The sequence below is a fragment of the Astyanax mexicanus genome, chromosome 9 (assembly GCF_023375975.1).
Source record: "Astyanax mexicanus isolate ESR-SI-001 chromosome 9, AstMex3_surface, whole genome shotgun sequence".
Lineage (NCBI taxonomy): Eukaryota > Metazoa > Chordata > Actinopteri > Characiformes > Acestrorhamphidae > Astyanax > Astyanax mexicanus.
In genome coordinates this window covers 37,870,922-38,012,002 of record NC_064416.1, presented here as the reverse complement: position 1 = coordinate 38,012,002, position 141,081 = coordinate 37,870,922, and the positions used below count along the sequence as shown (strand labels likewise).

The following is a 141,081-nucleotide window of genomic DNA, read 5'->3' as shown; positions in this document are numbered from 1 at the left end:
GTCATAGTCCCAGCACATAAAAACAAAGCAGCAAACTCTGGAAAACAACTTTGCTCAAAATCAGACCCAGCATCTAATAGCTGGATGGTCTTGCAGCTTGATAATATTAAAGGAATAAAAAAATTATTTCCTGGACTGCACTGGACTTTGCTGCAGGCCAGATGTGGCCAATAGGTGTATGTCACATGGTGCTAAATGGAAGCATGTCTTTTTAAATGCTAAACCTCATGCGAGTGGTTTGTGGAAATGTATGTAGTTAAGCTCTTGTGAAAGAACTCAGCAGAAATATATCACATCCTCAATGCGGGAACATGTTGAAACACAGCGTGATATGTGAACAAAGGAACAACATTTACAGCTTCCAAATAAGGGCACAAATATGATCTTGTGCCACAATCTCACAGTTTATTACTTAACATAAAAAAGCAGACAAACATGACTCAACACTGTCCCAACAAAGAGTTTTTTTAGCAAATTAGACAGTTTAGGTGTCTCTGAAAAAGAAAATTGCACTGCAAAAAATGATATCTTAGCCATTAATAACTTATTTCTAATTTCCTTGCACTTGTTTAAGCAATTTTTTATTTAAGTATTGGCAAATAATTTTGCTTAATTCATGTAAGATAATGTGATAATGAGATTATGCCAAGCCCTAGGCTTAAACCATAAACTATTTGTCAAAATGTTAGTGGGCCTCATTAAGGAACCAATAAGGATTATATTTTCAGTAGAAAAAATATATAAAATGGTCAGCACTGTTTAAGGCAAAGCTTTTGAATTTTTCATCAGTACCATGATGTGATAATTAGGGGTGGGTGATATGGCACGATATTTTAGGATATAATATCGTTAACGCCAAAAAAAAATAAAACAAAAAAACTTACACGTACCAAAGGATAACTAAACTTTACTTTTATATTAATACTTTTTTTTTTTTTTTTAATTTAGAGTATTCAGAGTTGAAATGAGTTTATCTTTTTTCTTTTTGGAAGGCCCTGCCTCTGCTTTCCTTTATTTGACAAAAATTGACAGTTACAATATCACAAAAAAATTCACAACATCAAAAACATTTCATATCATATTACAATAATTATTAATATTGCCTCCGCCATGATCTGCTTTCTCTCACTCACTGAACAAATCCCGTCCGGGAGGGGGGGGGGAACATTGCCCGCCCACACTAAAAACTGATTGGCTGTCTCACAGACTCTTTGCAGAGAACAGGCCAATCAGAAACCTCTCTGTTTTCTCTCTCTCCTTCCCACACGCGATTAGAGAAAAAAAGTCTGTCGCCTGTGTGCGCTCTTGGGGCACTCGTTCTGAATTCCGGGAGATTATATGTGACTCGTGGGCATCAGGGAGCCACTGCCGAAATGCGGGAGACTCCCGCAGCTTCAGGGAGACTTGGTTTGTCTGCTAACTCCCCCCTGAGGTTGCCAGGTTTAAAAACACAACAGCGATGCTGCAGCCATGGAAGCTTGCAAACAGGCGGGCTCAAATCTACAAATGCTACACAGCCTAAAAAGCTTTGGCATTATTTAAAAAGCTCAAAGACCAAAGACGGAATAAAACAAGTGTAAATATTGGCTGTAAATTTAACAGATGGTAAAGACTTCAAGCCCACAGGGACAAGAAGACAGATGCTGAGCTACTACTTTTTTTCTCCTGAACAGGAAGCTAAGCTACTTTAGCCATGTCATTTATCACAACCACTAGGTTAGCTTAGTATGGACAAACATTTTAATTAATTTTTAAAAATCAAGCGTTCACATTTATATCAGTGATCTGTGTGCAGCTGAGATAACAAGGCACTCAGTCACAACTGACTTGTCGAGCACACGGGTCATATCTTATTACTGGCAATTATGTAAAAAATATACCTCAGAAACCGAAAGGTAGATTCTAAACTTTAAACATGGCCATTCCTAGCAACTAGCTAGCATTAGCAGTTTAGCTGTGTATTTATCTTTCTATCATGTGAAATACAGTCAATATTCACAGTTAACTCTATTTTTAGGAACTTAGTTAAGCAATAATATAATAGAAGGAGTGCTATAAAGTGTAATATTGGCACAGCTATGCTGCGGTCGTAGGTTGTAGGTAGTATAGCTTATCATTATCTGATTTAGGGTAGAACAGTGTTGTAAAATGCGCTGGGGAGTATTATATTATGGACTAAAAACTTCTAAAAACACAATTTTCCAGCTGCACAACTATGATCATTAATAGTAGTAGCAGGAATTTACTGACAAATCAAATTAAGAGTTTCTTAACTTTATGCAACTCAATTATGATGCAGTTAAATGTCATGGAATCCAAATGGCACATAGTTCTCAGCTTCTGTTATCTAAACTTTTTGTTCCTCTTCCCAACAGTGTGCTGCCAAACATGTTTCTGTTTCATTTTAGATGTACAAATACATTTTTAATAATAATAATACTTAAAAAGCACTGATACTGATAATAGATTCTTTCAAAAGACTCAATATTTATGTTTATTTATTGACCCTATCCCATAGGGTTCTTTTTTATTTAACATATAGAGCAGTTCAATATAAATATGTGTAAATAAAGGGTTTGCAGTAATTTTATAGATTTAAATTTAAATGTTATAATTTTAAAGTAGTTTAGTCAGTTGGTGAAGGGACATAAAAGACATAGGCTATACTTATATTTTATGTCCTTCAGCATCAGTCATCCTCATTAATGTATTTTTAAATTATTTTCATATTTAGATATGAGGCCCAAAAAAATATATGTAATAATAAATTAAATATGTAATTTTAAGTTGGTTAAGTGCGACTGACTCCTAATATTATTATTCAGTGTTATCCTGTAGTTATCAGTCCATAATGTAGGTGGCGCTGTCATGCCATGGGGGTGAATTTGCTATGGAGCGTTCTATTGAGTGTCAACTCTTAGGCTTATACACTTTGGCCATGTCTTAAAAAGTGGTGCCTGACAAACAAAAATGTTGCAAAACCTGCAATTGTTTTATTTTTTTTATCATGGGTTGGGTGGGTGGTTGGGGGGGCTGCAGTGGTTCTTAACTTTCATAAAGGGGGATTCCAGTCAAAACGAAAGAGAACCGGTGGTCCCACACACACTCTATTTCTGCCCATACCACACACCTCCTCCTGCTGTGGTTGGATTTTCTACCCAACACATTTCTCAACACAGTCCCACACATGACCTGACAACATCCTCAATCCTCAGCCAACAACATCACTTGATTTACAGTGTGGTGTCTTACTTTGTCTTGTTGGATGATCATGCTATTTGTTGGTTTCACATCGATTCAAATAAATCCACATGGTTCATGGATAAACATCAGTGTTATGACATATGATATTTGAGCAGTTATTAATTGAGACTGCCAGAGTATAATGTTTCTGTGCTGATGACGATGAAGCATTTTTAGAGGCCTCTCTAGACACACAAGAATACTTAACAATCATACACTTCACACAAAATTTACACTTAGCATTCATCCACATACACAAACGAGAAGTGGCAGCCAACCACGCACAGCATACTCTCAACCAGAAACAACCACCAGGGAGCACTGAGAGTTAAGATGCTTGATCAAGTGCCCAAAACCAGGGTATATAACCTATAACCTTGTTGTCACTTCGTCACCACAACCATACATCCTTGGTAGGGTTTAAATCTGGTGAGTCACCTGGCATCAACTAAACATCACATGTAATGGCAGATTTGAGCATATACAGTATATTTTATAGAAATGTTCAGAGTTAGCCCTTTGAACTTAGAGGGTTTCATCCTGGTAAAAAGTGTAAAAATGGATGAATCGTGAAATCGTGAAAAAAAAGTTCATTGCAAAACGTTTACACATAGGGGAAATACTACAATGATGTGCCTGAGAAACATATGACTAAAGAAATGTGTGATTCTTTGAGTACTGAAACTAATTGTTCAAATAGTGATTTTTTTTCACGATTGGGAATGTTTTCTAAATAATAAAAATCCCCAAACCAACTGCCTCACTTTCTAATTTAAGTCTACCGTGGTTATGGCAATGGAACCCATTTTTGGTCCCATAGAGAACCGTCTATCCCCCAGTAAATGATCATTTGCACAGTCTTTTGCACATTTCAAAAGTCAAAGTTAAAACATCAAAACATCAGGCAGGTCTTGTGGGGTGTTCCCAGTATGCAGTGGTCAGTAACTACAAAAAAGAAAGTTCTCCAAAGAAGGATAACCAGTGAGCTGGCAACAGGGTCAAGACCTTCCGTCGTCTTAAACATGAGCCCACAACTCTTTGGCATACATTTATAATATATTTTTAAATGTTATCCTAATATGGTTCAAACCAACAGCTTTCCAGACATCCTCCACTTCTGTCCAGACCACTCATGACTTGTGTTTCTGCTCCACACAATTCCCAACACAGTCCCACACATCATCAGTGGGATTTAAATGTGGTGAGTCACATGACATCATCTAAACAGCCTTACTCATCAGCCCACAGCCTCACTGCTTGATGAGCAGTGTGGAATTAGGTTTCGTCTTGTTGGCAAGTCATGCATTGTAATCTAAGTTGTTATTTTTGGCCACTTTGACCACTTTTTTGTGTAATATCAAAGTTGTTTTATTGAGGAGACAAGCCACTGGATGAAATATGACTGGGAGATAAATCAACTCGGTGTCTATTCGAGAATAAAGTCCCACCCTTCAACAAACAGAGCTGCGGGAGGAGGGGAGTCAGCATGCTAGTGGGGAACCTCCGCTTTGCTAAGGAGATCTGTGCAAGCGCAGTAGCCACACCAAGCAGAAACATCCATTTTTTTGTGCATTATGGATCCAAACTTTTAATGCGATTTATGTAAGATACTACCAATGATTTAAAACATGTAGTTGAGATGATAATTACACCTTTGGTTTAGAGTACTTTAGTCTATCCTATTCAAACAGATAGGGATAGGGAGGAAACAGGAGTCCCTGGAAGAAAACCCAAGCAGAAATGGGGAAAACATGGAAAACTCACTCAGGTAGGGACTTAACCCTAGAACACTAATGTTAAAATCAGTAACACCATCACTAACATTGGGTATACACTGTATGACAAGTTTTGGACATACAACATTACATAAAATAAAAAAGGTAACATGAATGACCCTATAAAAAGCAGAAAAATTATTGGAAAATCAGGTAATTCTTCACAGGTAATGTCTCACCAAATACAATTAATGCTGCTGGGAACTTGGTCTTTGGATCACCACTAACGTAGGATGAAAATTACCCGAACGCATGTCTCTTGAAAAAAAAACGTAGATGGGAGGAGGGAATCAACCACAACATTAATGACATCAGTGAGTGCCCTGAAGCTACCCAAAGTCCCATGCAACTCAGACAGCATCAACACAATGAAAATCCCATGATAAAATAGTGTGTATAAAAAATCACCCGGCGTTAGCATTCTAGGGTTGAACCCAAGACCCGAGAACTAACCAAAGAGCAACCTATGCCTACATACATAGACAGGACCATTGCAGTGTTCCCAGCTCCAGTATTGGTGTTAAGGTTGAGGTTTCTTCTCCACACATTTCTGAACACAGTACACAAAACAACAGTACAAACTAATTATGAGATTTAAGTCAGATACTATCAGAGATTTAAAATAGGTTGTTGAAATGGTAGTTATATCTTTGGTTTAGAGTATTTTAGTCCATCCCCAATGAAACAGATAGTAGACTGGTCTTGTATGAGTGGATATTACAACCCGGGCTGTGGGAGGAAACCAGAGTCCCCAGAGAAAACCCATGCAGAAGCTGGGAGAACATCCACATTTAACCTCGGTACTGGGGAAAAAAACATGCTAACCAATAAGCCACCTTGCCTACATACAGAGGCCACTTCAGTTTCTGAATCAGTTTCTCTGATTTTGCTATGTATTGGACTAAAATGAACATTGTTGTTTTATTCTATAAACTACAGACAACATTTCTTCCAAATTCCAAAAAATATTGTCAATTAGAGCATTAAATTGCAGAAAATGAGAAATGGCTGAAATAACAAAAAAAGATGCAGAACTTTCAGACCTCAAATAACAAAAAGAAAACAAGTTCATATTAATAAAGTTTTAAGAGTTCAGAAATCAATATTTGGTGGAATAACCCTGGTTTTTAGTCACAATTTTAAAGCATCTTGGCATGTTCCCCTCCACCAGTCTTACACAGTGCTTTTGGATAACTTTATGCCTTTACTCCTGGTAAAAAATTCAAGCAGTTTAGCTTGGTTTGATGGATTGTGATCATTCATCTTCCACTTGGTCTCTTAGTTTTTTTTCCAGAGCTGTATATAGGCAGGACTGGTGTTGCAGAGATAGACGCACAGTGAACTGACTTGACTGGTAATGTCTATAAAGATATGAATGTACAGAGATGATAGAGATTATACAGTAATATTAGTTTTATGTCTATATCTGTCATATTTGTTAAACACATTACACCCAAGATCCTTTACACAGTCTCAGTAAAAAAATATCACCTGAAACTTTTGAATCAGTTTCAGAAAATTCCCAAAATATTAGGTAGGTCTTGTTGGGTGTTTCCAGGTTCCCAAAATGCAGTTGTCACTATATACCAAAAGTCTTCCAACGCTGTTTTAAAAAGGTTAAGGGTGATGCACACATTATTTAGCAGGTGGGTTTAATGTTATTCAGTAGAAATATTCATATCTAGACCTTCAAACCTACTGTTAGGGTGGGAGAAACTGAACAATGGGCTGGTCTCTTTTCACATCCTACACTGATAGGCCAGATCATTATCACCACCTTCCTAATAGTTCTAGCTTGGAACAGACTGTACAATACCTCTATACAAGATCAGATCTGTTGTCACAGCATATTGTACCAATGCTCTAAGATAAACTAAAGATCATCTTGAACTTGATCTTGGTGTTTAACCCTCATGCTATCCTCAAATTTAGCAACACCCTTTATTTTCTAGGTCAATATAATCCCAGCAGTTTCAACCTCAAGAAAAGTATTGTAATTAACGATAACTAAACATGTTAGCAAAGTTTACTCGCCAGTTTCTTTACGTTTATTTGACAAATTATCAGTGGTTCTGGCATTATAATAAATGTTTTATTAGTACCATATACGTATTATAAGTATTGTGTTGTTAAGTCAGGGCCTAAAGTAAAGAGACATTTAGAGAAAGATTATAAAACTGAATGTCACAGTGATCTTAAAATTATTAACACACAAATGTGTGTAAAATATTGAGATTTGTTTTATGATTTATGCCAATAAAACATTTTTTATAAAACAGACATTGAAGTTGAAACATTTAAAACATTATTTTTTTTACTTATTGTCTCTATCCAATTAAACTAATGTCAACCATTTTTTCTGAGACTTTAAACACTGAATGGGGTCAAATTGACCCCAAAGATAATAGGAGGGTTAAACCACTCCAAACCAGTGTCTTGCTGATGGCTATAAGTGCCTGTTATCATTGTGGAATTCCTTTGCCACGAATAGGTGTACCAATCTGCAATAATGTAAAGGATGGTTGCACATGTTGTACTCATTCATGTCCACATGAACAGCCAAATAATACAAAACTGCATGCAGTTAGGTCTGTGGCAGATATGAAATTGAGGGTCTTTCCATAGAAAGGGGCGTAAAAGTGCAAAGAAAAAAAAAAGGCTTTCAGTGGGTATGTTTGGTAAGTGTAACTGTTGGGGAGAAACGCACTGATTGCTAGACACCCCTCTACAGTGCACTCAAACACATTTTGCCCAGTTGACAGATTTAAAAGGGGGTGCAATATTTGACTGATAGAGGCAGGATGGTCATCTTTGAATATGGAGCCCTTGGACGGAACTGAAAGCAGGGAAGGGAGACGATATGTAGACAATTCAATAGCAACTAAAACTATACGCTAGCCTAGCCCAGACCGACACTGTGAGTGAAATGCTAATGCTAATAGAGCACTGTAAATTTCAAAAAGAGTCAGGAAATGCTCAACGTGACACTATGGAGTCTCAAACACGGATGGAGGCTTCAATTGGAGAAATCAAGAAAAGATTTGATGAAATGGAAGAGAAACTGAACTGCGCAGAAGAGTGAGTGAGTAACAATGAAGATCGGTGCATACGTCAAAAAAAAAAACACTCAAAAAAGATGCCATGCTAACTGCTAAACAAGATGATGTGGAGAACAGAACGCGCAGGAACAAATTTCTTAAAACTGCGCTAAACTTACCTGATGGCATTGACATTCGAATTGAGAGAAACCATAGATCCACAACACCAAAGCCAAAGCTAGATCCATAATAGTCCGCTTTTTGGATTTCAGTGTTAAGCAAGTGGTGCGAGCGCATATGACAGTCGATCGCTGCACAGAATTTTACTTGTTAGTCACTATGTTACATCTGGCACTGAAGGCACTTCTATTTTTCCTGCAGTCTACAATCACCTGAATATTGACTTCACCTGTTACACGCACTATAAATACTAGGGGTGTCACTATTTTGATATTTTATCGAAATCGATCGAAATTATGGCATGGTCTCGAGCATCGAAGTCAAAAAGATGATCAACAATCCCTCCCTCTAAGCTACACAAGCACGCACGCTACGCAAATAGCGCAGCACACTACGCAAATAGCGCAGCACACTGTAGCTGACGCGGATGTTGTGACTGCTCAAAGGGCAGCCCTTTCTCCAGAGAATGTGGACATTCTCATCTTCTTAAAGAAAAGCTTGAAAATATAAAAATAACAGTTGTTTTGTCTAGCCTCAAATATGTTAATAATTTTGGTACCTTAAGGAGCATCTTTCTATTAGATAAAGTTAATAATATATCTTTGTTAATGAAAAAAATTGTCATTCTCAGGGACCGAGTCTTATTTTTCATGTTTAACTGTTATAGTAGGATAGAGTTCAGTTTGTTAAGGCTCTAATTGTTCTATTATTTTGTACATGACTGTTCCTGTATTTTTTATTTTATGTTGCACATTGCTGTTTTAATAGTGCACACTGCTGCTACCAAAATACCACTAGATGTCACTACATATATATCTTAATTACAGATTTACGGTGGCCGAGAAAGCCCAGCACAGTGCAAATTGAAAAGCGCTGCAAAAGCACAAAACACATCCATCAAAATTACAACACAGGCGCAGCAAATAGAAAAACGCGCTGCAAAAAGAAAAACACGCTGCAAATAGAAAAACGCGCTGCAAATAGAACCACAACACAACGGAATTTTCCCGGGGGACCTTAAAAGATGCTGTACCAGCTGTATACAAAGAACAATAAGTGGCAAACAAGCTTCTGAAAAGTAAGTTATGTTTATTACCTGTGATTACCACGGTTGTGTGCATATTATTAAAAGTTCTGCTTCACAAAACGCCTTGTTTGCCACTTATTGTCCTTTGTACACATAGTGAAGTCCGAGACGTTACTGAAGACGCAGCTTAGCTGGTACAGTATCTTTTAAGGTCCCCCGGGAAAATTCTGTTGTGTTGTGACTCACTTCCGTTGTGTTGTGGTTCTATTTGCAGCGCGTTTTTCTAGTTGCTGCGCCTGTGTTGTAATTTTGATGGATGTGTTTTGTGCTTTTGCAGCGCTTTTCAATTTGCACTGCGTTGGGCTTTCTAGGCCACCGTACAGATTACTTTGCATCACTTATATCAAGCCCACCTTTTGAAATAAGATATTGTAAATTTGATTAATCAAACCAATGACTGAACATAGAGTAATCTAAAACTGGCATATGCCTCTCTGTTGTAAAAAAAAGAAAAAAGAAAATCGAGAATCGAATCGAACTGTGACCCTAAAATCGGAAATAAAATCGAATCGAGGATTTAGAGAATCATGATCGTGTTCCTCTTCCCTGTGTTGTCTATTCTGTGTATGACCTTTATTCAGTTTTTCAGCTCTATTCAAAAAGGTGTGGTTATTGTAAAAGGGCTGGGTTACACCTAGCCGGGGTGGAAGCAATGACTGTATGGGCGGGACCATAGACTGTGTGTAGCTCTGTGGAGGCAGCCCTCAGGGGCGGGGTTATTTAAATGAGTAGGCTGTCTCTCTACAGTCTTTCTCCCTCCTCTGGTCTCTACTGCGCAGACTCGGGTTTCAGGATCGCCAACATGGAGGAAGATTTTGGCTTCATTTTCATTGAATGAATGGGAACGGCGATACGGTGTCCATCTTTTTTAACAGTCTCTGGTAATAACCAATAGGGTGTTAGAACGGTATATGTTTATACTTCACTACATCCAATCACAATCAGATTCATTCTATCTGTATGGAGAGATTTATCTGGATAGGGTCTTTTCCACACATGTGAGTCTCATGTGAGGATATTGGCTGGATAGTAAAGCAGGTTTTTGTAGTGTGAATGCTTTTAATTAATAAAGTGATGCATGCTTGTACTGCCAATGTTTAGAACATTTTGAAAAGTTTCCCAAATGTTTAAGTGTTCAGTATGTTTGCATCAGCATTTTTTTTTTTTTTTTTTGTTATTTTCTGTGGGATGTTCTGTAGAAATTCCTCCTTCATCATTAAATCAGGAATATGTTAAAATAATGAGCTGAGATGAACTCAGCACACAATGAGTGCCTGTGATATCCTTGGCCCACTCACTGGAACGTTTGATGCTTTGGAGGAAAGAACACGCCATTGTTCTTGCCCCCTCATATGCTCCTATTACTGTGAGATCATAACCAGAGAGCTGAGGAACTTTACACCTGGCTCTGTTCACAAACTCCCACCTTAAACCGCTTTAACCTTAAACCTCAAAGGCAAAAGGTGATATTGCTCATGACTACGTTTTCCTGTGTTGCTTTATTTTTTTACTCACATTAAACAAGTAGAGATGTTAACAGGAAGGAGGGCAAATCCTGCAATCCAACAGAAACAAACTTTTAAAAAAGTAATAATTAAACTAAGTAACAGTAGTAAAATTTAAAAGTAAAAATAAATAAAACAACTATAAGATTCTTCTACCAGGTTCACACTACATGATTTTATATTCAACATGCTAAATATCTGGTCCAGTCGGTGACTAGGAGTCAAGAGCAATATTTAACTACCTTCAGCCAATATGATCACGTAGAAAGAGAGAACCAAGGGTCCAAAACGCATCTCCTGCATGACCAAAAACGTTTATAGAAAGAGTCTGACCATTTTCTATTTCCACCATTAACAATAATATCACTGTTAAACTCATGAGTGAGTCCTCTATGAATTGGGATGAAAGGAGCTAAAAGCTAAGAACTAAAAAAAAGAGTAAAGGACTACTTGTTCTGAGTATTTTTTTCATTTTAGAAATCACAGTACTGTATTTTACAAAAAAAAAAAGCAAAGAAAGCGTACCTGTATGTTTCCATTTTTCTACAGCAAACAGGTTTATTGAGACACTAGGATTACTGTCACTGAGAGGTGAGTATATGGTAATCTGATTCTGGATAGTTTAAAATGCTGATAACTGGAGTTTAAAAACAATAAAAAATTATGTCTGCAGTACAGAAACATTTGATATAGTTCTGTGTTGAGGAAATAAGTATATATTTCAGTATAAAATTGATCAGATATTTATAAATACTGATTTAGAAATACTGACTCACTTCAAGTGCGTATTCTCCCCTATAGAGATTCTCTAGCATAATAGCGCTAGTTCTTGTGTGTGTTTAGTTGTGGCATGTTCAGCTCATAAATGTTTTATTTAAAGCAGGCTGGTGAGTCTGTGATTGCTCCTGGCGAAATACTCTTTAGTTATGTAAATCATGGTGAATTTGTATGCAGGAATTCCTGAAATAAGCACATTTAGTAGAATGTAAATTCTGCCACATTTTAATAACAGGGACCTCATAGACCACACCTACATTTTCCAGACATTTAGAAAAAAGGAGAGATAAGTACAAACTAGCGAGATAAGTGATGTTAGCAGCGAACAAGCTAACATATTACTGTTAACGGGGAGAGCACTGACCTTAGTGATGAGCTAGCTAACCTTAGCAACAAACTAGCTAACACACTAATGTTACCGGGGAGAGAAATAAAGCTACCGACGAGCTAAATAACCTTAGCGACAAGCCAGCTAACCTTAGTTATGAGCTAGCTAACACACTAATGTTACCAGGGAGAGAAATAAAGCTAGCGACGAGCTAACTAACCTTAGCGACAAGCCAGCTAACCTTAGTTATGAGCTAGCTAACACACTAATGTTACCAGGGAGAGAAATAAAGCTAGCAACGAGCTAACTAACCTTAGCGACAAGCCAGCTAACCTTAGTTATGAGGTAGCTAACACACTAATGTTACCAGGGAGAGAAATAAAGCTAGCGACGAGCTAACTAACCTTAGCGACAAGCCAGCTAACCTTAGTTATGAGCTAGCTAACACACTAATGTTACTGGTGAAATAACAAAAGCTAGCGACGAGCTAGCTAACCTAAATGACGAGCTGTTTGAGGGCAAATTGTAATTGTTTTTTGTTTTTTTTACATTTTATTATAAAAATGAATATAATTTAATTCATTTCACTTCATGTGGTGACCTCTAATTAAGTTTTAGAAGAGACACAGATTAAGCATAATTTTGATAAATAAAAAAAAGATACTTTAATGTTTTTATTTTTAAATCTTAATACTGTACTGTAACATTTTAAATATTTAAAAATGTTTATAAATATAAGAGTTTTTTGAGTTTGCTTAGGCCCAGTTTCTGAAACTTTTTCTCCAAACTTAACATACAGCTGCCCCAGCCACATACACTGCTGAAATTCACATACATGCTAAATTTCTTACACTGCTGGACAAAGTGAACACTTCACCCAAAGATATGTAAACTCTACACACACAGAAAATAAACAGCTATTTCTACATGAAAACTACACCCTGATGCAATAAACTAAAAACACAACTAGCTTATGTTTTTTGAGTGTTTAATGAGCCAGTCTGTCATAATATTCATACTTATATTTATATATATATATATATATATATATATATATATATATATATATATATATATATATTATATATATATATATATATTATATATATATATATATATTTTTTTTTTTTTCTCAAATATACAGAGTATTACTCGTTCCATATTCATTTCTTCTGAATTTCCCGAACAGTGGGCTGAAACGCCACAAGCACACTGAACTATTAAACTATTAAGTACAAGATTATGTTTAAGACATGCTTCTAAGGAAATTGTATCTGGCTTACAAATCAGGTGTCCATTTAGTGTGTCCTCAGAAACTCAGAGGGTTTTTTTGAGGCTAAAGAAGAAATTTTCACTGTCACGCAATTCTGTTCAATTTCCTAAATAGCAACTGATGAAAAGGCTAGGTTATCTAGCGATTACCCAAAAGACAATGTTAAGCCAGCGACGAGCTAACTAGCTTTCTAAACAAACATGCCATGACTCTAGCATGCATGTCATTTTTACACAGTCTCTTTCTTATGGTGGAGTCATAAAAGCTGACCTTAACTGAGTCAGATGAGGCCTGTAGTTCTTTGGATGTGGTTGGGGGGTCTTTTGGAAACTCTTCGATGACTTGTCCTTTGTTCGCCCTGTAATGACTCATTTAATCATTTAATCATCTCAAACAGAATAAAATGATTAACTGATAAATGTTGCATAATGTGCCTTTAAGATTGTGTAAAAAAGTCCATTATTTCTCACATCTGAATGATTGTTCTTATAACTGCACAGTCACAAACATGCTCATCAGAACAGCTGATAAGAGATCAGTATTATTTTAAAAGGGGTCAGTATCAATATAACACGCCTATTTTGTCGTTGCATCATAGTTGTTTAAGTGTCATTCGTCATTCGAACACTGTAAAACAATACAGCAGTTTCCTCATGTCATTTTCTCAAATATACAGAGTATTTATTAAAAAGGTTTACATAGCCATTACAAATTAAAACACAATTACAAGAAGAATGTTTGTTTTTGTGGACATAATCAGCACTATAACACATACATACCAGAAAACAACCACAAAACAGGCTTGGAACGAGATATATACATGTATGTGAGTTTGGCCACATTACTCACCAACATCACAGGCAATGCAGAGGCAGTACTGTGTGGAGGTGTCGTAACTACTCCCATGCTCCCTCATCAATGTCACCAATAACTTTCTCCATTTACTGGTAAAGAGGTGTGTGTGTGTGTGTGTGTGGGGGGGGGGGGGTTGGTGACCAAAGATAGACCTTCCACCTCCACAATGAAAAGAACTTCTTAGTAGAATGTAGGACTGGAGAGGATGGCAGCAGGTGAAGTACGACATGTTGTGAATGGTCAGTGAACCAGTTTTTTACTCAAGCAGTTCAGTGGAAATTATATTGCCCAATACGACAAACCTGGATAGCTCTGATCTCGTCACCTAGTGATGGGAATGAGTATGATGTGAAGCATCAGTCTATAAGAACTTGTGTTCTACTGCAGCTACATCTCTAGCTCCATCAGTCACAGCACAGGACAGTGGGTTACAGTACCAGTGAGACAATAGTTTAGTATACTGGTACATGTTCATATTCATAGCACAGTTTTTTATACTGCTTTTTACTGTGTTAGCTGCTTGATACAGTGTTTAAAATGGATCAGATTATATTAGACACTCTGCTAAGCATCTAGGGGCTTGTGTGATTGGCTCAGTGTTTAACGTGAAAAAGTGTTTGCCCCCTGAACCTAATAACTGGTTGGGCCACCCTTAGCAGCAACAACTGCAGTCTAGCATTTGCAGTAACTGGCAATGAGTCTTTTATAGGGCTGTGGACGAATTTTGATCCACTCTTCTTTGTGCAATTGTTGTAATTTTGCCTCATTGGACGGTTTTAAGCATGAACTACCTTTTTAAAGTCGTGCCACAGCATCTCAACTGGATACAGGTAAGAACTTTGACTAGACCACTCCAAATTCTTCAGCCAATCAGAGGTGTTTTTGGATTATTGTCCTGCTGCAGAACCCAAGTTCGTTTCAGCTTGAGGTCACGAGCAGATGGCCGGATATTCTCCTTCAGGAATTTTTTGGTAGACAGCGGAATTCATGGTTTCATTTATTAAGTCTTTTTCCAGGTCCTGGAGCAGCAAAACAGCCCCGGACCATCACACTACCTCCACCATGTTTTACTGTAGGCATGATGTTCTTTTTCTGAAATATGGTGTTACCTTTACAGTTCTTTAGATGTTGTTCTGGGGTCTTTTGTGACCTCTTGGGTGAGCCATTGCTGCCCTCTTGGGGTGAATTTTAGTTGGTTGGTCACTCGTGGAAAGGTTCCAGTTTTTCGCCATTTGTGGATAAAGGCTCTCACAGTGATTTGCTGTAGTCCAAAACTTAAGAAATGGCTTTATAACCTTTTTTCAAAACAATATATATCAATTACTTGTTAAAACTCAATTACTTGTTCCTGAATTTCTTTGGATTTTGGCATGATGTTTAGTTTTTTTTTTTTTTCAGTTCTGGTCTACTTTGCTTTGTCAGGCAGGTCATATTTAGATGATTTCTTGATTGAGAACAGGTGTGGCAGTTATCAGGCCTGGGTTTGGCTAGAGAAATTGAACTAAGGTGTCAGACTTTTTCACACAGGGCCTTAATTTAAATACAGAATTTTCTGTTTACTTGTGTTGTCTTTGACAAATATTTACATTTGTTTGATGATTTAAAACATTAAAACAAAAAAATAAATCATGAAGGGGGCAAACACTTTCTCACATTACTGTATATTTACTGAGATCAGTAATCTGCCTTGTGAGATTTTGATACTTAAAATATGGTGATAAAATATAAATAAAAATATAAATAAAATCTTTAGTTTTTTCTTAAGTGTTTAAACGTCTAATGGAAACAGAGCAAATGTATATGCACAAAAACACTGCTCAGTCTTTAACAACAGTGATTCTAAGCAATGGATCAGTGTAAATTGACATTGCTGTGCTGCTAATCTAAATGATGACTATTGGATTTAAATAGTGTCAAAAGTGACCAATATAACTGGATGTATAAAGGCCACTGTGTCAGTCACCATTCTGGGTAAAGATTCTCCTACATAAACTAGTAAAGCCTAAAATAGTGCAGCTTCACTTCCCTTTCCAGCATTTGATAACCACAGGGCAGTGTTAGCTAACTTGGTTTGCTCAAGACAAAGTTCTCAGTAATTTCTTTCAAAATTCCTAACTGAGTTTAAGATCGGAAAACACAGTTTGTAAACACAGTAAAGCACAAACACTGAAAAAAGAACACTGAAAAATACAGTAACCTGCTGACAGCAATTATCAAGTAAATTCCTTTTTTAATTCCATTTTACAGCAGGGGTGTCCAATTAGAAATAATATAAGAATGTTTTCACTATACAATAGCAGTGCTGTGAAAACTACATATATTTGTTACAGTGCACTGCTGCTACAGTTATATCATGTACATTATCTTAAATTTGCCTGAACAAATATTTATTACTCGTTCCATATTCATTTCTTCTGAATTTCCCGAACAGTGGGCTGAAACGCCACAAGCACACTGAACTATTAAACTATTAAGTACAAGATTATGTTTAAGACATGCTTCTAAGGAAATTGTATCTGGCTTACAAATCAGGTGTCCATTTAGTGTGTCCTCAGAAACTCAGAGGGTTTTTTTGAGGCTAAAGAAGAAATTTTCACTGTCACGCAATTCTGTTCAATTTCCTAAATAGCAACTGATGAAAAGGCTAGGTTATCTAGCGATTACCCAAAAGACAATGTTAAGCCAGCGACGAGCTAACTAGCTTTCTAAACAAACATGCCATGACTCTAGCATGCATGTCATTTTTACACAGTCTCTTTCTTATGGTGGAGTCATAAAAGCTGACCTTAACTGAGTCAGATGAGGCCTGTTGTTCTTTGGATGTGGTTGGGGGGTCTTTTGGAAACTCTTCGATGACTTGTCCTTTGTTCGCCCTGTAATGACTCATTTAATCATTTAATCATCTCAAACAGAATAAAATGATTAACTGATAAATGTTGCATAATGTGCCTTTAAGATTGTGTAAAAAAGTCCATTATTTCTCACATCTGAATGATTGTTCTTATAACTGCACAGTCACAAACATGCTCATCAGAACAGCTTTTAAAAGGGGTCAGTATCAATATAACACGCCTATTTTGCCGTTGCATCATAGTTGTTTAAGTGTCATTCGTCATTCGAACACTGTAAAACAATACAGCAGTTTCCTCATGTCTGCAGTGCTGCTTAGTTCAATTGAATAATTCTTTAAATGGTTAATAACTAAATTTTTACCACTTTAACAGGCTATAAGTGTAGGTGATCAGAGCCCTCAAAGTTTGCACAATGTAAATAACTTATTTTATTGCAGAAAAAAGGCTTTGTAAGACACTTGGAGGGACTGTCTGTTCTCTCTCTACTGCACTTAATAATTTCAGATTAGAAACAAGAATCAACCCTTAAATTCAGCAAGTTTGAAAATAAACATAAAAACTAGACAAACATAACGAAATAAAGATTTGTAGCACATTAAAAATATATATTTTAAAATTATAAATTTTATATTCATTCTATTTGAACAGTTGTAGATTTACTTCAATATTTGTTCATATAATTAATTACAGTTGCAAATAGGGTGTCCAGGTTTTAAATCAAACATTAAACATTTTAATGTAATTCTTAAATAGATTTCCTCAAGATTTAAGCTAAGCTAAGCTAAGTGATATTAGGCAAAAAAAAATGACCAAAAATGGTATGGCTAGCATGTTCTTTTTTTTAAATTTAGGAATTTAAATTTTCATTAATATATTGAGGTATTTAAACATGTTCAAGAATTACTTAAAACAATCGCTCATACATTTAAAGAATATAGAGGTAAATATATATTTTTTACAATATCACCCAGCTCTAGTACTGGCTTTATCTCTAGCATTAGCTCACTCACCAGTCAGCACACAGTAGTAGTAACGCTAGGGTCTCTATGTCCAAAAATCATTGTTTGCTGTAAATTCAAAATATATATATATATTTTCAGTTCTGTTACGCCGGGGTAATATCAGCTAGCGGTTCATCCCACGTAGCTTGTTTTAACACAGAAAACATGCGAGGAACAGTATAATATACTCACCTGTGAATGGCAAAAGGTTAGCACTGCGGTTAGCGGCTAATGCTAATGCTGCTGTTACAGCCTCAGTGCTGGAGAAACTTCACTAAAACTCTAGTACTTTATAACCCTGCACTGCAGCAGAGTGGCTTTACTGCTCCTTACAACCTGACTGATAGAATTTACACATTAGGCGCACTGAATTATATGGCACACTGACAACTTTAAAAAAATTAAAGGATTTTAAGTGTGCCTTGTAGCGTGAAAAATATGGTTAAATAACTTTGTATAATGATTAGATAGATAGATAGATAGATAGATAGATAGATAGATAGATAGATAGATAGATAGATAGATAGATATTTAGTCATTTCTGATAAAACTGGGAAAGTGGGCAGGCTCTGATCTGTGTTCTGCCCTATTGGAGGCCTACAGTAAGAACCAGTAGCACATAAAGCATGGCCAAACAGTAAAAATATATCTAGCTTAGATCAATGGAAAATGTATTTTATCATTAGCAATTATTGGGGTGCAAAAAATGGTACTCCTAACAATTAAGAAGACCTTCAGCTCAGGAATATTGTTGACTGTTTTGTTTAAAGTTCAGGAAAAAGACAGGAGGGGGAGCTAGACCGCTCAGTAGCACTTTAGCACTGTAGCGCTCCTGTCTTTCTGTTTGGTTTGAAGGTCAGTTTAGGTTGTTAAAAAACTAAGGTGTCCAGTAGTATTGCAGATTTTATATATAACTGAAGTTTAAAGCTCTTTGAATGTCAGTATGGTAGATGGTAAAGAATTAGCCTGTTTTAGCTAACATACCTGTTAAGCATGTTTTTTTTTTATGTTTAGTGTTCTTTGTAAATCATTTTGAAAACAAAAATGTAGCTTTTGGAGAAAATTTTAAATATATCCCAGTACTCAATTCAGGGCTATAGCACCAAATGTTGGGCCCCATGCCCAGCAGTTTCCCCAGAGTGCTTCTTACTCCCAATAAACTGAGACTACAAGCAAATAAGCAAAAGACCGCATCATTAACACTGCGTTAATTCATTTCTAGAATAACAGCGCATCAAAATTAGATACCAAAATGAGTTTATTTCTCAGAATTATAAGGGCCTCCCCACCTGGGGCGGCCCCTGTTAGTCAGGTTCAACTCCCATTACTTGAGCAAGGGAGTGTTCTAGATCTGTTCTTTTACACAGCTGCAATAAAAGCAGATGCATACAGTAAGTCACAAGTTGTAAGTGTTGGAACAGGCCGACTCGTTTAGATAAAACAAGTGTGAAGTGCGGCCAACCAGTGAGAGCAGGGCTGAGTGACTAAACGGATGTGAACAAGAGGATGTTAATCACTGTACCTTTTAAAATGAGAGGAATGTGATGACTAAAGGATGACAAAAGAAAGAATAATATATTAAATGAAGGCAATCGGCCATTATAAGTGATCTAGTCTCTAGTGTTTTAAATAAAACTAGTAAGGAATAGAAAAGTCCTCTAATACTATAGATGAAGCATTACTACTGTTTAATAGGGATGCACAATATGGTCAAACATTTGTATCACAATATATACAGCTCTGGAAAAAATTAAGAGACGACTTTAGTTTCTGAATCAGTTTCTCTGATTTTGCTATTTATATGTAAAAGTTTGAGTAAAATGAACATTGTTGTTTAATTCTGTAAACTATGGACAACATTTCTCCCAAACTCATTTAGAGCATTAATTTACAGAAAATGAGAAATGGCTGAAATAACAAAAAAGATGCAGAGCTTTCAGACCTCAAATAATGCAAAGAAAACAAGTTCATATTCATAAAGTTTCAAGAGTTCAGAAATCAATATTTGGTGGGATAACCCTGTTTTTTAATCACAGATTTATGGACCTTGGCATGTTCTCCTCCACCAGTCTTACACACTGCTTTTGGATAACGTTATGCCTTTACTCCTGGTGCAAAAATTCAAGAAGCTCAGCTTGGTTTGATGGCTTGTGATCATCCATCTTCCTCTTGATTATATTTCAGAAGTTTTCAGTTTGGTAAAATCAAAGAAACTCATAATTTTTAAGTGGTCTCTTATTTTTTCCAGAGCTGTATTTCTTAATTTCAGCCAAAACAAATAAACAAAAAAAACAGATATTGATATGAACAATGGAAAGGCCACAGACAAACATCCAACAATGCCTACAACAGTCTGTACCTAAAAACGTAGAAATAGGAAACTGCCAATTCATGTCAATATGGTGATATATTGTATCGATTTCAGTTGGAATACATTTTTAAACAGGTCAGATATACTGCTTTATGACTCCAATTGGTGGAACGACAATGTCTTGTGATATAAATCATTATGGTATTGTGGTGGTGTTGTTACTATGGGCAACAGATGTTGATAATAGTGTATTGTGAGATGCACTGTGATTCTCCCCCATATATAAAATACCAGGCAAATAATATCACTTTTATAGAAATATTTTATAATGCAATATAAATGTACATTAATAATGAATTATTGTCCAGCCCTACATTTTGATATTTCAGTAGTAGAATTAATATCTTAGTAATATCAGCTGATCATGAAGATCATAGGATAAATGGCAAGTTTGAGTAAACCGGAATATGTCACATTGTTTTATTTATTTACTGCAATCTTGGGACAAATAGAGGGCATTAATGATTATTGAAATCTAATTAAAAAAATTGTGTTTTACTATCCATAGCTTTGATCTGTAGCTCATAAACTGCTAGCAACCATTTTTATGTGTCCATATGTGATATTTTATAGTTTTACTATTATTTAATGTATTTAACTACTATTCTAAAATACATGTGACTAGTTCACAGGTAAAACACCACACATCACACACAGCTTATTAAGATATAAAGTAAAACTTTATCATAACAGACATGGAAAGCCCTGAGAACCATAGATTTAATATTACTGATGTGAACTAACCTGAATTTAAACTGGGATTAAAAAAAACTAATTTCGAAAAAAAAAAAAAAAGTTTACATTTTTTTTCTTAAATACAATCAGCACAAACCAGGTTTAACAAGCATTCAATGTGGGTTCTGTCCTGAATTTAGTTTTAATTATAATTAATAGAAGAAGAAAGAAATTAACCTAACATCAGTAATATTGTTATTAATATATCAATAACAACATTATAACAATAACAACAACAACCGTACAAAAATATGTACAAAGCCCAATGTTCAGTTTCCAAATGGAGCAATTGTACAAACTTTAAGCAACAAATAACCAAAAACAAAAAAGTAAAAATAAAGATAAATGAGGTATTCCAATAACCACTTGCATAAGCATATCTATAATAAACAGAATCTGAATAAAAGGTAGAGGAGCGCAGGCGGAACTGTCCTGAAACACTTAGCTAAGCACTTGGGAAGATTGTGTCACTCGCTGTTCCACGTTTATTTTTTTATTATTATTATTAGGACGTTCGACAATGCCCATGCAGAGGAGCTTTTTTTCTCTCTCTCTCTCTCTATTACACACACACACACACACACACACTTACATTATCAGTCACACACACACACACACACTCTCACAGCAAATACAGAAGGTTTAATGAGAACTGTAATTATTTGTGTTTTGGCGCCCTCTATAGGCTGACTAGTGAAAATAACGGAGAACACTTCCGGTGATGACTTTTTGTTTAAGGGCCGCTTTTGTGAACGATAAAATCGTCCACTGTGACAATAAAAGTCCCTTTCATCACCGTGTGCAAATGTGCAATATGGACACGGACACACACTCATACACACACACAAACACACACACAAACACACACACACACACACACACACACACTCACACACACACACACACACACACACACACACACACAAACATAAAATCCAGATAACATGCCCATGTGAGGTTCATATGGGTATAAGCAGAGCAGTTGGATTGGCCCACATATGGATGCAAATGGTGGGCCACATCATTTAACCAGCAGGGGTTAAATATGGGCTCTGTTTGGGTTGTACACAGCACATGATAGTGGCTAGATGTACAGGGGCAGTTCCCAGACAGTGATTAAGCCTAGTCTTGTACTGCACAGCATTTTCATTGGAGATTTTTCACTGAATAAAGAAAAAAAAAACAGTCTAAAATTAGTCTTAAACCTGCTTAATGATGTACAAACCTACTCAAAAGCACAAGCCCAAGCCCATGTACCACCCATATTAGCCCCACATAGGAACGTTGCCTGTGAACCATTTAACCTGTGCATAAAACCCTATCAACTAAAATAAATAGGTGTGAAACTGTTCATGAAGCTGATTGTATTCAGTGTAGCTTGTCAGTACGATTGAGCTCTAAAAAGAACCTTATTCAACATTCAACTGAAACCTGAGCAGCGATTAAGGCAGCGACTACAACGTCCTTTAGTTTCAAGCTTAAATGAGCTTAACTACTCATAGATATTTATCGTTTATTGAGGGCATGAACATCATTCTTCTCATATTCCTACTCCTCCTCATGGGTTACTCTGCTGTAGGATAATGATGATAATAATGATGATGATGATTATACCCATGATACCTAGCTGAGACCGTGTGGAAGCTCTTTTAAAAGGAGAAATTAAGAGGGAAAAAAAATAAAATAAAATCTGAAGCTAATCATGTGCAGCTACATTTAGCATTAGCTGAAGTGAGCTGTTTTTCTTCCCATTTTACCTCATGTTTAGTTTTAGTTTTTGAATTCACTTGATTCAAATGTGAACATTTTCCATCTGAATGACCCACATTTTGTAGAACACAAGTGATTTGAGTGTGATTTAAGTGATTTGAGCATGTTAGCTTTAGGCTAATATATTAGCTTGCGGCTAGGACATACAAATTTAGACTTTATTTTAGCAGAATGTTCCAATACAAGCTAAAAATACTAACTTGTTTGCTTGTTTTGAACACGCAAACAAGTACACTAACTTACAGAAAGTTCATGCTAATTGTCCCTAATGACTATACAGGGAAGCTTTCTACTAGAATTTGAAACATTGCTGTGAGGATTTCATTGCATTCAGGGACAAAAGAGCATAAGTGAGGCCGGGATGTTGGATGATCTGCACCCGACTTCATCAACAACTCCACAATTTGGCCCAAACGAACTGAATGGATGGAGCACCATCATTCCAGAGAACACGCGTGTTCACAGTCTGCATTAGGTATGGTGGCAAAAGGTTATTGCTCAAAGCTTCTATTTCTATAACCAGTAATTCTCTTCTACAGGAACTAGACGAGCTGTGTGTGTGCATTTGCACATCTGTCTCAGCAATAGGAGGTGCCTAAGGTAGCTAAATGCCTAATTCATTAATGTTTGGAGAAATGGTGTACACATCTGAATCAATTAAACTCATGTGCACCCTATATAATCGTTTAATGTGTCTCCAAAAAAAAAACACAACAAGAATAAATGCACGTTTTCACTAATAAATGTCCACTTTCAGGTCCAGTGGATGGAGAGAAGCATGCTAGTATTTAGATTTAGCTTCAGATAAACCTATAAAGGAGTTTAAATGGAGGTAAGGTTTGGCAAAATGCACTTCCTGAGTTTAGAGAGGGAACACTGCATGGTGGTGTGTGTTTGGGCACCTTTAACAGTCTGCTAAACCAGAACATTCCCAGTACTGAGGCATGCCTGACCTGTGGGGATTTAACATCTGCTGACTCCAGTAAATGCCTTCATTTTCTAAAGGATTCCCCCTACAGAACACGATTCAATACAGACTGGAGAAATACAGGCAGAAAAGGCTAAGCTGCTCTTTGGTATCTAGCTGCAAATCACAGTATGATTGTACGAATGCACAACATTACTTTGTCGTTTGGGTGAAGGTTTGTGAAGGAAAGGCAACGCAAGAAGAAAAGACAGAAAAAGAGAGACAGAGAGGAATTTGTAAATGAGTCTAAAAGATACAATTCAGCAGTTCAGAATGATGTGAAAGTTCCGATCCAGAAATCTGCAACGATGCTACAGTTACGTAAATCCGATTCAGCAATCCGGAATGCTGCTGAAGTTACAGACATTTCGATCCAGAAACCCAGAACGATCCAGAATGAGTTTTAAATTCCATATATTCCAATCAAGCACGCATTCCCGAATTATCCTTAAATTCCAGGAATTCCGACTCAGAAAGCCGGATTATTACATCCCGGCTGTGTCCCAGTGGCATGGCAGCATGAGGTACGTAGTGTAGTTCTCCATCACAGAGAATGAGGTATTTGTTGGGTGAAAAAAAAAAACCTTCTGTGCATACTCTTGACTAATATTAATATATATATTTATATTTTTTTATTTTGTTGACCATGTGACTCCAATGAATGACGTCACTTCCTGAGAAAACTGCCTTCCCATCACGAGAGGCAAAAGTTGCTGAGGTATGAAATGGTGTTTTTGTTACAGTTATAGATTGTTAAAACTTTACCCTCCCTGATCTGGTACAATACACTAGCACTACACAAACTCAAAAAAAAGAAAAGAAAAGAAAAAGAATGAAAATAAACTCAAATAAAATATTAAATTGCATCCCTTACACTTTGAGGGGGTTGTAGAGAGACTCGAGGGATTTCTGCCATGTTCAAACAGCAAAACTCCAATATGTGGAATGGCCTGAAGCCAACTCAACTCATCATTCCATTGGAATCAATCCTTTGAAATTGGTAAGATTTCTATGGTCGCTGTTCTATTTGGTTGAGGTTCTAAAGCCACAGTCTTTAGGTTCTGAGCCGTGTGTTGGAGAGGAAAGGGCTTTAACTGCTTGATGACTACTGAACAGCTGTGGTAAAGTGGTAACTGCGTTAAACTGTGTCTAGTCTTCATTGTGCTTTGGGTGGGAACTGCTGTATATCACTGTCCAAAGAAATAAATATTTACCTTCAAAATGGTGACTTTACAAGAGAAAGCTGTTTTTTCTCTAAATTTGAATGGAAGTCAATATAAAATAAACAGCATTTCTAAGTTATTATATAGCCTTTCTATTCAACTACAGTGTACAGCGCAGCCACAAAGGTAAAATGATCGAGATATATGTTTTTTACTGGACAGCAGCGATATTTTATACAGCTTATCATGAGACTTGCACTCAACAAATGATTAGATTTGAGTTGCAGTACTTGGTTTGAGATTTGATATCCCTATGATAGTTTGATAAAACTGAAATTGACCAAATCCAACCTGAACTATAGACCCAATACCCCAAAGAAGTTTACTGAGGTAAAAAAACATCTGAAACTGGAGCAGCTTTCATTAAAATGAATGGAATTGTACAGTCCAAATTTGAATATAAACTTGGTAATAACAGTTAATAAAATTAATCTGTTGGTCAGAAATACTGAATTCACTTCTGAGGTTCTGATGAGACAACACTAAACAAGATCAGAACTGCTACAAACTTCAAAAGCTGCCATTGGTTTGGCTAGGGCCGTGTTCCTAAACCCTTACTGAAAGCACGTTGCCCTGTGTATTTACTGATTCCCCTTCTGCCTACACACCTGATTCAACCAATCATCAACAAGTTCATTAACATGCCCTTTTAAGGTCTTTAGAGTGGCAGGGGGCGTGTTAAAGAAGGGAAACCAATAAAACATGCAGATCACTGGGTACAACACTGGAATATGGAGAGGGGGATGTATATGTATATGTATGAGGTATTTGGAGGTAGGTGATTGTGAAGTCCAGGCCGTTTAGAGCTTCCTCAGCACAAGGTGGCTTCAACCTGAGTGATCTGATTCGGCAATGAGGTCAAACAGCTTATAAAAATTGGAAGTTTGAAAGAAAAAAATAAAAATAAAATAAAAATCCAACAGATTGTCCAAGTTGCAACTTGTCCAAGTTGTCTCAAGCTGGAGATGTAATCAGAACATCCTCTCCTTTTCTCAGATTTCTCCATTACGTTCTTCCGAATGTGTTCACAGCCCATCATCATTGCGGCAACTTGCCCCACAGAGGAAAAAGTGAATGCATAGCAACAAAAGTGAGCGACGTCTCTTCCCGGGCGAGGAACGCAACAATCGCTCTTTTTCCTGAATCAGATAAATTCAAATAGATTATAAAAAATAAAATTCATTCAGCTAAAGTATTTACTAACAAGCTCCTGAGGTAAAGGTATTCTTGTAATATATATTCAATCGCTGTGGATTGTTTGATTTGACGTATGTAAAAAGAGAAAAAAAACTCAAGAGGAAAAGAAATAATAATTCAAATATTCAAAAACAAAAACACCCAAAAAAATCAGAAGACAACAAATAGCAACAAACACTTTTTTTCTCTAAATAAAAATCTTCAAGTTCTGTTATGAACACCTGTCAGTTGATTTTGGCTGAATGTTCTTATGATTGTGTTTAGCGTTTTCCTTAGCACTGTGTGAGAATGTGTGTGCGTGAGTGTATAGATGCGTGTGTGTGCGTTTCTGAGTGTGTGTGTACATATATATGAGTATTCTGTTTAAGTGTGTGTGTGTGTGTGTGTATTGATTATCTGAACATGTTGAGACAGCCGAGGCAGACAGGAGAAAAATGAGGTACTGGTTGTGCAACAGTTTGATTTTCAAAACATCCATGACTGGTTTGTTCTGGCCTGGAGCAGGATGGAGCCCGGGCAGCAGCAGCAGGCTGTGTTATGGTGAGCCGCTGGCGGAGGGCTCTGCTGAGCTCGGGCCCTTAGAGGAGGAGGAAGAGGATGGGCTGTGGCTGGGGAAGCTGAAGACTGCGCTTGGAACCACAACTGGAGCTGAGTGGGGCACACTCACGGGAGCAGACACACTCACTGGAGTGGATACACTCACTGGAACTGATGCTGACTTCTGAGCAAACAGCGTTCCTGAAAGAGAAAGATATGAGATATAAGATCAGACTCAAAGGGGTTAAAATACATCAAAATTAAAGGAGAACTCTGATGTGAAATGTGTGTGACTTGGGGTGTAGCAAAACACGATAACGAGTACAACATATACGAATAACACACCTCTATTCTTCTACCGCATTGCAAAATACCTTACACAATGATCGTGATGGGGGCATAGCATTATTGCCCATGCAAAGAAATGACTGTTTTTACACCATTAACCATTAAGCTCAAAGTAGCTCCACATTTCAATGGTAGAATTCTGACATTTAAAACGAGGCACTAAAAACTTTAAAAGTGCACAGATAGTTTATTAAAACTAAGGGCGCTTTCACACCTGCCTCGTTTGGTCCGGACATTCAGACTTTTCAGTTTGGTTCGAACCAAAGTAGCAGGTGTGAAAGGGGCCGCGAACCGCGATCCGGATCCGGATCTTCTGAACCATGGTCCGGTTCTCCTGCACATTATATTTAAAGTCCGCTAACTGCCCTGTACATTGTTTAATTCCGATCAGAGGAAGAGCTAAGACATGATGCTGAGAAGGTGGGCAGGACTGGGCGGCATGACGCTAACAAAGTGGGCGGAGCTGGATGCATTGGACGTCTAACTCCGCCTTCCTGCAGGCTGCAGTCAGTACCCACTCAAAATAACCGGAAAAGCAGGAAAAATGAGCCGTGGATACAGCTGCTTCAGGACGAGCACGTTCGTTTGGCGAATTTGAACTAACCTAGAGTACTGTGCCTGAAGTTGCTGCTGCTGGTATAAAAACCACAATAGCAGCAGCACTACTATGGAGTAGAAATGAATCTGTTCATTCATTTTATCTTTATCCTAGAAAGGCTTTCCACTGAATGAACCACCCGCTGAATTATCAACACGCCAACGTCAGACGCATGTCCTTCTAAAACCAATCAGCGTCAAGTTAAGGAAAACGCATCGATACGTTAGTGATGATTAGAGGATGTAGGAGTATCACACAAAGGTCTTTGGTGCGCTCCCTAAACTGCAGTGTGAAAACTAAAATAAGAGGACCAAATATATACAATGTAGCAAACACATGTACCTTGGTTCAGACCACGGTCCGGACTTCCAGGTGTGAAAGCACCCTAAGTCTCAATAAGTCAACTTTCGATTCACTAAGTAGTAAAAACCTTTCGCGCTTAGTTTATGCCATTTGTTTTAAATTGCTCTTCATTCCCCTGCTTAGCAACAGCTGGAATTCATGCATTTCCACGGAATTAATGTAGCAATTTGTCCCTCTATCCTACAAATTCATTCATGCTCATCAGTCGACTTATCATGACTTAATTTCCAGATGCCGCCACCCAGAGAACTACCTGAAGGTAATTTTTGTATAAACAATGTTTTTAATAAACTACCTGTGTGCTTTGAAAGTTCTCAGTGCCTTGTTTTAAACATCAGGGACTTCAAAAAAGTGTGGAGCTACTAAAAAAACAGCCATTTCTGTGAATGGGTAACACTATGAACTTATCTCTAGCATTGTAAGCCTGTTAGTTGGGAGTATCAGCTAAAAGCAATGTATTTTGAAACACTGGTGGTGAATGGAGGTGGACTATTCAACAAAATGTGTACTCGTTATCATGTTTCACTGCACCCCAAGTCCATTTCACAACACATTTCTTCTCTAATGTTCACTCATCTATTCATCATCTTATTCATTTCCCTTACTTGTCCTGACCTACCTTGAGGCACTAGTCATAAAACAGGAATACCCCTGCTCTGGGATAAGGTGCCAAAGCAATGCAGGGTGAAAAGGTAATGTATTTTAATACCAAACAAGATTTTATGTTAGATGGTGTCTAGATTTTATGTTAAAACTATTTAAAGACACAGTGCACTCAAACTATGAACTCAAAAGATTACAAATTAAGAATCAATTGGACATTAAGATCTTTTTCAGCTAGAGAGATACTTGCTATCTTGCTGCAACACATCCTGTTGGTGTGTTGGTTGTGCACGTCCTCAGGAATTAACGCTATGCTTACGCAAGGTGCAGTACATACACACACACACACAAAGAACTAAGACGGACTGTCATCCAGATCTGCAATTCCCCACATCTCTTTCTCTGGTCTGCTCTCTAGTGGAAGCCTCAGGAAACATGTGTAGCAAATCATGGAGCAGCTCAGATGCAGCAGGTTGTACACCAATACTCTGACACAGTTTAACAAGTACTTCACACAGTACTATAAACAATAAACTGTTTAATACTCTACAATTACCTGAGTAGTGGACACCGTTCACCTCCACAGATACGCTGATGCTGGCAGCTCCGGTGGAGGAAATGCTCATGGCCAGGTCGTGCTTTTCTTCTGCAGAAGCAGAAATAAAACAGTCACATATACAGCCTTTAAAGGCTTTAAATTGTAACGACAGCACAAAATCACTTTTTTATGTATCATAGTTGAAATATTAAGTATTGGATCAGACAAAGACATTTTTCCTTTATGATTCAACATTCATTTAACAATCCTCAATCTACAGTGTACATCACAGAAGGTATTACCGCCCACAGTGGATAGCACTGTGAGTGGTAATTACTAGGGATGCCCTGATACATTTTTTGGGATTTTAAGCATCTGCCGATATTAAGTAAAAAAATAAATAAATAAATAAATAAATAAAAAGAATACATCCAAGTTGTCTTTTAAGGTGAATTTTGAACTTAAATTAATTTTTGACTAGCAATTTAAACAACAGTATCAAAAGCATTACACATGTGTGCGTTGGACAAGAGAGGGCACATGAAAGTCTTCTCTATTTTAAAGGGATAGTAAACTAGGGGTGGGCGATATGGTCCTAAAATAATATCACAATATTTCATGGTATTTTCGCGATACCGATATTCTTGGCGATGTGACAAAACATACTAATGCGTATTGCATACGATATGATATGGCACAACCCTAAATAAAGGGATATATATATATATATAAAGAATTTTATCAGATTTGTATTAGAAGTCAATGATCGAGAATGTTGTAATACTAATACTACACTTTAAATATCTCCATATATCCAGGATTAAAGTAAAATAAATGATACTGTACAGATATTATCTGTAGTAGTCCCCAGATGTGATAATTAGGGGTGGGTGATATGGCACGATACAGCTGACTGTCATTTCATAATTTTAGATGTAATTTTAGATATAAATTAGATTTTTCCCCTTTATTTTTTGGTCTTTAGGTCCAGTCAATAACCAGAAATGATACAAAACTGTCAGAGCAAACAAATGAACTAAGAAAAATGTTGGCAATATTATTGCGTATGATATGATATGGCACACCCCTATAGTAAACCATTGTCTGTTTTAATGTACTATACTTCTGCAACTGTTATCTATAAAACCTAAATAAAAACTTGATTACAAAAAAATAATAATTACATAATCGGCATGATCGAATCAGGGACATCCCTAGTAAATACCATGACTGGCAGTGTCTGGCATTCAATTCAGAATGTCCCACAAGCCAGTGCAGCATTCTTTAGCTTCTATGGGGCATGGCAAAAGTCATGGGACAATACCTGTCCCATGGCATTTGACATGTCAGTGTGAGTACCATCTGATGGTACCTGCTGCTTCTGTTCTAGATGGTACTGACCCTTTGGTGGCATGCCCAGTCTCAGGTTCATGGGCATCTGTGAGGCCATGGCCAGCAGGTTGTGTTGGAAGGCCTGCTGCATCAGCCGCTGCTGCTCCTCAGCCAGACGGGCCATCTTCCTCTCCGGACCCTCAGCCCCGACGCCCGTCTCCAGCTTCTCCCGCAGCTGCTCCAAAGTAGCTGCCCGGGCCAGACCTGCCACCTGCTGTGGACCCAAAGCTAGTGCCATGGCGGGGGCTCGCGCTGCCAGCAGGGAGGGGGAGGCTTCTTCTGAGAGACATAGAGAAAACAAATCAAAACTCTTTATGACAGCTAAGATTTTAGCTGTTTAACAATGTTCTATATTCTCTTTATATTTAATACATTTAAAATAAGATATTTATGACTTCTTTCAGAAAAGGACTATTATATAAATAATGAGATCATCTCTGTTCCCAGACTGCAGGCGTGGGACCTGGCTGTATCTGTAATTGTATAAATACACTGTATTTAGCAGTCAGACAGAACTGACTCCAGCCTGCTGTCCATAATTATACATATATTACACACACCTGCACCTGGCAGGCTGAGCATTGTGCTAAAGCACTGCTCTGGACATTTTACTATAATTGTACATCATGCTGAGTTCCTAGCATTCAGACTGAATTTATGAATTTAATAAAGTCTGTGCTGCCTTGCAGCTTAGGCTGTAGTTTCCACGGCATGCAGTAGGGGGCAGTGTTCTCTTACAAACTAAACATACAGCATCCCATAATGCACAATACACAACCCCAAATAACTGTGTCAGAAAGTAAAACACTGTTTACTGAAGACCCATGGATCAGCCATAAGTAATTATGCCTTTATGATGTATAATTATACAGATTAAATAGAGAACTATTTTTTATTTCTCTATTTAAACTGGTCTTGCCTTTTTCCATTTTTTCAATTCATACTCCCCAGATAACATTTATATTTGTTTACCTTTGTAATATTTAATAACTCATTCCGAATAGTATAATTTTTTTTTTTTTAATAAAAAAATCTCTTTTAGATATACATTAGATTTTTCCCCTTTATTTTTTGCGAATTTACTCTTCAGGTCCAGTCAATAACCAGAAATGATACAAAACTCTCAGAGCAAACAAATGAACTAAAAAAATGATTTAAAAAAAGTAGTTTTAGTATTGTATAAAATACATTTTCTATTGTAAAAGTAAATTGTAAAAAACCCTGAAAAAAAAAACATTTTTTTATTAGAAAACCTGGAGGAGGGATTTAAGAGGTTTTTGCACATTTTAAGTTATAAGTTTACAAATTACAAATTGTACATAAGATGTATACCTATATGCTTTCAATTAAGAATTGATCACAAAAAAAAAGTTAAAAAACGAGGGGGTGATTTTTAGCAAACAATGAATTGGTTAACAGCTTACAGCTGGTAGGTAGCAATGGAAATAAACTGAGCTTTGGAAATGGATGTAAAAAAAATGTTAATTTACAAAGCCTTCATCTGTAGTAAATCAGTATTAGTGTTACTGTACTCTCTACTGCAGCATTTTCACACTTACACACAACACATTCACACTTTCATCATAATCGAAACTAGAAAAAGACACAAAAACACAGAGAACTCTGTAACTATTAAAAGTAAAAGTCTTTTCTTTAAAGAAATTACAGATTAAGCCAGAGAGTGGTGAGTACTGTTTCCTAAACCTTCAATAGACACTGGAGAACCTCTGGCAACTGAAGGAAACTTGTACAGGGAGAGTCACGTCTGGCTGACCCACATGGCAACAGCGCCTTTAGCTCAGCTTAACATTCACTGGTCTTAGTTTCAGCAGTAAAGAGAAGAATTATAGGTCTAATAGGTGATAAAAGTGCAGTAATAGATATTGTATTTCTAATACATAATAATAAAAGTCATTGCTTATATAAACAATGAAAATGAATAATGAACAAAGAAGTGAATTTTTAATAAAGATGTTCAGTTCCACTCACCCAGCCCCTTTTTGATGGAGGGTCCCGGGGAGCCCTGCAGGCCGTTCAGAGCCCCCACAGCTGCTGCTCCAGAGCTCAAAGCAGCCAGGTGCATTTTGGGAGGTGAGAGGAGGTGTGACGCGGCGGCGCTGGGGGAGGGGCTAAAGCGGAACAGGCCGCTGCTACTGTAGCTGGGTCGGCGGCCCTCGCGGCGGTTGCTGTCGATGGCGGCCTGCAGCTCATTGGGCGAACTCAGGCTCTTCCGAGCGCATTCATACGGGTACAGATACTTCATATACCTGAAATACAGACATCCATATCATTATTACACACACATTGGTCTCGGTAAGTTAATGTTACACAAAAGGATACAGATTTTTTGCTCCTACTGAATGTTTAATACCGTTACACCTGCATTTTTTTATGTAGATTTTTGTAATTTGTAATTTTAGTTATTTAACCCTTCTTTCCAACAAACCAAATTTTTGGTAATTACACTTTTCTATACCATAACTTATTATAAATTTTTTTCTTATTTACTTACATACCTATCTTTAATATAATGTTACATGTAGGCCTGATGCGTTAATTACGTTATACGTTATTTTTTTAACTGCAATAATTTTTGCTGCCGGCGATATTAGCCTTTGGGTTTCCACATGTTTGTTTACATATGATTACTGTGGCACATTGTCTTAAAGCTTATTTGGGGAGCCAACAAGCAGGAAAAAAAAAAACATTTTCTATAGTGGCGCTTCAAAAAATTACAATTTTATCTTTTATCGCAATAATCTCTGGGACAATATATCGTGGGTCATAAATAAAAATATGTATATGTTCAAGAATATGTAAATAGGTATATTTGGCCGTTTATACTCATACATTTCTGTTGTAAAATTACTAAAACAGTTTTCTAGCAGTTAAACCACTTCTGTTTTTTTCTTTCTTAATTATGATGTAGTATCTCTGTTCCTGGAGATCTCCTACTTTGCATGTTTTAGGTGGTTCTTTGCTCTAATACATCTGACGCAAATGATCTGGGGGTTTAAAAAGTCAGTTATTAAAATTTTTTTAAATGTATGTTTGCTATATCCACAAGGATCCAGGCCTTCAAATATATTTTTTCCTCCCCCCCAAAAAATGTATTTATGCCATAGAGGTTTAAAAGTTTTTAGTGTTTTGTCATAGCAGCAAGAATATCGCTCTTTTAAAAATATTCTAAAATACCATGATATTATTTTATATCCATATCGTCAGCCCCTATTATTCACCGCTGCTGTAATTCATCTCAGCAGGGTTTACTTAATTTCAGTGCTTCATCAATTCTCCTGCTTTTACAAGCTCTCAAAAACCACAGTATTGATTAAGATATGACTAATATATGATCAGCTGCACAGCCTTACAAAACACATGACTAAGCTTAAAACAGAGATGGAGGCTAATAAAGAGACCTCCACTCTGCATTTTATGATCAGAGAAATTTCCCCTCCTCATAAATCATACGACATCTCAACCGCATAATGGATGACCTTGTCAATCAATACTGAGCTTTCTGTGCATTATATCAGCTGAATGCACCTTAATGACAAAAAAGAGAGGTAATAAAAACAGACGAGGGAGGGAGAGGGGAGAGAGTGAGCATGTGCGCGCGCGCGCGAGAGAGAGTCCTGCCATAGAGTACAGTGCTGTGAACTTTGACCCAAATTAAATCAATAAATCCATCAGATCAATAAAGTTCTCAGATGGGAGCGGAATGTGATGTAAATGGAATGGAGAGGAGAGTGAGAGATTGAGGAAAAGAGGTGAGGTTTGTGTCAAATGATGGCAGAGGTTTTCTCTTCAACCAGGCCTGAGTTTTCCGATAGTATAAAGAAGATTCTCAAAGGGTTAAACGAGCATCGCTATCAACATACTCTTCACTAGGGCTCAGTAAATCTAGCTCATTTCCGAGAGAAAAGTTCATATCTGTTATCAGCAGCTGAAATAGTTAATAGTTAAGCCAACATCAATTAGAGTTTTTACATATAGATGTAGATATCGTTTATCATTCAGTTACAGTATTTAACACTAGCTTTCATCTAGAGTAGTTACTGTCTCATTATTAGAAGCTAGAGCTATTTAGCATCTAGTTAGTCATCATTAGCTTGGGTAATTAACATCTAGATGCAATATCAAGAGTAATCAATTAGTAATTACCTTAATGCTCCACTTGGTAGGATTGAGATTTTGTGCTCGTGGGCTCCCCCTACACTTGTAGAGTGTAATAAATGTTTCAGGCGGATTAGTTTCTCTTTCTTGTTTTCTGGCTTTCACAGACATATTCTGTCTCTTTCCAGCTTCTGCCAGAGTGTCTGTATGTTAGTTTGTAAAGAATGAACCAGTAGTCCTTGTAGAACTGTTAGAACTAAAAGTCTGAAAGCAGGTCGCAGTTCTCGCGAGCGTTGGTCGCGGCCGCCTCGGAAAACTTACAGAGTCTGGATTGAGCTCAGAGGAGCTCCGGCACAGACACGAGAGCACCGCTATTCCTCCTATTACACCTCAATGCAGTGCTGCAGTGAGTTTCAAGCTGTAATTTTACTTCTTGAAAAAGATCAAAAATCAAGGAAATCCTACCTAGTGCTGCTTTAAATTACAAGTTACAAGTTAAGTACTTAGTAAGAAAGTGGCCAGTGCACGCTATAAGTAGTTAGCATCTAGCTAGCATCAGCTAGAGTATTTAATATCTAGCCATCATCAGCTAAAGTTTAGGCCTGTCACGATAAGAATTTTTTATGGACGATATATTGTCCTAGAAATTATTGCGATATACAATATTTTTGTAATTTTAAAACTATTAAATGCCACTGACATAATGATAACAGAATAGCATAAAAAAGTAATTATACACTTTTTAAAGACAGCAATTTTTATATTAATGATTTATTATATAATTATATAATTAGTTTGGGAATTTATATACTTATTTCTTTACCTGCTTTAGTCCACACTGTGTGTATGGAGTAACAATTATTGAAGCATGACTGGCTAAAATACTGTTCACTGTTATATGTGTGATGAAATATACAAGTAAACACAATAGACACACAGATATCACGATTAACAAAAATGATTGAGGTTGTGTTCATTTATTGTTTGATAAATAGATATTGGAATTATTGTGAAAGGCCTAGCCAAAGTAGGTAGTATCTAATTAACTACTCACAGTACTTAACATCAAGCTATCACCATCTAGAATAGCATCTAGTGATTATTGGCTATAGTAGTTAAAGTCTAGGTGTTATAAGATAGAGTAATTAGCATTTAGCGAGCATCAGTTAGAGTAGTTAGCATTAGGGGTGGTCAATATTATATCGTATACAATATATTGTGACGCAGAAATATCATGATATTAAAAATCCATATCGTGATAATAGGGCTGTTCTGTCCTAAAAATAGTCTATTATTTACTGTGAAGCTTTAGGTGTATTTATTGTATAATTGTTTTAGTTTGCAGTTTATATGCATGCACTGATTATTCTGCAATATTTTTTGCTGCATTATATTATTTTATGCTATATTATTTATTTTGCCACATTATGATTATTCTGTTATACTATTATACTATATTCCTGAAATGAATGATTATTTTTAGTTTTCCTATATCGCCAAGTATATCATTATCGCAAAAATACCCTGAAATATCATGATATTATTTTAGAGCCATATTGCCCACCCCTAGTTAGCATCTAGCAATCAGCTAGAGAAAAATACAGTTGTAATTTGCATTTATGCCAAAGTACTATTTCACCACAGTTCAGTCATAAATATAATAACCTAACGGCCAAAAAAATACTGAAAACAACTCACACCAACACCCAACAACAGCAGGTCTAGCTAAGACAGTGTGGAATAATTTACTATGGAATAGGTTTAGAGTGTATAACAATGATTTATCTGCTTACTGTGTGCGGAGTGTGAAGGCTGCGCTGGTGATGGAGGTGGGCAGGTTCAGGCCTTTCGTGATTTCTCTCCAGATCTTCTTGTTGATGACCTCCACCAGACCCCCTTTCTCAGTCACCAGTTTATACAGCATGTACAGATCCAGCACCTGCTTGGCCATGATGGGGATCCGGTTCACTGGAGTACCTGAAAACACACAATACAGCACATCACACATTAGCATACTCATCACTCCTAAAGCATCCGTGCAACCGGTGGCTTCAGCTATAATATCCAACATTTGAGGATTTATAAACACCATTCTTTGATGTGTGAAGCTTTGTAAAATACTAATGTTTTAAAACTTTAAATGATTCAACACTGAATATGATCAAATCATGTTTATTAATAGGTTAAAGTCACATACCAACATTTAAATCCAATAAATCAATAATATGCAACATATATACTAGCTTTTTTTCAAATACTATGTATTTTATTAAAGATTAAAAAAAGATAGAGATAGAAAACATGCGTCTAGTTCAAAAACTGAAAAAAGCAGCATCTACGGAAATGTCAAGATAAACAATATCTTGATCTATAGATCCTGATCTACGAGTTCTGAGTCATAAGAAAAGGCTATGCGAGACAGGACATATATAAGCACAGCAATGTATAAAGACACAGGTGGGTGAAGAGCAGGGAAACACCTATTAGCCCACTTTAGCAAACAGGCTTAACCTGGAAAACTGGCCTTTCACAAACACAAAGGCAGCACGTAGCTCACTTTTGATAACAGCGCATTAATCTCATCAACAGATTACAGTAGGGTTAGGATGACTGGGCTCAGGGTGGAGGCTGAGCAGGTGTGCGGCCAAATATATTCCGTAGTTCTGTGTGTTACGCTTGAAGTATTTTTTACATATTGAGCCATAAAAAAATAGTTTTAACAAAATGCATCACCATCGTTAAAATAAAAATAAATAAGAGCAATGTTCTCTGAAGAGGGGAATCCAGTTAGTCTTTGATCTACTTACTCCACAAAGTGCTTTGGTTTTACACATTCTACAGAGAGACATGAGACATTCCGTTTTGCTTACACAGTCCTGAGAATCATCTTCATCCTTTATTTTCTTTAAAGGAGAAATAAAGTCTCTTCCTAAATTTTAATGGATGTCAGAATAAAAAGAATTTATTCCAAGTTATTTTTGAGCATTTCTATTGATACAATTCAAAGAAACGTGTGTTATTTTCACATTATATCAAACATTAAACATATCAAACGTGGGGGTGTATATGCTGTCTAATGAAAAACATGTGGCAAAAAAAACACGTTTAAAACCTGTAACTGCTACATACAAATATGTATCTGTACAAATATTTCTGGATAAATGGACCAATCCAAAGGTAACAGTTATTAAGAGTTTTTCCTTCTCCTGTACAAGTTACTATTTTGTAGATGCATGTTTTTACACACGACAATGATGTACTGTAATGCACATAAAAATAACCGAATAGGTTTTATACAGTTAGTTACTACACTGTATCCACAATAAGCCTCCTCCTTCAGACTAGACTAAACTAGGGGAAAAGTGTCACCCCCAACCCCCCACCCTTCGGCCCCACGGACCCCCGGCTTACATGAGGATTGAGCAGGTTGACTAATCCGCAAGCGGGCACAGTGAGGCTGCTATAATGAGCATTATTTGGAGGATTGTAAAACGCTAAACCCACACACACCCCTCTCTGTTTTTTTTAAGGCTTGTGGGGTGTGACTGTGTGAAGCAAGTGGGTGAGCGTTTGTGTGCATGGGCGTGTGTGTGTGTGTGTGTGTGTGTGTGTGTGTGTGTGTGTGTGTGTGTGTGTGTGTGTGTGTGTGTGTATGCTGTAATGCCGAGGCCAATCCTGCAGCCTGCAGGCTGGCTTCTCCTGCCTCAGACACCAGAGCCATTAATGACTCTCAAACAGCAATGTGATCATCCGGGAAGATTAGCCTCCATCTGACGTCTTAACTTAGTCACATCTCTGGGCAGATTGGCTTTAATTAGACGAGGAGATGCGCCACATGCTTGTACGCACTGCCGTATGTTCTGCAGAGTGTACACTTTCAGATATAGAGGTCAGGGTCTTCTATGTTAAAGTGAAAAACTTTTGATATGTGAAAATGTGCAGAATAGGAAATAATTTGTGTCAGTGCATTTATTATGAAAAATAAGTTTACAACATAAAATCTGCTTTAATACATAAATCAACGTTTTAATCCTACTGCAGTTTAGCCCCAAACATTCTCACAGAAGTTATAAGGAATGTTTCAATCCAGACTGCTATTTTAATAAGGTGTTACTAGGGCTGGGAGGTTAATCAAGGTTAAACAAGTGTTTTTATGTACATCTTTCATAATCGCTTATATATTAAAATAATAGATTAATATTAATTAATAGTGCTGTGCGATATGATGATAAATATCGTGGGGACGATATAAAAGTGTCTATCATGCTACTTACCTTCTATCGTCCCAATCATTTCTACAGTAACTTCATCAATTATTCATGCAAATATAGTAAAGTAGGCTATGATGAAATGTATTGGCGTGGTCACTTTGCAGAAACTCGGTTAATATACATGATAATAAAGTAATCTTCGCAAAAAATATTCGCTTCATAATGTGGTTTTGTGACATGACGCTGCTTTCTGTTATTAAACTCATCAGAGCTGAACAATTGAGACGCATTGTTCTTTTGAAAAAAATTGCTACTGGATCTACCATATCTGTTTTCATTTGATACATATATATTGCTGCACTAAAAGGTAGTAATTCTCATTTGTAAAAGTTTGGTTTAATGTCACTTTGAAATAAAGTTAAAAAAAAGTAAGCAATGCTATTATTTTGCCATATTTTATCGCCCACCCTAGGTATAACATAGCACAGCCAATCAAAACATGTCCAGATGTTTGCGTACACCCCTTCTAATGAACGCATTAAGCTATTTTAATGTTGAATGCATTACTGATAAAGATGCACAAATTCAAACATATACAGCTTGTCAAGTTCCTGTTGACACGTATTGCCAATATGATAAAATAAGAATCTCTGGAGCTAATAAACATGAACCTAACATGAAGTCAACAAAGTCTCAAACACTCCAATCACTAAATGTTCAAATAAATTAGTAGAAAGCCTTTCCTAGACAGCAGAGACAAGATAAACAAGATAAAATCTTTAAAATGCTTGATTTTGGAAAGAACAATGAATGAGTGGGTTGGTGTCCTAATACTTATGTCCCTATCGTGTTAAAAAAATGTAATTATTACAGAGTTTGACCTTTAATGGATCTCAGAAAAGCCTAAAAAAAAACCCTTTGTTTTGTTTTTGTATTTCTACATAAATTAAAACATACTGTTGTTTATACATTAGCACTACAGCAGAACGTCTCTAAAATACTGCCATAATTAACCATCATTATATCCAGAACTGCAGGCGAGCGGCAGCTGTACCAGTTTCAGCCAGCCTGTGTTTGTGTAAGACTATAGACGCCTCTCTATAGATACCACTCTTTATAAAGCTCTCTATAGATACTGCTCTTCGCTCTATTGTCTGAGGATCATATAAAGCCACTGAATGTCCCTCCGTCTGTCCCTCCACCCACACGGGTATGAATGACATCACATTATCATCAGAGCAACTTCGTGGTCATCGCCGTACCGTCTGATCGCTTCCAGAACACACACACAGACACACAGTACGACACTTCTTTAATCCAGCTCCGCCCATCAAACCCGCATCAAACAATTAGCACGGCCTCAGGGGTCAGAGGTCAGGCCCGGAGTTATTGACGTGTGAATTAAAGTGCGGGTCAGCAGGAAGCAGTTTTCATACGCACGCACATGTCCTCGCCACACACCCATAGATACACACACACACACACACACACAATGACCAGTGTGGACAAAGGGCTCAAAGGACGGGTGGACGCCACTGACCTTTTATGAGGGTCACCGCCATTCCGATAACACGCCGGATCGGATTCTTTCCTCTTTCATACCTGTATATCTATATTATATGACTGAATCCTAGATTCCTTTTCACTACTGTGGCTAAACTCACAGGCAGTCAAAAACAAACTAGCTCAGTTATCCCTGTCGACATTAATAGCAATGATTTCATGAAGTTCTTTGATGATAAAATTAATAGCATTAGACAAAAAATTCAGTATCACCCCCAAAATTTACTTATAGATATCGATGAATGCTGCTCCAGCTCTGAGACACACCTAGAGTGTTTCAGCCCGGTTACAGAAAAAGATTTACTTAGTGTAATTAACTCATCAAAATCAACATCATGTATATTAGATCCAGTACCCACACAATTATTGAAACAGGCACTGCCAAAGGTGGGAAAATCATTACTAGAAATAGTAAATTCATCCCTTAGCATGGGCTACGTACCCAATTCTCTTAAATTGGCGGTCATTAAGCCCATTATCAAAAAGCCAAATCTGGACCCCCGCGAGCTTGCTAATTATAGACCAATTTCTAATCTTTCCTTTATAGCCAAAATCCTAGAAAAAATTGTGTTTAACCAGCTGCGCTTGTATCTACAAAGTAATAGTATGCATGAGGTTTTTCAATCTGGATTTAGACAAAACCATAGTACTGAAACAGCTCTACTTAGAGTAACTAATGATTTACTTTCAGCTCTTGATAGGGGCAGTAATGCCATCCTTGTACTGCTAGATCTAAGTGCTGCCTTTGACACCATAGATCACGCTATTCTACTTGATAGGTTAGAAAATCTTATAGGAATTAAAGGATCAGCCCTCACCTGGTTCAGATCTTATCTGAGAGATCGATTCCAGTGTGTTTACTTAAATAACGAATGCTCTTATCAGTCTAGAGTAAAATATGGTGTCCCTCAAGGATCAATACTGGGTCCATTACTCTTTACACTTTATATGCTACCACTGGGTAAAATTATCCGTAGGCATGGTATTAACTTTCACTGCTATGCTGATGACACGCAACTTTACATATCTGCTAAACCCAACGAGGAGCTCTGTATAAATCAAATAACAGACTGTATTAAAGACATTAAAAATTGGATGACACACAACTTTCTCTTACTTAATTCTGATAAAACTGAGGTCCTTCTATTAGGTCCTAATATTGATAAAAACATAAATGTTAATACTGTAGACATAGACGGTCACTTAATTATACCTGGTAAAACTGTGAGAAACCTTGGGGTCATCTTTGACCCAATTCTTTCGTTTGATGCTCACATATGTAGCATAGTCAAAACTGCATTCTTCCATTTAAGAAATATAGCTAAAATCCGCAGTATACTCTCTCTTGAAGATGCTGAGAAGCTGGTACATGCATTCATAACCTCCAGGCTGGACTACTGCAACGCGTTGTTGGCTGGAAGTCCACATAAATTACTCCATAAACTCCAGCTAGTTCAGAATGCAGCCGCAAGAGTGCTTACCAGAGCTAGAAAGTTCGATCACATTACACCTATTCTTTCATCCCTACATTGGCTACCTGTTAGATTTCGTATAGATTATAAAATACTTCTCCTGACGTATAAATCCCTTAATGGTCTGGCCCCGCATTATCTACAGGAACTCCTTACTCCTTACAATCCGCCGCGTTCACTCCGCTCCCTAGACGCTGGCCTGTTATTAGTCCCGCGTATTAGAAAAAACTATGCAGGAGGAAGAGCGTTCTTTTATAAAGCTCCCCAACTTTGGAATAACCTCCCTATTAATATACGGGACTCAGACACACTCTCAATCTTTAAATCTAGACTCAAAACATTTCTATTTGCTCAAGCTTTTGAGTAATGTCTCATTACAATTTTCTTCCTCTTACAGCTTATCCAGCAAATATAAACCCTGTCCTAATCATCTGCTTTCTCTTTCTCTCCCCATGTCCTGAGCTGCTGCTACCAGTGCCCATCCCACTCCAGCAGAGTTTTATAAAACCATTCTAACCCCTTTTTCTTCCCTCCCCTCTCTGTTCTCTCTCTCTGTCTTTCTCACATGTGCTGAGACGCCTGGCCGGCCGGTCTTCCTGGATGCGTCCGTCTGTGGTTCCAGCTTTCAGGAATCAGCCCTGTCCTTCTACTCAGAATTATTACACAGCCCTTCTAACTTCTGCTTTTTTTTTTTCTCTTCCTTTCCTTTCTGTTTTCTCTATCTATCTCTTTTACATGTATGGAGATGCCCTGTTCCTGATGTTCCCAGCCTGGCTCTCCACTGCCCGCTGTGTCGTTCTCCGGCTCTGCAACCCTGCACTGATTACCATTAACACACTCAGTATCTGTTTCTGTATTAGCCATAGCTCTATAGTTTGTGCCCATCACACTCTTATATTCATAAATTAGTACCTGTTATATTAGCCATAGTTCACATTAATTCTCTGTACTGTTTTTGTTCTGTTATTTGTTTGTTGTTTGTTTGTACTGAGCGGGTCAACCCGAGTAGGATGGGTTCCTCGGACTGAGTCTTGGTTCCTTCCAAGGTTTCTTCCTCTTAAAGGGAGTTTTTCCTTGCCACTGTGTCACCATAAAATTGGCATCTCTGTGGTGCTGCTCATAAGAGGCGTGGACCTGTTTTTCCTGTAAAGCTGCTTTGTGACAACCTTTGTTGTAAAAAGCGCTATATAAATAAAATTGAATTGAATTGAATTGAATGTTTTTTGTACATTAAGCTTCTAAAGCGACTTATTTAGGATTTTTCACATAAAAACAACAAAAAAAAATGCTTACATATCTAGCTGTCTATTTGACTCATAGTAGTTTTCCAATAAAATCATAAGGTCTTGTGTTTCTAAGTCTTGAAAGCTTTTTTGAATGGGGACAATTATAAGGACAGCCAATCAAAACACGGGTAATTTACATTTCGCGGGTGTATTAACACAGCTACTCAAACAGCCTGTTTAATCACTTGATAACTAAAGGTTTATTATTCAGTTTTTACTGTAATTCTAATGCAAAAAGTACTCTTCAGCATGTCGGTGGCGTTCCACCTGGCTCTATTTTAGGACCTCTTTAAGTAGTAGTTTTTTAGTTATTTGTGTGAAGAATAGAAGATTGTTGTTGGGGCTGGAGGGGAGAGGGGTGTATGCTCACTGCAGTGGTCCAGTGGTCTTCAGTGACCATTCCCAGAGTCTACTCTGATCTCTTCTCACCTACACATATTCACCTAAAGCTAAAGATTCACGTGAGACACCAGCGATGTGATATGAATCTGCCTGTGCACTGCACACTGTGGGACTGGAGCTAAGTGCTAACAGCCCACCATTGGCTAATGGTCCTCCAGTGCCGTTCTGGGCCCGATTTTGATTGGCCACAGGCTCCAGTGTCCCATCATGCCATGGCTGGCTTATTTTCCCCCCCCCCGGGACAGGCCGATCAGGAACGGAGAGATTAATGGCAGCAGGGGGCAAAGGTCGCACTGGTGGGAAGCCCTGCGGCTGGGGCCCTGCTGGCCCCCCCGGAGAGGACTACTCGCCATGGGGAGAGAGAGAGAGAGAGAGAGAAAGAAAGAGAGAGAAAGAAAAAGAGAGATAGAGGAGGGAAAAAGACAAATTGAGAGACAACAGAAGAAAGAGAAAGAGAGAAAACAAGTGAAAGCAGAGAGAAAGAAGAAAAACTTAGGAAGAAAAATCGGTTTGAGAGGGAGAGAAAGAGAAGAGAGAGATAGAGAGAGGAAAGAGGAGGAAATAGGAAAACATTATTAAGACAGCAAGGGGTAAAGAGAAAAAGGTGCAAGACAGTGAGAAATAACGACAGAAAAAGTACTGTCAAAGAAAAGATAGGGAAAGAAGGAGACAACAGACTAGAGGAAAGTGAACAAAAAAAAAGTAAAAAAAAAAAAGTAAAAGCAGAGAAAGAAGGGAGAGAAAAAGAAAATGCAAGCGAGAGAGAGAGAGTGAAAATGATTTCGTTAGCATAGGGAAAAGAGAAAAAGCTGCAAGTGAGAGTGAGGAATAAGTCAGAAAAAGAAGAATGTGAAACAGAAAAGAGAAGGAGAGAGAGAAAAGACAAAGAGAGCACAACTCCTCTCTGAGAAAGAAAGTGGAAAAAAACAAAAAAGAAAATATGAAGCAACAGATGAGAGAAAAAGAACTGAAAGAGAAAACAAGTGACAGCAGAGAGGGAGTGATAGAGGGGAAATAGGAAGACAGTTTGTGAAAGACAAAGAGAGAGTGAAAGAGAAAAGACTGTTACAAGAAGAGAAAAAGCAGAAGAGTGAGAGGCATGTGAGAGAGGGAGAAAAATAAAATGTGTGTGTGTGTGTGTGCGAGTGTGTGTGTGTGAGTATATATATATAGACTTTGTTCAGTGCAGTTCTACATGCCGAACCCTCACACAGGCGGAGCGTTTATAGCCACACATCTCTTACACTGTTACAGTTATAGGTTTTATAGCGCTGTGTTCAGAGCAGTGCTGACGCTGGCGCTTGGCTGGAGGCGAGATCTGGATCTGCTGGATAATAATATCGCCCATTCCTCACCAGCGAAACAATGGCTGAGCTGGAAAAGAGCAGTAAAAGAGAAATAAGAGCAACGCTTGCCGCCTCCTCACCCAATTTAGCACTCAGCTGCTCACATGTGAAGCTTCTAGAATAAATCAGCTCCCCGTCTCCATCTCCGGCGCCGGCTCCGTAAATTAAATATCGCTGATTTCACATTACTGACATTCCTTAAATAATTAACGGGTCGCGAATGGCTGCTCGGCGGCCGGCGGTATGACCTGGGGAATGAATTTTTCAGTGCATGCGCATGACTGCCACCCCGGTGTGAGATTTCACCAGGCAATATACTGCCCTTCCTCACCTAAAAGAGAAGGAATGAGGGCGTGTCCCAATTGCATAGTAATTAGTAATACTAGCTAGTATTGGAGTATGTAATGTGTAATATAGAAAAGTCTCAGGTTGCAGCCCAGTTGCACACTGCACACTAAACACTATAAGGCTTAAGAGTGCTTAAGAGTTTGACAGGTTAGCACACTCAATAGTGACATACTGACCCATTTTGTACTAAACAGGAAGTGTTGAAGCATTTTTATGCCACCATGCATCACTGTTGCACTTGCATTATTGTAAGCCACTTTTTATATACTTTTTTTACGATATTGTTCCACAAGAGATTATATATATTTTTAACAGGTAATCATACCCTCATCAGCTGTCTACACTGCTAATCCGTGCAGCTTTTGTTTCTACATTATCCTTGTAGCTCTGATGCAAACCTATACAGACCAAACTTCAGACTGAACCAAAGATCAGCTCATGCTCTGTAGATCTACACCTGTGCTGCTGAGAGGTGTCACTCACTACACTGTTCAAATCGTGGGAAAGTCAGCTGATAAGAAATCTCTCAGCCTGAGACATCCTACAGCAGCAGCTCTGATAAGCCCAACAACAACATCTACCATCTCCTCACACCGTCTGTCCATTTAAAACACTATACTGAAATGATTGTTGTAGTTTGCTGACGTTGCTTTAAGTGGATGTTCCAACATCGCCTACAAGGTCAATATATTATATTACATTATATTACATGAAACCTTGTGGACTATTTTATTCAAAGCAACTTACAAATAATGAGGAACATTAGCAATGAAGGGAAAAAGAACTCCAAGGAAAAAGTAAAGCATTAAGCAGGGTCTTAAAGAGGCCTGAAAGGCAATATTGGGATTAGGGTGGGCGATACAGACCTAAAATATCACAATATTTCATGGTATTTTTGCGATAACAATACTCTTGGTGATATGACAAAACGCTAAATAAAAAAAAAATATTTACAGAATACACTACTGCAACAAAATGAAAATGTTATTTTATTATTGCATATAATATGATATAGCACATCCCTAACATCCCTGGGATATTAAAAAAATACAATAATTTGATCAGATTTGTAACAGAAGTCTATGATCCAGAATATCATGATACTAATAATGCACTGCAAAAATCTCCATATATCCAGAATTAAAGTAAAATTAATTATACAGATATAATCTGTCTCTAGTAGATCTATAATGGAAAATGAGAACAGTGTGAATTTTTCTTTTGCTAAAAACAGTAAAAAAAAAAAAAAAAAAAAAGTAGTACCCTGATGTGATAATTAGGTGTGGGTGATGCAGCATAATATTTCAGGATAAAATATCGTTCACAATATTAAAAAATGTTGGTGATATTATTGCTGCGATTACGATACGATATGGCACACTTCTAACTGAAGAAGAAAGGAGAAAGAAAGGAGAAAGAAAGGAGAAAAAAGGAGAACGAAAATAAAAGGGAAAAAAGGAGGAAGAAAGCGTTAGAAAGGAGGTAGAAAAAAGGAAGAAAAAAGGAAGAAAACAGGGAAAAAAGGACCAAAAACAGTCGAGAAAAATCTGATTTTTGGTACATCTTGTGTAAACAAAAGTCAAAAAACAGTTTATCCTGCTTTTTGTAAGCTTTCCTGGACAACTATCTCTATTGTCCAGGAAAGGCTTTTTACCAAATTTTGAAGAACTACTGTGAGGATTTGACTGGATTTAGTAATAAAAGCGTTAGTGAGGTCAGGATGCGGGATGATTACATCACATCCCATTCCCATCTCCTCAACTTATCCCAAAGGTTTGGATGGAGCTCTATCCTTGCAGAGAAAACAGTTTCACTGCTCCACTTCTTGTTTTCTCAAATCTTCTCTAGAGGGTCTAGACACCTTAAACAGCAGAATGCATTTAATAGATAGGGTGTCCACAAACATATGGAGATATATTGTATCTGTAAGATTATTACAGAGGTGAGTGACCAAAGTGCTTAAGTCGTACACATTTCTGGACACCCCTTATAATAGAGTTAGGAAGCAAATGAATAAACAGGTGTTTTAATGCTGTTTCAATTTAATTCCTAAACCAATAATACAACCATTTCTCTTTGTTCACACATTTCACTCTGACTTACTGCTGGCAAAGGGGTTTTCTTGTATGTCAGGGGGATTTCTCTGTAATAAGGCCAGTGGGCTAAAGGCTCCCTGAGGGTCTGCATGTTCACTTGACCTTAAAGGAACAGTTCAGCAAGATATCAAAAAAGAGGACTGATCATTAACAACAGATGTGTTGGATTATTCTAACCATTTAAACATTTATTATCTGATGCCTTCTTCTACAAAAATCTACCCAAAGGTTCCAAAGCTAATGAAGCTAATAAGTTATGAATGCTTGTACCCCAACAATTAGCACTGCACAATCTGCACAGATAGGTTTAAACCAGTGCATTGTCTCTCAAAAGTGAAGTCAACACAGGTCTAGTGCCTCTACTGGCTGGTTGCAGTATGATGTGCATCTTCGCCTATTCCATTTTATTTCAATGATGAAAAATCCACATCATTACATATGTGGAAGTTGTTTTTAAGGGAACAGTACACAAACACACACTGTGGGAAAAGTATTAAGAGAAATGTACAAAAGCTCCAATATGAACAAAATTAATTTGCTCAGAAGCTTTAATTCGTTTAAATATTTTATATTGTCTGTCACATTTTAACTAAAATATTTGTATACAAAAATCTTATTTGATACCATTCTTTGTAAACCATTAAAAATTGATATTTAAAGTTTAAATCAATAAAAATCAGATATTTTAATTATTTTTAACGTCAAACAAACTTCAGGTTGGTGTTCAAGCGCTGCCACTATGATGAGAAGATCGTTAATATGGATCCCGTTCATGCAGCTTGCCATCAGCTGCCAGAGCCCTGAGAGAGCACAATCAACCTTAAACTCTCTGGGTGGGTAGATGGTGCTCTCTCCCCACATCACTCCTAGAGTGATGTCAATGAGCACAAGGCTGCATCTGTCAGCTGATGTATCAGAACCTAGTTGCTGCGCTTTCCTCCGTGTGCGCTTTGATGCTACTGTGCAATACTGCATCTGCTGCAGTTGTAAAAGAGTTGGTGGCTGACTGACTTCACACATGTCGGAGGAGGCATGTGCAACATGATGCACAATTTTTGTTTTATTTCTAAAGAATGGGAGGGAATGAAACCACAGCTATGTTCTATGTTCTACAGTCATTGCCCTAAACATCTGAGCATTCAGTAAAGTCTAAAAGAGATGTTTATGTGGTTTGTGTGTGTAATAGTTGCCTATAAATATGAGAATACTGTTGCATAGCTAAAAAAAAGCAGTAGCAGCTGTCTTATTTTCTTTTTTACACAAACTAACAGGCAGACTCAAAGAGGGTTGGTTTTGTGGGGGGGGGGGGGGGGGCAACTGCCCCTGCCCTAGTGCTTCCATGCCCTTAAGTGCCATTTAGAGTGGCAAAAAAAGTGACCTACTGGCTGCTCTTTTTGTAGGGAAAGAGTGAAAAGGGGTATCCATCTAAAAATACATACAAGATGGTGTGCCTCACTTGAGTTCTCTTGAGTCTCTGCACGGATCATCTTCAAACTAGACTACATACGTCTGCTAGGTTCTTACTGGAATGTGGGGGGGGGGCGTGACATGTGCAGGTGAAATGGATTGTGTTTCAACTAATAGGGAGTCGGAATGGTATATGTTTATACTTCTCTACATCCAATCACAATCAGATTTACTCTATCTGGATGGAGAGATTTATCTAGATAGTTTTTTTGAGCAATAAGAAGCTGGAATAAAAATAAATGAAATAGGAATAACGAGGCTATTTTTTTAAAATGTGAGCAGAAAGTTCAGATATCTGTGTGAAAATGTAAGAAGTAGACATAAAAAAGTGTCTAAAAGTAATAAAAATGCTTGGAGCAAAGGAAGAAGATCAAAAGGAGGAGGTGGTGGTGGTGGAGGAGGAAGAGGAGGAGGAGTGAGTAACCGGACTCCTGTCGCGGGTCAAAAAGATGGGTCACCTGGACAGAGGAAGGGATGAGAGGAGAGGGAGATAAGACAGAAGGAGAAGAGAGAGGAAAGAGGGGGGGGTGAGAATGAAAAGAGTGGATGGTGTGAAAAGTGAGAAGGCCACTCTGACTGAAACCGGAGTGTGTGTCCTCCCAGAGGACGACTGGTCAAAGCTGATCGCAATCTAATCAACACCTCATCAAAATCAGAAGCAGGGGGGGAATTTCTTAATACCCTGACACAGCATTCCAGATAAGAGGAGGGGGCTTCCTGGGGGGCTAATACCTAACGTTTCTCTGACTAGAATCAGTGTTAGGTGATATGACCTCAAATCAATATCACAATTATTAAAACATTTTATTTTGATTATGATAAATAAACAATAATAAACAATTATAATGGTAATAAACATGAAACACTGCAATTGTACAAAAGTTTCATATGAACAAAATTAATTTATTTAGAAGCTTTACAACGATTAAAACGCGCCCCGCCTTTACTAGAATATATCTATCTATCACAGTACAGAACTTGATAACATGGGATAAAATGGGATATGTAAAGCTTTAAGCAAGAAAAATAGAGAGATATTTATGTATTTTTGACGTTTTTGAGCTGTTTTCTCTTACTTGGCACCAAATGGTACCAAAATGTTAATTTCTTGTCTTCCTATTCTCACGAAAGACAGTCAAAATCACTTAAAGCAGCAATATGTGAGAATTGGTATTTCTTTTTCCTGCAGTTCTTGTTACCCTACAGTGAGGAAACATATTTGAGCTTATTTGTGCATATTTGCGCTATAATCTATTTTCTAGTCTATTTTCATACACAAGGTGTACTGGATTATAAGGTGTTTTCTCTTCTGAAAACTGTTTAGGTGAGTAAACGCTTCAGTTTATGTACAGTACAGTAAGCTTAGATTTCCAATATTTAGTCTAAGGGTGAGGTTTCAGTTAAGTTCCCTCAGCACTAAGGCTGGGTGCAGCACCATTAGCATTAGCAGCTAATTGCAGCACTAGCAGGAAGTAAATGTCGCCAGATATCAGTAGACTGAGAATCCCTAAGTGATCCGGTAACCCAGTGCGTCATTAGCTAGCTTTGTCCCACGTAGCTTGTTTGAACACTGTAAACACGCAGACTACAGTCTAATATACTCACCTCTGACCGGCAAAAGAGCTAGCGCTGTGGTTAGCAGCTAATTCTAATGCTACAACAGCAGTGTGGCTTTACTGATCCTTTATACCTCACTGGTAGAATGCCTACATAAGGTACACTATCGATTTTTGCGAAAATTAAGGGATTTTATGTGCGCCTCATAGTCCATAAAAATACTGCAACCACTAAAAGACATGCTTTACACGTGCATTTCTGGACAAGCTGAGTGATGCATAGTAACATGAGAGTTACAGTACATACTGCAGTCAGCATCATACTGAGCACAAAGTTGCACCAATTAAGACGCTACTGTCTCTACTATGGTTAGTTGGGCATCAACATGATTTTGAAGATATTATAAAAAAAAAAAAACAAGCTTGAATGTAGGAATGCGCACTTACCCCTAATCTAAACCTATAGATATTTAAGGCTTGTGACTTCACTTTAATGTCTTAATTTGATATGTGAGCATCTGAGGAATCATTGGATCATTGGAACAAGCAGTGACTAAGGATTTACTATTCAGAAACATGAGCATCAGCAAATTACAACAAAAAAAATCAATATTGGACAGATACTAAGATTTGAATCCAATAAAAACTATGGTGGATTCACTTAGCAACTGACAGGACTTAAAGGATCTGTTGTAACATCTTTATAAGCATGCAGATGAACATCATATTGATCAGATGGTCTTAATGTTATGGCTTATCAGGATATAGATTAAAATAATCCAAGGTAACAGCGATTGGTGTTGATGCTAGCGGATCACGTCCTCAGTCACTATGACTACTGGATGCAGGATGACGTCAAAAGGCTAAATGGAGGTTAAACAGAAGGCCATGGGTGTGCACTCACTCTCTCTCACTCTCTCTCACTCTCTCTCCCTCTCTCTCTCTCTCTCTCTCTCTCTCTCTCTCTCTCTCTCTCTCTCTCATATTGACGCTCTCTTCGGAAATCCCTCTCCTTGGAATTCTCCTTCCCCCTGCTCTTCCTCACTCTTATAACAACTAACGGCCATAATCAATGCAGCGGCAGATTGGTGGATAAAGCCGTAAGCTGAGGATCGGCTGATCAATACTGAGTGATCAGCTGCTGGGTTTTTGCTCTGGAAAAGACCTGGAGGAACATAAAGCTTCTGGGTGGCCACCACTACTGATTATAGCCCCAGGGTTCTATTGGTGATAAAAGGTTCTGGATATCATAATTTGTGGAATCCTTTTTAGACCCATAAGGAAGAACCATATGAATCATATGAGGTTCACACGTAATTTTTTTAATAGAAGATAACTATTTAAACAGGTGATAAGCCTTGCTTAAACACCCTAAATGACCATCTTTTTTGTTTTATTTTATAAATAGAAGTATGTCACACTACTTTAAAAGGGGTTGTTCAGTAAAAGAACAATGATAAAGAACTACTTTAAATGATATGGGGCACTATTTTAGTTTTCTATAGAAAAAACTGTCCACTGTTCATTGCTCAGCTTGATTTAGGGCGTGTCAGTGTGTCTTTGCTATCGTGACAACAGGAAAAGTAATGCTTGCACGTCTCAAAATGCTAAAAACAAACAAACAAATATTAATCGTCTTAATTAATCATTGGCGTGTTTTGGGCGTAATGTGAAATAAACCAATCTGTGTGTTACTTGCTATTCTATTTAAGATACCAGGTGCACTCTGACTTTGGCAGATTGCTATTTTAATGGTGCAGCACTTCTGCTCTTCTCAGCTGAGGAAACTGACCTGCTTGTTCTAGTCATGAAGAAGCATGAGTAAGCCATTTACAGGAACAGCAATGTTAGGTAGGGCCCTAAATGGTTCTTGGTTTAATGGTACATATCTAAAAAGCAGAAACCACTGTACAAAGTGGTTTAAAGGGCACCCATAGTGCTGTGTGGCACACCTGTGCAGTCAGATAAAAAAAAAAAAAACACTGATTCTTGTTTATTTGTTTAATGGTGATGATATTTTGCCTGTTATTTCTGTAATTAGTCTGAAAAGTCTAAACAGTCCAAAAAAGTGTGATTACATTGCAACAAACCAAACCATGGTTCAGCTGGTCTGGACCGTGTTTTGTGGCACCTTTCACTCCTGTTATTTTTGCTTAAACCAAACAGAAAACAGTCTGAAAGCTTTTGCATTTTTGATCCCCAGTGATGCTGCAGCCATCCATGGCCAGGAGACCCAGAAAGAATAATGTGTGGCATTCTGAAAGGTATGTTTTATTTGATTCATATGACTCAAAGTAACCACATGCTAGCCACAATAATCCTCATTGCATTCGCAACAATGAGTGAGAACAAGCTAGTGGATGAGGGGATTGAAAAAGAATAAAACTGAGGAAAACGAGTGGATGGTAAGAAGTCATGCACAGAACTAGGGGTGGAAATCACAGGTCATCTCACGATACAATATCATGATACATGATAATGATGATTACACAATACTGTGATTCTGCGACTCTCAACATACTTTACTGATTTACGGATTTGACAACCAATATTCTTCACCACAGGTTATTTTGGGGGAACATTGAGGGAATATTGGGTCACACCCCTACACTGAACTGACTTTAATATATTAATTCATTTACAGACAAGTCAAAATAATTGTTACTAAAACTTTGCTACTTTAAATAAATAATTTGTGTTCAGTTCAATCATATGCAACTTATGCATGGATATGAATAGCCTTAGTTAATTGCAATCTCCAGTAAAGCCATGTGTGTCAGTGTTTCTTCCTGTAACAGTAAAGCTCTGGTCGAGTGATTGCTGTTTGCTGTTTAGAGCCTGATGAAAAGAGCAGACATGCGTGACATATGGGGTCAGAAATCAGGCCTGACTGCTTGTCTAAACACGGCCTGCATTGTCGGTGACCGCTGTGATGGTGTCGCTGCCGCGTCAGTGCGGTGGAATGTCTCCTCTGGGGCCGGACAGTACAGGTCATCTGTAAACTGTTTAGGTAAGACGTGGGCCTCTGGGTCAGAGGGAGAGACGGAGAAAAGGAAGAACTGAAGGAGGGTAGAGACCATCCCCCAATCCTGAGACCCTGATACACACACAGAATTCACTGCCGTCCTCTGAAGACTACCAGCTACCTCCTCACAGAGAAGAGCTATAAAGAACTGATCAGTTACAGCTCTCTACACCTCCTGATCATTACACTATACTACACTTATTCACAACTGAAGATCACAATACAGCCTTATACACACAAACCTTTCCCAGACTGGAGCACGTAACAGTGAGAACTCACTAAAACCAATAATAACAGAGACAGAGAACAAGAGAGAGACAGAGCTCTGCACTGACTCTGAGAAGCTCCAGTACATACTGGGAGAAAAGCTAATCACTCAACCTGAGGTAAAACCAGTGTGGACTAAACCACACAATATAATTAATTATATCTCATTTCTAATATTACTGATTTTTTGCTTATTATTAAACATTTATAAAGTATCCACACTCTTATTTCCTTTTATTGTAAATTATCATTAATAACAATTATAATTGTTAATCCTGTAAAAAACTAAGTTTTGTTGTTGTAACTGTATGTATGTAATCTTTTTTTTATTTAGATTTTTATTTTTTATGTTTTCTGTTATATGCTTTGGCAATAGAGTTGCTTATTACATTACATTACATTTATTACATTCATGCCAATAAAGCATTGGCATTAACTGAACTGAGAGAAACAGAGAAGGAAAGATCAAGGGCGAAAAAGAAAGAGAGAGAGAGAGAGAGAGAGGAAGAGGGAGGGAGACAGGGAGAGACAGAAGCAGAGAGTGAGAAAGGGGAAGAGGTAGAGAGAGATAGAGTGAGTCAATTGCAGAAAGGGAGAGGTAGAAAGAGAGTGAGAGGTAGAAAGAGAGTGAGAGGGGGTAGGGGAGAGACAAAACGGAGAGAGAGAGAGATAAAAATTGAATGAGAGAGACACAAAGAGGGAACAAGGAAGAGATAGAAAAAGACAGGAAGAGACAGTGGAAAAGAGAGAGACGGAGAAATTGACCATATCACATTTTATATTACATTAAAACACATTGTAAACACATTGTACACACACTGTACACACATTTTTGGTTAATCTGTCTCATTACTTTCCCTTATTGTTGTATTTATATATTTTTTGCATTGTTTTAAAATGTAGAATCTGTTCTATTCTGTTCAATTCCTACACTCTATAAACTGTTAATCTCTGAAACAATCAACTATAGTTCACTATTCATTTACTTTACTGTTAGAAGTGTAACTCAGGCTTTGGCAACAAATATTTAGCACTATTTGTCATGCCATTAAAGTACATTAAATTGGATTGAATTGAATTGAATTTAATTGAGTGAGAGATAGACAGAGAGTCAGAGGAGAGAGAGAGGAAAAAGAGAGACAGAGAGTCAGAGGGAAAGGTAGAGAGTAAGAAGTAGAAAAAAAGACAGAGAGAGAGAGAGAGAGAGAGAGAGAGAGAGAGAGAGAGAGAGAAAGAGACCGAAATGAGTGAAGGAGAGTGCGATGAAAGAGAAGTGAGAACGAAAGAGATCGGGGGTAGGATGAAAAATGAGTAAAAGAGGTGGACAGTAAAATAAGAGAAAGTGAATCAGAGTGAGAAAATAAAAGGAAGAAAGTAAGAAAGAGCGAACGAAAGAAAAAAGGGTAGGAAAGAATCATAAGGGAAGAGAAAGTAGAAAAAGAGAACAGGCAAGAGAGCAATGAGAGAGAGAGAGAGAGAGAGAGAGAGAGAGAGAGAGAGAGAGAGAGAGAGAGAGAGAGAGAGAGAGAGAGAGAGAAAATTTTCCTTGTTTGATCACTTCCTGAAGAAAAGACCAATAGAAATACATACAATCATAACATGACATATGAAAATTCATGTCCTTCTAAAATTCCTCTTTTCTTAATGACAACAGTAAATCAAATTAACGATCTTCACACTGATCCCAAATGATCTAGATTCAGATTAAAACAAAAAATTCATCATCTGAACAGGATTCCTCTACAGTACAGTGAAGTGTATTAATACCCCAGCAGACAGAGAGCAGGCCACAGTCAGCCCACCCAGTTCTATACCGCGCTGGGCGTGTCCTCTCATACAGTGTGGGCGTGTCCTTCCCACGGCAGATTTAATTCTCGGTCAAAACCACAAACCAGCCTCATCTGTAATCATAAAACAGCGTGCACGCCTTAACAGCAGCTTTATATACAGACACGGGCTTAACAGTGCTGATTAAAAAGCAGCCAGAGAGAGAGAGAGATACACCCCTTTGTCTGCAGCACGCCTGACTTCAGACACCACTCTTCCCACAGTCTGGGGGATCTTTTCTTTTTTTGTTCCTATCAGCCTTCCTTTCTTTCCCCCCATTTCTCTTTGCATCGATCCACAAACAGATTTGTACTCTAAATAAGTTATATTTAATGCAAGAAAATATTCTAAAAGATTGTACCTGTGAAGATTTACAGCTTCCAAATTCTACAAACAAAATAAACAAATACCTTTTTGAGAGCTTTTTGAGAAAGATTATGAGTTTCTTTAATTTTAATAAATTGAAAACCTCTGGAATATAATCAAGAGAAAGATGGATGATCACAAGCCATCAAACCAAGCTGAACTGCTTGAATTTTTGCACCAGGAGTAAAGGCATAAAGTTATCCAAAAGCAGTGTGTAAGACTGGTGGAGCAGAACATGCCAAGATGCATAAAAACAGGGTTATTTCACCAAATATTAAATCTTTAATCTTTATAAATCTTTATAAATATGAACATATTTTCTTTAAATTATTTGAGAAAGCTATACATCTTTTTTGTTTTTTCAGCCATTTCTCATTTTCTGCAAATAAATGCTCTAAATGACAATATTTTTTGTCATTTGGGAGAAATGACATGGCATGGTTAACTTACTGTACTTGGGGCCACAGACCTATTCAGTGGGAGGGCTTAAAGACTAAGGCATCTGCCTATTGGCTAACCAGGCTGGGCTGTGGACAAAGCTATATCGAATGAGCCTATAAAAATCAGCCCAGTATCTGGAATTTCCTACATGGCATTAAGCTGGTTTATGGCATTGCTAATGCATAATTTCTAACACGGCATCCTCAACGTTGAATGAGCATGGTATAAACGTGGTTTTACAGATGTTGGATGAAACCAGTCTCTGGCATTGCTAATGTGGCACAAGCAACATTGGATGAGCCCGGTTGCCAGAATTACTAACACAGCATTAGCGGCAGTGGATGAGCCCTATCACTGGTATTGCTGAGGCAGAGTTTGATAGATGGATAGATAGATAGATAGATAGATAGATAGATAGATAGATAGATAGATAGATAGATAGATAGATAGATAGATAGATAGATAGATAGATAGATAGATAGATAGATAGATAGATAGATAGATAGATAGATAGATAGATAGATAGATAGATAGATAGATAGATAGATAGATAGATAGATAGATAGATAGATAGATAGATAGATAGATAGATAGATAGATAGATAGATAGATAGATAGATAGATAGATAGATAGATAGATAGATAGATAGATAGATAGATAGATAGATAGATAGATAGATAGATAGATAGATAGATAGATAGATAGATAGATAGATAGATAGATAGATAGATAGATAGATAGATAGATAGATAGATAGATAGATAGATAGATAGATAGATAGATAGATAGATAGATAGATAGATAGATAGATAGATAGATAGATAGATAGATAGATAGATAGATAGATAGATAGATAGATAGATAGATAGATAGATAGATAGATAGATAGATAGATAGATAGATAGATAGATAGATAGATAGATAGATAGATAGATAGATAGATAGATAGATAGATAGATAGATAGATAGATAGATAGATAGATAGATAGATAGATAGATAGATAGATAGATAGATACTTTATTGATCCCCGGGGGGAAATTCTTGAAAATCAGCCCAGTATGCTGTGACGTTGGATGAGCTTAGTCACCAGCAGTGCTAACATGGCAATAGCGATGTTGGATGAGCCCGGTTGATGGCATTGCTAAAGAGAAAATAACAATGTTTGATGAACCCAGTCACCAGAACTGCTAACATGGTGTTCGTAATATTGCATGTGCCCAGTCTCCGGCATTACTAATGGGGCACTAGCAACATTGCATGAGCCTGGTCGCCATAACAGCTAACATGGTGTTAGTGACGTTGCCAGTATTGCCATGGCAATGTTAGTGGCATTAGGCAAGCTTGGTCCCCGCCATTGCTAACAAGGCATCAGCAACATTAATCAAGTTCAGTCGACTGCATTGCTAACATGGCATTAGCAACTTCGGATAAGCCTGGTTGCCAGAACAGCTTACATTGCATAAGCAATATTAGATGAGCCTGACTGCCACCTTTGCTAATGCAACGTCTCTAACGCAGCATTGCTAACGTTGCTTTGTTAAGGTGCTATTATCAGCACTGGCGAGCCCAGCTGATTTCATTGCTAGATCAGCATTAGCAAAATTGGATGAGCCCCATCACCGGCAACGTTGAGTTAGCCTGGTCATTGCTAATGCAGCGATACGGCACAGCCTTTTGACCCTGCAGCAAAAAATGCCAACAATTCTCTGAGGCTGAGAAACACAATACTATTTTAGCCAATCAGCAACTAGGAGGCGTTCCAAAACAAGTGCGAGGAGGAGGGGGAGCGCAAAACACAAGGTAAATGCATGGCCTCCATTCACATGGTTGGGTAGGTGCTTGTAAACGCACATGTCGAAGGCTGTGCACTTCAGTCCAGCACAGTTTAGCGCAGATATTTCCAGTTACAGCCGAATTAACACTTTTAATCCCAGAAAACGCTCTTATTTACCTTTTAAAAAGCCATTTAAATGCCTGATTAAAGAACAGATTATTATTGTTTTGCTGTTTTCCTCAGGTTTTGAGTGCTTAGAGCGGACTCAACTCTTGATCGGTCCGTACACAAGACAGCCTCCATGTGGAGGCGGGGCTGGTGACGTCATGGGCCCTGCATTGTTTAATATTGTGATATATATCAACGAAAAAATAAAGAACATTGGAAATGTGCAATTTTTCCCAATATCGAGCAGCCCTAATCTTTACGTAATAATCCATTTAAGATTGTGTCAAAAATTTGCATTATACCACTAAAGTGTGGTAAAGCCACTGTAACTCTGTAGCCTCTTGTGGTTTATTGATTACACGTATCATATCCACCATCATCTGACACTTATTTCACTTCCTCTCCACTCGACTCTTTTCTGACTGACGGATGCCTCCCTTCTCGAGGAAATGAAAGACTGCAGTCTCGTTTTACATGCAAGTTTCCTTCCCTCCACTCGTCTACCTTTCTCTGGTCTCTTGTCTGCTCTGAGCGTCTGTCTCTGTGGGCTGGAGCTGAAGCTGGAGCTGGTCAGCAGCAGCAGAGCGAGTGTGCTGTGTGTTTTACAGGGTCATTAATCATTGTGAGGGACAGGGGGCCCCCTAATCCAGTCCTTTCCCTCCGCACAAAAACACCCCCCGCACCCACCACACGCTCACCGCCACTACAAACACTGCCCTGTGTCACAGCCTTCACCAGATTTAAATTCCCTACCTTAAATATCGAGCTTCTGAACAGAAACAGATCACAACCTTTTCCATTTTGGTTCCAGCAAGGTTCGATTCTGCACTGTGATTGGCTGAGTAGCATTACATGACTCCAACACTAGTACTTAGGTGTGAAAGAATAAAGTCAGACTAAACTGTCTGTAAATTGTATGACCTTGGCCATCGTACTGTATCTCAGTTTTAGAGTTTTAGGGTCTTAACACACTTCTTAAAGCCTAGGCTATGTTTATGGAGATCAACAATTCTGTTTTTCACATCCTCAGAGAGTTCTTTGCCATGAAGTGCCATGTTAAATATCCAGTAGCCAGTATGAGGAAATGGTACTCAAAACACCAAATTTCCTGGAACATTGTGCAGCATTGTGTACAATCAATTCTCCCAAAGCTAGAGTTTAGTTTTTGTTGTGTACATATACAGTAATGGTTATGTTTCATTTGAACTTTTAATTTTTAACTGATTTGAACACGACTCCCACGATTTCCATGTGACCAAAATCAAATGCACAAATGCAACATATTCTTTACTGGTCAGGAGTTGGTAGGCTAGCTCGTAACAGATGCTGTAAATAGTGAATGTCACTTATATCCCCAAAGACAATTTGTATAGTTTGATGCACTTTTATGTCCCTAAAAAGAAGAAAGAAGAAGAGATAAAGCCGAAGATTATTTTCAGGAAATACTTGGCTACTCAAATATGTCTTCAAGGGTAAGACAGTTTTTATATTAATAGTTGAAATATGTTGCTCTGCAATATAAAATAAACCAGCCCTGCTTAAAATACTTAACAATGTAATGCAAACAACATTAACATCATTTACGTATTTGACCATATTTTGATCAATTTAAAATCAATCCACTTTGTATAGATAAAAAAAAAAAAATTGTACAATTGTACAAAAAAGCACAAAATGGCAAATTAGAAACTAAGGATGCTAACTGTTTCATGGGCTGTATTAAATGCTAATTTATAAAAAAAAAAGCCCATGGTTAGATTGGGTACGACCTGTCCTTTGATAAGAGGTGTGAATGATGTCTGTATGTTTATCAGATCCTCAGTTATAAAAGGTCATAACTCCAGAATGTAGTACCAGAATGCAGTGCTGGTTGAAAGCAGCCCTCTTTTGTAATAAACAGACATTGAATTATTGTCCAGAGCTCAGCCTAAACCACCCAAAAACTACTAGCAAAAGCTGGTCTTGAGCTGGATTCATTAGTAGGCTGTGCCCCAATCCGCACAGTAACACACTAAACAGTCTGTAAAAATCTGTGATGTTTAGATGTTCATTTATTATGGTGGAATTTAAATACTGGATGGCTGTTAGCTTCTACAGAGCAGGAGTGTAAAAAGTGCAGGCAGGAGCAGAAAAATTAATCAAGATTTCATTCTCCACAGTTGCTAAATCTGTGAAATTGGGAGGTAAAAAGGACCTCTGCAGACCTTCGGTTTATACAATTACCATTAAATACAGCGTTATAATCTGTACACACTCTAACCAGAAAGTGACACGGATGTCAAGTGTGGTCTGAATGCCCCTATTGTACCCGTGTGAACATCCTACACCGTCCTGGTATGAGGGGTCTGTTTGAGAGTGTGTGTGCTGTAATGTATACACTACTCCCCTGGAGTCCATTCATGGTATAATTGGTGCCTACAGAGCGACTGGGCCTTGCAGGGCAGTGAAAGACTTCCTGAGGGGCCCCTGCTGGGAAACCCCAGTGACTACTGCAACAGTGACAACTGGACCTCAACTGACTAATCATATACCACAGAGAGAGAGAGAGAGAGAGAGAGAGAGAGAGAGAGAGAGAGAGAGAGAGAGAGAGAATGAGAGAGAGACCGAGAGAAAGAGACAGAGAAAGATCGACAGAGAGAGAGAGACAGAGGGAGAAAGAGAGACAGACAGAGAGTGAGACTGGGACTTTAGAAATGTTTAGCGTTTCTTTAGTTTTGCATTAAGCTACATGCTAAAAGTATATTATACAGTACGGGTGGGGCAAAATATTGATGTTGATATTGTATTGACACATGGCATCAAATATTGATATTTTATTGAAACATATGCGCTCTAATCTCCTTAAGGCTCGATCCAAACATTTCAGTTGCTAAATTTACTGCTTCATTACTCCACGTAGTGTTGCTTATCAAATGAAAAAGGTAAACCTGTGGTGAAGAACATTGGTTGTTAAATTCTGTGAAACACACACCAATAAATACATAATTCCTTATATTTATTTATTTAGGAGAATGTTATCCCCTTCAGTAATACAGATGCAGTGAAGTATTGTAGAGAATATTTTTGCAATATCACAGTATCGTGATATCATTACCATGGGTAACCTATAGGGGTGTGACGAGACACTAATACCACGAGACGAGACGAGACACAATATTGGATTCACGATAACGAAACGAGACGAGATTTAAAAATTAAATTTTAAAGAAAACTTTTTTTTTTAATAGACTGGTTTCTCTCACACATTGATTCTATAAGGAATAGAAATAAGAATAACAAACAAAAAATACAACTTTTCTAGGTCTTATATAGTGCAAAAAAATAAGTGCAAACCATAACCAGTCATATTAAGACTATGGTTTGTGTTTTTTTTTCTCCTAAATCTCTTGTAATTTAACTATGCATAACCATAACCAGTCATATTAAGACTATGCTTGAAGTGCAAACAGAGACAGAACATGTTTTTAAATACAGTACAGGGTTTAGTACAGCTGCCTATGAAACAGTCCCGTGTAGGATTTACTTACAGTATTTATATATGGTTTGTGTCTTGTTGGTCACTCTGTTACCGTTTATTGTTTCCACTGGAGCCAAAATGCAGCCAGACATACAACTTAAAAGTAGCAGAAGCATCTTCTATGCCAGGGGTATTTAATTATATTAAATAATTAAGTGCTATATCCTGTAAGGTTGCTTGCACTGAATGATGTAAAAATATAGAATAAGAAGAAGAAGAAACGCCTCTCTGGACAGATTTTGTTTACATTTATCCCGTCTCTCTGTCGCGCTCGGCGCGACTAGTTTCCGCCCGTTCCGCCCGTTCTTCTAAGATCCCTCTTAGAAGATCCACATTAAACTGTTTTTTTTTTCTCCCGCGAGACAGGTTTAAGCTTGACGAGAAATATCGTCACATTTAATCTCGCGAGATCTCGTGGCACGATATCTCATCACACCCCTAGTAACCTATAGTGAATAATCTTTTAGTTGGGTCTATATTATTAAGTACAGTTGCTACCCTCTAATGTGGGGCAGTAAGCAATTAAAGCCACGGCAGTAAAGCACCATTAAGCTGGATGCATTTTGGAGCCATGGGTGAAGGAGATTCACAGCAAGTTTTGGTATATTTTTATCTTAAGTAAGTTTAGCGAGCAAGTTAGCTGTAGCAACCTGAGTTTTACATTCCACCTTAAATGTGGCAGCTCGACCAGCAGTTCCAAAAGAAGCTATTGCTTTATTCAAGCTAACGTTAGCAACAAGTTCTAATTTTTCTCTCAGTGTTACTAGAGCCTGCTAGAGTAGAACAAGATATGTTTATTTATATACATATAATTACTTTAAAGCAACAGATTAATCGATTACAAAAATAATGTCTAGTTGCAGCCCCAAACCTTGTTTAAGGACACTGGATGATCAACCAGCCCCTAGTGTGCATTTGCCATCTGTGTCAGTAATGCAGCTGAATGCATTCATTAGAAGGGATGTCGACAAATATTTGGACATATATTTTCTGTATCTATATTAATGAAGCCCACTCTTTACCACCCTCTCTCACTCAGTCTCTCTCTCTCCCTCTCAAAAGATAACATCCTCAGTGTTTCTGAGCCACACACACACACACACACACACACACCACCTGACTCCTATAACCCAATGCACTAAAACCACAAACAGCACCACTTGTTTTTGTCGCTTATAAAAACACTTGTCTATTCTCCTCCACTACTACCCCCCCCCCTCCTGCACCCCCTACACTCATTCCTCAGATCTTTTAAACAGAAGTTTCCCACTCTGGCCTTGTCCATCAGAGGGACAAGGAGAACATTCATCATCTCAACTGGACAGCGCTGACAGAGCGAGAGAGAACAAGCGGGCGAGAGAGTGACTCAGACAACGAAAGAGAGAGGGAAAGAGAGAGAGACAACAAGAGAGTTAGTCAGACAACGAGAGTGAGAGCAAGCGAGACCCAAGAGTGCGCAAAAGCGAGAGTGTGTGAGAGGGAGAGGTAGCGTGAACAGATCTATATTAACCTATAGATGCAATTACATAATTACCACAGTTTCGACAGGTACAGTATACAAACTTCTAAACATATATATACTATATTTACTTTCAAAGGAAAAGTACCAACATAATAGGACCATTTGGCACCAAGCAGTGGAACTTTTCTTTTTGGAATGATAGAGCTCCACCCAGTACTCCAACAAAGTGTATGATCAGGTGTTTCCACATACGTTTGTCTATATAGCGTACATAAATTAGAAAGATATGTAACTTTTCATTTTTATGTTTCAGTATTGCAGTTTGTGTCTGAAAGTGTGTAATGCAGGTCCACTGTGTTGTGTTCTGCTCTACAGTACATGTGGATCTCTGCAGCTCGCCTGCACACACAGGGCCCCAAATACGACTCCTCAGAGACTGGTTAAGACAGCTGGTGAAAATTCCACAGCCAGGAAAACACACACACACACACACACACACATACAACACACACACATAGGCACTGAAGGCGGAAGTGAGATTCTCTAACAACTTTCCTTCCGTTGGTCGAGTTTCTGAAAATACAGAGAGCACAAAAGCGAGAGGAATTCCCAGACACCATGGGGCATTCCTCCATTACTGAGATCTCTCTCTCTCTCTCTCTCTCTCTCTCTCTCTCTCTCACACACACACACACACACAGACACACACTGTCTTAGGACACATTTTAAGGTAGAAAGGCACTTTGGACCATGCTGAACGCGTCAATATGGCTAAACCAATTGGAGACGGCATTTTTGTCCCCAATTTCCAAGCCGACCCCAAAGTACTGGTGTGTACTCTGAGATTTGACCCCAAAAGTGTCCTATGTCAACACACACACACACACACAAGCTCCATGTTAAGAAGACCTGATTTAGAGAGAGTGAGAGAGAGATCACAGATTACAAGTTTGTTACACTATACAAATATAATCCATTTAGTTTTGGTTCCACACTGCAGTTTAATGATCATCGCTACACCCTTTTATTATCACCTACTTGGACTGCGTCTCACTAGACTTAAAGGAGAACTCTGGTGTAAAATTTAATTTTTGTATCGGACGGCAGCATGTTGTTTGAAAAAATGCCTTTCCAGGTGTTGTGCCGAATTCTGCCTTTAGGTGCATGAGCGTTCAGCAGCAGAATAAGTAACAAATTCCACTTTGGGATTTTTCCTGTTCATAAATAGGTTTAATCTACAGTTACAGTAGATACAATAATCACCAGTGTAGTTTGTGCTCTTGGTCGGAACTAAATAATGGATTAGCTGATCAATGCCAAGGCCACCTCTTCTGATCTTTACTGAAATTTGCCAGAGAACACAGTTCCACAGCTCAACTGCTCACTGCTGGGGGTCTTTATGCCCCTGTAATTTGGCTCAGGGCATGGTAACCATGTGTCCAAATGGACCCATTTTATTCAAAGATTAGAGCTTCACTATGAAGATTATGGTCAATCATCTGCTTTAGGAATGGCTGCATCATAAATCCATTATTCATAAAAGGGTGTCCAGATTAGGGGTGGGCAATATTATATCGTATACAATATATCGTGACACAGAAATATCATGATATTAAAAATCCATATCGTGATAATAGGGCTGTTCTGTCTTAAAAGTAGTCTATTATTTACTGTGAAGCTTTAGGTGTATTTATTGTATAATTGTTTTAGTTTGCAGTTTATATGCATGCACTAAATATTCTGCAATATTTTTTGCTGCATTATATTATTTCATGCTATATTATTTATTTTGCCACATTATGATTATTCTGTTACACTCTTATACTATATTCCTGAAATGAATTAAGTATTTTAGTTTTCCTATATCGCCAAGTATATCGTTATTTTAGAGCCATATCGCCCACCCCTAGTCCAGATACTTTTGGCCATTCTTTGAACAAGAAAACTAAGCAGTGTGGTAGGACATCCTGAAGTGACCCCACTCCCACCACCCTCTCCAAAACTTAACTTGTTCAACACCTAGCTACAATATCTCTGACACTCAGACACACACACTGTCCTCACATCCAACTAAAACAAACTCATTCATCACCCATTCCTCTCTCCCCCTCACTTACAGACAGTGACTGACACACCGCAACACACACACACACACACACGTCCATCACGGTTAATCTGGACAGTGCTGGTCAAGCGCCAGGGCCGAACAAACTCTACTTAACAAGCCATTAGGAGGGAAGAGCCTGAGATAGCCCACACCTCCATAAGTCCATTACAGCTTCCGAATGACGGAGAGGCTACTAACCTTAATGCTACCATTACAGCGTCCATCCCCTTATTCAAAGCCAATTACCACCACAACACCCCCCTATTACACCTCTTAGTGCTGCTCTTAGCATCACACAAATACTATACATAACATTAAAGAAAATATGTGATGAAAAAATGACATTTTTAACCGTTTATAAAGCCTGGCACAAATCCAGCTCATAAACCAACCCCTGTTCCATGTCTAAAGTGAGGTACTGTAGTTTTGCTACTACATATCTACTGTACTGTACAAGGTTACTGCGTATAATAAAAGGTAATGGAAGCTAAAAACCCACTAATCAGCACTATTAACCACATAGAGCTGCTTCTGTGGTTTCCAACACTGAGTGGAGGCTAAACAAACCAATAACTGAGATCAGCAGATGTATATGCATTTATCAGTCACAACTAGGGGTGTGACAAGACACAATATTGGGTTGAAGCTCTGGAAAAACTTAAGAGACCACTTCAGTTTCTGAATCAGTTTCTCTGATTTTGCTATTCATAGGTGTATGTTTGAGTAAAATGTACACTGTTGTTTTATTCTATAAACTACGGACAACATTTATTAGCAGAAAATGAGAAATGTCTGAAATTACAAAAAAGACGCAGAGCTTTCAGACCTCAAATAATGCAAAGAAAACAAGTTCATATTCATAAAGTTTTAAGACTTCAGAAATCAAGATTTGGTGGAATAACCCTGGTTTTAATCACAGTTTTAATGCATCTTGGCATGTTCTCCTCCACCAGTCTTACACACTGTATTGGGACATCCGCTCATATAGCGTTTCTTCTAAAGCCAAGGGTATTTACAAATTTAAAAAAGCAGTAGATGAGACCACTAATAGATTTTGAGATGTGTCCAAGAACATTCGGCTAAACAGTGGAATGAAAATACATCTGTTTAACAGGCCTGTGTCCACAAACTTCTAAAAGAATAACATGTACAATGCCAAAGCACTTTTTCAAAGGGTAGTTGATCCAATACACCTTCATGCACAGAAAGTACTGGAGAGCACAGTTCATATGTATGAAATGCTGAGCATGTGATGAACCATCTGAGCATTAACACAATTACACAGCCAAACCCGCGCTTCAGGTTTACGTTCAGACATGCACGATGAATCACTGAGGTTTAATACCCTCTCTAAACACACACACACGCACGCAGGGCTGTACACACACACACACACATACACACACACACACACACACACACACACACACACACAGCATTCTGGCAGGCAATGTGTTAAACAGATGTCAGCGGGAATTTTCTCTTTCCGAGACGGCCAGTGACAAACACACACTGAATTTCACTGCAGTTACTGATGAACACATTTCAGCCTTTACCTCAGGGTTTAGTCCCTCTCAGTAATCCAACTTCCAATATGGACATAAATAATGGGACCTCATTCACTGCTTTTTCTGGAATCTAGGGTATTAATCTATAAAGTTTGTCCTGCTTTGTTCACTGAAATCTTTCTACTGGATCTTACAGCATGTTTGTGACAATTTTAATGACTTCAGCATATTACTCAGACTATGTTTTATCATCACTCAGCCATTCACTTAAATGTACTGGATGTAGCACAATCCTCCAAGAGAACCCAGTTCTGCTCCCCAGCTCAACACTGAGGGGCTTTATGGCCCAATAGCCAATGCTTGGCATTAGAAATGCTGCCAATAAATTTATATTAACCTGAAAGTCCTTCTCTATTGGTAATACATCTCTACAGGGATAAGAAGTGGGTGAGCAAAGTACACAAATCACATACTTGAGTTGAATTAGATAAACACAAGGTAAAATTTTACTCTTGTAAAACAAGCACTGCTCCCATTAAAACCTCAACCTGAGTAAAAGAACAAATGTATTTGGCTTCCAATGTTCTTAAGTACCAAAATTAACAGTACCATGATTTATTATGGCTTGAATGTCAATGTCATATAATCATTGTTAAAAACAAAGCTCATTTTAGGTGAAAAGGTGAAAGGTCTTTGGTAACAGTCACTGTTACCTGATTAGACTGCTTGCATCGCTCGTCTTTAGTTATGTTAACATTTTTATGCACACAAATAATATATTAGTGTGGACTAGAAAGGCTGTGTGTCCTTTTGTGTCCCACACACACACACACACACACACACACACACAAACACACACAAACTGAGCAACTTGGGACATGTCCAAGGTCAGGGTCAACTATGAGCAAAAACGAGTGAAGAATAAGGAGTGAAGTTCTTACCTCTCTTCTGCATGAAAGTGAAGAGATCGTCCAGGAACTCTTTTCTGTTGGGATCACTGTCCAGCTCATACAACTGCAAGTAACAGAAAAGACCAGATTCAAAACCATGGTCTAAAAGCCCATATATTCTTCTGCGTCTTTACCATAGCCTGAAATGTGTCTCCCCAAAAGTTAGCCTCAGCAGACCTAAGTTTTTCTGAGCTGGATTACTCGCTGATAGTTGCTGACTGTCAATTATTTCACACAGGAATTTCAGGTCAGCTTCACCCCGTTTTTTATCTGCTGTGTGAGTCTACAGCCCTAAATCTGCCAGGTGTGAGTCAAGGCATTATCTGTTTTAATAACTGAACAATTAAACATTTCTGCACGTGTGATTAATAAAGTCAGCTCACCTTAGCAAAGTCTCTGGATGCCTCTCCTCTTGCTCTGCTGCTGTCCGACTCCTCGCCCCATCCACCACCTCCATTCTGCGGATACAAGAGAGATCATAGTAAATCATCATTATTATTATAATCACCATCTTCAATTAGATTATTCAGATCTATACTCTGATTAACCGTAATGTTTCTTAAAGGAGAACTTATTTTCCGCCTGTAGATCACCAAATGCAAATTCTTCGAATTCAGCCGTTCCTCAAATCCCCCTTTCAACCAAACCGACCGCTGGGTATGTTAACATTGCAGATCCAACCCTGTTGAGGTCTATTGTTAGCATCACGGCTAACTTACTTCAACCTTGCCATGATAGCTGATGTCAGCACTGCTATACAATCGATCCCTTCCAAGATTTGCTTTTAGCACAGTGGCTAACCTGCACTGGTATATGATGGGTTGGAAATCACAGGTCATCTCACGATACAATATTATCACGATGTATTGCCCACAATAACGATGATATCACAACACTGTGATACTGCAATAATTAACATTCAGCTCTGGAAATAAATAAAAGACCATTTAAAAAGATGAGTTTCTTTGATTTTACCTAATTAAAAACCTCTGGAACATAATCAAGAGGAAGATGGATGATCACAAGCCATCAAGTCAAGCTGAACTGCTTGAATTTTTGCACCAGGAGTGGCATAAAGTTATCCAAAAGCAGTGTGTATGACTGGTGGAGGAGAACATGCCAAGATGCATGAAAACTGTGATAGCAAAACAGGGTTATTCCACCAAATATTGATTTCTAAACTCTTAAAACTTTATAAATATGAACTTGTTTTTTTGCATTACTTGAGGTCTGAAAGCTCTGCATCTTTTTGGTTATTTTAGACATTTCTCATTTATGCAAATAAATGTAGAATTTGGAAGAAATGTTCTTTTAACTCAAACACATACCTATAAATAGCAAAATCAAAGAAACTGCTTCAGAGCATGATTCACAGCATTTGTGTTACTGAAGAGGATACTAAATAAGCAAATATCGAGAATTATGAATTTATTGGTGTCAGATTAACGAAGAAGTAACTTTAGTAAATCAAATTGGGGAGCTCCTATGTTTAAATGAAAAAAAATCAATAGTCGATGCCATGTATCAAACAAAAACGATAAAATATGTCTTAATATTGATATTTTGTCCCACATCTTCTTTTACTCAAGATTAAAGGGCCAATAGGCTGCTTTCTTATATTTTACTTTACTAGACATGCGTCCCTATGCTTTTGCTTGTAGTATACATGCTAGTTTTTGTGACATTACAAAAACAATTCATTTAAAATGGGCTGTTTTTGCAGCTTGAGGACCACATATGACCTGGGGGGGATTGCAAAAAACACACACACACACACACACACACACACACACACACAAATTAGCCCTACTCTCACAGGTGTCTTCACAGGAAACGGTAAATAAAGTCGTCCACCCGTTTAACCTCCACCCCCCTCACCCCCATCTGTGCTCCGCCCCCATCCCCTTTTCACCCACAGACAAACACACCCCACACCCCCCCTCTCACTCTCTGGACTCCAGCTGCACTCAGCCCCCCATCAAACACCTCTCTTCACCAAGCAGCTGCAGCAGGAACCCAAGTTCATGGGCTATGTGCTCTGATAGATCCGAGGAGGGGGTGCAATTGTCCCTCATCTCTCTCACAAAAAGGGCTCCTGGGAGCGACCGCTGGCCGCACAGGAGGCAAGGTAAAAGAAAATAAGGGCCGGAGGGCAACGGAATGTTCCGGAGAGGAATTTCAGCCCCACAAAGAGGGGATCAAACCCAACCTGTGCTTGAAAAGGCGAGAAGAAGAAGAAGCCTGGGAGAAAGATCTGCTTACATGTGGTGCAGGGGGAGAAAGCAAAATATATATTATGACAGTTTAATACTATTTATAAGGAGGGATATCAGAGTAAGTAGACACCAACATCCTCAAAATGTGATCTAACTACATAAAGAAAAAAAATACAAGTCAATTTGAAAAATTTCGAGAACTTAAAAAGTATCCTCAAGTGCGATCACATAGACCATTAAAAATGTTATGATGGCTCTAATTAGGACTAACTCAAGAAAAAAAAAAATGTTAGCCATGTTGAACAGTATAAGTTAATCACAGTTACCACCTCAGAAACCACTAGTTAACAGCACCCCAGATAGGAGCACCTAAACGCTTCACAGATAAATGTGGTTTGTTTAACAATTAATTATAGGTTCCTTTATAGTTTATATGACTTCAGTATTCATTTACAATGTAGAAAAAATTAAAACACTAACGTTTCTGAATCTGTTTCTTTGATTTTGCTATTTTTAGGTTTATGTTTAAGTAAAATGAACCTTGTTTTATTCTATAAACTACCGACAACATTTCTCCCAAATTCCAAATAAAAATATTGTCATTTAGAGAATTTATTTGCAGAAAATGAGAAATGGCTGAAATAAGAAAAAGATGCAGAGATTTTAGACCTCAAATAATGCAAAGAAAACAAGTTCAAATTTTGAAAGTTTTAAGAGAAATCAATATTTGATGGAATAACCCTTGTTTTTAAGCTCATACATATTGGCATGTTCTCCTCCACCAGTCTTACACACTGCTTTTGGATAGGCATTTTGGATAAGCAGCTCAGTTTGGTTCGATGGTTTGTGATCATCCATCTTTCTCTTGATTATATTCCAGAGGTTTTCAATTTGGTAAAATTAAAGACATAGAACTGTATTTCCAAACCTTTAAGTAGTACTGCATCTAAATTTTGTCAACATTTACAGGTCAAATGACAATATATTGGGGCAGCATTTTGATATAGTGAACATTAAATATCTAGCACTACTGTCTCCTATAAATACATTTTTAAATAGTAATTTAATATAAAAAAATAATAAAAAAAAGTAAAAAGTAAAAAAAATCACTACAATTTAAAATATTTAAAATATATATTTTTTTACTTTCAAACTTTAACAAAATATAAAACATTTAATTGGTTTTAGTTTTTGTCATGGTATGGTAAGTTAAATAATTCTAGTGATATTGCTAGTCCAAAATTCCTGATTATATGATTATAATCTGATTCTAAAGTGATTGCAGAATGAAACCTTGACATGTACAGTACATGGTTAATCTTTAATATATGGCTTGATGTTCCTCACATCCACAAGTCATATATCACCTATTAAATCCAGAGCAAACAGGAGCATATTGAGTGTGCGCGCACACATGCACGCACACACACACACACACAGTAAACAAAATGACTGGAAAATACCCATCAATCCATCAATACAAGCTATTACCATGTTTTAATTAAATCTGCACACCTCCATCTCCAGATCTGAACGTATGGATTAATGGACAACCACAGCTCCCTCAGTCTCAGAGTCTCAGGTGGTCCTTAAACCTTAAACCCAGCAGCTCAAAGATTCTAATCCAGACAGAGGGGTCTAAGGCTGGGGGGTATTGAGGGAGCTCTGCTGGGAAAAGCAGACGAGTTTGGTCATGTTGAGGAACCATGGTCAGTGCAGGAATGTTAAAACTATGCTCTTTGTCTGCAGAAGAACACGCCCTCAACCTTTTGTTGACCACGTTTTGTGATGGCGTCTATCCACCCCTTCATCAGGACAGACTCCATGCAGTCTGGACCCGCACATAGTGCACATGCACATGTTCTATTGTATACCTTATATGAGCAAACATTTAAAATGTATTTTATATGCATACATACATTAATACAGCCTATTATGGAGACACGTGGATTAGTGTAAATAAGTTGAAGTGCCAGTTTCAGAATGTCTTTGAAATACTTTTATTTTCATAAAACAGTTTTAGCATGAGCTGCTAACCATGCTAAATGCTATCTTCGCAGTTCAAAGGTTAGTTAGTTAGAAGTTAGTTATTATCATAGGCCTGTAGCCTGCTGCTAACCCCGGCTAGCGCTGCCGGATCAGCTTTAGCATTACCGCTAGCGGTTAGCCGGTAATGCTAATGCTTCAGCTTCAGTGGAAATCTGTAAATAAATGAAAACGCTTTACTCAGGAGAGAAACCTGTGTAGCAATCGTTTCGTTTATTTGATTATTTATTATTTTTTTTAGGATTACAGTTTTATTACCTTAGCTGAGCTTAGCTTAGCTTTACAGGTGTCACCACCGGTGCACTTTATGTATAAAAATAGATTTAATGTAAGAACAGTGAGAGATACAAAAAAAATAAAATAAAGTGGATAACCACTTGACTTACAGAGTAGCTAGCCAAATTAGCAGATTTCTAGCATTCAAAAACTGGGGTTGTGAGCTACAGTTGATACCTAACTAGTCAAGCCAGAATGTGTGTGTCACGTAGGCTAACCTTAATTTGGTCCGATTTATTTTGGATTCAGATGTTGCGCTGAATTGTAGCTCTTTACTAGAATTTGACTACCCTTCACGAGCATGCACATCATACAGCAGAATGTTTTTTTTTATTATTAATAAAGGTCTCCTTCAGCTAAAATCCACTTTTTCTTGTTCTTTGTGAAATACTATGATGATGATGATGCATATGAAACTGTTCCTCAACCTGCATTGTCTGCAGTAGCTAGTACAAGAAAATGTTAGGTGTCTACGTGAACCAGTGAGTTCATGGCTTTGCCGAGGTGGAGCTTACAGCTCTGTTTATAGAGCTAGTTAGTGTTAGCTATCTTGTGTATGTAACTAGGTTTAAAATCAGTTCTCCAGTTGATTCTGGGTTTATCAAGACCTTAAACATACCCTAGGAAAGCACAGTTTCACAAGGTAGCACAACTCGACAGAAGATATAGCAAATCAACGGCATAATCCGTGGTACCCATACTGTTGTGTGGAACCTGTGCACGCAAAAGGTAATTGGATTCCGGCACAACAGCGGTTCTATTTCTGATTTTATTGTATAATGCGTGATGATAGCCTGCTTCAAATTCCTGTAACTGTGCTTTCATAGACGAATCACACCATGGTTCACTAGATCAGTTTTAAACCATAAAATCTTAATGTAAATACAGTTAGTTTTGGTTTCACACTGCAGTTCATTACATGTGGATTGGTTTGTAGTGTTCGGTCAGTCCTGCGAGTTTTCTTTTTTTTTTTTGTTTTAGGTGGTGTGCCGAAATCTATTTATTTGCTAGAATTTGACTCCCCTCTGTGGGCATGCATGTCATACAGCAGAATGAGGTTTTTTTTATTAATATAGTTTAATCTACAGTTACAGTAGATACAGTAATCACCAGCATAACCTGTGGTACCTATACTGCTGTGTGAGGATTTTGGCACAACACTAGTTCTTTTTCTTCTTCTATTGTATAACCTGTGATGATGGTCTGCCTCAGCTTTATGTAATTGGTCCAAAAGTCTAATCCATACATCTAGAGATAAACCACACAAATTTTGGTCCTTTGTTCCAAACCAAGCTTGTTAATTCCTAACTCTTTCTTTTTTTTTTTCCAACCCCTCCTCAGAGTGTCAAATTACCGGTGTGGGCTACAGGAGGTCACCGCTAAAGCCTTCAAAGTGCTACATGTGTGCCAACACGTTCAACTAGAGCCTACTGCTACCGCTGATAAAGGACTCGCCGCAGCTCAGACTAGCTGACCCAATAATTCAGTGTGTAGTTTAGACTCCCTTATCTGTCTGTACACATGATCTGAGGGTCAGACACCATCTTTATGTCCTATAAATGCAGTTCCTGCTGCACTTCCAGGCGTGCGGTCACATGTTCATGTCATTTCTCCAGGTGGTCTGAGTGTCTGTGGGTCCGGCTGACCATTTTCCTGACTGTGCTGCTTTTGGTTTTACTGCAGATTCTTCGGGGAAGTGAGAATGAGAAGTGTAACCCAGGGCTAGATTTTATCATGCAGGGGGTTGGTGTGTGCAAGACAGCTTATAGGAAATGGCATGTGAAACTCGGACTGCGTACACGTATAAAACATATACCGGTATCATACAGCGCTGACAGCATGCAGGTTTGCGTGATGAGGTTGGAGTGCGTGCGTTGCCTCACAGGTTTAAGAGGAAATACAGGCTGTTTTAGTTCTGTCTGAGATTTGATTGATTAAAATGAACCTATAGGTAAAGAATGTTGATTCATTCATTTCTGCGCATATAATAGCAGTGTTGATGTGTGAACTGAACTTGTATAAAAGACTAAATCCTCATTGACATTTATCAGCATTTACTGACATTCAAAGTTCTGCTGGTTCATAGTTACAACAAATTGACAACCGGTCTAGTCATGATCTTCCCTTTAATTTGTGTTTTTTTTTCATAGCTACAGTTGAGGTGGGGCAGGCTTTACAAAAATCTGGAAAAATCCCATTCAAACTACTGAGAAATTAGCCCTATTTATTTTTCTGAAAATATATACTTTATACAGACAAAATTACTGGTTTCTTAAAAGGGTTTATCCTGCTTTTGTTGGTGTAACTGTTTCTACTGTCCAGAAAAGGCTTTCTATCACACTTTGGAGCAAAGCATAGGATTTGATAGCTTTCATCCATAGATAGCATTAGCATAGCTAGCCAAATTAGCAAGCTTCTAGCAATCCAAGTTGCTTTTCCAGGTGTTATGAAAAATTCTAGCTCTCTGTCAATCTAGCAGAATTATTTTAAAATTATTATTAGGGTTTAATCCACAGCTACATTAGATACATCCATCACCAGCATAAACTATAAGTAAGTAAGATTTTGCTACTTATAGGTATATGTTTGTATTGGAATAATCCTGGTTTTTAATCACAGTTTTCATGCATCTTGGAATGTTCTCCTCCACCAGTTTTACACACTGCTTTTGGATAACTTTATGCCTTTATTCCTGGTGCAAAAATTCAAGCAGTTCAGTTTGGTTTGATGGCTTGTGATCATCCATCTTCCTCTTGATTATATTCTAGAGGTTTTTTAATTTGGTAGGATCAAAGAAACTTATTATTTTTAAGTGGTCTCTTTTTTATTCCAGGCCTGTATATGAGTGTGCATGGGGTAATTTTTGTGGTCTGTGGAGATGTGCGCCACAATTAAAAATGATCAAATATAAGCAGCCCATTTATATGGGTCGAACATCTTTTAAAATGTTGCTTTAGTAACAGAAATTAGCAGCCGCAATAGAAGCCTTTAGTAAATCACTACTTTCACAGTGTGTGTGTGTGTGTGCGCGCGAGAGTAAGTAAACGTGTAATGGCTCAGTAGAATAATTGCTCTGGCCCAGCAGCCCTGAGCGCTCCCTCTCCTCACTAATCTTTTTCTATAAAATTACTACCTGTCAAACAGTGGAGGTTTGGGAGAGCCGTCAGAAACACACACGGGGTGTGGTGGAGTAATCGGCTCAGAGGTTACCGCTGGGCCAAGTGAACGTGGCCCCGCACATAGTGAGCCTTCCGGTCTCGGACGACTTCTGGAAGCCGGCCAGAACCCGTCAGCCACTCAGACCAGCTACTGAATGACAGAAAACCACAAGAAACATTTTAACTGCCTGCCCTCCACTCAGTCTACAGCCAGACACTGCTACTGCTCCTCACACACAGCGTGTGAGGTGGTAAATCCATGCTTTTGTGAGAATTTCTTTAGGAGAATATTACGTTCCATCATGCGACACAAATATAAGAACCAAAAATTTTGTTTTATCTCAAAACCGATTTTTTGCCAAACATTCACACAAAGCAATCCAGACTGTTCTCATACAGAGTTCCCCAATGGTGGAACAAACTTCCTTCCACTACCAGATCAGGAGCGTCTCTCACTATCTTTAATAAACTCCTGAAGACAGAGCTCTTCAAAGAGCACTTACTCTCCTAACACCTCTAACTAACTACTTTCCACTACCAGATCAGGAGAATCCCTCACTATCTTTAATACACTCCTGAAGCCAGAGCTGTAGAAGGGCAGTAAATAGTTTTAATAGACAAAGTCACTCATTAAAGTGATGTATAAAAGAGTAGCTGAGAAATCTGTAGTAATTTTATATGAAACATTTTATTATAAATAGCTCCCATTGTTATTCAACATTTTTTAAAGGTATTTTGAGATCAAACTATTTTTTTGTCTCTTATATATGGGTCACACTATGGAACATAATGAGCTGCCAAAGACAGATTTCCATATGTTCTTTTGTGGAACCCATATATAAGCACCAAAAATCAGTGAAAATATAGTCACTTATGTTATATAAGTATATGTTTAAACTTTGTTTAAAACCTTTCTAATGCTATTAACATATACAATACCAGTTAAAACCAATCATCCCTTCTTATTCAATGTGTTTTTTTGTGTCTTCTTTAAATGAGTTTTATATTTTACATTTAATACTGAAGGCATTAAAGCTATACAGGAATACAAAAAGTACCAACAAAGGTGTTGAACAAACCAGAATGTGTTTTAAACTTTAAACTCTTTGAGCTTTAGGAACATATTTTCACACTTTTAGTATTTTCTCAGAGGCTTCATGAGGTGTCACCTGGAATAGTTATATAATAAACAAAAAATAAAGGAAAACATTAAATGAGAAAGTGTGTCTTAACTTTTAACTGGTACTCGTTATTTTCCCACATCATAGGACACACTTAAAGTGCAGCAAAGTCAGAAAAAAGGTGAACAATACTGACATAGTTATGGAACCCCTACATTTTCTCAAATAATATAAAAAAACAGACAAAAAATCAAAACATGTCAACTATCCATTTGTACATCACTTTAGCAAATTACTTTGTCTACAAAAACAATTTACTGCCCACTAAATTTACATGGAATGGAAATCTGTCTTTGGGAACATTCAAATGCACTTGTAACCTAAACACAGTCTTAGATTTACACCTGAACTGTTAATCTCTCATCTTCAATCCTCACATTTCTGATTATGGATCATTTCTTTGTGTTTGTGACCCAATTTTCAACCTGGTTATTATGTGTATGTGTGTATGTAATGAATATCTATTAAGCCACATAAAACACACCCAAGACACATTTAAAACCACAGACACAAAAAGCCCTATCTGAACGGGATTATTTTCTCAGGGGGACGTATGTGAAAAATATTTTACACTTTTACTCAGTGATAAAACTACTGCATTCAGACTGCAATTGAAGAAAACATAAAAAAACAGAAGGGTCAGTAAGTTTTTAGTCTTTCTCGGTCACATGACATTGTGTTCTGTAGCTCCTCCATTTCCACTCGCTGTTGTGTTTACGAAGATCTCAGTGGAAACGTGCACCTAAAGTGTAATTTCAGTGTGTAGCAGTGGACAAATAGCTATTGAATTATACGCGAAGTGACAAAATTCAGAGATGTGCATCCGGACAGGACTAAAATTGCTGGAGGACCACAGAATTCAGTGAAAAACAGTAGGTAGTTAATTAAGATTTAGCATGTATGCAAACTACATGTGTACTACATATAGTAGTCACATGAAGTGATCAAGTCCGAGTTGTCATTGTTGCATCAGAGTTGGGATGTCATCTTAAGTCTTTCAGAGATTCTGAAGTTAAAAAAATGAGTTTAAATCAAACCAGATGTAAAACTACAATGTCTTTACACAGACAGAAGCAAAAAAATGATTTTATAATAAACCATAAGTAAATTAAGATCAGTCACAGATAGATCGGAATAGGTTCCCACAAATGGGAAGCAGATAAATATTTGTGTCTGCTGTCTATTATCAAATTGTTCCCACTGAAATCAATGGCACGGACTGGAGGTCTGATCTAGGGCTGCAACAATTGGTCAATATAATCGGCAACCATAAAAAATTTCAAAAAGTGCTGAGGACAGAAACGCAACGGGAGTTGACACTAAACTTAGGCTGTGTCTCCAAAAGTGTTCAAACACAACAGATTACATATATATATATACTCACTAAATATCTTCTGGGCATTTAAAGAGCATTTAAACCCCACGCTTAGCTGTTTCTCTTCATTTGAAAAAATATAGGGACTAATCGGCTAATCAAAATAAATGATCATCAGATTAGTCGATTAACACAATCATCATTAGTTGTAGCCCTAGTTATGAGTGATATCAGAGCCTGAGAAAATGTAGTTTGGACCAAACTTTTAAAAATCATCTTTATTAAGAAATAAATCCTTCACGAAAACAGAATCCGTACATTATTCGTGAAAAAAGTCCTAAATGGCTAAACCGTGAGTCAGACTAGGATCTGATGTCCAGTCATGTTGAGGCATCTGCGTCTAGCCAAAGAGAGAGAGAGACAGACAGCGCGAGAAAGACGCGCAAGTGCATGCAGCTTCTTGTCCTATCACTGTAAGCCTCAGGCCCCACCACAACGACCACCATTCATCACTCAGACCAAAGACTCATCAACAACCAGACGAGGAGACAGACAAAAACACCAGCAAGAGAAAAAGGAAATCAATCTAACAGCAGAGAGAAAACTCAAAGACTGGTTTATAACAATGACCTCAACAGCAGTGCAACAAACAAGGACCCCTCCCAATGACTCAGAGCTAATGGAAGGTGATTAAAACTTTCAGTACTTCAGTTCTACATTTTACAATTAACTACTCGCAATACTGAAAGTGGTAGTCCGTATTATTTAGTGTTTAAACTGAAAGCAGAAGCATTTCTGAGTGGAGAAGGGATAAAATATTGTGTTTAATGGTATCAGTGTGATGAAACAACCATCCCTGCTAAAGCTAATGAGTTCATTCTAAAAACTTTTCACGGGAGTTCTTTTGGCCACTTCATGCGTCTTTACGTACTTACGTCACGTCTACATAACGGCGTGACGTAAGTACGTAAAGACACGTAAAGTGGCCAAAAGAACTCCCGCCTCTAAAAGAGGATCCGGCTCAGTTTTACTGAAAGTGAGTGGCTGGTGGAGCAATGGAGACTTCAGGTTTTTACACCTATTGTAAAAACAAAGAAACGAAAGAAAAAAAGTTTGAATGAGCGCGCCCTCTCTCTCTCTCCAACCTGGAATCGGATTCATTCGCTCTGAAAGGAGACCGCATCACACCCGCCCAGTTTAAAACGATTCTTCCACATGCTCAGTTACCCATTCTCACCAGAGAGGGCCCTAAATCCCAAAACTTACAGACATCGGCTTTAAGTACATTAAATGTTAAACGCTTCAGTAAACTTTAGTTCCACTTAATTATGATGCGTAAAGAACACTTCACCTACTACTCAAGTCACTTTTTTTTTGATAGAGCACTTGTACTTTTACTCAAGTCTGGATATCTAGTACTCTATACATGTCTGATAATAAAGTATGCAGAGAAACAGAAGAGCTGTAACTATATGTTACTATGTTACTATGTTACTATGTTTTACCTTTAAACTTATTTTACATTGTACTTGACTATTGTAAGTCGCTTTGGACAAAAGCGTCTGCCAAATGTAAAAAAAAAAAAAAAAAAAAAAAAGTATGCAGAGAAACAGAGGAGCTGTAACTATAGAACTATATGTTGCTCTTATATAAGTGATTTGCAAAGTTTAAAACTAGAACTAGAAAACGGAGAGACTGAATCAACGAATCAGTGCAGCCATCTCCAACAAACAAGTCTAACACCCAGCAATAAACACCAGCCTGCCAAATAAACCCAGCACATTTGCTCTGTTCAAATCCCTTTCACCAAGGTTCCACATTCCTTACCCCTCCCCCAACCACACACACACACACACACACACACACACACACATACATACACACACACACACTTCCAACCACCCCAACCACCAACACCTCCACCAGCTCCAGACTGACGCCTTTACAGTCACCCAATAACATCTGAGAATAAAACTGCTTTTCCACAGCTCTCATGTTTAACGTTCCCCCAACAGCTGGAATAAAAAAAGCTTACGCTGTTGGAGGGACAGTAAAAATGAAAGCTATGGAAAAGCAGATTTTTTCTTAAAATGTTATTGGGTGACTGTAAAATATGATGAAGGAAAAACCTGGCTTGCTAGGGAAAACCTTAGCAAGCCAGGCTGCAAAAAAAGACTAGAATCATACGTTTTCTTATAGTACTTTCTTTAGATTTTCTTGTAAGGACTGTACGGACAACACAGATAAAAAATATATATCACACCACAGACAGTAGAACAGCACCATATTTGTTAAAAAGCTACAGGAATCTCCAATTATCCTTAATATTATATAAAAAAAGAAACAGGACCAAAAATAAAATGAGCCATTGGTTCAATTTACGCTTATATTTCAGTTACACAACAGTTGCATAAATACATACAGGCTTACATCATTTTGCATCATTTTTACCTTTTTACATCACTACACTAGAAAAACACAACTTTAACTATTCAGTACCAAAATAATGAGGGATACAGAAAATTCTGGAAATAAAGTTCATCACAAAGAAAAAGTAATATTATATGAACCAACCTGAACTGATGAAAACTATCTGTATATTTTAAACTCCTTCAAATCAACAGACCAAAAAAAAAACAACAACAACATCAAAAACAGAAAACCATCAATATTTTCTGTATTGTAAAGCTGGGTTTTGGGATTTAGGGCCCTCTCTGGTGAGAACGGGTAATTGCACCAAGCATGCAGATGAATCATTTTAAACTGGGTGGGTGTGATGCGGTCTCCTTTCAGAGCGGATGAATCTGATTCCAGGTCATGTTCAGTCAGAGAGAGAGAGAGAGCTCAGTCAGAAACTTCACTTCTTCATTTCTTTGATTTTACTATGGGTGAAAGAGCTACTGCACTCTGAGTTACCCTTCTGAAGTCTCCATTGCTCCACCAGCCGCTCGCGTTCTGTAAAACTGAAGGCTGTACATGTGTACGTAAAGTACGTAAAGACGCATGACGTAGCCAGCAGAACACCTGCGATACCGACATCCCAGTTTTATGTTTGACATGAGTTTTATGAGTGACATTATCAGCCGGTAATGCACTGTAATCGAAGCTCTCCATGTATTACTCCGCCACATACAGGTAACCTAGCAATGATGCAGCTCCTACAAACCAAATACAAACCAAAGGCGAAGTCATTATTCACCACTGGGAGGTGCTCGAACCCATAGGCACAGTGCAGAAACGCCATGTCTCCAATAGGCAGCACAGACAAAGACGTGGTCCTACCAATAAATAATCCCAACGATTTGAAAATACAAATTATTACACACATTATCAGCCACGAATATCAGGTTAAGAGTTGTTATTATTAAAATAAAAGCCTAAGCATAAATATTCTGCTGTTAATACATGGTATTTTAAGCTGAATGTAATGTGGCCGAAAATAGGGGACCCTTGTAATTGCGCAGGTCTTGCCACTGGAAGCGCTGTAGCAAACAAAACTTTAATAAAAAAAAACTAACAAAACAAAAAACAACATTTTCTGTCATTGTCAAACGAGCGCTGGACTTTGATTTACACAGATTTCTCTCCTGGAAACCATTTATTCGGGTGAGTAAAGCTCTTATTTTTTTACAGTATGCTAAGATTTCCACAATTTTGACTGAAATGGCTAAATGTAGAGGCCACCATGTTAATCTAGCAACAAAGCAGAGCTTACAACAGCGCAGCTACAAGCAGAGCAGCAATGGAACCATTTTAACTCGCTGAGTTTTTATAACCAAACAAATCATATTTTCTCGTCCACTTTAACTCAAAATCTTTTAATAAACAGTGATAATGGAACTGTGGTATAATCACAATAATACACTTGAGGTTTGGCTATAATGTATAATATTGGCACTGCCAAAGTACAAAATCCATCTGTATGGACTCTGGAGAAGACTGAATAAATGAATAAGCGAGTTTGTGTGTGTGGATAACTCCACACCACAGCAGATCTCTGATCTAACTCTGCAGCAGGATCGAATAACACAAAGAGAAAGGAAGTGACCATGTGAAGCTAAATTCCTTACACAACCCAATACACTCTCCTGATTTAACACCCCTGTGTGTGTGTGTGTGTGTGTGTGTTTGTTTTTCAGACTGAATGGGAACTGGGTCAAGTCTCGCTGTGAGGAAACTGGGTAATAACGGGTCAACACTCAGGAATCGCAGGGGTCACAGAGCTCAGAGTACAATCACAGTAAACAAACACAGCATCTAAACCATTTAAACCAAGTTCACCAAGCAAACTTTACACAACTACCCCATTATTACCACACTGATGTGCTAACTGCTGCGGGAAACCTTCTCTATTAAAGAAGCAGTGTGACATTATTCTTTTTAACCCTTATATACTTAATTACATTAAGAATTAAAAATGCTGGGCTGCTATCAAACAATAGGATCAGACTATTGTCACCAATCTGATCTAAGTAAAGAACTACTTCAAATTTTGTTCTAGGTTGTTCTTGTTCTAATTGGCATAAACAAAAAAAACTACACGTATCATCTAGTGGTTAAAATGCACCACTATGGAAATTGAATGCCATTCTGATTTGTTCATTTTTTTTTCTGTAAATACCATATGTTTAAATATCATATGTTTAAAAGTCTTAAGCAGATGCACTGTTAAACATAATATATTAGGGTTGCAACAACTAACTAATTAAAACAAATTATTAAAATTGTTGGCAACTAATTTAATAATCAATTAGTTGGGTCTACATTATTATAAACATGAGTACAGCTGCTACACCCTAATGTGGGGCAGTAAACCAACCAAAGCCATGGCAGTAAAGCACCACTAGAAAATACACAATAAATGTTTAATAAGTAAATTCTATTTCTTTTTTCTTAGTTAGTGTTACTAGATCCAGCTAGAGTAGCTAAACAAGATGCTATGTCCTTGCTGGAGTGTGACATGACGTGTGCAGGTGCAAAGGATCACATACGAACCAATAGGATGTCGGAATGGTATCGGTTTATACTTCCCTACATCCAATCACAATCAAAATCACTCTATCTGGATGGAGAGATTTACGTGGATACAGCTGGAATGAAAACAAGCTGAAATTATATAGGAGTAATGAGGCTATTTTTAAAATGTAAGCAGTAGAAAGTTCACATAATTGGGTGAAAATATAAAGAGTAGAAGAAGTCAGCTGAAAAACAATACTCCAGTAAAGCACATATAAGCAACATTTCTACTTAAGCAACAAAGTAATCGTACTTCAACAGCTTTCAAATGGACACAATGGGTTTAATTTTTTTAATGCGGAAGATTTGCTGTTTATGTTAAAAACCAATATACTAATGTGAGTAAAAAACATGAAAACTGAAGAAAAAAAAAAAAAAAGCAATCTGTCCTGAAGGAAAAACCTCTCTTATGGTCATTAATGGGTTAATGATTGAATGTTGGAGGGCTAGACAGGAATCTTGTCTACACAGGTCACTCTTTGCTAACAGGGCAGGGTCGGTGAACAGGGTCTCCACTCTCTTACGCAACCTCTCGCTTCTCCTCTTTACAAGTGTTTCAATTCCCCCACACCAGCGCCCGCTCGCTAAATCATTAACCCCGTCCTGCACCAATGATCTATACTGAAGCCCATCCTCAGTACGTGAACAAACATACACAATTATAACCAGATCGGCTTAGATCCATTTTTTCAAGAGTTTTTGGGCACACTGAAGAAAAAAGAAAAGAAAAAAAAATATGAGAAAAAGTAATGGTATAATACAAGTAATTAGTTTAATAAAAGTATAATAAAAGTAGTTACTTTTTCCCCTTTAATATGTTAATTACCTAAATTAAAACGGATTTTAAAATGTCTCTAGTATGTTCAACAATTACATCAGTTACTTCGCAGTAAAGGATTAATTCACTTAATAATAATAATAATAAAATAAACATGTTTTGAGATAGAAATGTATAACACACTAAATAACAAAATATAAATAGTAAAAAATAAATAAAAGTCCAAACTTCTGCTTCATTAATTTGATAAGTGTGTGTTTTACCTCCTTTTTTGACACATGGAGGCTACGCTTGGGTAAAGTATATACAACAGTGAATGTGTGAGTTAGAACTGGGCGTTTTGGCCAAAAAAATATATATCTATATTTTTTTTAAATAACTTAAGTTATAGTATAGTATAGTATAGTATAGTAAGTTATAGTAACTTATATATTTCTTATAACTATTTTATACAAGAAATAATTGCAAAATAGAGTCCAGCAAAACTGTGTGTTTTAAAAAATTTGAGTTCCTAAAATATGTGTGCTCTTGCTGTACTGCTTGAATTTTTGCACCAGGAGTGATAAAGTTATCCAAAAGCAGTGTGTAAGACTGGTGGAGGAGAACATGACTAAATGCATGAAAACTGTGATTAAAACCAGGGTTACTCCACCAAATGTTTATTTCTGATCTCTTAAAACTTTATGAATATGAACTTGTTTTCTCTGCATTATTTGAGGTCTGTAAGCTTTGCGTCTTTTTTTGTTATTTTAGTCATTTCTCATTTTCTGCAAATAAATGCTCTAAATCAAAATATTTTTATTTGGAATTTGGTAGAAAAGTTTCCTGTAGTTTATAGAATAATACCACAATGTTCATTTTATTCAAACATAAACCTATAAATAGCTAAATCAGAGAACAAGTGTTCTTTTTTTTTCTTCCAGAGCTGTATGTGGGAGAAAATGAAAACTTTAAATGAAAGTTAAATGTAAATTTAGAACTTAAAACTTACAAATGTAGGTATTTATTGGGAGTTTTTCTATTATCAAAGAGAAATGTAAAGCTGCTTAAATGAAATTAGAAAAACAAAAAAGAAAACTATTATCCCCCCAAAAAATATTGTTTTTTAATACAATACAATTTTAAAGATTTTTTTATTTTATGCAGAAACATCTAAAAAAGCCAAGTCGTTGTTTCCTACAACTGGGGCTGATTGTATATAAGTGAAGGTAAAGGTTGGGGTGTGGCTGAGTGAATAAAGCAGAGCAGCCAGTGGGCAGTGATGCAGTTTAAGCCATATGCTAAAGAATCCAACAACGAATAGCAGGACCCTGATTTGTCAGTGAAATTTCTGTTCAGATCATCAACATTCAAACATCCACCCACAAACTCACCTACACACACACACACACACACACACACACTACACACTACACACCCGTGTACGTGCCCATACAAACACATACACGCAGACACAAACACACATGTGCCCACACAACTATGTGCACATACATGCACACACACATACATGGTTACAGGTTAAACCGGCAATTCCTGCCGCTTGATTGTGACACAGTGCTGTGTGGGAGGAAGTGTGGTTGATCTCTGTCATTTTTCTATAGGTGCAGCACATGCAGACATGCTGGCTTTAATCTCTCTCAGCACCAGAATCTAGCTCAGCCTCTCACCCACAGCCAATAAACCCAGAGACCTTTTAATGTTAGAGAAACAAATAACACCAACTTCCTTCTTCTTAAAGGGTATAAAACACTGGAACAAAAACAGTATTGTATTTTTCGCACTATACTTTTGTATGAATTCTACCAGTTAGCACCGGGGCTGGACTAGCATTACCATTAGCCGCTAACCGCTAGCTCTTCTGCCATTCAGGGGTGAGTATTATCAGCCTGTTGCCTGTATGGCTGCAACAATTAGTCGATTTAAACTTGTAAACTACAAATTTCATTGTTAACTAATCGTTAAAGTGATTAAATATTACGTTTAAACAACATACAGGCAATTTAAATGCCTTTTAAATCTCATGCTCAGCTGTTTCTATTGTTTTTGGAGAAGAAGGACATGGCAGAAAATAATCGTTGACTAATCGACTAATTGAAAAAAAAAATCATTAGACTTGATGATTATTGACTATCAAAATAAGTGTTAATTGCAGCACTAGTACCCTGCTGCTAACCCCAGCTAGCATTGCTGGAGCAGTATTAGCATTATGCACGAATGAGGCTAAGTGCTAGCAGTTAGCCGCCTATGCTAATGCTTCAAGCTTAGTGCTGTAGTAATTCAGGAATCTCAGCTTACTGTAAATAAACAGAAGCACAGAATAAACTTTAAGGAGAGAAATCTGTGTAGATTTACTTCCAGTGTTCGATTGCCTTTGAAAAAAAAACTATTTTTTAAGAATTACAGTTTTGTTTACTTAGCTTAGCTTTACTTAGCTTAAGACTTATATAAGACTTTAAGAAGCACAAAGTGATCATTTTCACATCAGAAGCTTTGCCATTTTTATTTCCCCATATTTTGCCCACAATTTTTTTCATGTCCAAATCCCAAGAACTAATAAATGAACTAATAAATTAAGTTGCTAAGTGGTTGCTATGGTGTCCAAGGTGGTGGCTTTTGTGTCTCCAATGCTTGTTTGGGTGTTTGATATGGTTTCTTTGGTTGTTCCGGTGTTGCCAAGTAGTTGCTGTGGTACTTTAGTGTATTTATATCATCGGCACACAAAAAGGCGCATCAACTTTGGCACACCGTTCTCTCTTTGGGAATAATAACCACATAAATGTATTGATATGTCAGAAAGCTGTGTCCAACCAAAAAGCTACATACTGAATATGGCAGGATCACACAATCCTTACAGAAGCAGTTGGAACAACATTAATATCTCAAAAACTTCAGTGAAATCTCAAGTTATGCAATAAATATCCTAAATAACAACAATGCAAAAAAATTTTAAAAATTAAAAAGATAACAGTATCAGATTACAGTATACATGTGTAGGTTTGCTGATGGGTTTGGACAGTAAATAAAACGACTGTGTGTGTTGTAGTCATGGCGACACCTCCCATCACCACCACTGTATAGAATTCAGAGATGATGTGTTTCCATACAATAAATCACTTCATACAGCTCTAAGTGACACTGTTTACATTTCAGTTATTAAACTGAACCTCACCTACAACCAATCAGTAGTGATAAGATGACAGATTTTATGATACATTTGATTACAATTTCTATTTTTTTTTGTTCGTACATAACTAAAAAAAAAAGACAGCTTAATTCATATATTCTTTTTGAGCTAAAAAATAGTAAAATAGTAACAAACAGCTTCATTTGGAGCTATCAAATATGCAAATTGTTATTTATTTTTAAAGGAAGTCAGAACCATGCAAGCACAATAGAACTTACATGAAAAGAAAAGTTAAATTTAGCTATTCCGTAAAATAGAAAACAACTCCCTTCAATCTTACAAGGAGTTTTTTTTTATTGAATGTGAAGTGCAGAGATAACCTAAATGCAATGATGTACAATTTTAGAAAATCACATTAAAAACATTAAGCTGATTCCTCAAATTAATTCCATTAACCTCCCATCACTTAAAGAAAAAAAAACTTTTATCTAAAGTGTCTCTTTAGATGTTGGTTATCAGAATTAAATATTAGTTGTATCACTTGATTAAAATGGAAGTTTCTGACGTGATTGGTCAATTTCACAAAAAAGAGAAAAATATAAACACATGGGGAAGGCAACAATAACAGGCAACAGGCACGCAACACTACCAACTTAGATGAAACTAAAGCCATTTAGGGTAATTTTCGTTTTTACAAATTAAAAAGAGTTGAAGATTTCCAGAGATAACGCAGCACAAGTAAGTGCGTTAACGCTGACAGCACAAAAAAATATTAAAAATAAAATAAAATGAAGCAACTCAATAAATCGCATGATCTCTAATCTGATATCTGAGATGATTCCTGTACTGTTACCTTTGGTTGCACTTTTGCTTTGACGGCGCTCAGGCTCGTGCAGAGCAGTGCGTCATTCCTGTAACGTAACGTAACGTGCCGGACTCACACTCTGAGTCAGCAGCCAGCGGGGGAAACACAGGGGAGCTGTTCATCCTAGAACAGGAGCTGCTGGCACTCACTCTCACACAGCGGAGCTGGCAGCGCTACAGAGGCTTAAATCATGTACAGTCAGAGCGGGCGAGTCAGCAGTGAAATTAAACACTTCCACCTCTCTCTCTCTCGGCTCTGAGCCAAGCTCGCCCGCCCGCCCGCCAGGGCCTCCCACACACAGCCAGAGTGTTTTAGCACTTACAGAAATCAGCCACTGGACTGGACATCTGCCAAACCGGCACACACACACACATACACACACACAGAGCTTAGGGCTTATCAGCCCCTGCAGCACTGCATCATAACCTGCAGACACAAAACACCCAGCTGAGTTACACACAGAGAGAAAGAGAGAGAGAGAGAGAGAGAGAGAGAGAGAGAGAGAGAGACTACAGAAGGTAATAAGACTAAAGGTAAAATAAAAAAGATAAAGAACAAAAAATAACAAAAGTGGAGAGAAATAAGGAAAAAACAGGCAAGAGAAAGAAAGAGCATAAGAGGAGAGTGAGAGGGACTGAAATGAAGGGTAATAAAAATAATTTAAGACTAAATGTAAGACAAAAATGGACAATTCTGAACAACAGAATAAAAAAGTAAAGTGAAAACAAAATGAGAGAAAGAGTTGAAGAGAAAAAAGGGAAAAACATTGAAAAAGGAGAATAGAACACAGGTAAGTAAGAAAGTTAAATCAAAAGTGAAAAAAAGGGTGAAAGAAAGAACTAAATGAAGAGTGAAAGAAAGAGGTAGTGAAAAAAGACACTAAGAAGTGACAGTGATAGCGTATATAGTTAAAAATAAGGAGTAAAAAAAAGACTGAAAAAAGAAAAAGGGTGAAGGAATAATGGGTAATAAGAAAAAGATTAATGCACAGAAATGGAAAATTAAAAAAAATAAATAAATAAGGAAAGTGAAAAAGAAAGAATGAGAAGGAGTGAAATCAAATAAAAAAATGATGAAACAGGTGAAACAGGAGAAAAAAGAAAGGAAGTGAAAAAGGAAAGGGGAAAAAACATGTGAAAGAGAAGAGAGCACAAAAGAGGATAAAGAAAATGAGATAAAAAGAGGAGAACAGAGCAAAAAAAGTGACAAAAACAAGAAAAGAGATTGAAAAAGAGGAAAAGAAGAATACACAATGAAAGAAGTGACAGGATGATACTGTATATAGGTAAAAAAATTAAAATTAAAAACAGACTGAAAAAAGAGCCAAAGAGGAGAAATAGGGAATAAAAGAGCAAAATAACAAATAAGAGAATAGGCAAGAGAGAAAGAGCAAAAGAGGAGAGTAAGAGAAAAGAAAACAGGTGAAATAGGAGAGAAAAGAAAGGAAGCAAAAAGGAAAGAGAGAAAAAAAATATGTGAAAGAGGAGAAGAGAACACAAAAGGGAAGAAAGAGAATGAAATCAAAAGAGGAAAGAAGAGAGCAAAAGCAAAAAAGAATAAAACAAAGAACAAAGGGGAGAGCGAAAGAAAGAGGGAATGAAAGAAAAAAGACACAAAAAAGTGACAGGGTGATACTGTATATAGGTAGGGGGACCAAAGCTAGATGGAGAGACAGACAACGAGACAAAGAAAAAATGGGATGAGAAAGAAGGGTGAGTGGTGACAGCAATAATAAACAGGTAAAGATAAAATAATAGATTGAAGAAAGGCATAAAGAAGAGAAAGAAAGATTCAGATAGTGTTAACATCCCAAAACCACATTAACCAGCCAGGGTGTGATAATATAGGCCTGTAGTTAGCATGATGCTAACCTGTGGGATAAAGCTTTAGATTAGCTCCACAGCTACAGTACAGAACTACAGCAGCTCAGCTCAGACACTGGACACGGCCTGGCTCCCACACACCTTCGGGTCAGAGCAGTTTGACCCCCTGGCTCCAGAGAGCAGAGATACAGTGGGTAGAGTATCAGGATTACACACACACACACACGCACACACACACACACACACACACACACACACACACAGGGGCATGCAGGGCTAACCTAAGCCAAACTCGGCAGAGGATGAGATATGGTCAAGGTGGTGGTTTATCAAGTGGTCGCTGTGGTATCTCATGTTGGTGGGTTGGGTGTTACTAGTGCATATATATTATGGAGGGTATTAAATGCAAGGAGTCACCAAAATAGTTTAACGCCTCTAAAGGATTTACCACAGAAAAACTGTAGACTATTAAATCAACTCAAAATAGTATACGCGATTAATCTGTAATGTTTTATTACAGTTTTAAAATAGGTTTTGCTCATTTTCTGTTTCCTCTTTAATCAAGAGTATTTAAAATAAAAAGTTGATTTGCTTGTGTTGGAGTAACTGTCTCTAATATCCAGTGAAGACTTTTAACTATATTTTAGAGCATTGCTGAGTTTAGTTAGTTTAGATTGCATTCACTAAAAAGACCATTAATGATGTCAGAATGTTTATTACCCCAAACTCATCCTCAACGTACTGGACGGAGCTTTCATTGAAAGGGAATGTAAAGATATTTCATTTTAGAACATTTTATAGAATTTCTATTGGTCAATTTATCTTGAAAATTCTGACAATGTAGACAACAAGTGCCAATATCAAAATATTATGTAAAAGTTTTGTCAGAGAGTAACGACATTCAAATTTATGATGGATTGATACCTACAGAGTATTTTAGAGCAAAACAGTTCAATAATTTATATAATTCATAAATCGTACATACAGCTTTGGAACAAAAAAAAAATAAAAGACCACTTTAAAATGATGAGTTTCTTTGATTTTACCAAATAAAAAAAACTCTGGAATAAAATCAAGAGGAAGATGGATGATCACAAGCCAACAAACCCAGCTGAACTGCACCAGGAGTGGCATAAAGTTATCCAAAAAACTTGGTGGAGGAGAACATGCCAAGATGAATGAAAACTGTGATTAAAAACCAGGGTTATTCCACCAAATATTGATTTCTAAAATCTTAAAACTTTATGAATATGAACTTGTTTTCTTTGCATTATTTGAGGTCTGAAAGCTCTGCATCTTTTTTGTTATTTCAGCCATTTCTCATTTTCTGCAAATAAATGCTCTACATGACAATATTTTTATTGGGAATTTGGGAGAAATGTTGTCTGTAGTTTATAGAATAAAACAACAATGTTCATTTTACTCGAACATATACCTATAAATAGCAAAATCAGAGAAACTGATTCAGAAACTGTAGTGGTCTCAATTTTCCTTCCAGAACTGTATAAAACTCAGAAGATGTGATGATTGACTGGTGTTTTTAAACAATTAATGTGTATTAAATGGGTATATTTGCGTTGTAGTCTCTTGGGTGTGCAAGTTCTGGTTTCGTTTACCATCTCTATACAGAAATTTAAATCAACCTAATCAGGTTATTTTGCGCCTCAAGTCTCCTTATGTTGATTATTAACATCCTATTATTAAAACTGTGTTCCTGGTAAACAGTTTTAAACACTCACAGATCATTATGTCTATGTTAAGTATTCATGCTCTAGAGTAAAATAGTTCCACACTGCAAACTAAACTAACTAAACTCTATATTTACCTTCTGAGAACTCTCCTCAGTGCTGCCGGTAGTAAAACAGGTCTGAGAACGACACCTTAAGGACACCAGATAGCATTCTGAACACTGTGGTTAAAACCAAGACTCCATATCCGATATCCTATCCATTACAATATGCCCTAAACCCACTCTAAATGAGACTGTTTACACCCCAAACAGCAGAAATGTAAAAAATCCACTGGAGCTCTCCTTTAACAAGCTAAGGCACGTAGTTATTTGTAATAGGCAGCCAGTATTAGTCCATTCCATGCAGGCCTCAGGGGGAAAACAGCTTACAGTCCATGTTTCATATTTAGACACAGATGTTGTGATAGGCCCTGAATATGATCTGTCATCCGAGTAAGAGCAAGTGACACCAGGGGGATGGCACTGGGTGCTGTGTGTGTGTGTGTGTGTGTGTGTGTGTGTACTGGATGATGGATCATATTACCTCTGTCATCAGTACACTCTCTTCCATTAGAGACAGCAGGAAAAGCTTGCTCTCAGGGGTCGTCCCCTAAACGAATGGGACAGCTTTAATGGACAGCTGGGATTAGAATAAAGCCGAGATGCTCTGTGCTGTTAGGGTGGGGAATACGATACGCTGGAGAAGTATTTAGATCCACCTCTTCAAGTGTTATTAAAGAAACATGCAATTTACTCAGAACTGACAGCTTCAACAGGAAAGGATAGGCACGACTGTAGTACACAACTAGTCACCATTCAGTAAAGGCCTGAGGGTTGGCCTGTCACAATAACAGCTTTTTGTGACAATATACCGTCTTAAAAATAATTGCAATAAATTGCGATATTTTTTATTTTAAGATCGTTAAACCTCGCCAACATAATGATAACTGAATTGCATAAAAATAATAATTATTATAGCTTTTTAAAGACATTTCATCATTTCATGACTGGCTAAAATACTGCACACTGTTCTATATGTGGAAAAAAAACATACAAATAAGGTTTAATTAGTTGTAATTCATGTTCATGTTTTCAAAAAGTGATAGCTTGTCGAAAAAATAAACTAACAAACTTTATAACTTACGCTACTGCACAGGTCTGATATGGTTAATGTTTGTACATTATGAGAAACACCCTACCAGCAGGTCAACAATACAACAGAGGCTAGGTTGCATTACCAGCCGCTAGTGCTGGTTGATATGGCCAACAACAACAACAACAACAAAAAAGCTCAAACTCAAACTCAGCGTTTCTGATCATTAAGAGTAAGCTTAGATTTCCAGATTTGCACTAAGGCTGGGTGCCACCAGACAGCGCTACACTGAGGAACCCTGAGGAGTGTTCTGGTAAGCCAGGGCTATATTAAATAGCGGTTCATCCCACGTAGCTGGTTTTAACATGGTAAACACGCAGGCTACAGTCCGATAATGCTCACCTCTGAATGGCCCTAGCACTTAGCGGCTAATGCTAATACTGCTCCAGCAGAGCTAGCCGGGTTTAGTAGCAGACTATACTCCAACAATGCTCACCTCTGAACAGCCAAACAGTTAGCGCTTAGCTCAGCTGCTTGAGTCTCGGTGCTGGAGAACTAAACTGAAACTCCTGTATAACTCTGTACTTCAGCAGAGTGGCTTTACTTCTCCTTACAACCTGACTGTTAAAATGCACACATAAGGATTATATAAGGCGCACTGGCATTTTTTTGAAAAAGGATTTGCAGGTGACTCAAACCTAATTTAAAAAGACTGAATGTGATATGTTCACACAGCCCTGTGTGATGTAGTCGTAGCCCTGTGTGTAGTAGATGTAGAGGTGAATAAAATCTAAATCTAAGGCACTGACTTATAAGGGAGCTTTCAGCCTTCAGTTCCAAAAGCTCATACTCGCTGTCCCACCAGGAGACTTGACCCGGGCGCTTCTCTCTGACAAACCACACGGACACTTCCTGACCTTCCGGATGCAAACTCAGCCAAAAAATATGTCTCTGTAAAGCTGACAGGCTGAGATATGAAGATGTCCACACTGTTTGGTGTTTATAGGCTCATTGCATGATGTAAACAAACCGCATTAAGCCTATTTTGACAACAAACACTTAACAGTCATAATAGCAATCATGCTCCCTGAGGGGAAATGGTTCCATCTGCCTTCTTATTAGAAAGATAAAGCCTAACATTAAGCCTGAGTTCGGATTGATTTTTCTATTAACAAGTGGAAAAGATTGGGGGAACTGACTTTTGGCTCACTAAACCGATCATAGTTTCTTCAAAAGGTTAGTTAAAATTTGTAAAAATTGCATGGAGAACCTTTTTAACTTTAGAAGAACCTCCACACAATGTAAAGGTTACATGCCATTTTTCTTTTTTTTCTCCTTTTCTTTTCAGAATCCAAACATCACTTAAAAGCAGATCATGCTATGACCACACACAGACCCCAAAACACCCCCTCCTCCCAACACACACACACACACACACACACACACACACACACACACACTAGTGTTAACAGATGTCCTTGTTGAGAATGTACTCCAGTTTGAAAGAGTTAACTCTTTAATTCTGGAATGTTTCCCCTGGGTGTGGCGGAGTAATGCTGGGACAGGACGATATGCCCCCCCCTCCCCAAGCCCCCACCAAATTCGCACCCCTCCCCCCTGCTCCCGCAGTCCCCCTGCATTCAATACCTATTCCTGGCTTTCAGGAATCTCCGACACTCCAGTGTTAGTTAGGGGCAGGATCGTACAAGCATGCCGCCAATGATGTGTGTGCACCACACACACATACACATTTACTTACTATAAACACACAGTCATATATCCAAATGTAAAGTATTACAGTGACTTTCATTGACCGTATTATAGCTCTCAGCTTGTCCAGAAATGCATGTGTAAAGCATGTCCTAATTAAGGGGTTGCATGTTCTGACTATAGTGGGAGCCCCGAGCGTAAGATGCTGGTTAACCCTTCTGAAATAACACTTTTTTTAAATGTATCATATTTTTTAAGAATGCATACTTGAAGTGAACAAGAATGTCGCCATTTTTCTCTTGTAATTTAGCAGGTCTCGCAACTTTGTAGGGACCCAAAGTAAACAAAACTGTAATTATTTTAAAATATATATATTTTAAAGTTAAATGAGCGCTGAATGTTAATATACACAGATTTCTCTCCTGAAAACTGTTTATTTGGGTGAGGAAAGCACTTTCATTTAGTAACAGTGAGCTTAGAATTCCAGTATTTTGTCCAAGGGTGAGTGCTAGTCCCAGTTAGCAGTGCTAGGCAGTTGCAGTTAGCAGAGGTAGCTAGCCGTCTGGTAACGGTTATCCTGAGGAACCCTGAGTGTTCCAGTAACCAGGGGCACTATCAGCTAGTGGCTTGTTCCACGTAGGTTGTTTTAACATGGTAAACACACAGACAACAGTGTGATATTACTCACCTCTGAACAGTGAAAGAGCTAGCACTGCTGTTAGCAGATAATGCTAATGCTGCTCCAGCCTCGGTGCTAAAGAGAAACTTCACAGAAACTCCTGTATAACGCTGCGCTTCAGCAGAGTGGCTTTACTGTTTCTTACAACCTGACTCGTAAAATTCATACATAAGGCATAGCGGATTATAAGGTGCACTGACATTTTTTTTAAAGAATTTAATAGATTTTTAAGATTTTAAGTGTGCAAAAAGTCCAACAAATACGGTAGTTTCTTTATTTTTTTAACAGGCTGAAAAGGTAACTAGACAAAATAACTGTATAAACTGTGTTTTTACTACACATTCATAAGAAAAGATTTAAAGAATTTAAAAAAACTTAGTGAATCATGAAAACCTCCCTCAATTTAATTGGATTAAATTCTATAAATAAGATACTGAATCAAAATCAGAACAATAAAACAAATGCAGCTGAATCACTACCCTCAGATCAATTCAAATATATTTAACCTTCTCCAGCAGCACACACTGGGTCACTGTGCTCTCATATCAACAGAAATTCAATGTATCCATAAACACGATGAAGGAAAACCGATCTCAATCCCCTGTGTGTGTTTCAGCAGAGGATCCCCACAGGATCTGAGTCGGCAGCAGAAACCAAGCCATCAGAGGCCTCCAGCTAATGATGCCTAGCGTGAGCTAATGACACGTTCAACTACAAATCCCTCAATGCAGCCATGAGCACGCGCCATTAAAGCAGCACAACACACCACACACAGCATCGCCCAACCGGCCGGGGACACGCAGAGCTACGCTGGCCAGGAAAGGTCAGCCTGAGAAAATAAAGACACGACCTGAAGAACTGAGGGAACATTCTGACACACAAATGATCTGAATCACACATCCAGAGGGATTACAATCCTGAAGAATAAAGAGATAAGGACCAAAGTATCTAAATAGATTAAAATCTTCACAAAAACAGCTCTACACTGAGTTCCCACAAACAACTGTTTATCTAATTTACACTTTATCCAAAAATATGAAGAAAAATCCCCCATATCGCTCCTCAAATTATGGAAACCTAGTTACATTTATGAAAAAAAAAAAATATATGTATATATAATCACAACACACTGAAAAAGTCATAGGACAGCAGTATGTAAACTGATCATGAAGTTTTACCTCAGAGGACGGCTTTAAAACTCCTTCACCTGTACAAGTTGTGAGGTGTTCTCTTGTGAAGGAGGTTATACATTGGCCAGCGTGCTCATGGCAAGCGGACATAAATGATCAGAGTTAGAGCAAGCTCTGATAATGGCCGCTAGTGCAACATACTTTAGCTTCAGAGGGATATGGCAAAAGTCATGGGACACAATACTAGTTCTCGTTCTTCCAACTGTCAGAGCTAACTGGAATGCAAGTCTTAATGTATAAGGACACTGAATTATCTTAAATCTCAGATGAAAATATTGTTAATACTGTTAATTACTTAAAAAATAATTTTAATTTTAATTAATTTAGCCCAGCCCTAAGTGAAAGTAATAAAGATGTTTATATGAATTGTAGTGCATAACCATTTTTTTCAAGGCTCAAAACATGCCTTTAATACCCTAGTTCATATACGGAAACTAAGCCCAAAAACAGCCCATTTGGAATTTATAGTTTTTGTCATGAAAACCAACTAATTCCAAACCTGCCTGTTCATTGATATTTTACTACAATACATATCCTTTAATATTTGTAATTTTAAATAAAATAGTATAAAGCATTTCTCTGTGTAAATTTAATTTACATGTGACTCAAGTAGCACTACTGATGTACGTTTACAACTGGAATAGCACTGCTAAAGTAAATTCATGATTAAAACTAGTAGCCTGTTCAATTCATTCAGTGATGAGAAACTGACAAAACATGAAAAACATGAAAAACATGTTTGGTATTCAGCCTTGAGGCAAAATATTTTAGTTTTTGACTCATATGATTCTTTCTCATTCTCTCATTTACACTGTTATTAGTTACATGACATTAAGAAGTGTTTTTAAGAAGCAGGTCTTTGGAGCACATAGGGTTTATGATATTTCAAATTTGCCATTCATTTACACTGAAGTCAGGGTGCGACAGGACCTCACAAGGCATCCATACAGAACACCTGACCGACTGACAGATCAACAGACCGACACCACTGGTGCAAAAATAACAGATTTGGGTTTTTATGAAGGGAGGGGGCGTTGAGGACTGGTCTGACTGGAAAAACAGCACGCAATGAGGCCTCTTTCCCCAGCACGAGACGACGATAAACCATATCACAGGAATCTGAAGTAGGTCAGAAGACACACCTGCTTAACACTTACACACTCGCACAACAACAGCTTCACTAAAACCACAACAAGTGGCAAACAGAAGAGCGCAGAATACATTTATACGCTTATATCACTGTTTATTTCACAATATCAGCCTGTTCATTACTGATACTTCACAAGGCGGACATATGCAAATAAACCTTCCAACAAATCACTCTTATTTGCGAGTTGTGTTTTTCCTTACCATCCTCAGGCAGGCTGGAATTCACAACACTAGAGCGGTCACAATTACATTATCGACTTATTTAATTTAGCTTATTTAAACAGCCTCAAATATCTGGTTGACCTCGATATTAGGTCTATTATGTTTTTTCTTAGCAATAAGAGCCAATAAACTTTATTCATTATTTTTTTATTTTCTTTATTAATTATATGTCTGAATATTATTAATCAAATACGGTTTATTAAACTTAAAAACACTTATTTTAAAGCCTTCATGATTCATGATTAAACTGCAAAAAAAGAGGAGTAGTATATCATTACAATAGTGCCATAACAGGATAATAAAATGACAATATTGTTTAGCGCAATAATTTTTGGAACAATACATCGTCCAAATTTTTATTATGACTGCACTACATTAGACTTTCAATATACTGGATAGGGGTGAAAGAAATGGCCCTAAAATAATATCACGATATCTCAGGGTATTTTTACAATTTTGGTGAGCTTAAACACAGCTTTCTGACATGTACTTGTTTTCATATTCGTTCTTCTGGTTCCCTATAAAATTTTAAAACATCCGTTTCTCTTATAGCCACTAAACTGCATGTACTCCTTTGGGTCAGGTCCCTACATTTTAATTCACAGCCACCTAGCAGAACCACAGCACTCATCTGGCAACCACTCATTAACACAATGCTGACCACCTGGGATATCACAGCAACCAGTGGAAACCACTTTAGCTGCACAACCATTCCACAGTATATTATTTATTAGACTTTTGTTGTCTTTAAAAGGGTGTGCATCCGTTATTATTCTCTTCTATTATCATTATGTAATTGGGGTATTTAATTAGTCTTAAAATTAAAATAATATCATGTAATGCAATCATTTCTGGGACAATATATCCTCCACATTTTTTTTCGTCATGACATACCTATCTCAAATAGTTCTAATCTATACAGTACCAAAAAGGTTCCTCTACTGCTATGAATTGAATACCTCTTTTTGTTTGTTATATATGTGAAAAGGTCACGATTACCTGAGTACATTCTTAACAGGTCTGCGGTTAAAAGTAATCATTGTGCATAATATTGTGTATTTTAAATACTTATATTGCTCTTTTATACAGTAGGAAACTAAAGGCATGAAAACACGCCTAATTACGTCAACAGTGTTTTCCTACATTCTTTAAAAATTATATAATATAATTAAACATTTTACCTTTTAAATATTAGTTTACCATGTTGCAAAATGTACATTCACAACTACGCACAAACAGTATGTTTAGAACCAATTATATTTGTTCAAAAACATGCACATACATACTACCACCCATCCAGCCTGCAGCACTTTAGCCCCACACATTTACATTGTTCATAGAGCTATATAGAGCTTAAAGCATTTATATACATAGGTTCCATAAGCACAGGAACAATAACAAAAGGGATAATGTATAAGGGATAAAGCAGTGAACCTAAATAAGGAAAAACAAGAATTAGAACATGCTATGACTCAATTAAAGATTTAATTGTCTGTCCATGGCTGTTATTTATTCTTGTTTTCTAGCCTTATAAACAAAATTAATGGCATGAACACCACCTCTACATCTGATAACTCAGCGGGCTGCTCGACCGTGTCTCAATTCCTCCGTTCCACACATGGGGGGTGGGGGGATTCTCTGTCCCCGGATTTCCTCCCTGCCTCATCCATCATAGATGAGGGATAAATGAGGCCAATCGTCCTCTCTTACACAAGCCCCATCGATTGACCGGGCAGCTGCCGCCCCTCACGTTGCTGTGGTGATGGCTAAATTATGCAATAGCAGCCCACCCTAAACAAATAGGCTTTCATGTACCTTCCGATCAGGAGGAGGGGTCCTGCGGTGAGGCTGCTGTAATAAAGTTTCTGCCGGTATTGCATATAGAGGTAAACTACAGCTTTTAGGGTTTATGGGGTAAATGTAGGCTTTTCAGAGCACCTGCTTATACAGAAACATGCTGTAGAAGTGAATACTAGATCAAAACACCTAAAGCACACATCCCTGTCCTCATCTGTTCCATTAGACAGCTATTCAACAGGAATAGATTCAACAAAATCTTATCATAAACTGTTTTAATGTGACACACTGCACACACGAGACTGGAAAATTGCTTTGCAATAATGTGCAATATAGACAATAAACAACAATACAACTAAAGGATTTCTACTGAACAAAAATGAAACACCTGGCCAAAAGTCGAATAAATAATACTGAACACTGAAGTGTTTTACCACTCACTTTTTACAGCAATTTGAATTAAATTGCCTAATTACAAAACCAATGTATAAAAAATAATCTACAAAAATATATGTGCTTAGATGAGTACACTAAACCTGTAGTAAAAAAAACTGTACTAAATCTGCCAATAGAAAAAAACTGAAGCAGATAAACATGAATCTATTGACTCTGTGCCTAATACCAGGTGCGGGCAAGAGGGGTATACAGCCCCCAACTAGGGCTGCATTATATATATGGCACAGTCATCGCAATGTGCACATGGGACATGCGATGTCACTTAATGCAATGTTTTGATTTTTGACACAAGAAATAGATACACAGTGCTGTCTCTGTGTCTGTGTGAGTGACAGACTGCTGCTGCCTGAGAAGCGGCAGCAGCATGTGCTTCTAAAAGTACGTGTTGAAAGCTGTGCACCTCAGTCCAGCACAGTTTTGCGTAGATATTTCCAGTTACAGCTAAATTCATGTTTTTAACCCCAGAAAAATGCTCATTTAAAATTTTTAAAAGCCATTTAAATGCCTGATTAATGGGCCGATTACTGTTTTTTTTTTGGCTGTTTTCTCAGGTTTTGAGTGCTTGGCTCTGACTTAGCTCTTGATCTGTCTGGAAAAATCTAGTAGAAACCCTTTCCTGCACAGAACAGACAGTAATTCCAGCAAAAGCAGGATAAACTCTTTTTTTAATGTATTAAACAATATCTTAATATCCTATAAATTAAAAACAGGCTCGATTTAACTATATAATTACTCATTAAGTCACTTTTAGTACTGTATGTATAGAACACTTCTGCTCATATCTACTATAAATTCATTTCACTCTGCCTTTCCGATCTGCATATCTGAGGTGTGCACACCAGCATATGGTGCAATTCAGGTGTCCAGTACACTGTCCATGTTCTCTGTGATTAAAAGCCTATTAATCACTGTAGGATTAACAGCGGGGGAGGGGAGCTATCGCTGGAGCTATCCCTGGCAGGCAGCGAAGCGGTCAGCCCTCAGAGGACCCCGGGGTCACTGTAGGGATTAGAGGGGTTAGCTGTCCGTCCCACTGGGCCCCAGGATGAGAAATCCATCCCCCACAGCACCCATATCACTAGGTGGTGGAGGGCGGGGTAGGGGGCACGTGCTCCTTTTATCCATCCCCCTTGTTTGACAATTATGTACTCCGCTGTTTAGGGCTGGGGCAAGGTCAGAAGACATAAATCAATGCCCACAAAACACACTGACCTCTCTCTTTCTATGTCTCTCCTTTTCTCTCTCTATCAGACACACGCTCCGTGTTTCATCATGGCCTTTCACACTCCTCACATTCATACAAGATCTGTAACACTATTAAAGATGAGCCTTATTTAGCTTAAGCAAACCTCAAGCTAAACTCAAACCTCTCTCTCATTTAGGTGGATGAAACAACTACACTTCCTTCTGTTAAAGTTTTAGCTCCAGTGTGCTTTTTAGCTCAGAACAGTCATGTGACGTCAATCGTCAAACAGCCACACAACTGGAAATATCACCTAGCCATGGAAACATGGCTTAACTGGGGGCCCAGACATTGCTGCTAACAATACAAACCCATATCTCAGGGGTGCAACCACACAGCATGTAATTGTGTATTGACATCAGTGTACACAATAGAATAGTAGAGTCTCTTTATATTGTGACTATTAGCATTTTTACTGTTAGCTAGAGTGTTAGCTAAAGGCTAGACCATATTATATTAGGTCCAATATACTTAAAAATGTATCACACCCAAGTTGACGGTGTTCCAATTAAACATTCAGATATCAAGTAGCATTGTTAGTATTGTTCTAGGTTAGCGTAGCACCAGTTGATAACTCTTTATACAGTATTTTGTGCATGGAAACACAATGTAAATATGTCCACCAATGGACAGTGCTGTATGTTGGAAGACAGATTCTCTGATATACAGATAGTCAGAAGTGATAATAAGCCATATAATACTAATGCCTTGTTACTGTTGATGAGCAGGGCAGCCATCTTGGATTCTGAACTCAGAGTTGGTGTGTTTTTTTTTTCGACTTTTCAATAGGAAATCCGACCTGTAATAGTTTTTTATTTTTATTTCCTATTTGGAACTTGAAACAATATGATTTTTTCAGGCTTTTTTTGCAAAGTTAAAATTACTTTTTTCAATATAAGTTAATTTGTTTTGCAAGTTTACCACATTTTTTTTTACACTGGGCTTCGTACTATTTCTGGTTATTGACTGAACCTTAAGATCTTGAAATGACAAAAAAAAGGGAAAATAGGGGTGTTTTAAGACTTTTGACTTGTAGTGTAAATATTTAGTAATATATATTTATATTAATGAACATGTGCACAAATACAACCACATACAGCTTGTAGATGCAAGGTGAGACTTAAACAGATGCGTTTCATTTCACGAAATCCTGGACATTCCGCACATTGTTTACACTTTGGCAGTGTAGTCCTGGTACACACAAAAAGTCACTAAGGAGAAAAATGTAAAAGTACCGGTTCCCCTCACACACTTGCACTGTATAACTGAACTTAACTAGCGTGTTAGCATGTTTGTAGCTAGTGCTAGCCTGTTTGGACCAGGACAGAGCTAATCCTTCTAATAATATACTTTTATAATAGTGAATACTTCAGCAAACAAATAGTCATTTTTACATTTAAAGTCACTTTCAAAAGTCATTTTCGGCCATTCTTATTTTTGCTGTATCAAACATTTTGTACAAGAAAACAACATGAGCTAGTAATGACTTATCAAATGACAACAGTAAAATTAAAACCTATGATACAAGATCTCATTAAGAAATAAAGCACAATGTTACAGTAATTTTAAGCTAAGCATTCCTTTAGCTGTCAGCCTTTAGCTTGGTCGTTTTCAGATAGGAATCTGCAGCATCCGGAAGCCTAGCAGAGCCTCTCTCACAGACAATACCGGGTAAAACAGAGAGACAGCAAGGGAGAGACAGACGGAGAGAGAGAAACAAACAGGCAGCAGGCCGAGGATCATTAAACAGCACTGTGTGACATAATGAGCCGCCAGCAAACAGAGAGAAAACAAAAAGCAACCAGACCGTTTCTCCTCATACAATAGAGCCCCCAGCTTCCCCATTCATTCCCCCCCCTGACCCTCCTCTCTCTGTCTCTCCCCCTTTACTGATCAAAGAGCCAGAGCGACAGACACAGCGTCATCCACACCTTCACTAATGCCTGACTGAGCTGTCTTTTATGGTGCTAGATACCAATCTAACAGCTTCTCCACCGACATAAAAGTTACATGGTGTTACTAGAGCGGCAACAACTGATTAGGGGCGTGAATGACTCAAGCACACTATGTCACTGGAAATCCCTGTCTAGTGCTGATTACTGTATTTTTTAGACTATAAAAGGCACACTTAAAATTCTTTAGTTTTCCCAAAAAAATCAGTGTCGGTGTGCCTTTTAGTCCAGTGCACCTTATGTATGAATTTTACCAGTCAGAGTGTAAGGAGCAGTAAAGCCACTCAGCTGAAGTACAGAGTTATACAGGAGTTTCAATTTAGTTCTTCAGCACCGGGGCTGGAGTAACATTAGCATTAGCCGCTAACTGCTCTCGCTATTTCCCCGTTCAGAGGTGAGTATTATCAGCCTGTCAACTCGGCAAAAACTGTTGGAGCAGCATTAGCTTTACCCAATAACGGTTAGCCGCTAATGCTAATGCTCTAGCCTTAGTGCTGGAGAAATTTGGGAATCTAAGCTTACTGTAAATAAACAAAAAAGTGCTTTACTCACCCAAATAAGTCTCAGCCCAGTTTTCAGGAGAGGAATCTGTGTAGATTACCATCCAGTACCTTTTTTATTACAGTTTTGTTTACTTAGCTTAGCTTAACTTAACTTAGTTAGCTACCGACTCACCACCAACACCCAGTGGCGAGACCTGCTGAATTAGAAGTTGCTTATTGTGTCTCTTAAAATGTGCCTTATGTATGATAAATTTGGTATGTTGTTGTATGTTGGTTTAAAAAGTCAACGGATAGCTTTGGAACGCCCACACCTATAAGTAGATAAGTTCCTAGTGTCCCTGACATTTAACATAAAGAAACTAAAATATCTTTTACATTTAAATATATCTAGTAGCATAAACAACATAAGAAATTATTCATATTCAATTATTCATTTATCTCTGAATGGTGCTCTATAAGGATTTTTGGCACTAATATGTTCCTACTGAAAACCTCAATAGATCAACATAAGGAGTTGATCATGATGCCTTATATGGTAAGTTAATGATGAATTAGGTTACAGCAGTTGACAGATTAAGTGAGAACACAACCATCAGCCAATTGGACTGTTGAGACAGGATAAGTTGTACAGAGTGTGTAATTTAGTTGAAATTTCCAGATGAATTATGCTGTACTGCTATTAGACACCTGAAATGCAATATCCTGCAGTAGAGCTTGAGCAGCTCATGTACGATTGACTGCTGAGGTGTTAATATGATCATATGAACGCTGGCAATAGAATGTTCCCAACAGTCACCTGGTTATTAAATGTCTCTTACCTCCCCTCTGCTCTGTGTCCCCTGTTCTCAGACTGACCTGTCCTGTCTTAAGTCACTACCCTTAAAATAGACTTTAACTCAATCCTTCACCAACCAGCTCCCAGCTCCCTCAATAACGTCAAGACTTTGCAGTACAACAAACAAGACTTTACTAGTAGTGACCATTTTCAGAACTGACTAATCGATTTTTCTGTCCATTGTTTTCGATTAATCAGGGAAAAAAAGTTGTGTCTATTAAGAGATTGCCTTTTATCTTATATTTTCTAAACATAAGATCAGTTAGAACCAAAATAACAAACCAATAATGTACCTTTATGCTACAAGTCCACTTATACTGTTCTTTGATGCATTTCACAGTGTTGAATTAACAACTTATTGATTAAAATCAACGAATGTAGTAATTGATTAGTTTGGTCTATGCTATAATACACATAAGTACAGTTGCTACCCCTTATTGTAAGGCAGTAAACCAAAAAAAGCCATGCCAGTAAAGCACAATTAAGCTGGATGCATGTTAGAGCCACGGGTGAAGGAGATTTACTGTAAGTTTGTAGTAAGTTAGTTGTATTTTTGTCTCACTCAATGTTCCTAGAGCCTGCTAGAGTAGATTTTACATAATTCATTTATATCTCACTCACAGTTAGCATTAGCATTTCAACCAAACTATTTCAGCAGAGAGGACACAACCCAGGAGTATAGAAGAAACAGACCGTAAAGTATATTTACCAATTTAAAGGTTCCACACACAACATGGTTATCTATGGTACCGAAATTGGTTTATTTATGGCATCACTTGAAGAACCATTTGAGTCACCTTTGTGTTTTAAGTGGGTTTTCACACTAGCCTTTTTTTTGCACTTTCTCCATGGGTTCGGTACGCTTGGTCGAAAGTGTGAAAGCTGCGCCAGGTGTGAAAGATATCTGCATCCAGGCCGCGTAGCAGCTTGTGTGATTCATTTTGTAACATGCTGCTTCTACTTATAGCATTCTTCCCATTTCCAATAGTTAACAATGCTCAACAATACCTAATGAATTTACAATTTAATATGAAAGGAATGAGGGTACTCTCACCTCTGTGTGGTGAGTGTGTTAACTGACAGCATTAAATGCTTGTTTTGTATTTAAAACCAGTCCTGGGATTGTTTTCATACCAACATTTTTTAAATCCTGTTAAACCAAACTTGGTTGATTTTCACTCTTGGGGTGATTTGTTTGAGCAGGTGTGAATACAGTAGTCACAGATGGATGCAGACCAAAACACCTGGACTGAGACTTTCATACATTTTCATGTTGATTGTTTTCATACATTCTGGTGCACCTGGATTTTTCCCAGTGTAAAAGTAATCTGATGCAAAAGTAAAATACTCCAAGTTTACAAACTTGTTAATTAATCAGACCAAACAAACCAAATGCAAATGTAAAAACATTACTTCAGTTAAAGAACAGAAAGAATCCATGTTTGAGGATGAATTTGGCCAGCGCCCTACTATTACTACTACAGGCTGTTTTAACACCACTCAAACATGCACACACCCTCCCGCTGGGTGGAGGTCCTTTTTACATGCTCTGGAGTCTGGCCAAGGCCTGCTGAGCTTCTGCCAGAAGGGAGGGAAACCGAGAAAGAGAGATCACAAAGTGAAAGAATGACGTCTGAGCCCTGGCCTCCTGCCAGGACACACTTCCAGGTTATTTTCCTGGCTGACGGCAGCACGCCAAGAGCAGAAGCTCAGCGTGAACTAGACCGCAGAGTCTGCGAGATCACGGCACGGAGTAGAGCTCCGAGAGTAAACCAGTGCTGAGACACTTGAGCAAGCAGATCTGTCCTCACTAAGCTCTTAACGTCAACATATCCACACCTCTTTACACTCATCAGTTACTTGTTGATATGTAGACGCACTATTTGTTTACCTAAAAACATGGTTTTATGGTTTTGCTTCATCCTAAAACCAAAATTGCTGTAGTTGTATAATCACAATTTTGATTGATGGTGGTCCAGTGATGGCACAAAGCTTGGGAAAGCCAGAGGTCAGATGGTATTGGATAAAAGTTTGAAAGATGGCCAAAATGTGAGAGGACGTTATGCCAGAAACACTAAAATTAGATGTCAGTCGAATCTATTAGATGTTAATCAATTACAGAAAAAAAACATTAGTTAATCACTGTTAGGCAGCGTAGAAGAAGAAACTGCTATTGATGGTTATTAATGATAGAAAAGGGATGGTGGAACATTGAAAGAAAATGAAAGACACAATGATTTGATCATCAATTAATTGACTATTTAAAAAAAAATAAAATAAAATAAAAAAATAATAATACATAAATAAATATATATATATAGGATTCATCTAGAATAGGAGTAACTGTTTTAGTCCAGGCTGGCAGTCACTTTAGCCTTTGTATAAAAGGAAACCAAAGAAGGTATAATTAATTGTTGAATCTGTCAAACAATTGAACAAATTTGACAGATTAATCGGACACAGAATCGATTAATCGCTAGTAACAGCATTCGTTGTCAGTCATGACACCCTGTCTAAGCACTTGTCCATTGAAGGAGGCACAAAAGAACTTACCTGTTTGAAGTTATCTTCGTAGCCCCAGTCAGCCTGGCCATTAGGGGATGTGGCTGACCGCGGACCCACCGGAGAAAGCCCATCTTCGGGTTCCTGTTTGACCTTAACCGGAGGTGATGGCTCTCTCTGGGTCCTGGGTGCTGGTGCTGGCATTGGTGTCCCGGTGTAGCTCCCAAACGGATGGCCCTGCAACCGAACAGCGCCCTGCTGCAGCGCCAACGTCTGCTTTCTCAAAAACTCCAACCCACTAACTGCCCCATCCTCTTCATCACTGCCTTCATCACCATCCATCATCTCCTCATCATTGTCATCATCAGCAGCATCGTTATCATCATCCGAATCATCATCCGAGTCCCGGCCCAGACTTTCCCCATTGTCCCGTTGCAAATCCATTTTGGTTTGCCCCTGGATCTTGCCGGCCAGACCAACACCTGAAGCTCGGGCCGCCGCCAGAATGGCCTGCTGGGCAGCCACCTGCTGGGCATACATGATGTGGGCTTCTCGGATTCGCCGTTCTTTACGCTCCATCTCCAGCCGCGCCTGCTGCTGCCTCTGCAGTTGCTCCATCACAGCCTCCAGCTTCACTCCTGCTGAACCCCCCTGGGAGTAACCACCCCCTAAACTGCCCTCCTAAGGGACAGAAAGAGGAAAAAAAGGAAGCAACAAAGATGTCAATGACCTGCCATAAAGGAACGACTACAATTACGACTCAAGCTGGGCTTCTGACGCTTCGTCAGTTGTAGCCGCACAGCTGGTCACTTTTCCACAGTCAGTTAATTAGTTTGAGAGGTAGTTCATTTATTAAGATATTCATATTGAATTTCTCACATATCTGCACTTACGAGAACACTCACTGCCATCTAGTACCAGAAGAAAAGGCTCTTTTTAGAATACCTAAAGGGGTTTTCTTGACTGTGACTGAGAAGCATTGGTTGAAGCATTGGTTGAACCACTGATGATTCTTTGGAGTTGTTACATAACCACTAGTGTTGCACCGATTCCGGTACTGTATTATAAGCATGTCTGCAGTGTGGGGTCGTTATGCTTCCCTACTTGCATTTATTAATGAATTGTACCTATTTTTACAACTATTAACTCAGAACTTCTCCTCAACCAGTGAATCTTGTCCTTTCAAAGTTATTATCTTATTTGGGGTATAAAACACTGCCTTTACCAAAATAAAGCATATTACAAATGGAGTGCTATAAATATAGTAGATATAATCAGATTTGTTATAGGTTATCTGCATCAGTAGACACTTGAAAATCTGGCATTGGTATCAGAAAGGAAATGCATTCCTGCATGTTTAATAACTGCAGTCTTTACTAAAAGTCTCTTTGAAGAACCCATCTTTTAAGTTCTGGATTTTGTGCAGAGCAGTGGCATATATTTATCTGGAACATATCTGGAACAGTAAAGTTTACACTTATTTTGGTTTTGGGAGGCTGGAGTCCCGCAGAGTACAGTAGTTCCCCCAGCTCAAACACGCTTTAACTATAGCCAATAACTTGAGGTTGTTTTAGGTGTCTCTGACCCAATTGTATATAACAACAGTTACTCAAGACCAGAACTTGAACTGGACATCCCACTCACAAATTGACTAAAGGTATTTTCACACCTGTATATTTTAATTAAAAAAAATCTAAAATTTTACCCTAGCTGTAATTTGTTTGAGCAGATGTGAATACACTAATCACACTCAGATGTGGACAAAAACAACTTACTGCACAATACCCCTGAAAGGTGTGATTATTCGAATGTTCTTTGTGTGACTAAATCAATAAATATAGAAAACATGGACACTGGCTCCAATACTTTGTTTTTATTAAAATCAAAGATAACCTGGTCTGCCATGTTGTCCAATTTTTATTCACAGACCAACTACAGCACAGTAGAGACCAGTGTTACACATTTTGTAGACCTGCCATCATCTCCCAGACGAAGTGTGTCTCAAACCTCCTTCATTGAGTTTACAGCAAATGCAAAGCTGATTGATAAATTGAAATAAAGCAGCTAGTATAACTGATTAATGAGCAATCATGATTGGTGGTAGTGTATTTAGTTTACTGCCACTTCACAAACTTGCTGTTTTCGAGCTGAACAGTTTAACATGTACAAAATTAGGATAGTTATATTAGAGGAGCTAACTTAGCCTCAGCATTTGTTTGTCGACAAATAGACAGCTGCCTTTCTTCTTTATCAAAGCACAAGGTAAATTCCCTAGCCAGCTCTACAAGCAAGAGAAGATTAAAAAAGGGGAACTCTGCTAAAAAGGTAGCATCTCTGAATAGTTTCATGATGAGTATTTTAGAGTAAAACACTTCTGAGTTACAACTTTTCATAGTAGTGGTGATGGAAAATAGACATCTAAGTGTAAGAGTTCAGAAGCCTAAATTGTTTTCCCAAATCAAACATTTTACAGTTTACGGTAGAACTGCAATGATAAGTCGAAATAAGCGACAATGTCGATAATTTAAATGTGTCAACTAATCATTAATTTGTAACAGTACTGCATTGCACAAAGTGCTGGGGACAGAAGCGCAATGGGAGACGGGTAAATGGCTCTCACTCACATTGTTCATAATCAACTTAGTCTGTGTCTCCAAAAGTGCCCAAACACAACAGATTACATATTTAATCACAAAATTATCAGTACTTTCCATGTTTTAAACAACATCGAGACATTTAAACACCTTTTAAATCTCATGTTCAGCTGTTTCTATTGTTTTTAGAGATTAATCAAAAAAATAAATCATCAGATTAGTCAACTACCAAAATAATCATTAGTTACAGCACTGGTTTACAGATATTTACCAGGCACACCAATCCCCAGAGAGCTCCCAAAGAAAGCAATAAAACAAATGCAGGATTACTTGCGGTACAGGATAGTAAACACAATGGCCATTACTGTATTTGTGTCACAGTTGTGGCGAACCATGATGGTTCCTGTCACCACCACTGTGAAAGAATTTAAACTGTTAAATTTCTCAACAACTAATCATTTTACAGGAAAACTCACTGCAATGACTCTCTACACCTCAACCACTGAATCACTCAAATTTAGAAAAATTGCTGAAATTCCCCTTTAGCACTCTTGCCTGTCAATAGATGCATTCTGCTGTAATGCTTTACTAAAAGCTTCAATACTGCAATCAATACTACCACAGCCCTATCAAATAATGCACAAAGCACAGCTCTGTCGTTTGGTAGCCCCTCATTATGGCCTCGACTCACAGACCGAGGGAGTGCCATAAATGTCTACCAGCAGCTTTGATCTCTAAACGACTTTAGCATTCAGTGCATGCAAACAGCAGCAGCACCAGCCACAGTTCTCACACACACACATACATGCACATACTCATTCACGCGCTCGCGCACACACACACACTTCTAAAACCCTTTAAAAAATAAATGAACAAATAACGAGCTCGAGCTAAAGTGCCTCTATGCATGCAATCAATAACCTGATATTAGAAAAAAAGCAAAACACTGATCAATGCAATTTACAATAAATCATGTTTTAACCCTCGTGCACGTGACAAATGTAAAAAGAGTCAATAGGTTGCGCATTTTTGATCCAATTTAGCTTTGGTTCCAATCAGACCAGCGTGCACACACGCACGCGAGCGAGCTTTAGGAACATTCAACTTAAGCGCGAGAATTAGTAACGTTACTTTTTAGCAAACCGACAAGTCGCGAGAGGGACAAACCGTACACGATACACGGGGTCTGGACTGTTTTTGAGTTCAACGCTTTGAAGTTAAGAGTTCAGGCGGCGCGCGCCACTCACCATTTGCGCTCTGCTGCTGCTGCTTGAGTTATCCACCATCCCTCTCTCTTTCCTTCTTTCTCTTTTCTTCTCCTTCTTTCCCCTTCCCTCACTCTCTCTCTCTTTCTCCCTCCCTCCTTCACTCACACATACGCGTCTGTCTGCCGTCACTCCTCCGTCCTACTGCTCCCCCGGTCCTTGTGCACGCGCAAACTAGAGCCAGTGAGTGAGTGAGAGCGGGCGCGCGCGTGCAGCTCCGTTTATCCGACAGTAAACCGATAAAAGCGGTAAAAAAGTAACGTTACGCGTCGCTCTCGCTCAGCTCTCGTTACAGTGGCGGAGGAACACAGCGGACGGAAATGAGACGCGCATATCGTTCAGCTCACAACCTCTCTCTCTCTCTCTCTCTCTCTCTCTCTCTCTCCACCTTCCCCTACGCAATGTATGTTTGCATGTATGTACGTACACACACACACAGACACACACACACACACACTCCTCCCCCGCCTCGCGCCCAGGCGTCAGCAGGTCCCGCCCCGCCGACTGCAACAAGTTCTATAGGTTACAGCTCGAGGATAACTCAATTTATGTAAATACCTGTAATAAATACCTGCATAAATTATGAACTGCACTAAAACCCATGTCATTTAATTTAAATAACAATACAAAAAATTGTAAGGTGTGTTATTTATTTTAAATGCGTTTAAATAAAAAAAACGCTTTGTTCTGTTAAAAAACAAAAAAATAATAGTATCTGTAAAGAAATTATAATATACACATATCTCCTAAAAACAAAACATTAATATCTGTTTAAACTACAAAGAACTCATATCTGCTAAAACACAATAATAATAATATCTGGAGAGAAATAATAAAATACACATATCTCTGAAAAATAAGTCATATTTGCTAAAAACTAAAAAACAATAATATCTGGAGAAGAAAAATTCTATACACATCTCTATTAAAAACAAAAGTATTCAAATCTGCTACAAAAAATATATACACACATCTATGCTTAAAAAATAATACACACAATTCTGTTAAAAACAAAAGTATTAATTACTAAATTACTAAATTAATTACAAAAAAAATATATAATACCTATCTCTCCTAAAAATGAAAATATTTATTTTTTTATATACAAAAATAATAATGTTGGCTAAAATAAAAGAATACTCCTCATTTATGCTAAATAATTATTAAAATACACATCTGTTAAAATAAAATAATATCTGTTAAAAATACTTTAATTACTAATTAATGATTAACGAAAAGAATAATATCTGGAGAAAAATACACATCTCACCATAAAAATAAAACTATTTATATTTGCTGGAAAAAATATAGATAAACATCTCTGTTAAAAACAAATCTATTTATTTATGCTAAAAATAATTATATACATCATTGTTAAAAACAAAAATGTGCATATCAAAATCTATGCTAAAAACTCACACACACAAAAATATATACATCTGTTAAAATGTAAATACCACAATCCACTAACAGGTGGGGTTAATGGTAAAAGGTGGAACTTCTTGCAAAAAAAAAGAAAATACACATATAATTCAGTTTATGTGTAATTATATATGGTGTAATGTATAAATTAAATGAATATATAATACATTAATTTATATACATTTAACAAAATTAGCTTATTTTTTAAAGTGTATTATTTGATTCTACAGCTCTAGTCTAAACATTTAACCATTTAAACGGTTAAAATATAATAATAATAATAATAATAATAATAATATATTTTACCCTCCATACAAATAGTTCTGACCTGATTTCTAGTACAAAATGTTAAAAATTGGAATGTAATTAAAGCGCTTTAATCACATTTTCATTAAATATATTTTTCAAAGTGTAGTTTAAGGCCGCCCCCTGGTGGTGATATTAGAAGAACACACTAAAATCAAATCCAAGTTACACGGGGACTGCTCAGTCCCAATTCCACACAGCTAGGCTGTATATAAAAACTCCAAAGCAACATTTTTGAAGTATAGTTACTGTGAGCCTTACAGTAGAAGTACTAGAAATTAACTGTCGTTTTTATGTTTAGAGAATTTAAAGCAATAAAACTGGAGGAACAAAAGTAAAGTAAGGAAATAGAGCCTCTAGATAAACTGAGAGAGAATACCACAGACTCTACTGTGGATTAATTATCATCTGTTAACAGCACTGATAAATACGACCTGATTACAAATAGCTTAAATGCTATACACTGCAGACTTCTTTTCATTTCAGCTGAAGGACCAAAACAACAGAGTCTGATTGTTGTAACAGCAAAGCTAAGCTGCTGTAATCAGTAAAACTTGTGCTCAGCACTGCAGACTTTACTGTTTTTTTTTTTTTTTTAAATATCTGGATACATATGGACGGGTCTTTGGGGATTATTATTTGTTGCACCAAAAAAAAAACACATTTTCCCATTATTTAAATGAGTTTCTGGCTTCAAATCCTCTCAAACCCTGTGTCTCTGACATCAGGCAGTGTATTCATTAATCGTTGGAATAATAACCCAGCTGGTACACAACTGACCTTCAACTTTCAAATGTGGTTGCAATATGGTTGATGTAATGTCCATTTAATGTTAAATGGTTGTGCAAATGTTAAAATTTTAACGCTGAATCAACAAATTGTCCTCAACCTTCTGCCTTTTGAATTAGCATTTTACATTTCATCAACGAGTTGGATGGAGGAATGAAAAGGTGGTTTTACTTCCATTTGCAGTAAATGCTTTTATTTTAATTTGGCACCAATTCTTCACCATACCTGAGGGAATGTTAATGTTCTATTTGCTTTACTGTTGTGTTTTTGAGATGTTCGATCAGATTGGTAGGGGTGGGCAATATTATATCGTATACAATATATCGTGACACAGAAATATCATGATATTAAAAATCCATATCGTGATAATAGGGCTGTTCTGTCTTAAAAGTAGTCTATTATTTACTGTGAAGCTTTAGGTGTATTTATTGTATAATTGTTTTAGTTTGCAGTTTATATGCATGCACTAAATATTCTGCAATATTATTTGCTGCATTATATTATTTTATGTTATATTATTTATTTTGCCACATTATGATTATTCTGTTATACTATTATACTATATTCCTGAAATGAATGAATTATTTTAGTTTTCCTATATCGCCAAGTATATGGTTATCGCAAAAATACCCTGAAATATCGTGATATTATTTTAGAGCCATATTGCCCACCCCTAGTGGGCACTCTGTTAATCATACAATTTTCTAGTTTTAGCTTCTTGTAGTATTACTTTTTTTGCACTTATACAGTTCATAGTTCTCAGAGATGTTTATTCAGATAAATAAAATTGTTCATTTTCATAATGGCAGTTTTATTTCCTCTTCCATACAATTTTGAGCATTTTGAGTGTGAGCTATGGTTTATTAAAGGTTGAACTCACAACATTGAAACAGCATTGCCATATCAATGTTGATTTACTTTTAAAATCAACACCAAATCCAATGTGGATGGGATTTTTCTATGAGGGAATTTTGACATCTAAAAATGTGTGTTTAGAACAGCAAACTTCACTCATTTTATTTTCCTCAATTAAATTGTTCTTAAATAATGAATCAGTGTCATAATCATCATGAAGCATTTGATACAGTGCATATATAAGTATGGAAGTAATAATTAGTACAGAATTGGGCCTGTGGGTAAACAAACAGCCTATAAAGCGCCATCTACAGCTAATGAATAACAAGTGCAGCCAGTAGCAGGGTTCTCACCTCTAGGGGCAGATTCCCCACAGGTAATAACCTACACAGCATTTTAAATCGAAATTTTTGGTTGAAAGGATAATATTGTGACTAGTCTTAATCCCTGTCAGTGAAACTCCCACAAAGAGTCTAATTATTATTGCTATTATTCAAAGAGAAAACCTTGTCAGATTAGATAGAAGTTTTTTTTTTTTTTTAAATAATGCATCAGCACTGGATTTACAGCTGATTTACTGTATCTAAAGCTAGCTGTACTGCATGTTCTGGAACGTATAATATGTGTTAGTGCTGTGCGATATTACGATAAATATCGCGGGGATGACAGAAAAGTGTCTATTGTTTCTATAGTAATTTCATTAATTATTCATGCAATATATAAAGTAGGCTACGATGAAATGTATTGGCGTGGTCACTTTGCATAAACTCGGTTTATTTAAGTGACAATAAAGTAATCTTCGCAAAAAAAGCTTCATAATGTGGTTTTGCGACGTGATGCTGCTTTACGTTATTTGAAGGACACTTTAAAAAATGTTAATTGAGTTTATTTTGATAACTCAATTTAAATATCTGTATAATTTGGAAAAATTATAATTAATTAGCCACTGCATCTACCTCATCTGTTTTCATTTGATACATATATATTGCTGCTAGTAGTAGTAATTCTCATTTGTGAAACTTTGGTTTAATGTCACTTTGAAATAAAGTCAGAAAAAAGTAAGTAATGATATTATTTTGTCATATTTTTTGAAGAATAAACTGAAAACATACTCAAAATTCCATATCATGATATATGATTTTTCCCATATCGCCCAGCACTAAAATGTATACAGAAACATTGAACAATTAAACACAAATAAAAGTCAAAGTTGTATATTTATTACTGTTTTATTACAGTAAAAAAACATATATTATACAGGTATGTGTTGCTTTAATAATGCAAAACAATATAGAGTTAAATACAAATAATAGTGTCATCTTTCACAACAAAAAGTCTTCAAGTTATTGCCTTTAAACTGAGTAACGGTTAGTAATCGCCACAGACTGTGAAGAAGAGATTGTCCAGTTAGTTGCATAGTATAGGAGGGGAACAGTCCGCTGAGTGCTCCAAGTGCAACATTAAAGTACACGTTCATCACTCTAACTAGCTAACTAACATCTCTCTCACTCTTTTTCCTCACACACACACACACACACACACACACACACACACACACACACACACACACACACACACACACACACACACACACAAAAAACACACACACACACACACACACACACACACACACACACACACACACAAACACACAAACACACACACACACACACACACACACCAGTAACAATGAATAACCTCACAATCCTTACTTACACAACCAATCAGACTTTCCTTATCTATTTTATTTTCTTCCTTTAAACCATGCTGTATTAACTGAATGCAAGAAACAGCTCAGACCTCAGAGAACATAAAATATAATTAATATAACCAGACAATATCATCGCAATCTCTTTCTCCTGTTCTTATTCTACCCTCTATTAATGGGTAAAGAGTGGTGTTACAGGGCTTTAAAGCAAATTTTGAGCACCTCAAGCAGTTTTGTTCTTATTGTAAAATAAATCCTTTTTTGAATGATTAAGTGGTTGAGATGTAATTGGAGTCATTCATAGTCATTTTTGGTTTAAAATGGCTAGACGTCACAAAACGTAACTATTTAAAGTTCTTTATAGTGGTGGTTAAAGGAATCATGGGGTCACCATTACTACACCAAAAATACAGCCAATTTATTAACTATACATATTTGCCATGTTTTACTATGGTGACAATCAATAAGTAATTATATGTCTGAACATTTGGGGACATTCAGCTACTTTAAGTTGCACCCATTGCTTGGCATACATGTAAAAATGCACACACACAGCTTGTTTAATCTTTGTTTAAAAGAAGAGCAGATAAACATGAACCTATTGGTAACATGCCTAATGCCAGTTGTGGGGGCTAGAGGAGTATAAAGTCTGATAATGATGCTGCTCCCTCCAGTACTTTTGAGATGAGTTGGGTGATAATCATGACCTCTTCCTCCTGACCTAATGTTGTCCATAATCTGGAAAGAGTAGAGACAGTTACTCCAACAAAAAAGCAGCATAAACTAAGGAACCAATTCTTTGGTTCATATTGTGTATCTAAAAATAATTTGACTGCAAATTTCTCTTGAAGGGCACATTTCACTCTGAATTACTGTTTACATCTCAACCATTTCTTTAGGCAAAAATGTTGAACATTAAGGTAATATCTATATCTATTTTAAGTGGACAGAAAGCTAATTAATATAACATTAATATATCTCAAATTAAATAATTAAAATAATTTAAAAAAACGAAGATAGCTTTGCTTAACCATCAGTAACATGTGAAGTTGCTAAAACTTAAAATATAAAGCTCTGGGAAAAAAATAAGAAACCACTTACAAATTATGAGTTTCTTTGATTTTACCAAATTAAAACCTCTGGAATATAATCAAGACGAAGATGGATGATCACAAGCCATCAAACCAACTGCTTAAATTTTTGCACCATGACTGGCATAAAGTTTTCCAAAAGCAGTGTGTAAGACTGGTGGAGGACAACATGCCAAGATGCATAAAAACTGTGATTAAAAACCAGGGTTATTTCACCAAATATTGATTTCTGAACTCTTAAAACTGTATAAATATAACCTTGTTTTCTCTGCATTTTTTTGAGGTCTGAAAACTATTTCAGCAAATAAATGCTCTAAATGACAATATTTTTATGTGGAATTGGGATTGGGGAGAAATTATGTCCGTAGTTTATAGAATAAAACAACAATATTCATTTTACTCAAACATATACCTATAAATAGCAAAATCAGAGAAACTGATTCAGAAACTGAAGTGGACTCATTTTTCTTTCAGAGCTATATCTACTTTAAGTGGGAACTGGGAAGAAAGCAAATGAATATAACACATTAATACATCACAAATTAAATAATAAAAATAATACAAATAACTGAAAAACAAAGATTGCTTTGCTTAACCATCAGTAACATGTGAAGCTGTTAAAATTTAAAACACATAACCAAAGAGACACTGGGCTAATCAGAGTGGATCTAAAATACTGCTCTTCAGTTTACAGGCAGCTCTTTCTGTCAGAAGTCAAATAAAGAGTGTGTTGACCACAGTGCAGAGAATTCCAAATTTAACACCTTACCCGAACTGAAGAATGATCTATACATTTGGTATGTGAAGTAATGGATTTCCTTTAGTTTAGTTTTGACTGGAGCTAACATAACTACAGTACAGGCCAAAAGTTTAGACACATCTTCTCATTCAGTGCCTTTTCTTTATTTTCATGAATATTTACATTGTAGATTCTCACTGAAGGCATCAAAACTATGAATGAACACATGTGGAGTTTTATTTACTTAACAAAAAATGACCTGGCCTCCGCAGTCACCGGACTTGAACCCAATCCAGATGGTTTGGGGTGAGCTGGAGCACAGAGTGAAGAAGACAAAGAGCCAACAAGTGCTAAACACCTCTGGGAACTCCTTCAAGACTGTTGGAAAACCATTTCAGGTGACCACCTCTTAAAGCTCATTGAGAGAATGATGCCAAGAGTGTGCAAAGCAGTAATCAGAGCAAAGGGTGGCTATTTTAAAGAAACTAGAATATATATATATATATACATATATGTGTTCATTCATAGTTTTGATGCCTTCAGTGAGAGTCTACAATGTAAATAGTCATGAAAATAAAGAAAACACACTGAAAAGGGGAAGGCGTGTCCAAACTTTTTGCCTGCACTGTAAATAGTAATGGAAGCAAGTTTGTTTACGTTGTTAACCAGATCCCTTTCTGTACAAAAAGCTTTTAAAATTACCAACACTTCTGTGCAACATACAAAAAAAAAAAAAAAAAGCAACCCTTAAAGCATGTTGTAAAGCACAGAAACAAAACAAAAGCTAAAATAAATAATTCTCCAACAGTCTAATCCAATTTTTAAAAAAACTTTCCTGTCCAGAATTCTATCAGCTCCACAGTCCATATAGGAGCACTTTGTAGTTCTATAATTACAGACTGTAGTCCTTCGGTTTCTCTACATCCTTTATTATCCTCCTTTTACCCTGTTTTTCAAATAACAGTGTCCACAGAATGCTGCACACAAAACGCTGTTGGCTGATTATTTCTGTCTAGTGTAATATTCTTAGTCCAGCAGTGACACTAAGGTGTTTAAAACTCCAGCAGCACTGCTGTATCTGATCCACTTGCATCAGCACAACACACACTAACACACCACCACTATGTCTGTGTCAATGAAATGCTCAAAATGATCCACCACACAAATAATAACTGCCATGTGGTGGTTCTATGGAGTCTTGAACAGAATGAAAAGAGGATAATAAAGAATACTAAGAAACAGATGCAGGACTACAGTATGTAATTCTAAAAATCCAAAGTGCTCCTATAAGCTCGAGTCTGAAAGCTGAGAAAAAAGTGGCTTTAGAGAGATGCCATATATTTGGTGTCATATAAAATGTGTTGTAATATTTAGGAATATAAACAAAAAATTCAGGATCAGACCACAGACACACAGTTTTATATAAAAGAGTGAGTGGTCAATGCAAGCAAAACTTCTTTTCTGTGAATAAACTACTGAAGTGGTTTGATTAATAGCAGCACAGACTATTTCCCGTTTCATGTTGGTGAGGTGGACTAAACTAGCCTAAAACCAACAACCTCTGTACAAGACTGAGAGCCTGTTTACACTTGGCATTATCGCACATTTTGTATTTGACCGTTATCTGAATATACGATTTATAGTTTAAAGTAATACCACACAAAAAATATAACATGTTCAATAAAAACATGCAAACATATAATTTTTTTGTGTGGTATTATGTTAAAGAAGACTGTGTTTGTCTATTGATGTGAATTTGATGAAGATCAGAACATAGTTAATTACCAATTTATGCAGAAATACAAGTAATTCCAAAGGGATCAAATAATTTTTTTTGCAACTGTATAACTGCTAGAGCAAGTTGAACAACATTTATAATGACTAGGGATGCACCAAAAAGCATTTCTTGCTGAAACCAAACTAAACAAAATAAACCTTGTTGTAATCATTTGTATAAATTACATAACTTCAATAAAATATTGTCTTCTGAAGACAAAAACAAAAAACTAAAAATTAAAATACAGTACTAGTCAAACATTTGAACTGTCCTCATTCAATATGTTTTCTTTCTTTCATTGGTTTAGCTATACAGGAACACATGTGGAATAATTTAGTGAAAAAAGGGTTAAACAAACCAGAATATATTTTATAGTTTAGATTCTTCTAATAAGTAAGTAGCCACTGAGGAAAGATCTACGCACTCTTAGTATTTTAATCTCAGTGTCTTCATGAATTAGAGTCACCTGAAATAGTTTTCTCAGCATCTTCGAAGAGTTTCTGGAGGTGCTGAACAATAGTTGCTGCTTTTCCTTCACACTGTGAAGCTTCAGCTCATCCTAATTAAATCACCTCAAATCACCATCTCAGTTCATCAGGTTTAGATCAGGGGATTAATGGGGGGGGGGGGGCAAACTTTTTTTTTTTTTTTACTGTTTACTACGTAATTCCATATGCATCCTTTTATTGTCCCTTATTGAAAAACACAGAATGAGTAACCTTTGACTGGTACTGTTTCTAAAAAACCCTAAACATTTTTACCAACAAAGCACAATTTTGTTTGATTTAAATTATTCTGACTTTCCATTTATTCAAAATTTTTTTTGTAAATCCCTAATAATTATTTATATATTATATATACTGTTTTTGTACGAAAAATGTACTTCTGCTTGCTTGACGGAATCCAATTGCCATAAATTTGATTAGAATCATCTTCGACTAAATCCGAATGTGGCTCAAATAATTCGATGAAAATCAGATTGGAATGCATTTTGGGTGCGATAACAACTGTTTTTTTTTTTAGGCTGACAATTAAAACTGAACTTGATCCAATCATCAAATACGAATGTGAATGCATGGTGTAAACAGGCTCTGAACATCAACTCTTTAGCTATGTTTAGCTATGAGCTGAAGTTTAATATGGTGTCTGCCATCCTAGTTGAGCAAAAAAAAAAAAAAAAAAAGGTCTCCTAGTCAAGGCTAATATTAAGGGCTATGGCTTCCCCAATAGCACAGTGGTGGTAAACACATTACAAATAGCAGAGTGAGAGACGTCAGGCATACCATTAAATTCTGTGGTGACTGATCTGTGCACTGTTTTAGGAAACCGCCATTATTAAAATAGCTTCAGAAGCACCGTGCAGTTTTACAAAGCCATAAATCAGGCGAGTAAGTGCTACACAAAGTGTAGGATCACCGTAACAGTCCACCACATGGGCAGCTGCTGACAACAGCATAAAGGGGAACAGTAGGGAACAGTCGCGGCTGAAGCCCTAGAACCTCACAGAAGCTGGTCAGATATTGGCCTGGCCTGTTCTACAAAAATGCAGAGCTCCGTGTGCCTCAGCGACAGCTCAGTCTGCTGGAAGGCAGCATGGCAGGTCCAGTGTGGTGGGAGAGGGTTTGAACATTGGTGTTGGTGGTGGTTAAGACTTAAAAGCAGTTCTGCGGAACCTTCTCACTGCATGGAGCAGGAGGGGCTGTCTGAGCAGCAGCAGATGGAGGAGCCCATGGCTTTTGGAGGAATGAGGTCCAGGTCCTCATCGTCGGGGATCTCATCCAAACGGTAGCCGTCCTTCAGCAGCTGCTGGTTCAGTTCAGGGTGCACCTAGAAGAGAAAGAATGGACAGTGGAAGAAAAAAATAAAATAAAATACATGTGGATTACTGGGTTGGAGTTAAGCATAGTTCTGGACTATGAAAGGGATATGTAGTCAAGGACTAGGGATTAATCTATTTCTGGGAAAACAAGACATCATTGCCATTTGAGCTGTTATGTAGTGAAACTATGTTCTCTGGAGTAATGGTGCTCTAAACCAATATTATTGGGAATAGTTGGGGAGTAGGGGATGGGGTGGGGTGGTGATCATTCAGCATCCTGACCTCACTAATGCTCTTGTCACTGAATGCAATCAAACCCTCACAGCAATGTTTCAAAAATAAAAGAAATTCTTTCACAGACGTTAGAGACAGTTAGTCCAAACAAAAATAAAGCAGGGGTCCCAAGACTTTTGTCCATAAAGTCTCATTTGAGAGAGATAGGGAGAATGGAGTGCAGGAAAGAATGCAATCAAATGATGCTGTGAACTCAAGGTGAAGTAAACTATAGAAAGGTAATGGCAAATTATAATACAAACAAATACAAAAATCCTATCAGCTACTTCCAAAACAACGATATATCTCTACCTCAGTAACTGCTGTGATTATATATGTTCTATATGTTACAGTATGTTACACATCTCTGCACCTTATCCTCCCTATACATATTATTATACTGTTTCGGTACTGCACTGTCCTGTCTTTTAAAATAGTCTCTTCTATTGTATTTATTGTAGTGTTAGTGTTATGTTGCACTATCGTCACTCCTGCACTTTATGTTGTCTATTGCTTGTTGTCCCATGTTGCACCATGGATCCGGAGGATAGTAATTTCATTGCACTGTGTACCTGTACTCAGATATATTGACAATAAAAGCCTCTTGACTTGAAAAGTAAGTACACCTTTTTTGTAAATATTTTACACATTTTTGTAAATATTTTATTATGTCTATTAATTGGACAACACTAAAGATATAACACACCCGACATTAATATTAGGACAGAGATACAATGAAATTAAACAAATGAGATGCAATTAAAGTGTAGACTTTAAGCTTTAATTTAAAAGGATTAACAAAAATATCCTACGAAGGATTTAGGAATTACAGCTTCTCGTTTTTATAGACTGTGATACTGACACACCTCCTTCCTGGAGTTTTCTTCACTTGGATGTTGTGAATGGGTTTTTTTCCTTCAATATGATGAGGATTCTGCAATAATCCCTCACTGTGGGCTTTTTAAATTCCAGAGTTCACCACTGCACTCTTCTTTTACCAGAACCTACTGTTTCTTTGGCCACTCCTAACAATTCTGGTATCTCTAATGGATTTCTTATTTTTTCAGGCTAATGCTGGTCTTTTTCACTTCCATTGAGAGCTTCTTTAACTGTGGGTTCACAGCAACAGCTACCAACTGCAAATGCCACACCTGGAATCATCACCAGACCTTTTAGCTGCTTAACTGATGATGGGATTAAGGAAGAAATGGCTCATGCAGCTCATAAAATAGCTTTTGAGATCTTTTCTTTTCAATTAATTGTGAGCCCCTGAAATGAGAAGGCTTAATAGATAGATAAATGATTGTAATTACTAAATGTTTCATAGGATATCTTTATTCAACCCCTTTAATTATACCTGAAAGTCTTCCCTTCAGTTATATTATATTTATTTCATTTTAAATCCAGTGTGAAGGCATTACAATGTAAAGTAGTCAGTGTACAGCTTGTGTAACAGTGTATATTTGATGTGGCATCAAAATAACTAAACACAGCACAGCTATTAAAGGTCTTATTTAATTATTTTTCAGTATTTTTCTTTATCTTTCTAGTATGAATGAATGTCCTGAGACGTTCATTTATTTTTTGGGAAAAAAAGTGCTCTGATGCTCCTGATTCAGGCTCCTACTCATATTCATGATAAACAATAGTATCATCTCTGACTGGCTAACAGCACTGTGATGCTCCCTCTATGGCACTCCAGTCATCCAACTCGATAACACCCCAAACACACCTATAAGATGACAACTGCTTTTTGAGAAAGCTGAAGATAAAAATGATGGGACTGCCCAAGTATCTTGGGCATCCTCAAAAAAAAAAAAAAAAAACAAGTGGAGAAACACAAGGGGTTTACCAAACACCAGCTTTGTCAAGTCATCATCGCAGCCTTTGATACAATAGATCATACTATCCTTTTAGAAAGACTAGAGAACATGGTCGGTGTAACCGGAACTGCCTTAGCATGGTTTAAATCGTACTTAACCGATCGCTATCAGTTTGTGAGGATAAATGATATGTCTTCCAGTTATACCAAGGTAAGATATGGAATTCCACAAGGCTCTATATTAGGACCGTTATTATTTACATTATATATGCTCCCACTGGGCAAAGTTATTAGAAAACATGATGTGAATTTTCATTGTTATGCGGATGACACGCAGCTCTTCATATCAGCCAAACCTGATGACAGAGTGAGATTAAAGAAAATCGAGGATTGTGTAGAAGATGTAAAATCATGGATGTCGCACAACTTCCTCCTATTAAATAGTGATAAAACAGAAGTTCTCCTATTAGGCCCCAAAGCTGCTAGAAATAAATTATCAGACTTAATGCTAAATCTGGCTGACTTCTCAGCCACCCCTGGTTCAGCAGCTAAAAACCTTGGAGTTATCATAGATTCAGATCTAGCATTCGATAAACACATATCTAATGTTACTAGAACAGCTTCTTTTCTACACCTCCGTAATATTGCCAAGCTAAGAAATGCCCTATCACTGCATGACGCAGAAAAATTAGTCCATGCCTTTATTACCTCAAGGCTAGATTATTGTAATGCGCTACTGTCTGGATGTTACTGCAGTAACTTAAATAAACTTCAGCTAGTTCAAAATGCTGCAGCCAGGGTCCTTACTAAAACGAGAAAATTTGACCATATTAGTCCAGTACTATCAGCACTGCACTGGCTTCCAGTCAAATTCCGCATAGACTATAAAATTCTCCTGTTAACGTATAAAGCCCTACACGGGCTCGCTCCTGAGTATTTACAAGACCTCATCTCCTGTTATGAACCACCGCGATTACTTAGATCTCAGGGTGCTGGTTTATTAGTAGTTCCTAAAATTCAGAGGAGCTCTGCAGGAGGAAGAGCTTTCTCTTATAAAGCGCCTCAACTCTGGAATAATCTCCCCGAATATGTTCGGGACTCAATCTTTAAGTCTAGACTGAAAACTTACTTGTTTAGTTTAGCTTTTGGTAATTAATGTTTTTCCCTTTAGATAAGGCTGCAGATTCAGGGGTTCATGGACAGAGGAAATTGTGGTAAACTGAGATGCTGGTGCTGCGGTTCTCCCACTGCACACGGTCACTCAGGTTTGTGGACGGTGGAGTGGGTGGATGCCAGTGTTTCAGGGAGCCTTCATGTCTATGTTACCTTCTGGCTCTCTGCCTTTAGTTAGGCTGTTTTATTTAGATCTGCCAGAGTCATTTGCCACACTCTGATAATGTTTTATATTCTCTGTTTTACATAAATCCAGTCAAAACTAATTCCATCTCTCTGCCTTCCTCCGAGTTACTGACTGCCCACCTGTCTGACCCGATACCGAGGGATGTTGGACCCTCAGGCTCTCATGTCCTCTGTCTGGCCAGACTGGAAGTTTCTGAAGTCAGCTCTTCTCCATCCACCACCACAGATCAGCTGCTCATCATCCATCTTACTCTATAAGCCATTAGTGGAGCTGCTATACACCTGAATATATAAAACCTATGTGGATGTATGAAAGACTTTTTAAAATTAATTTAAAAGCAATTTGACCAGTGGTAGGATGGTCCCCCCTTTAATGTGAGTCTTGGTCCTCCCAAGGTTTCTTCCTCCTCCTGCAGCTCTGAGGGAGTTTTTCCTTGCCTCCGCGCTCACTGGGGGTTCTGTATTATGTATATTCTATGTTTAATGTTTTGCCTGATTCTTTGTCCTGTAATCATGTTTCTGTAAAGCTGCTTTGTGCCAACACCAGTTGTAAAAAGCGCTATACAAATAAATTTTATTTGATTTGATTTGATCGAAGGGTGGAAAGGATTCCAGTGGCAACCCGTGAAGCTCTTGTGAACTCCATGCTCAAGAGAGTTAAAGCAGTGCTGGAAGATAATGGTGGCCTAAAAAATATTGAAATTTTGGGCACAATTTGGCCATTTTCACTTATTTCACATAGTTGCCAGCGGTTTAGACATTAATAGCTGTGTGTTGAGTTATTTTAAGGAAACAGCTAATTTACACTGTTATATACACTGTGTACCAAATTATTATGCAAAAAGTGTTTAGGAGTGATAAGGAAAGATTTTTTTTGTTTGTCAGTTAAACTCATCGATGGTGATGTGTGTCAGGGCTCTTTGTATCACTGAAAGCAATTGCAGACACCTGTGCTAATTATTTGGTAGGTGTGTCCAATTAAAGGCAAGACTACTTAAGAAGGCTGTCCCACATTATTAAGCAGCCTACATTTTTAGCCAAAATGGGAAAGAAAAAGGATGTGTTGGCTGCTGAGAAGCAACAAATTGTGGAGTGTTTAGGTCAAGGCATGACTAAAATCAACATTGCCAAGACACTTCATTGTGATCATCGCGCAATCAAGAAGTATGTAGCTGATTCAGAGCACACACGTGTGCGTGCTGGTAAAGGAAAATTGAGGACTCTTTCCAACAGGCAATTCTGTCAAGTTAAAAGAGCAGCTGCAAAAATGCTTTGTCATAGCAGCAGACAAGTTTTTGAAGCTGCTGGTGCCTCCAACATCCCCCGAACAACAAGATGCAGGGTCCTTCCATCCTGTCGACCTCCTCTACCCAATGCACACAATCAGAAATGGCTCCAGTGGTCCAAACAATACATAAAGACTGACTTCAAAACTGTTTTGTTCACCGATGAGTGCCGTGCAACACTCGATGGTCCAGATGGATGGAGTGGTGGGTGGGTTGATGGACACCCCATGCAAAAAAGGCTATGGCTCCAAAAAGGAGGAGGTGGAGTAATGTTTTGGGCTGGAATCATGGGGAGAGAGATTGTCGGGCCCTTTAGGATCCCTGAAGGGGTAAAGATGACCTCCATAATGTATGTGAAGTTTCTCAAACAGCACTTCCTGCCATAGTTCAAGAAGAAGAATCATGCATTCCGCAGCAAGATCATTTTCATGCATGATAATGCACCGTCTCATGCTGCAAAGAACACATCTGCATCTCTGGCTGCTATGGGCATAAAAGGGGACAAACTTATGGTGTGGCCGCCATGCTCCCCTGACCTCAACCCTATTGAGAACCTCTGGAGCATCATCAAAAGGAGTGTCTATGATGGTGGGAGGCAGTTCACATCTAAGCAACAGCTCTGGGAGGGTATTCTGTGCACATGCAAAACAATTTAAGCAGATACCATCCAAAATCTGACAAATTCAATGGACGAGAGAGTTCAGAAGATCCTTTCGAACAAGGGGTCCTATGTGCAATTGTAACATCTCCTAGAATAAAGTTTTGACTGGAAAACTGTTTGATTTCAGTTTGTAATAACCTGCTAATGCTTATAATTTCATAAATGACCAATTTTTTGTTCTTTATAAAAATGAAAAGGTTGAAAACTCTGCTGTGCATAATAATTTGGAACATGCATTTTGAGTGCATTTTGAGTGTTTTATTTTTTTTTAAACATACTGTTATCATTGGCAGTTTGTTCAAAAACCTTTCAATTGTACTCTAATAGTCGATGACTAGAAAATTACAATGGCTGCAATTCATATAGGTAATTTTGGAAAATCTGAGAAAATAGTATTTGCATAATAATTTGGAACACAGTGTAAGCTGTACACTGACTACTTTACATTGTGTCACAGTGTCATCTTTAGTGTTGTCCCATAAAAAAGATATAATAAAATAGTTACATGTGAGGGGTGTACTCACTTTTGTGGGATACTGGAGAAGTAAAGTCTATTCATTTGTGTAGCAAGAAGGATTGTGGTGATGGGGTGTTGTTTTTTCTTTAGGGGCCCAATAATTTGTGTTAACTTGGGGAAAAGGAGTGTTTCACCTTTTGTTATAAACATCATCATCAGCATTAAAGTGTCTTACCTCTGCAGAGGAATATCCAGATGAATACTGGGACTCCAGCTCTACATCACTGCAGGAGAAAGTAGCAGTAAACTGATCAGAAAGACTCTACAGCCTGATCTTAATTCAAAACATTAAAGCCATACAGTTTTATTTAACGCCCTATTCAGGTCTGTAATGCACAGCAATTTTCAAATTCCTACTGCAGCATCCAATAACGGGAAGTTATACGCTTTCACATGGAATCACTGGTTTAACCCAAAAATCATGTGACTATACAGAAAGACATGACAATACTGCTTTAAGAACAGAAGCATAACATCTTATCATCATAGCATCTTGATGGTCCACATTCATAAATGTTACCTTTGTCAGTGAGGAACATGAACAAAATTGTTACTGAAATGGCACACATGTACAGATGAAACTAATGATGAATTTGGTAGTCGACTTATCAGTCGATTATTTCATAGAGTATTTAAATAGTCAATTAGAATGAATAATTTTCCTTTGGATATGGCTCCTTACATGCACATAATGAAGCAATCAAGCATATTTATATATGTAAGGAGAATTGCCACTGATTGAAATATGACTGCCAGTGTGTGTGAAGCTCAATATGGTGTCTTTTTTTCCACACTTTAACAAAAAGAGCCAATTAGCTTGCTGGATATACCACAAGCAGAGGAGAGTTAACATGTTAGTGGAAAAGACACCTAATTGATGTGAAGATCAGGACAAGCACAGTAGTGGAGGGTCGTTCACAAACGATGCGGCTCTAAAAACTGGATCTTTGAACTGCACAACAGAAACTGAGGAAAATGCTTTCTTTTCATTGGTCAAGATGTGTGGTGGCGTCTGTGAGTCTCTACTGAGCGGGAGTGAGGGGAGATTTTAAACTTAATCTGTATGCACTGAAGTTCATTCTTTACTATTTCATACAACTTATTCTGATAATGTACTGTAAATAAATTCAAGAATCAGAAGTAGTGTTTGGCTTGTTTTACCTGTCAGAGTCCAGGGATATTAGCGTGTCTTCTGGATTCTGGCTTAGAGCTGCATATCCTTTATTGAATTTCACACTAGAAGAAGGAAAAAAAAAAAACAAGAAATGTAATCCAAAACACTGCTGTTTAGTCTGCTGTTTACTTTCAATGGAAACCTGAACCTGCTCATCTATTATTGCAGTTTGAGTGAATCTGTGGAACGAGGAAAGAATTTTACACACCTAAAACCTGTCCAACCACTCTACCTAATCATTAATACACTGTGATTTTATGGGTCTTTGCTAAAGGATGGAACCTTGTACATCAGTCTGTTGGGTACACAATGTGAACCACTCCACTGAAATAAAAGCGTTTGTCTCCAGTTTTTAAGTTGAGCTCCATTAGTACTCCAACAAAGTCTGCCATGCAAATTCTTGTCGGATTCAATTAAAACATTTATACAACAAGGACTGAAAACATCTAAAATAGTATTTTATAATATAAAGGAAAAGTATGTAATAAAAAGAAAAAGACAAAAAAGGAAGCAGGAGTTTCTTGTAGCTCCAGTAGATCATGTGCACTCACAATAGTCAGGTGCCAATCAGCTTGTGTTTTTTTTATGTATACATCGTGTGTAAAGCATTTTCAACTTAACTTACAAAACCCCAAAGTGCTGAATGAAACATTGCATAAGACAAAATAAAAACAGTAATATTACTTCTTGAAAGAAGATATTCTTTAAAATGCTATTTCAGAGACGAAAACCATATTTGATTAACTGGGCTTTAAATTTTCTGAAACTTCAGTTAAGCAAGGGCAGCCATTCTCACTAACATTTAAGATGAACACGACATATTACCAGAAATATTTTAATGATCTAGGAAATTTGTTCAGAAAATTAATATTTTTTCATCATTTCAATTATAAATTCAACTATAAATATCAACCAATCGCTAATATATATGTTACACTACATTTAAACAACTATAACAAGCAGGTTCTTGGCAAAACATTATGTACAAAGAACTGTGCTCACAGGAACCTACCCATTTAATCTGTGTTCAAACAGTTAATCATGTGTTCTCCTGCTTTGCTGGATAAGATCTGACACTGCTTTGATGACCTAAAATGTCAGTTGGGTTGATATCTTGACCAAACAATATTCTTAACAGCAAAACTGATCACATCATTCCTGCAAAACAGTGTTAAAGGTGAGTCAACAGAGGCAAAAAGCCACAGAAGAGAAGCCACTAACTTCTTTGAGCTGTGCCTGGGCTGCTGTAAGACAGGCCCTCCTGATGGAAAGCCTTTTTTCTTTAGCGCTCTCCTGGCCATCTCTCTGTGTTTTTCTGCAAAGATCAATGCAAACAAAAAAGAAAACTGTGAGAAAACACACTAAACACACACAAACACATAAAGCTCTATAATAATAAGAGTTTCTTTGATTTGACCAAATTTACCAAACCTTTAAAATTTAATCAATAACAAAATGGATGATTATTACGTGTCATTTGTGCATTTCAGGACTCACGTAATTTGGTGTGTATCGCAGGAACTTTGGACATAATATAAGGTCCTCTTTTCTCCACCACTGGCTTATTCCCTCCATCCAGAGCTGGTTTAGGTCGGCTACTGCTCGGGTTCTGTGGATCCAACAATTTAATCCTGTCTTTACATTAAATTACAGTTTTTACACCAAAATAACACATTTTGGATATCATCAGTACTTACAGAACACTGAGCAACTGACTATATTAATACAGAAAGTGTAATTAATGCTGTTCACTTGTTAATTAAATATATATTTTTTAAAGAATCTATCACTATTAGGGATGCACAATTATATTTAGGGTTCAAGCACCGAAGGTGCGTAGAACCGTATTGTTTTTGCTAAGATTTTTCTTCTTCTTCTTCTTCTTCTTCTTCTTATTATTATTATTATTCTTTTTCTCCTGAAAAAACAGTTGTGCAGCCTAAACCGTAAGTCATAGAGAAATGAAACTTGGTAGGTAGATGTAGGATCAGTGCATCTCGGTGGACAACAAAAATGGCACCGATTGGTCACGTGGTGGCGCTATAAACAAGGAAATTCATTTTTCACAATTTTCTCAATAACTCAAAAACCATAAGACCTACATTCAAAATTCTTTTTTGATGGATTCCTTGGGTCAATACCAACAACTTTCCAATTTGGACCATGCACTTCCGTCTATATAGATTTTGTGCTAATTTGCATAATATGCTAAACCTACTTTTGCAAACTAGTCCTAGGAATTTTGACCAATCCTGGCATGTTTGGTATCAAAACACTCGTGAGAGCATGCGCTTCAATATTCATTAAGAAAAAGTTGAAATATGTAAACAATATGGCCGCCATATGCAAATTAGTCCTTCCGGATATATGCCCCATTCACTTCAAGAGGTAAATTTGGAGCACTGTTTCTCAGCAACCGTGCAACTTAGCAAGTTGAAACTTTGCATGCAGAATCTATCATACAGCCTCTAAAGGATGTTCAAAGGGCAACTTAATCAATCAACATGGCTGAACACCATCAGCCAATCAGCATTCAGCAGACATTTTGGCAGGCTGAATGTTGCCCAATCTGGATGATATTTGGCAGTTATGTTCAGGTGGAGACACTGTAGTGACCTGCAAAGTGCTGAAACAATCCGCCCACTGGGGGGCGCTGTTCCAAAAAAATGAGTATACAGTTGTGGTCAAAAGTTTACATACACTTGTAAAAAAACATAATGTTATGGCTGTCTTGAGTTTTCAATAAGTTCTACAACTCTTATTTTTCTGTCATAGAGTGATCGGAACACATACATGTTTGTCACAAAAAACAGTCATAAAATTTGGTTCTTTCATAAATTTATTATGGGTCTGCTGAAAATGTCACCAAATCTGCTGGGTCAAAAATATACATACAGCAACATTAGTATTTGGTTACATGTCCCTTGGCCATTTTCACGGCAACTAGGCGCTTTTGGTAGCCATCCACAAGCTCCTGGCAAGCTTCAGGTCGAATGTTTGACCACTCTTCTTGACAGAATTGGTGCAGTTCAGCTAAATGTGATGGTTTTCTTGCATGAACCCGTTTCTTTAGCACTGTCCACATGTTCTCAATGGGGTTTAAGTCAGGACTTTGGGAAGGCCATTCTAAAACCTTAATTCTAGCCTGGTTTAGCCATTCCTTTACCACTTTTGATGTGTGTTTTGGGTCATTGTCTTGTTGGAACACCCAACTGCGCCCAAGACCCAACCTTCGGGCTGATGGTTTTAAGTTTTCCTGCAGAATTTGGAGGTAATCCTCCTTCTTCATTATCCCATTTACTTTCTGCAAAGAACCAGTTCCACTGGCAGCAAAACATCCCCAGAGCATAATACTACCACCACCATGCTTGACAGTAGGCATGGTGTTCCTGGGATTAAAGGCCTCACCTTTTCTCCTCCAAACATATTGCTGGGTGTTGTGGCCAAACAGCTCAATTTTTGTTTCGTCTGACCAGAGAACTTTCCTCCAGAAGGTTTTATCTTTGTCCATGTGATCAGCAGCAAACTTCAGCCGAGTCTTAAGGTGCCTTTTCTGGAGCAAGGGCTTCTTTCTTGCACGGCAGCCTCTCAGTCCATGGCGATGTAAAACACGCTTGACTGTGGAGACTGACACCTGTGTTCCATCAGCTTCCAAATCCTTGCAGACCTGCTTCTTGGTGATTCTTGGTTGACTCTTGACCATCCTGACCAATCTCCTCTCGGCAGCATGTGATAGCTTGCGTTTTCTTCCTGATCGTGGCAGTGACACAACTGTTCCATGCACTTTATACTTGCGTATAATTGTCTGCACAGTTGCTCTTGGGACCTGTAGCTGCTTTGAAATGGCTCCAAGTGACTTCCCTGACTTGTTCAAGTCAATAATTCGCTTTTTCAGATCCACACTGAGTTCCTTTGACTTTCCCATTGTAGCTTTTGTAGCTGAGTCTAATCACTGGGTCAAATGAGCCCTATTTAAATGGGCTCATGAGAAGTCAACAGCTGTAGTCAATCAGAATCACTTACAAGAAGTGAAGAGGCCATGACATGAAGCTAATTTGATTGACACAACTCGCTACATCACCAAAATTGACAAATTTTGTTGCTGTATGTATATTTTTGACCCAGCAGATTTGGTGACATTTTCAGCAGACCCATAATAAATTTATGAAAGAACCAAATTTTATGACTGTTTTTTGTGACAAACATGTATGTGTTCCGATCACTCTATGACAGAAAAATAAGAGTTGTAGAACTTATTGAAAACTCAAGACAGCCATAACATTATGTTTTTTTACAAGTGTATGTAAACTTTTGACCACAACTGTATGTCAATCATGCTGTACTATTTTGACATCTAATTGTTTTTGCCATATTTAGTACAGTGGCTCTGACAAATTTCTCAATACATCTATGTTTAAAAAGTGCTTTGTTCATTCATAATTGCTAATTGTTTGAAAATAGCTATATTGAAACTACTCTCTGGATATTTGGCCTATCACCTCCATTTCAGTCTTGCTGCACACTGTAGAGTCTCTAGGTAAATGTTCATTAAAAACATTTGTGAAAATTTCACATACAATACTCTCCAGGCATCAAGCAATCTGTGCGTCCTTGGAATTTCTAACCTAAATTGCTGTAACTCTGCAGTATTTGCTGTAATCTCACAATGTTAAAGACCTCTGTACAATATCACTCTGATGAAGCGCCATTTAATACAGAACTAGATTAAGAATAACTTGACATTACATGTCATATCAGAACATTCACTCCTTTGTGCCTCTTCTCAACATTAATAACAGGTGAAAGACTTTTGATCATTTTAAATGTGACAGAATGTCTCCAATTGTGTTAGACCTTCTTACACATCACCATCCTATGCTCTAGTAGGCACCATTGTGCTAGTTGGTGCTTGATGAAGCGCCATTTAATTCAGAACTAGATTTATAATAACTTCGTAATTACATGTCATATCAGAACATTCACTCCTTTGTGTTAAGTTAAACTTGTTTGGTCAAACATTTCAGCTTGTTCTGCAAAGGTTCAAAGGTCAATCTGAATACCACTTTGTGAACATTCTGGTTGAAGCCACCTGATCAATACCAATAACATGTAGACACCTTTTGACTAGTTCTAACTCACTTAATGAATATCCTACAAAGTTCACTAGATTTACATGTGAATTTAAGCACTGATCAGGTTGAAAGGCCTCTGCTCAACATTAATAACAGGGGAAAAACTTGATAATTTCTAAATGTGACAGGGCATCTCCAATCATATTAGACCTTCTTACACATCACCATTCAATGCTCCAGTAGGCACCATTGTGCAAGTTGGTGCTTGAACCCGATGATTGCCGCTTGCGGCTATATTCTAAATTATATCGGTATCAGCTGATAATTGCTTTTTTTTTTTTGCTTAAACTGATACTTGCTGATGTATTTAGTGTATGCTGGGAAACATTTGTTTTCTGTAAGTATGTGTAATACTGGATATCAGCATCAGCCCAGAGCATCATCTTTCCCACATATATTTGATAACATATTAATATCTATCTATTTATCTAAATATCTAGATATCTACCTACCTTCATATATATCTACCTACCTTCATATATATCTACCTATATATATATATATATATATATATATATATATATATATATATATATATATATATATACACACACACACACATTATATATATATATATATATATATATATATATATATATATATATATATATATATATATATATATATAAAGAGCTGTAATTTAAATTAGAGGGAAAAAATGTGGAAAAACATCTGTTTACATAGACAAAAAAAACAAGCAGGAGCGTTCTACCTGTATAAAGTTGCCCTAAAGCAACAAATGAAAAAAACACGCTTTTAGTACATTTCCAGCAAGAACATAAAGAGCCAAATATACTTCTTTACATATTCTTACACATAAAACCAAAATAAGCGAGTAAACTAACTAATCATCTTACCTGTGACCCCCTTTGTAAAGCTAACTACCTCGTAACATTATACTAAAATAAATAAACAAATATTTTACATAAAACATAAAAATAATATATGTTGAGGTGTAATAACCAGAATATTTGGTTTGTTGCCTGAGGAAAACACTATTGCACAATTAACTCAGCTAACGCTGGTTAGCTAATGAATGCTAGTGTCCAGAGCTGCAGATGAAAACAGTAGCGTTAGCTTAGCTTAGTTAGGTTCAGATTAAGTAAGAAGTAAGTAAGGTTACAGTAAAACCCTGGTTGTAAAGTTTAGCTGACAGTGTAAAACAAGTTGTTTTTAAAAATAGGAATAATATAATATTTAACATTAGCGATGTTATCTGTCTGTATCCAGGCTAAAAACAGGCAGACAGTCTGAATCCAGGCTCCCGTGTTTATCTCTTCCTGCGTTACTGAAACTGACCGCTGTTCCCGGAGCCTCCGCCAGCAGCCCGTCCTTCTCCTGTTCCTCCATTATATCGTTCATGTTTGAGCCGAATAAAGGAGATAAATCATGTTTCATAAAGAGCAGGAGATAAACTCCATGATTACACAGCCCACCCTCAGCCTCAGCACTGCCTGGAAAACACCAGCTTTACCAACACAACCCCTGATAGGGTCCCTTCTCTCAGTTTCAAAATAAAAGTCTCTTTATCATTACGGAGCCTCAAACGTGACATCATGTTTAAAAAATAATAATGCGTGGCCGAGACTTATTAAGTCGTGGGAACGAGATAATTAAGGCATGGAAATTAGATAAATAAGGCATGTAAACAAGATAAAAAGGCGTGGAAACGAGATAATTAAGTCATAGAAAAGAGATAAATAAGGCATGAAAATGAGATAATTAAGACATGGAAATTAGATAAATAACGTGTGAAAATGAGATAGTTAAGGCAACGGAACAAGATAAATAAGGTGTGGAAATTAGATAATTAAGGCAACGGAATAAAATAAATAAGGCGTGGAAACATGATAAAGAAAAATATTTCTCTCATTTTAATAAGAGAGAATTACCTTTAAATGTAAGGAAATATAAAAATAACAATTTATGAAATTTATGCAATATGGTTTATTACTTAGTGGACAAGGAATAGTGTTCATGTCTTTAAATAGTATTTTCTTCCTTAATTTACAGAGTTTCTACATAAAAAAATATTTTAAATCAATGTAAAATTAATTCAGAAAAGATTGTGTTGATATAATATCACTAATGTGAGCACAATATACATGTTTAAATCAGAAATGTGTGCTAATTATAAATTAGCTTTATTCTATTACAATAATAAAATCTACTTTTTTTTACACTAAACTAAACAGAATTTTAAAAAAGTATTTTAGTTAATTTATTTGTTTTAAACAAGTCTGAACCTAAATTGAACAGCTTATTTTACTCTAAAAAATATACAGATATTATTTAAAATAAATAATTTTGAAATAAACAATATTATTAAAATAATTATTAAAGTAATTATTTAATATTTGCTTGATTATACATTTATGTAATGCATTAATAATGCTTATCAATATGTTGTTTCGGAAGGTTATAGAGTGAATATATAAAGCCTGGTTTTAAAACCTTGATTTGTAAAAAGTATATATACATCTATGAGTGTTTTTACAAAAAAAAAAAAACAATACTTTAAAAAAGTGCTTTTCAGAAAATGACCACAAGGTGGAACCAGTGTAAACCAATGACTCTAGAGACAGCAGTGTGTCCGGTTAAATCAGATTATCACACTAATGAAATTACTGACCAGCATAGAAGCATTTTCAGTAAATTAAGCACTTCCAGTTGCTGTAAACAAACAAACAAAAACATATTCTCTTCATATATCATTTTAAGCAGAGGCATGGAAATCACGGGTATTAATAAGGATTCTATTCGTGCTGTGATTATTTCATTGCATTCAGGCACTGGAGCAAAGTGGTGTCAGCCCTTGATTTTGAATGAGCAGCTCTGGATCATAAACTCTAACCTGTCCTAAAAGTATTGGATGGAGCTTCATCATTCGAGAGAACACAGTTCCACTGCTCAACAACTCAATAATGGGGGGATTTATAACCCTCTAGCCCACACCTGAAAAATATATGTGTAAGTAGCTGCTATCTAGCTTTCTTAAAAACACGTTTTTCCCTTCAGTAAATCAGTCACATGAAGATGTTGGATTGTTCAAATTTACAATTCTATTTTAAATGCTGCTAATTTACCATTCCACTTTAAACACTGCTAATTTACCATTCCATTTATATGCTGCTAATTTACCTCCCCACCTTATATGCTGCTAATTTACAATTCCACTTTATATGTGGCTAATTTACCATTCCACCTTAAATGCTGCTAATTTACCATTCCGCTTTATATGCTTCTAATTTACCCTTCCACTTACATGCTGCTAATTTACCCTTCCACCTTAAATGTTGCTGAATTACTATTCCACCTTAAATGCTGCTAATATAGCATTCCACCTTACATGCTGCTAATTTACCCTTCCATCTTAAATGTTGCTGAATTACTATACGCTGCTAACTTACCATTCCGCTTTATATGCTGCTAATTTACCATTACACCTTACATGCTGCTAATTTATCCTTCCATCTTAAATGTTGCTGAATTACTATTCCACCTTAAATGCTGCTAATATAGAATTCCACCTTGTTAGTTGCTAAAAAAAAAAACATTCCACATTATATGTTGCAAGTTAACCCTTCCACCTTAAATGCTGCTAATATAGCAATCCACCTTAAATGATGCTGTAGCAATACACTGGCCTTCAGGCAGAAAATGCGTTTTTGGAGCTTTGGATTTAACTTAAGCTTTTAAGGTGGAACAGGACATTCCGATAAGAATCCAGGTTTAGTTTTATGTGGACTAGTTTCTGCACAACATAAAGCAGAAATGTAAAATGAAAATTCATAGAACACTTAACTTTAATACAGCCTCTATGTAACAAATGCGCTTTTTAAGGCGGAATATGTTTTAAGGTGGAAGGGAAAATGTAAATAATAAACTAAAAGCTTGGTACTCTGGTGGCTGTAGAAGTGAGGAATTAGTTGCTCATATAACCTCAAATAGGCATGCAGTGAAACGATAAATTAATTTATGTATTACCTTGAAATTATAATTCATTTTTTGTTTTTGTAAAACATCAGCATTTAACCCTCCCCAATTATCACTGTGTAATTCACACCCTGTTGTATGTATGGGGCGTTGGAAGTGATTTAGGGAGCACTAGTGAGTGGATGAATTATATGGGGAGTTAAAAAAGGGAGAAAGGGAAAAAATAAAATAAAAAATAGGATGTCATTAATTAAAAGGGACATCTGGATACTTTTGGACATTTATTATCTCTTAATATAAAGTGGTGCCAGGTCTTTCTGACCCTTCTGTCTTCTGAATGGAAAGGAAACACTTTTATTAGTCAGGAGAGTCATCATGTACATCACCATTTTAAATAAGTTGGCGAGAGTGAGGGAGGGGGCGGAGTCACTGTCTGAGTGAGTGACCTTCACTGACCCTGACACTCCTGCAGAATTTTCATTACTCAATCAAGAACTGAAAAACTGATGTTGAAAGATGTGTGTGTGTGTGTGTGAGAGAGAGAGAGAGAGAGAGAGAGAGAGAGAGAGAGAGAAAGAAAGAGTGTGTATGTGTGTGTGTGTGTGTGTAATGTAATGATTCGTATGCGCTGTCAGAACTGCTGTCTCATTGGCCGGGATGGTCATCGGTAATGAGTTTTATACATTCCTATCAGCATGGGCAGCATCACCCGTACTAACAAATGAATGAGAAATAGTAAGAGAGGTCTCTAGCAGCATTGCCTGGTCTTAGTGTTAAACCAGATAGTAGGGCTGCTGTGATTAGTTGACATAATTGACAATGTCGACTATAAAAATGTGTCATATCTAAATTTCAGCTTTTAAATTTGCTATGGTAACTTATGGTAACAACTGGGGGCCATTCCCAGGTGTGCAGACTGGAGCAGGTTAGGTAAAATGTGCATTGGAACAGGAGCCATACTTGCAGAATGCAGTACCAGAGGGCAGGACTCCAGACTAACACCATCCCATGATATGTTTGATGATAAAAATAGGTCAAAAGATGGGATTAAAGCTCTATGCAGTTTTTTTTGAGGAGATCGTCTGCTGGAATAAATAAACTTGGAGGTTTCCTAATAAAGTCCATCCTTTCAACATAGAGTAAATTAGCTTGTTGGTAATAGCACAATAGGTTTGTCAATGTGATGCTAGTTGGGAAAGGCAAAAATGACCAAGTTAGCCAACTGTGGAGCTTCAAAAGTGGCAACAGTTAACAGGGGAAGGGCTGAACTGCGGTTTTGATAAAAGCGGACATGTTCTTAAGAACTGTTGTGTTCTATGTCTTTCCTATTGTTACATATAAATTCACCAGTTATCAATACGTGTCAATATGTAGTCACAAATATATAGAGTTTAATCAGAAAGTTCAAACAACCGACGACAGTATGGCAGTAAACAAAAATACACAAATAAATGCAACAGTGATGCAATGTGACATATATTTTAAGCGACTGAAGGAAAGCTTTGGGACAATTCTAGGACGGTTGTTAAAAAAGTTAGTCTGGAGCCCTGGAGGGGGTGGTAGGATTTTTTTGTTGACCAATCGACTAATCCAAAAAATGAATTGTTTGTTGCAGCCCCATGATATAGCTGTGTCCCAAATCTTAGGCTGCTGCCACTGTAGGCGGCATTTCACAGCCACTGCTTCAAAGAAGGCAAAGTCAAGGACAGCTGAAGAAATGCTTTCTCCGGTTGCCAAGTATATGGTTTTAAATATTTTTTTAGAACTATGTTTAATTTTCTTGCACATGAGGACACAAGTTTCACAAGAAGTAGGGCATTTTTGTGATGCCATTGCTGATACATATGTGTAAATGCATAACCACACACACACACACACACACACACACACACACACACACACACACACACAGCTTGTCTAGTACTTTTTAAATAAGGGAAAACGTTTCAGATCATTATATTTGTGTTAATTAGTCATTGTATAAATATTATTAATAGATTGTAAATTACCTTTACGACATAATGATCAGCTGACCTTTACCTACTTCACCTGAAAAGTGAGACCTCAGACGTTTGAGTCATTATCTCTCTCTCTCTCTCTCTCTCTCTCTCTCTCTCTCTCTCGCCCTTTTCAGATTTTTTGTATTCCCTGAATGGACACAATGTCTGGCTAAATTTGAAAAGCCAGTAAATCCATGCCCACTACCTGCCCGCCCCCGGACCCCCAGACCCCTCCGACTCTCTTAGCCCTAAATCCTCATAAAGCACACACTCAGACTCCTGCTCTCAGACTCCAGGCTGTAAAGGCTGATATAGGGATGTAATGAAAAGCCAGACAGCACTGGAGTGATTTACACACTGAGGGCCAGCGGACCCCCACCACCGCTACAGTACCCCCCCCACTACCACAGACCCCCACTCCTCCAAAAAATACGTCTCAGTCAATAAGAGACTCTCTCTGATACAGCCTTTATTCTACTGACCAGTCGGATCACACAGTCTCTCTCTCTACCCCAGAGTACTGCCTTTGTTTGGTATGTTTGTCAGAATTGAGCAATTTCAATGCTATTTCCTCTTTCTCTCTCTCACTCTCTCTCTCTTTCTCTCTCTCTCTCTCTCTCTCTCTCACTCTCTCACACACACACTCTCTAACTCTCTCACACAGTCTTCTGACTAACACTTCATCTGAAAGCTCTTGTAAAGAGTGTGAGTCTGTTAGTAATTGGGGATCAGCTCAGTGTGTGTGTTTGTGTGTGTGTGTGTGTGTGTGTGTGTGTGTGTGTGTGTGTGTTATACACCTTATTTGGCCTGGAAAATGAAGTGGACAGTGGACATGTGATCTCTTGGTGAACAGTGTGAGTGAGAGCTACATTTGTGTGTGTGTGTGTCTGTGTGTGATTACAGATATCTGATTACAGTTTATAAAAGACAAAAGTCAAACGTTTGGAAACACCTCTTCTTATTCAATGTGTTTTCATTCTGTTATGATTTTTACACTGTAAATGGAATATTGAAGATGTTAAGTGTTAAACAAACCAGAATATGTTTTATACTTTATATTCTTCTAATTAACCACATTTAGCTTTAAGGACAGATCAGCACACTCTTGGTATTTTCATCCTAAATCACCAGTTGATCAGGTTTAGGTCAGGGGATTGTGGAGGACAAACACTTTTTTTATGTTTTTTACTGTTTACTACATAATTCCATAATTATCTATGCCTTTATTGTTTTGATGTGTTTAAACCAAACCAGACCAAACTTTTTGTCTGGTACTATATATGTATTTATTGTCTTTGCATTTTAGAATTGCCCACACATTCTCTATTAGGGACCGGTCAGTACTGCAGACAGGTCAGTCCAGTACCTGTCCCCTCTTCTTTTACAGCCATGGCTTTGTAATGTGTGCAACATGTGGTTTTATATTGTCCTGTTGTCTTATTATTTTGGTAAATATATCAGAAATATGATTTTGTTAGTTTTACTGAATGAAACTTGGATCAAGATTTCACATTAAGGACACAGCTTACTGAATTAGAGCCTTTAGAACAGCAGAATCCTAAAATGTTCCTAGAAGTCATTAATCTTAAACTGAAGGCGTTTAGCTTTAGGAAATGTGACTGTGGTCATTCAGCATTTTTCGTGTGACCCCATCAGAGCTTTTAAGTGCCATTAAGTAGTTCAACCCAAAGTCTGATAAACTTCCGGAAGCATTTTGGTTTAAAAAAAGTTCAATATCAGTAAGCAGGAAACGGCAGGAATTTGCTTCCAGGGGTTCTGAAAAAAAGAGTAGCACTGCTGTCTCTGATCCACTTGTACTGGCTTAACACACACTAATATCCTTACATGTTGGATCATCGACTTCT

The 141,081-nt window shown here is 37.4% G+C and overlaps 2 protein-coding genes across 3 annotated transcripts; both read right to left on the bottom strand.

Moving 5' to 3' along the window:
• Nucleotides 1-22,189: 22,189 nt before the first annotated feature.
• On the bottom strand, nucleotides 22,190-110,942 carry LOC103022268 (AT-rich interactive domain-containing protein 3B). Of its 2 annotated transcripts, none has more exons than XM_015606482.3 (9): nucleotides 110,533-110,942; nucleotides 106,743-107,372; nucleotides 68,217-68,291; nucleotides 67,825-67,897; nucleotides 36,466-36,649; nucleotides 32,546-32,823; nucleotides 30,566-30,835; nucleotides 29,183-29,272; nucleotides 22,190-26,915 (listed from the first exon to the last, which is right to left on the bottom strand). In XM_015606482.3, the coding sequence occupies exons 1-9, from the start codon at nucleotides 110,569-110,571 to the stop codon at nucleotides 26,713-26,715; spliced, it is 1,842 nt and encodes a 613-aa protein (XP_015461968.3). In that variant the 5' UTR covers nucleotides 110,572-110,942; the 3' UTR covers nucleotides 22,190-26,712. The 2 variants fall into 2 exon arrangements, with proteins under 2 accessions (XP_015461968.3, XP_049339222.1); XM_049483265.1 differs by having other exon boundaries at nucleotides 30,566-30,832.
• Nucleotides 110,943-115,120: 4,178 nt separating this feature from the next.
• Nucleotides 115,121-134,778, bottom strand: fam219b (family with sequence similarity 219 member B). The gene is made up of 6 exons (XM_007251835.4): nucleotides 134,580-134,778; nucleotides 129,646-129,757; nucleotides 129,370-129,463; nucleotides 128,136-128,210; nucleotides 127,150-127,198; nucleotides 115,121-121,064 (listed from the first exon to the last, which is right to left on the bottom strand). The coding sequence occupies exons 1-6, from the start codon at nucleotides 134,676-134,678 to the stop codon at nucleotides 120,915-120,917; spliced, it is 579 nt and encodes a 192-aa protein (XP_007251897.1). The 5' UTR covers nucleotides 134,679-134,778; the 3' UTR covers nucleotides 115,121-120,914.
• Between the last annotated feature and the right edge of the window lie 6,303 nt (nucleotides 134,779-141,081).

What these genes read in the sequence shown, in the direction of transcription:
- LOC103022268 (XM_015606482.3), bottom strand. Translation starts at nt 110,571, where the DNA reads ATGGTGGATAACTCAAGCAGCAGCAGCAGAGCGCAAATG. An exon ending in CATCCAGAGACTTTGCTAAG is followed by an intron (nt 67,898 to 68,216) that starts GTGAGCTGACTT and finishes TGTTACTTGCAG; the next exon opens with TTGTATGAGCTGGACAGTGA. An exon ending in CACTTTCATGCAGAAGAGAG is followed by an intron (nt 36,650 to 67,824) that starts GTAAGAACTTCA and finishes GTGTGTTTTCAG; the next exon opens with GTACTCCAGTGAACCGGATC.
- fam219b (XM_007251835.4), bottom strand. Translation starts at nt 134,678, where the DNA reads ATGAAACATGATTTATCTCCTTTATTCGGCTCAAACATGAACGATATA. An exon ending in ATATCCCTGGACTCTGACAG is followed by an intron (nt 127,199 to 128,135) that starts GTAAAACAAGCC and finishes TTTCTCCTGCAG; the next exon opens with TGATGTAGAGCTGGAGTCCC. An exon ending in CTGGATATTCCTCTGCAGAG is followed by an intron (nt 121,065 to 127,149) that starts GTAAGACACTTT and finishes TTTCTCTTCTAG; the next exon opens with GTGCACCCTGAACTGAACCA.